Source organism: Bubalus bubalis, chromosome 18, assembly GCF_019923935.1.
Source record: "Bubalus bubalis isolate 160015118507 breed Murrah chromosome 18, NDDB_SH_1, whole genome shotgun sequence".
In the NCBI taxonomy this organism is placed as follows: Eukaryota; Metazoa; Chordata; class Mammalia; order Artiodactyla; family Bovidae; genus Bubalus; species Bubalus bubalis.
In genome coordinates, this window is record NC_059174.1 from 16,101,018 (window position 1) to 16,222,913 (window position 121,896).

The following is a 121,896-nucleotide window of genomic DNA, read 5'->3' on the forward strand; positions in this document are numbered from 1 at the left end:
AAGTCTTTTTACAATTTCTTTTAAAACATTTATTTATTTATTTAGCTGCCTAGGGTCTTGGCTGTGGCACACGGGCTCTAGAACGTACGGGCTCAGCAGTTGCATCACAAGCTTAGTTGCCCCGGCACGTGGGATCTTAGTTCCCCAACCAGGGATTGAACTTGTATTCCTTACATTGCAAAGCGGATTCTTTTGTTTGTCTGTTTTTTTAATTGGCAGAAGTCTTTATGCTTAAAAAGCAGGTATCTTAAGTTATAAATCACCAGGATTTATAGACATAGTCAAATAGTCCGGGTAAACATGAAAAATCACATATGTTATCCTACGAATCCACTTTAAATTATTTATCTCTACAGCGGATTTTCCAATTAACCCAGGGTTCTTTTCCTCAAGATGCTTTTTTTTGAGAGTAATTTTTATACAGGGCTTTTTGTTTTTAACAGTTTGTGTTCATTATAAATAATTTAGGCAATGCCAAATCTATACAGAATGAAGTAAAAGACTTATCCCAAATCTAACCCCTATAGATACCAGTAAAATAGTGTGAATATTTTTTAAATTATAAAAATATTATTCCAAATACATCTTTCTCTTTTACATATATATGAATTGGAAGCCACATAAATCATGTAAACTATATTTCTGTGAAGTGGATGATACTATACATGCTGTGTTTTAAATTTAATTTTACTTAAACTTAGTAGGAAAAATGACATTAACCTAAAAGAATTTATAAATTTGAAGTAAAAATTATAGTACCACTAGAGGTATTAATTCCTTTAAAAAGCCTTCTTAGATTAAGATAATAATAAAAATAATTAAAACGTGAAAATGTCATTTTTAACTTTATATATCAATTTTAAATAATATTTATTTACTCCATTCTGTGGAAGATATGAAAATCAGCATTACCCTCCCTTCTTTTGCTAGTTGTTAACAAAAATTTTTAAGGTTTATGACATTCATAGGCTAGTCTATAATTATGATTCCCAATTTATTTCGTCTTGATTTCTATTGAGGCGACTCTATTACTCGGAATCTGCCCTTTCCCTGGTGCTTCTTTACTATGCTGGTGGGTGTTCTTTTCAAGAGGACTCAGTATTGTTTTTCCATGGTTCTTTCCAATGAAAGTCTGGGTCTGCTACTGTTACAGCCAAATGACACCTCGTTGGAGTAGAATAGATTAGAAAACTGCTACATTCAGAGCCTCAGACAGAGATGCGGGCAACTTGGCACTCAGTCTGTTGGGTTTCAGTGGTCCCAACATCGTCATGCTTAGAAGAAGAACGAACTGGGGAAAGAGGAGGAGGCCGAGGAAAACGTGCAAGAGCAGCAGGGGCTGGAATGACTAGATTCTGCTTCAGCCCAGATGAGGGGAGGGCACCCTGGTCCTCTGTGGGTGCCAAGGAGGGCCCCCTCCATCACAGGGTGACTCCCACACTTGTTCCAGCTCTCCCACCAGCTGACATGGAATCCAATGGGAGGGCAGAAGCACCATAAAATCCCAGAGGACTGGATGCAAGCCTGCCAGGGAACGAAGGAGGAGTTCTGCCACCTGAGAGCTGAACCCTCTGAGGCAAAAGCAGAGTGAAACTAACTCAATCAGAGCAAAGGCAAATAAAAGGGGAGTGAGACTAGGAGGGAATGAAAAGCTGGTGATCAGGCACAGCTGGCCCATTCACAGCAAGCTGAATACCTCTCAATTACAGGATGAGCTCTGCTCCTCGAGAATGTTCACACTCATTTCCTCATTCATAGCCACCCTGCAAAGTTGACAGAACTCACCCCATTTTATTGCAAGGATGCCAAGCCTGGAGATGCAGGGCTGGGACTAGGGCCCCACATGCTAATACAGGTCAAGGTCCCCATGTGCTGCCTCCAGTATATTCAAAAGACAATAAAAAGCAAAGACTTTGCATTGTAATTTTTTTCATTGCCTTTTGCAAGATGGAGGTTGGGCCAGCTACCTAGTGGACATTCATCAGATTGACTACCCACCATAGTCCCTTCCCTGATGGCCCACCACTTTCCTACTGCAGAATCCTCTTCAGCCCCTCTCCACTGGTGATGGTCTTGGTGAAAAATAATTCTAGGTGATCACCTTTCGCTACAAAAACTGAGTCAATCCCACCCCAGGATAATGAGAGCACATGTTCTCTCCTCAGACCTTCAATCTTGAAAAATGCTGAAAAGAAAAGGGTTAATGGTCAGAGGTCAATCATTGTGGCCATGGCAGATGGAGCAGCTCCTGCCTGTTATATCTTTCCATAAATCTCCATTTGTACAAAGAAGCCAAAGTTGCTTGCTGTTGCAGGCAACCCAGAACCCTAACCAATACGAAGTGCTGGCAGGATGAAAAATCTTTCCTAAACTACAGCCCCCTCCTTGGTCACTGGGGCCCTCACGGAACAACCAAGAAAATGGGAAGGGAGCAGAGAGGACTAAGTCCTCGTTGGGCCATGCAGCTACACATAAGCAGGTCCGGAGTTTGGTGGATGGTCAGCAGCATCACTGGGCCATAGTGAGAAGCTCCTGGAGCCTCCACGATAGTGGATTCCTGGCCAACCAGAGGAGTTCCTGTCTCAAGGGGGACTCTGGGACCAAAGGCTGCGTTAAGCTGGGGTTGCCTGTACACAGGCTTTGCAAGGAACATCTCGGAAAGTGCCTCTCCATCACAAAGCCTTTTCAAAGTGTTATTTCCTCCTACAACTGATTCCCTGCACCAGTAGAATGGCAGGCATCCTATACAAAGGCTTTTCTGGATTCTGACTGCTGTTTGCAGTAGAGATGCTTGAGAGAGCTCGCCCAGGAAATGTCAGTGAGTCATCTGGAGTGCTCCTCTCTGGATCTGCACTGAGGCGGCATCCACCCCCTTGGCTGCCCCTGAATATACATTTTGCATTTTATAGCAGACCTGTGTTTCCAGAGCACTTACTTGGGGAGTGGATGGGCATAAGACCCTCTGTAAATCATACCCCGGAGCCCACTTTCTTCAGGCTCTTTCTTGCTGCCCTTGGGGTGGAAAATGCTGCTTACTTGGTGCTATGGGACCTCTGCTTCTCCCGTTTCCTCCTCTTGCTGCCCAGGAAAAGCGATGTAGTTGCCCCTTGTGGGAGTCAGTGTTGAACAAAAGAGTGGGCTTAGACCCAAACAAAAAGCTTTTCTTTTGCTTTATTCATTCTCTCATTCTTAAGAGGGCTGCTGACAAAACAGAGATAAGGAATGACTGATGGGCCTTCAGCTATAGCAGCAAATCCTGCTCTCTGGCCTCCCCCATCTGAGTTGCAGAGTGTGGGCTGGAGAGCCACTAGACCGGTGCCGCTCTCCTGGCTCCTCCGTTCTGTCGTTCCTTCTTAGAAAGGAAGCTCCATGAAGGCTGAGGCGCTGTGCTCTGCATCTCCAGGGCCTGGGAACATGCCTGGAGGGTGGGCTGAAAAGAAGTAGGGTGCCCCAGTGTGCCATGTGCTGGCGGGGAGTCTTTTTCCTTCCAGTCAGAGCCCAGAATAATAATATAGAACACGCAGGGAACTGGTGATGTGTCCCAACGGCCTCATTTTATTTAAAAAAAAAATACTTTTAATTAACAGCTTTACTGAGATATAATTCAAATACCACACAGTTCACCCATTTAAACACGTACAATTCAATGGTTTTAATGTATTTACAGAGTTGTGCAACCATCACCACCATCAATTTTAGAATATTTTCATCAAGGCCAAAGAGAAACCCCATATGCATTGAGTCACTCCACATTCCCCCGAATTCGTTTAACTCTAAAACACTTTATTTTTAAAGACTTTTTTAAAGCGATGTGTTAAAGCAACTAATGCCTAAATACAATTCAGTGCCTTTCTTATTAGCACTACTCTTATCTAAACGCATCTATGCCAATGGCCTGATTTTAGATGAAGATGCCCAAAGAAGTGAAAGGATTTACCCCCTCCCCCACAGGACTCCCTGACACTTCTATCCAGACCACAAAAGTGCAAGTCCCTCTAAATTACTATTTCTTCAGGCTACATTGGAAATACATGATTTTTAAAATATAATTGTATTGTGGTAAGGACACTGAACATGAGATCTACCCTCTTAAATTTTTAAGTTTTGTTAATGATAGGTACAATGTTGCACACCGATTTCTATAACTTCTTCACCTTGCCTAACTGAAATTTTATGCCTTTCAATTTGTAACTTCCCAGTTCTCTCTTTCACCAGCCCCTGAAAACTGCCATTTCACTCTTTGATTCTATGAATTTGACTATTTAAATACTTCATGTAAGTTATATCATGCAGTATTTGACCGAGACTAGTTTATTTCATTCATGTAATGCGCTCAAGGTTCATCCATGTCTTTGCATGTTGTAGAACTTCCCTTCTTTCTAAGATTGAGTAATATTCTGTTATGTGTATCTGTTGTGTTATGTATATGTTATGTGTGTATACTACATTTTCCTTATCCATTCACTCACTATGCTATGCTATGCTAAGTCACTTCAGTCGTGTCCGACTCTGTGCGACCCCATAGACGGCAGCCCACCAGGCTCCCCCGTCCCTGGGATTCTCCAGGCAAGAACACTGGAGTGGGTTGCCATTTCCTTCTCCAATGCATGAAAGTGAAGAGTGACAGTGAAGTCACTCAGTCGTGTCCGACTCTTCGCGACCCCATGGACTGCAGCCCACCAGGCTCCTCCGTCCATGGGATTTTCCAGGCAAGAGTCCTGGAGTGGGGTGCCATTGCCTTCTCCAATTCACCCACTAGTGGAAATTTAAGTTGCTTCCACATCCTGGCTGCTGTGAACAGTGCTGAAATGAACATTAAAGTGATAGTACCTCTTCAAGATCCTGATTTCAGTTCTTTTGGGTAAATAAGCTTTTTTTGGAAATATTTACATTTTGTATCTGCTTCGACTTGTGGTAATATACTTCTCTAAGCCTAAATATGGGCCTCCCAGTTGGCACTAGAGGTAAAGAACCTGCCTGCCAATGCAGGAGACATGAGACTTGGATTGGATCCCTGGGTTGGGAAGATCCCCTAGAGGAGGAAACGGCAACCTACTGCAGTCTTTTTGCCTGGAGAATCCCAGGGACAGAGGAGCCTGGCGGGCTACAGTTCATAGGGTCACAAAGAGGCAAACACATCAGAAGCGACTTAGCATGCATGCATGAGCCCAAATACAGAATATTCTATTGACTTAGTAAGATAGAAACTACCAGGTGTCATCTTCATTTCATCTTAACAAGTGGTTAGTCCATGAATACCCCAAATTGAGATTACTGGATCATATGATTTAAAAGGAAAAAAAAAATATGGTTTAGTTGGTGGTTTAGTTGCTAAGTCGTGTCCAACTCTTACAACCCTGTAGACTGTAGCCTTCAGGGCTCCTCTGTCCATGGGATTTTCCAGGCAAGAATACTGGAGTGGATTGCCATTTCCTTCTCCAGGGGATCTTCCCAACCCAGGAATAGAACCCAGGTCTCCTGCATTGCAGGCAAATTCTTTACCAACTGAGCTATGAGGGTCTTGATTAAGTGCCAATTTTTAAGAGGGATAATTCTTTGGAAAGAATTACTTTGACAACTTGGATGAACTGAAGAAGAATGGGAAAGGGGTCTGAGAGCCATATTGTTTGAATACATTGGGAGTCTGGAGAAGAGAAAGCCATGGGATGAAGACCTGTTATCCACACGTACACATCTTTCCTACTGTGCAAACACTTAGCACAGAGTGGCTCACCATAAATATTTGTTGGGTGAGTGATTTAATTGCTTTACTTGGAAAAGAAGGGGATGACGTACTGCATGGTGCTTCAGAAAGTCTGATGATAGCTAATAAGTAAAAAGTTTCGAAGAGTTGTCTGACTTTGGGGGAAGTGGGTGGCATCTGTCAGAGCTGAAGAACAGTGCTTCTCAAATTTCAGCATGCTCCAGAATCACCTGGATCCCTTTCTAAAATGCAGATCCTGACTCATTAGGTCTGGAGTGGAGCTGCGATTCTGCATTGTCAACAAGCTTCCAGGTGATGCTGCTAATTGTGGACCATCCTTTGTGCAGGAAGGATATAGGTGAACTTCCTCAGCGACGTTAGCGTTAATCATCACTTTAGATCACTTCCTTCTCTAAGAGTCCCTGAGTGCTGAACCTTCTACAAAAAAAGACAAAGTTGAGAAATCTGGTATGGTGTGATTTCCAGACATACAAATGCATCTTTATATTTATGTAAATCCAGAGATCTCTATGCTGGGAACTGTGATCAAAGGATGGAGGAGGTATTTATTTGTCTTTGTGTTTTCACACCAGGAGAAAAGCATTCCTGGTGGCTATGATTCTAAAATACTCAGCATATGTGTACCACACTTCACAACGAATTTGCTTGGTTTGATGCATTTAAAACCTGTCAAATGCTTTACAAGCAGAAAATACATAACTCATGCAGAACCCATGAGACAGTTAAGGCCCTTTGCTGTTACTCTCAGCAAAATGGGGTCTCTCATACTCCCACAGCGTCTCCATTGAGTCTGTTTCTCTGGGTTACCAGCTTTGCATCCAGATTTTCACCCTGATGCTGTTCCTCCACTTGACCCTGGAGGCCCTTGAGCTGAGGACACCGGCCATTCCTAAACTGCTGGCCATTCCTTCCTCAGCAGAGATCACTGAATTGACAGCTTCCCTTTGGAGTGGGGGTAGCAAATTGAGAGGAAAGGAAGAAGAGGAGGAGGAATCACATCGCTGTGCACAAGTTGCATGCCAGACAATGGACCAGGCTTATTCACACATTTTTCCCTAATGCACATTGCACAATGTTTAGAGGGCAGTGAAGGATACAGATAGAACAAGAAGCTTCCTGACTATGTGTTAGTGTCAGGAGTGAGCTGACTGCTCTCCTGTCCCGCCACACAGGTTCCAACTTTGACTATATCCAGAAACCTCCCACTGTCTCTGGGGGGCCACAACAGACACCAGAGTGTGCCCAGATCAAGGCTGCCTGACCGCACAATGAGAATCGAGCGAGGCTGGCTCCAAATTATTTCCTCCTTGGGCTGTCTGCTCCCAGGGGTGGCTGCAGATAGCAAATGCAGAAGTTCTGCCCAGATTCTATGCTCACCAAAATTACAGATCCTCTGCTGGAGCCTGAAATGCCAATCCATAGAGTGCCAGAGCCCAGACCAAAATGTTGTTGCCCAAACACCTTGCTATCAATGCTGCTGGTTTCCGATCTATTGTCAAAAGGGGAGAACGGGTTTGTCTTTTTTTTTTTCAAATTGAAAAGGGCTAAATTAATAAGCAACAATAGGTATTCTCTATGGACAATTGCTCACACTGGCAAAAAATGTTCCAGGTAAGAAGGACGATAATAATAACAACAGCAATGACAATGGCACCATGCTTTTTTAGCATGTGGAGGAAATCTCTCTTCAGCAGGGAACCATTTTCAAAACCACAGGAAATAAAGAAAGCAGTGCTTGTTACTCTGATTCACTGTTTCTCTCGTCCAGTGTCTATTTCCTGGTAAATAAATAGGTGCAGTTTACAGGCTTTTCTTACTTTCCTTGCTCCTGTGAGCTCTGTTTTCAAAAGCCTCTTAACTCTCCCCCATACCTCCCTCCAAATTTCTAACATGGCTCTTCTGAATAGAGTTTACGTAAATATTGTTAAACTAGAGTAAGGTATCTTGCATGTAGTAGGTGCTTAATAAAGGCTACCCTGGATAACACTGAAGCACCAATAGTTCCTTATCTTGGCCTCAGCCTGATAGGGAACTACAGAATCTGGGGGAAAGATACCTTGCCTCCCTAATCTAGTTTGCCCTCTTCCATGTTTATTACTCGAGGTTTGTCATTGACAGTCCAGCTCTGCTCAGCCCCCTCGGAGAAGCTCTTCCTCCCTAAGCCGTGTGATACAGATGAAGCCTGAAGCCCAGCCCAGCCCATGTCAGCCACAGCAGCCTGCACCTGTCAACACAAGTCCCTGATCAGCCAGAGGAGACCTTCAGATGGGACTGCCCTGGCAGGGCCATGCTGTAAGAAAGGACCCACGTACTTGCTAAATGGTGGCAGAGGGCAAGCACCCAGATCCTCGGAAATCACAAGGATATTCACAAGCTGAAATAACCCTGGCTTTGTCTTTCTTCTTTCTCTGAGTAAACAGCACTCCGTTCTGTCTACTCCCTGCCCACAGCAGCCCCTAGTGGCGGCCAGCTGGGCCATGCACTCCTGCACAGGATCCCAAGCATCCAGACAGTTCCAAGCACGCCCTCCCTGCTCACCTTCATCCATCTACTTTTTATTTCTTGCGGGCAGAGGTTAACCTTTTGGTTTTTCAATGCATGCAAATCCACACAAATAAATATTCACTCACACTGACTCTGTGTAGGGTGGGGGCACCCAGATCAAGAAGCCTTGCGGGTAGAGGGGGTGCAGAGCTGGAGATCAGTGAGGAGGGAGGGTGTCTTAGCAAAACCCAGTGTTCACTGGTACAGCGTGGCCTGGGAAACTGGGGCCTGGCTCTGACTTGATCTTTTTCCAGCAGAATCTGCTGTTGAAGAGTAAGGGCTGGGCGGGGCAGGCCTCACCCAGAGGCTCATAATGTCTGCTTTTATCCTCACACCCCGACAGGCAGCTGCCAGCAGCCGAGGTGAGAAAGGCACAACGGCACCCCTGAGAGAGAGAGAGCCCCTCATTAAGCAACAGAATGCCTTCTCTTTTCCCAGGAAATGACTTCATAAAACCTCAAACTTCTACCTTGGATGACAGTTTAAACAACTTTTCTTAAAGAAAACCTAAACGCAGATGCTTATTCAAACAGCATCCCAGGGGAGTCTTTGGATCCCTAACCCGGGTGATGAATTGATGCAAAGACTACTTTTTCTTACGGGAATTTAAGTAGTTAATCCCTTCACAATCCCCCTTCCTGGAATCAGAGGCTGTGGAAATACTAGGCTGCTCCCAGGCCCATTTTGGAGGGGCTGGGAAGGGAGGAGAAATGGATCTGTGGACGCCTACTGGGGGCTGAGGCTCTACTGAATGCTTCCTTCACTAAATTTAGCTCACTTCAGACTCTGCACAGAGAGCCCAGCATGAGGAGAGTTCTTCTGGGAGGGAACTGATGCTTGGGGGAATGGAACTCTTGATCCTGCCTTTAATGGACCCTGAAGTTTAAATGGATTCAAATGCAACTGAAACTGAGTTGGTTGATTTTGACATCAATTAGTATACTCCAATGAAGTTAGCAGAAGGGGTCTTTGAATTAAGCTCAAAAAAAAAAAAAAAAAAGATAAGAATAAACAGCCCTTATACTTTCTGCTTGAAATTAAAACAGTGCACAGAGGGCAATTCCTCTAGGGCTTATTTCAAAGTCTCAGAAGATGTTTAACCCATGAGGAAAAGTCTGGAGCTCTGGATCTTGGAGAGAAATATGAGTTAGACAGTAAGTGGATGGCAGATCCTTCCAGCCATGTGTGGTCTTGGACTTGGTATGGCTTGCTTCTCAGTTGTTTGGAGGATGGATGTCAGAGCAGGAAGGCTGGGAATTCAGGGATTAACTTCTAAGCCAAGACCAGGAGAGAAGGAAACCTTCCCAAGGGATCCAGGCAGTTTAAGAACATGAGCCTCCTTCTCGCAAGGCCTGCTCTCAGCTTTCTGTGGGTGACTTGGGGTTATTGAATATTTCTAAGCTCCTCCCAAATCTCAAAATATGACACACATGAACTGTTTCCACCTGTCCATCCACCTTCAGCTGGCTGCCTTGCTAAAGCAGCTTTGGGGAAGGGCACCATGTGGAGTGGGCTTCCCTGGTGGCTCAGCGGTAAAGAATCTGCCTGCAAGGCAGGAGATGTGGGTTCAGTTCCTGGGTTGGCAAGATCCCCTGGAGAAGGAAAAGGCAACCCACTCCAGTATTCTTGCCTGGGAAATCCCATGGACAGAGGAACCTGGCAGGTTACAGTCCATGGAGTCCCAAAGAGTCAGGTGCGATCTAGCCACGAAACAACAGCAAGAGTACCATGTTGCACACCCTCTCCCCATGCAGACCCAAGAATCTCCTCCAGCCCTTCCTGCAGCTCACCTGCCTCTCTGAGCTGTGCTGCTCGTGGAGCTCCTGAGACATCAGCTGTTCTTCCTCATACTCAGGTCACCCTTGGTAATGCTGTCTTGGCACGCATCATTTTGCTGATGCTATCTGTGGTTTGGTGGTGGGCATCCACTCTTTGTACAAAGCCAGTCACCTCTTCCCTTTCATCCATTTATTCTGTCATGTTCATTAAATGCCTACACTGTCTGTCAGATACTCTTCCAACCTTAAAGATGCAACAGTGAATACAACAGACAAAAGTCCCTGGGCCTTAGATTCTCATGCAAGGATTGACCAACTTTTCAGCTCTGTTTTTATAGCTCAAAAGCAGCCATAGGCAATGCATAAGCACATATGGCTGTGTTCTAATAAAACTTTATTTACAAAATGGGTTGCAGGAAGGAGGGATTTGACCTGTGGACTTCAGTTTTAGTGGATTAACAGCACCTCCAATTTTTCTTTGGAAATACACGCTGCTCTTCTTTCATTTCATGTTTGGATAGGTCTGAGTCCACTCCTCAGGGCTAGGGGTGGTCACGTGACCCAGGCTCAGACAAAGTCATAGTGATTGTCTCAGGAATGGGTCCAAAGCCAGCGAACAGATGAGAAGTAATCTTGGTCCTTTTTCTGTGAGTGAGGAAAAAGATATAGTCCTCTTCTGTTGTATTTCTAAGCAAATAGAGTAAGTCCTCAGGGTCATCTTTGTCACGACACAGGGAAAGCATGCATGAGAATGAAGAGATCTGGAAGGAAGGCAGAAGGAAGAATCCTCATGTGATCTCTGAGCACCCAGGATCAACCACGCAGCCATGAATGAGGCCATTTGGGCCTTCCCTTGTACCTTTGGTTACAGGAGTCAGTAAACATTCCTCCCTTCTCCATTTTTTTCTTAATCCAATTGAACTGGGGTTCTGTCTTTTGGAACCAGAGTCTTGACTGATACAAAACCTAAACCCATTCTTGAACATCCTTTCTCTTTATTCTATGTACTTTCTCTGGGCAATCTTATCTACGTCCATGAGGTTCAATTGTGACTTTATGCAGATGACCTTCCTATCTTTATTTCAGACCCTAACTTTACCACTGGATTCATATTATCTACTGCTTACTGAATGTTCCTACTGAGAAATCTTGCAAATATAACATTTAAGACTCAACTCATTATATAGCCTCACCCCTCCAAACATTTTCTCCTGTTTCATAATACTACTAAAAACAATGGCACCAAATGAGCTATATCACTCTGTGCAAGGCCCTCTAGTAGCCAGTATATAATCATTGGTAGTCTTCCCAACTAACATGAAAGGCAGATAGTATAAGCCCTACTATCAGATGAGGTAACTAAATCTCACAGAGTCTAAGCTCATTTGATTAGTAAGTGACTGAGTTACAATTTAACTTCAGGCCCAATCCTTGCTGCCTCCCTTCAGCTCTTACTATGTCAGGCTTGGTGTCGTCTTGTTTGGTTAAGAGCACCCACCATTCGATCAGTCACACAAGTCAGTAACTCATATCCTTTGGTCATTAGGGCCCGCTGACTCTTCTAGGCATCTCTCTGTCTTCCTCTCTCTACATAGCCTTTATCTTGGTCCAGGTTTTTATTCCTGAGGAAACACAGTCTTCTAAATACTCCATCTCTCCATTCCACTCCAGTGTACATTTCATTACATCATAAAGTCAAACCTAAAAGAACAAAAATAACAAGTCTCTACCTCTCGAGACTCCTCTGCTCAGAATAAAAACCAAACACCTTAGCTTGAAGCCAAGTGCATTTTCCTTTCTTTATGTTTTCTTTTAATAGCTTTGTTGATATAAATTGTATACAAAAAGTTACACACAATCATTGTGTATAATTTTACACATAATCATATACATTTACATACACATATACACATGCATATACATACACAACTTGGTAAGTTTGGACATAAGCATACACACATGAAACCATCACCACAATCAAGGTAGCAGACATACCTGTCACCTCCAAAAATTTTCTTGCGTCCTTTTGTATGTCTGAGGTAAAAATATTTAATGTGAGGTCCACCCTCTTACCCCGTGGCTCAGTGGTAAAGAATCTGACTGCAAGGCAGGAGATGTGGGCTTGATCCCTGGGTCTTGAAGATCCCCTGGAGGAGGAAATGGCAACTCACTCCAGTATTCTTGCCTGGGAGATCCCATGGACAGAGCAGCCTGGTGGGCTACAGTCTGTGGGGTCCCAAAGAGTCAGACATGACTGAATACAGCAACAGCAACAAACAACTACCCTCTTAACACATTTAAAAAATTTTAGCATAATACAGTAGTGTTAACTATGTTCAACTGGTAGAAAGTTTCAGTTAAACACAATGAATAAGTTCTAGAAATCTGTTGTGTAACATAATCAAGGCTGTGGTATTTCCAGCAGTCATGTACGGACATGAGAGTTGGACCATAAAAGAAGGCAGCGTGCTGAAGAAATGATGCTTTTGAACTGTGGTGCTGGAGAAGACTCTTGAGAGTCCCTTGGACTGCAAGGAGATAAAACCAGTCCATCCTAAAGGGAATGGATCTTGAATACACATTGGGAGGACTGATGCTGAAGCTGAAGTGCCGATACTTTGGCCACCTGATGGGAAGAGTCAACTCACTGGCAAAGACTTTGATGCTGGGAAAGATTGAAGGCAGAAGGAGAAGAGAGCAACAGAGGAGGAGATGGTTGGGCGGCATCACCAATTCAGTGGATGTGACCTTGGGCAGACTCCAGAAGATGGTGGGAGCCAGGGAGGCCCGGCATGCCGCAGTCCATGGGGTCACGAAGAGTCAGACACGACTTGGTGACTGAACAACAACAACATAAGGACATTTCAACCCAGCCCGTGCCCTACTTTTTTAGTCTTCTTTCTGATCCACCATTGAATATATTCTTGAGCTAAAGACTACTTTCAGGAAATAACAAGTTTAATCTGCTTTTCTAGAACTATTGAGACCACTTCAACTTGGAATGATACTTCTGTTGTCTAATTCTCCTAAACCCCTTCTCAAGCTCCAATTCTCCTGCAAAGTCCTCCTGAACACTTAAACTTATCTCATCTCCACACCTCCTGAACTTTATTTTTTCTTTCCTCTCATATGGAAAATGCTCTCTCTCTCTCTACTGTGAAACATCTTATGAGTCTTGTCTTAGGTTATTTGCTAATACGTACGTCATTTTTTATTTCCCTAACTAGGCAGTAGGTAGCAAATATTTAGAGTCCAGGATTGTTTTTTTCTTTTAATCTGGCCATGATTCCAAACACATTTCTTATTATAATTCTTCTCAATGTTAGCTTTACTTTAGAGTCTCCAACAGAGCTTTGCAAAAAAAATATAAACACCAGGTCCCATGACCAGAGTTTTGAATTTAACTGATCTCAGGTTTTATTGTAAAGCTTTCCAGGTGATTCTACTGTGCAGACAGGATTGAAAACTAATGGTTCAGCACATCACAGATACTTAGAAAATAGTCAATGGTTATTTGATTGATTGACTTGAGACCAGACCAGGACCCAAATTTCATAATTCATTACTCCACATTTATTTGGTTATCATGACAAGGTGCCTAATCCTGCAGACTTAAACACTGCACATGATCTGAAGGATGAGGATGATAATGTCATTGATGATGGTAATGACAGTGATGGTGATAAAACCTGAACCATATTCACTCTTGTGTTTCTAGTCTCAGCAGCAGCACAGTTCCCCCACAAGAAATCAGTCAGCCCCAGTTTGATCTCTGCAAATTCTTTTCTTCTCTAATAGGTACCTTGTGCCTTCCTGGTCACTCCACACAGGACTCTTTGCAGGACAACATCAGTGGAGCAGACTCACTGGGAATAACCCAGTTCCTTCTCATCTCCAAGGCCACATTTTATAAAAAGCTTAGTTAATTTGTCGTTTTGAGGAACTTTTGGGTACAACTAGGTCTTTTCTTAATAAGGTCTGGTTCCTAGGGAAGGGACAGGGACACAGACTTTTAGTCCAAGACCTAAAATGTGTTTGGAAGAAAAGGCATTTGCATCAATGGTTGTCACCAGTTGTTCAGAGATGTTTGCTAATGAGGCTAGTGTCAGGGCTCCACCCCCATACAGAGTAACAAACTTTGCTTGTCCTGTTAGCGAAGTCCTCTCCTAACCTCACCCAGCATCTGACGACTGTCCTTGGAGCATTCATACAGATAGTAAGAGGGTGTGGAGGATGGCTCTTTACTGCTGGATTGGAGGGAGCATCTTTTTTTTAATTGAAGGATAATTGCTTTACAATGTTGTGTTGGTTTCTGCCATACAACAACATGAATCAGCTGTAAGTATATATATGTCCCCTCCTTCTTGAGCCTCTCTCCCACCCCACCCCCACCCCACCCCTCTAGGTCATCACTGAGCGCAGGGCTGGGCTCCCTGTTTTATACAGCAGTTTCCCACTAGCTATCTACTTTACACACGGTAGTGTATGTACATCAGGGCTACTCTCCCAACCCACCCAACCCTCTTCCCCTGCTGTGTCCACAGTTACATTCTCTACATCTGCATCTCTATTCCTGCCCTGCAAATAGCTTTATCAGTACCATTTTTCTAGCTTCCATATATATGCAATGCTATGCTAAATCACTTTAGTCGTGTCCGACTCTGTGTGACCCCACAGACGGCAGCCACCAGGCTCCCCCATCCCTGGTATTCTCCAGGCATAAACACTGGAGTGGGTTGCCATGTCCTTCTCCAATGCATGAAAGCGAAAAGTGAAAGCGAAGTCGCTCAGTCGTGTCCGACTCTTAGCAACCCCATGGACTGCAGCCTACCAGGCTCCTCCATCCATGGGATTTTCCAGGCAAAAGTACTGGAGTGGGGTGCCATTGCCTTCTCCGATATATGCAATAATATGCAATATTTGCTTTTCTCTTTCTGACTTACTTCACTCTGTATTACAGGCTCTAGGTTCATAAACCTCAGTTCAACTAACTCACATTCATTCCCTTTTATGGCTGGGTAATATTTCATTGCATATGTGTACCACAACTTCTTTATCCCTTCATCTGTCAGCAGACATCTAGGTTTCTTCCATGTCCTGGCTATTGTAAATAGTGCTGCAATGAACATTGGGGTACATGTGTCATTTTGAATTATCGTTTTTTCAGGGTATTTGCACAGCAGTGAGGTTGTTGGATCATATGGTAGTTTTACTCTGAGTTTTTTAAGGAACCTCCATACTGTTCTCTATCTGTGAGGCAGCCCCACAGTTATAGCTAAGCATTCAGGACCTGGGGGCTGCTTTGACTGTTTTATAGCATAATTGATTAAGGACTTTTATCTTTGTGAGAAGTCAAATTAAGATTTAAGAGGCAAAAATCAGGCATAGGCTTTCTTTTTGTTTAGTCCAATTTCCACTTAAAGTCAAAAGAAACCAAAGCAGGTCTGAGCAGATCAGAAACAGGGGGCCTTGGGTAACACTTATTTGGGAGACCATGAGGACAAGAGGTCAGGGGATCAGTGTAGTATGGTGGCCAGGAACATGAACTCTGGAGTCAGCCTTCCCGTGTTCAAACCCCACACTGACCTTTGGCATTTAACTTCACTTCTCTAGGCTTCAATTTCCATATTTGTAAAATAGGACAGTAATAGTAATGGTAACAATCTTGGAATGTTCTAGGTCAGGTAGAGATGAACTGTGAGAACTAGAGCACTGAGGGAGCCTCTGTGACTGTTGTGTGCTAATGATGTTGACCCAGATCCTTGCTCCTTGTAGCCTGGCCTCTGTTCAGCATAGTCCTCAATTAAGGGAATCAGCTTCCCACCTCATTGGCCAGTGGAGGTCTTACCGGTCCCCAACCCATAAGATAGACCATGTTAACCAGGATCCAGTCAAAAGTGTGGAAATCACACCAGGTCTTCCAAACAGAAGCAGGTTTAGTATGGGGAACTGGTGACACCGGTAATGCAAGAGCCAAGAAGCCAAGCAAAGGACAGCGAGGTGAGCCAGAAATTAGCATCGGCAAGAAGTCACTATTGTCTGAGGACTGGAAGGACACGAGAAAATATGGCTCTGCAGATCCCAGAGGCCAGGCTTCCAGGTAGGTGCTGAAACCATAAGGTGCGGCTAGGATGTGCCTGGGACACTGGAGGGAGGGACAGTTTGGTGGAAGCTAAAGCCATGGATGCCTGCCAATGCAGGAGACGCGGGTTCAATCTCTAGGTCAGGAAGATCTCCTGGAGAAGGAAATGGCAACCCACTCTGATATTCTTGCCTGGGAAATCCCATGGACAGAGGAGTCTGGAGGACTATAGTCCATGGGATCACGAAAGAGCCGGACATGATTTCAAGACTGAAAAACAACAAAGCCTTGGAAGAGACAGAGCCACTGCTGCGTATGCTATAAAACAGCCTAGTAAACAGAGGGAGATGGGGAAAAACTCTGGATTTTCTCCCCATCTCTTTCCATCTGGTGAGCAAGGAAGTCTGGGAAATGTAGTTTCTTATGACACCAATTTGGGATACAAAATTCAGGCAATGGTTGAGAGAGATGGGTAGTCGACAGGCATAGCCTCCTCTCCGAGTTGCTAAGGCACTCATCTCCCCTGAAGCCAGCACTGAATTTTGTCTCTTGAGTGAATTAAAATGCAAAGGGGCATTTCTCACCTGAGAAGCATCAGAGGGTCCTGGAACCACACTCCACCCCCAGAGTAGTTCTGTTGGGATGGAATATGCTGTAGAGAGTAGGAAGGAAAATGAGGCTGGGATTGAGGGAATTAAGTTTCCTTGTTTTCTTTAAATTTTTTCTGACAAGTGCTTTCGTTCTTTTTATTATTAATTTGAAATTTTTCTTTCATGTTCTTCATACATCTTTGGAAGATTAATTTAAACCCAATCTGTCAGTTCCCAAGGGGCTAATCCATTTCTCTGACTGAACAAAGGACAATTATTATTTCTTATCAAGAGAAAAGCACAGCTGTTTGAGTGAAAACCCCAAGAAGTTCCCTGCCTCCTTGGCAATCTGAAGGCTTGAGACTCGGTTAAGGATCTCAGCACAGAATGTCTTGTGGGATTTTTAACATAGTTGGAAAGGAAGGAAGGAAGAGGATGGCTTTTGCCACACCAGGCAAACACTTTAGGACCTTGGACACTGCTTTCCCTTCACTGCCTCCCACTCCAGTTGTGTGAAAAGGGTAGTTTCCCCTAAACAGAAGGGTAAATGCCTATTGAGGGAGAGGATTCGACTGCAAGCAGAAGTGAGCCTTCCATCTTTGGTACAAAGTTCACAAGCTGGGGTTTCTGGCAGAAATGAAGCCGTGGCAGAGACTGCCTGGGGGCACTAAGAGACCCAGCTAGTGCTAGGCTATACCAGGATTTGTGCTCAGTCGTGCCTGAGTCTTTGCGACCTCATGGACTGCAGTCTGCCAAGCTCCTCTGTCCACGGAATTTTCCAGGCAGGAATACTGGAGTGGGTAGCCATTTCCTACTCCAGGGGATCTTCCAGACTTAAGGATCAAACCCACGTCTCTTGCATCTCCTGCATTGGCATCTAGCTAGTGCTAGAGATGCCAAATAAGCAGAGAGATTGGGAAATAGTGCCCTGGCTTTCCCCTCTTCCTGCCCTCCAACCCTGGCTGGGTTTGTCCATGTTCAGTCGTGCCTCACTCTTCGCAACCCCATAGACTGTGACCCACCAGTTTCCTCTGTCCATGGGATTTCCCAGGCAGGAATACTGGAGTGGGTTGTCATTTCCTCCTCCAGGGGATCTTCCCAACCCAGGGATCCAGTCCATGTTCCCTGTGTCTCCTGAATTGGCAGGCAGATTCTTTACCACTGAGCTACCTGGGAAGCCTCCTCCAATTTTGGAGCTAGCATCAAAATGAAGATGTGAAAATGACACAGTGTCAGAGCTAGAATGTCAGCCTTCTGACAAATGTCTCCTCCCTTACACATCCCGCCCCCTCCCCTCCCCTCTCACAGACCCTAGATGCTGTTAGGATCTGCCCGGTGCCAGGAAGCTCGCAGTCCTTCAGTCCCCACCGTGTCTGGCCCGAGTGCACCACTTCTTCCTGCCTCTGAGCCAGATCTGTGCACTGACTCCCAGGGGAAGAAGGACTCAGTCTGCCTCCCTGACAACCCCTCAGGCCTCCCCCATCTCTCAAGTGTTGCCTCTTCTGGATAGAGAGCCTGTTATTCTCATACCAAAGCACTACTTTCAGCTTTTGGTTTCATGTTTGCCTGCTAACTATCTGAGCCAGGTTTATCCAATATGTGTCACAGTGTAGGAACTGGTATTCGCTGAAGGAAAATAGAAGTCTGTGGTCAAATAAGCTTGAAAATGCTGGATTAATCAACTGTGGCGGTCATTGTTGGTGCCATGTCCCTGACTCTTCAGTGAACGTGGTCCAAGTTCCATGGTCAGAACCTGCATTTCTGTTCCTAAAGGCTTTGTTTGACCCTTGGAGTCCACCCAGCTCACCCAAGACAAGCAAGAAGTGCCAAGGCCTGGGCATGCCTGAGGAGCAGCCCTCCAGCCAAAGAGCCATGGAGGTGGTGTGTGCCCACACAGATCTCCCACCCTGCCCTTTCACGGAGGCAGCAGACCCGTGCTCTCACTGCTGCAAAGCTCCCCAGTAGTACCAAGCTTCAGTCACAGGGTCGCTGGCCTTGCAACTCATCCTTAGCTGCCTCATTTCCCTGCCTTCATTCCCTACCTATTAGGAATCAGGAAACTTTTTTTTTTTTTTTTGAGCACTTTAAAAAACAACAACAACAACAACAAAAACCTTGTTCTTTCCTCCCCCCCACTCTTTTTTTTTTTTTTGGTTGTGTTGGGTCTTAGTTGTGACGTGGAGGATCTTTGTTGCATCGTGTGGCATCTTCATTGCGGTGAATGGGTTTCAGTAGTTGCAGCACGCCGGCTCTCTAGTTGTGGCACATGGGCTCCAGAGTGCACAGTCTCAGCAGCTGTGGCTCACAGGCTTAGCTGCCCGCGCCTCCCCCCAGCATGTGGGATCTTAGTTCCCTGGCCAGGGATGGAACGCATGTACCCTGCCTTGGAAGGCAGATTCTGAACACTGGAGCACCAGGGAAGTCTCTGGAATCAGAAAACTTTATCTCAGTCAGTGCTCTTGGGAAACAGAGATGAAGACACAACCAAGACGCATGTTAAGTCTCCAACCAAGGCCCAGAGTCCGAGGCCTTCTTAAATACATTTGACCGAGGAACCCTTCTCTCACAGTTTATCTTGGAGAGCAAGGGTTCTAGAGAACAGTCTTTGGGAAGCCCTGTGGTAGCTCCTGGGCAGGACGCGCACTTGTCAGAGTTGTGTCAAGGGAAGAAGTCAGGGATGGGTTGGATGATCAGTATGTGAAGCAGGAGAGATGTTGGTGAGGGAATATTCACCCTCCCAGGAGTACCTGGGCTTAGGACTCCTCAGGGACAGAGCCCTCCCAAAGGCCCGGGCTGCCCGGAAGTTCTGATGTGGGCGTTAAACAGGTTCATCTGCTGTTCCAGGGCCTGCTTTGAATTCCTGCTCTCCTATATCAAGGACAGGGTGTGGATTAGGCTAATTCCTAGAGGATTCACACTTCACAAACAAAGAATATTTTGCTGCCTGGGAGGGAACAAACCGTCCTGCCATGTTCCTACCTGCAAGGAAACAGTACCAATCTCCTTCCAGCTGTGAGATGGAGAGGCAGAGACACCCCCGGACTGGGCAATTATGTCAGGAAACTCAACATTTGAGATGAATGGAAAATAGCTGGGGAGGAATTTTTCCAACTTGGCTTGAGCAGGATTGAGTCCGAGTCTGAGAGGCATTCAAGCGATGTAGAACCTGCAGTGTTATAAAATAGGATCATTTTATAGTTTGAAAATCTAAGGTGTGCCCTACCAACAAAGCACAGGCATTTAACAATGTTAGTGGAAGATGTGGAAGGTGGGAGGAGGGAAATCAACCGTGAAATGCTGGGTCGAACCTATGTTTGGAGTCCAGAGCATCACAGAGGCACAGGGAGACCCTCCAAGTTTCAGCAAGGACTGGGAAATTTTACTTTGCCCTAGAAGGACATGGGATGTCCTCTCTGGGACACCCCACAGTACTGTCCCAGGAAATCTCTGTGATGATCCACAGCAGACAGGAAACTCTGTCTGAACCTGCAAACAGATCCTTAGGCTTCTGCTTGGCCAGTTGCTTCATGTTTGGCATTTGGTGGTCTGTTATATATGTGATGGGATATAATTTTAGAAGAGAATGTTCCGAATCTTTCCTGATCCCCTACCCACTCCTGAACATTCTGGCTGGGCCTGCTTCCCACCCTCTGACAAGGGCACTGCTTAGCAGACCAGCTCTTTAGAATTGGAAGTACAGAATCTAGAGAAAGGAAAAGAGAGAGAAGCATAAGGAGCCTGGGAGGCAGAGTTTAGAGGGGGAGTTTTCCGGGGTGGCTTGGGAAAAATAAGACCAGAGCTGCTGCAGCGCATGAGCGAAATGGATGAGAGAGAAAACAGGAACGGGTTAAGAATGGCTGAAGATTTTTGTGCCCTCTCTGGTGTCTGAAAAACATAAACTAAGCATAGGAGTGCTTGCTTTGAAATTACTCTTGATTGTGGAGCCTCTTGAACTCTGAATCCACCTTGGGACAGGGTTTTGTGGCTCACAGCATAAAGCACTGCATAGATGCACACAGACCCCGAAACTTTAAACAAATCCACTCACCCACAAAATGTATGGCTAACGATCAATAAAAAGAGGCATTGGGACTTCCAGCCCAGTTCTCATCAGAGTGTCAGGAAGTCTTTCCTTCCAATCCTGTTCCTCACCGTTTACCAGTTTTTTTTCTCGACTTCTGACTTTCCAGTAGTTCTCCCCTTTTTGGTCCTTGACCTTGAGCACAGAAGTTGACATCCCTGGTGTTGATCCTTGCTGTCCTTAGGAAACAGTTTTTTCTCTTTCTGGTTCTCTCCTGTCCTAAGCCTCCAGCTTGAGCACAGCCCAGCCTTCCTCCAGCCCCTAGACCACCCTGATGCCTGATGTTAACTGGGCTGGCTCTGCACCCCACCACCGCTTTTGATGGTGTAGAACATGTCCATTTCCCCTAAAACGGTACCTTCCCATTTATGTCCTGTCTACATGCTGTGCTCCCCACTGCCAGGCCTCCAGCTCTTCCAGAGCAAGGGCTCAACAAGTGTTTGCCGACTCCCAGTCCCAGAACCAGCTTCAGTTCTCAGCCTGGGAGAAACATCAATAGGAACAAAGGTATTTGGAATTTACCATGGTGACACATGAGTTAACAGAAATTCCAGAACACCAGAGAGGCTCCTGGATAAATTTGAAATCATAGGAAACAGGGATGCTATTTTCTGGCCAAGAGCCAAGCATTGATGATTTATCAAGAGCAGTTCATAGCACCTCCATGACTTTCCCACACTGAATCATGGTCCTTCTTTGCTCATAAAGATCAGACCTCTCCTGGCTCAGCTGATTTCTCCCAGGTGGACTGCATTTTTCCCAGGGCCCTAGAATCCTGCCTTGTGTAGCCCTCTCTGCCCCCTTCCTCCTCCTCATTAAACCTAGAATCTAGAATCTGATAGAACCCAAACTTCTGTAGGTCTGTGATGGAATCTTGAGTTGTTTTTTAATTAGACTGTATTTTTTCCTGTTTTTATTTACTTTTTCTTTTTTTTTGTATCTACTATAGGACCAGCCCTCTGCTGGGCTCTGGGAATACAGGGACAGTCCTGACATTAAGCAGTCCCAACACAATCAGGAAGACAGTCAGGAAATGAAAAAATGCTGTTGTGATGGAGCTGGTATATTACACACGTAGAGGAGGGCCGCCCAACCTCACCTCTACAGGTAGAAGCTAAAATTCCCATTGCTTTTTCTTCATCAGAGGAGGGAGAGGGGCACCACTGTGGGAAAGTCACCAACCTGCACGGCACAGCCTGAGATCCCGTTGCCCAGCTCCCAGTAACACACAGGAAATTGTGAAACCTGAAGCCTTAGAAACACTCCTGTTATGTCCATCTTTCCTTGGAAAAGCTGCCCAGATCTGACTGGTCCCTGGCCTTCTTCCCCAGTGTGGTTACCAACACCTCCAAGAGAGCTCCATCTTAAGGCAGGTTCCAGGAGCCCATGGAGCAATGATTCTCTGCTGTGCCCTTCAACACCCCTGCCTTCCTCTGGTGGAAGCCTGCCCCCAGGGACTCCACTCTGCCCACAGTTGCAAAATGTAATTTTATAGCATCATGCTTTTCACGTTCTTGACTTGCAACTTTTCCTCTGCTCTCACCCTCATCCTCCTTTCTGGTGCCAGTCTCTTGAATCCTGCCATGACTTCATGCTTCCGTTTAATCAGATAGCTCATCTCTGGGGCTGCTGTCACCAAGGGCTTCCAACAAGGCGCTTTTGGTAATCATTTTCTGTGTCTTCCCACATCCCTGCCCCCCAGCACCTCTGACTGTGCTCTGCATCTTTTTGTTGTTGTTCCTCACTTGGACTCACTCATGAAAGCCATTTTAATTTGTTTTCTGCTTGAGTCTATTAATACAAAGCATTTCCATTCTATTGCCCTCATTAATTTTGTTTGTGCTGCTGACTTCGACCCAGTAGATATACATCAGTCCAGACGTGGTAGCTTTGCAGAAGGGAGAGTGGAAAGGCTCCGCTTAGCGGTTGGAGTTTGCATTGTCTCTGGTGATCTGCTTTCTTCACGACCTCTCTAGTGCAGGTGATGGGTTTCTCTTCCCAACTATGAGCTCCTCTCAGCTGCAACCTCCTTCTGTGTCTTCTCTGCATTAGTGACAACCCACAGGCCTGCCTGCCTGGCTGGTCAAGCCCTCCACTCCCACCTTCTCCCTGTTCGCTTTCCCAGACATTCACAGTCTGGGCAGAGAAAGACCAGAGTCCTCAAAGCAACCCTGTTGCACACAGGAGCTCTGACCACTGCCCCCCACCCCCAGGCTGGTGGTCCCTCCATCATGTACTCGCCTCCCCCTTCAGCTCAGAAAAAAATCAGGGAAACCTTAAACTCCCTTGGACAATGAGGATATTTCCAGGGGCGGGGGGAATAAAGTCATTGGGTTTGAGCTGAAATGCTACCTAGCTCATCAGAGGGGTGGTGGCTAGCACAGACCTTCTGCTCCTCCTAACGTCAGAGGGAGAGAGAAGGGGTTGGAGGGTGAGGGTGAAGATGAGCAGTTCTGAGAGGGTGAGCAGGTGCCATAGGCATTCATGTGTGCCTGTGTGTGTGTGAGACAGAGTTGCAGAGAGACAGAAACACACCCCTCCAGGGAGCATGGTAGAGTAAAAGAGCTGAGAAGATTAAGCCACCAGACCTCAAGTTGCTTTCAGGCAAATTTCTCTTTCTTCTGAGTCTCCATCTCCCCTGCAGTTAGATGAACAGCTGGAACTGTGTGGTTTCCAAAGACAGCAAAAGAGACACAGATGTATAGAACAGTCTTTTGGACTCTGTGGGAGAGGGAGAGGGTGGGATGATTTGGGAGAATAGCATTGAAACATGTATAATATCATATAAGAAACAAATTGCCAGTGCAGGTTCAATGGTACTTTAAAATGTAGGATCCTTGAGCAAGTAACTTCATTTCCCTAAGCCCTAGTGAAGCATGGATCCCAAGGTTGGGATCACAACATCTCTTATGAGAAGTGTGTAGGGTCATCCCGAAAAAGTTGCAAAACAGGGTTTGGCACATGGCAGGCTCTAAACAAATCTGTTCTTAGTTCTGTGCTTCCAGATGCTTGTGGAACAGTGTAATAGTGCAGGGGACCCCCTGGGATTGGCTTGTAGGAGGAGGCTTTGTGCAGGGCAGGCCTGGGCCTGAAAGAACATCTGGCTCCCAACCTAGCCTTCTTGTGAGGGCCCTTCTACCCATTCAAGGCATGACACAGTGTGGCTCTTCCAGAGTGGGGAAATTTGGGTACTTTGGAGTCAACACCCCATCAACAGCAAAGCCCCAACAGGAACTGTGCTGTCTAAAAGAGATTAGAAACACCCAGGGCACATGGTAACATCTTCCCCATCTCTCAGTTCTTCTTTCTTCTGTATTGGCTTCATTCTCAGGCAGACGCTCTCCCTGGGATATCAAAATTGACATCTGGAAGCAGGAAGTTAAAGAGGTCTGTGGCTCCCTCACCTCCATTCAAGTAGAGTTCCTGGGTTCCCCCTTGAAAAAGTGAAAGTGTTAGTCATTCATTTGTGTCCAACTCTCTACAACCCCACGGACTGTAGCCTGCCAGGCTCCTCTGTCCATGGAATTCTCCAGGCAAGGATACTGGAATGGATTTGCCTTTCCTTTCTTCAGGGGATCTTCCCAACTCAGAGATCAAACCCGGGTCTCCTGCATTGCAGGCAGATTCTTTACTGTTTGACCCACCTTAGTTCTAGCTAAAGCCCTGGTTTGACTCTCACTGACCTGGCCTTGGGTCACATGCCCACCCTAGACCTCTCATAACACCGCAGAGGTGTGACTCACTGGTTAGCCCACCCTGAGACACAGTTGTCGAGTCAGCATCATCTGAACTGCCTAGGACCTGGGTTAAGAATAAAGTGGGTAGTGGTCCCCCAAGAAGTGCTGAGATCTTGGAAATGATGGGTTTGGGTTTGAGTTGAGCTTTCCTTGATCTTCTGTCTCAGGTAGGCTTTCCCAGAAATAGACCCAGAGATAAGGATTTGTATGAGAGTCATTTATCAAGGAAGACTATACTGGCCTTCCCTGGTGGCTCAGTGATAAAGAACTCAGCTACCAAAGCAGGAGATGTGCGTTCAGTCCCTGGGTTGGGAAGATGCCCTGGAGAAGGAAATGGGTACCCACTCCAGTATTCTTGCCTGGAAAATCCCATGGACTGAGGAGCCTGGCGGGCTACAGTACATGGGGTGGTGAAGAGTCAGACACAACTTGGCGACTGAGCACACACACACACAGTTTATCAAGGAAGTGCCCCCAGGGAACATCTGTAAGGGCAGAGGGAAAGCAGGACAACGAAGAGGAGAGGTCAGATTCTGGCCATGTCCTGGGCAGGCTCCCTGATCCCACATGGGACCCTGCCAGCGTGAGTTTCACTTCCAAAGAGCCCCAGCCTGAAACTAGGGGGCTGCCCTCCTTTAACCTGGAAAACTGTAAATTTCCAGGCTCTTCTGTGTTTCCTTGTGTGAACTCAGTGACTCCAGCAGCCCAGGGTGGTCCTGGGGAGAAGAGGAAACGGTAGAGCCCTGGGGAAGCAAGAGCTGGCTGGACCATCCCCTGACCAGAGGGATCCAGGCAAGTCACCAACAGCGCTTCCTAGAAGGCCAGGGTCCAGGCTCATTTTTCTCCCTTCACACCATGTCCTCCACTTTGTCAGTCCAGATAGTAACACGTTGCCTTCGCTGAGAATGAGGACACTTGGCTCTAAAATCCCTACATCAGAGAACACTGAGGAATTTGATTAGTGTTGAAGCACCATGATGACCACTTCAGTTGCCAAGCCAAGCGTGCTCTCTGCACAGAGCAGTCTCATCATTTCCTAAATGATCCTGCTGTGCAGATTACCTCAGACTGACCCGTTGCAGAAGCAAAGAGACGTGCAGTGCAAACGGGTGTGCCAGAGGTGGAAACGGGTGTGCCAGAGGAACTTGGCTTCCCTTCTACCACGTGCCAGGGAGAGAGCTTCCGGTGGGCCGGCAGCCTGCTCGTTGCTGGCTGGTGAATGTGAGCCTTGCATGTCACTGGCAGTTTGTCCTCAGGACACGCCTCCTGCCCTGGGGAGGGGGTGATATGGTGGAACCAAACCACTCTGTCCCCGGTGGCTTGTTGGCTCCACAGCAGTGGGATTGTCCAAGGCCTGCTCTCCTTGGCCAGACTCCCTGGATTGCTAATGAGCTATTTCCAGCAACTGCCCTAATTGTTCCCACAACAAACTGTTCTCCACCACCAATTATATCCCGGCCATTGGTGGTCTCCAACTGTGTTTGGAGATGCAGACAGTGAAGTACCTGACAATTTTTCAGCCAGTCCTCAGCCCTAGTTAGGCAGTCACCTGCCGTCATCCGACAAGGTGAATGCTCACCTCGTGTGTTTGAATGACTTTCCCAACCAGGAACACCCTTCCCAATCCCCCTTCTTCATGGACCCTACTTGTCCTGCCGGGCCTGTTAATCGTTCTCGCCTCTTCTGACATTCATTTAACTCCTCCTTTTTATATAGAAAGTGAAAGGGTTAGTCTCTCAGTCTTTTGCGACTCCTTGAAACCCCATGCACTGTAGCCCACTGTGCTTCTGTCCATGGGATATTTTTTCAGGCAAGAATACTGGAGTGGGTTGCCATTTCTTCCTCCAGGGGATCTTCTTGACCCAGGGATCGAACTCACTCCTACATCTCCTGCATTGCAGGTGGATTCTTTACCACTGAGCCCCTGGTACAAATTTCTCATTAAAAGAAATGCAAGGCCAGTGTGTGTTACTTGCTCAGTCGTGTCTGACTCTTTGCAACCCCATGGGGTGTAGCCCACCAGGCTCCTCCGTCCATGGGATTTTGAGTTGCCATTTCCTTCTCCAGGGGATGTTCCTGAGCCACAGATTGAACTCGAGTCTCCTGCATTGCAGGCAGATTCTTTACCATCTGAGCCACCAGGGAAGCCTTCACACTTACTAGGTTGGCCTTTAAAAGGAATGAAATTCTGACACATGCCTTGGAGACATTATGCTAAAAGAAATGATCCAGTCACAAAAAGACAAACACTATATAAATCTGCTTACATGAGGTGTCCAGAGTAGTGAAATTCATGGAGACAGAAAGTAGAATAGTGATTACCAGGGGCTAGGGTGGAATTGGGGGTATTATTAATGGATATGGAGTTTCAGTTTGGAAGGATGAAAAAGATCTGAGGCTATGTGGGTGGTGATGGTTGCAGAACAATGTAAGTGTATTTAATGCTACTGAATTGTTCACTTGAAAATGGTTAAAGTGGTAGACTTTACATTATATATACTCTAACATAATAAAAATATTTAATGAAATATAAAACAATTGCCATAAACCAAATTTGCCAGAGGCTCCTGGAGCTGAGGGTAAAGATCAGCTTGGCTGCCTCTGTGCTTTGTGCAGAAACCGTGGCAACAACCTGGGTCTGGCCCTTTAATGCCAGTCCCACAGAGGGAAAGCCTTTCAGCGGAAGCTGTGAACATGCACACTGGGAAGTCAGGCAGACCCTCTCTGTGGAAATCAGCATATATTTGAAGGTTTTAGTGCCCGATTTAGCCTCACCCAGAGGTGACCTTCTACACAGGGCCAAAAGAAAAGTGATTTCTTTGATCGTCCATCTGACCACAAACTGACCTCCTGCGCTTTTCAATTCATTTTAAATCACACGGTTCTGGCCAAAGTGATTCCACCTCTTTAGCAAAGAATATTTCACATTTTGACCAGTAATTCTGGGCCAATTTCAGACTTGTTCACTTGAATAGCAAGAATAAAATCTGTGAGTTCTTTCTGGGTCTTTCTGATCTCAGGCAGCAAGGAAGGAAATAGTCGTAAATGGCATGAGTCTAGGGCAGAAGATGAGAACTGGAAAGTCCTCCTTGCTTAGATGTGAACTAGGGTTCATTTGGGCCACATCCAAGGTTAGAGGAAGACTGGTGTGCCTCCAGGGCAGGGACCTGAATTCGCTTTCCTTGGGTCAGACTCAGCGTCTTCCCAGAAAGAAAGACCTCATTTTCTTCTGCATCATTTATGATGTTTTTGGCTGCAAGTAACAGCAACTCATCTCTAGCTGGGGAGAATTCAGCCTCTCACATGACAAAGAGGAGGGAATGACTTCAGAGTCAGCAAACCAGCTGCTCAGTGTCATAAGCAAAGACTTATTCTCTGTCCACCTCTCCACTTCCTCCACGGGCACAAGATGGCTGCTGCAGCTCCAGACGCCATGCACACACCAGGCCATGGGAAAGAATCACTTCCAGAACCCAGCCCCGCCCCAGCTGACTTTTCATGGGCCGGAATTGCATCACACACCAATGCGTAAACCAGGAGTCAGCAAAGTTTTTCTGTAAAGGGCCAAGAGAATAAAGATTTCTGGCTTTGAAGACATGTGTTTGGGTGTACTCAGGTCTACCAAAAAGGAGCCATCAGTAACGCATTAACAAAGGACAATGGCTCTGTTACGAAAAAAGTTTATTGATAAAAACAGACAGACTGGACTTTCCTGGTGGTCCAGTGGTTAAGCCTTCATGCTTCCACTGCGGGGTGCCTGAGTTTGATCCCTAGTCAGGGAAACTAAGATCCTGTATGCCACATGGCAAGGCCGAAAAAAAAAACAAAACCTTAAAACAAAAAACAGGCAAGTTGGATTTGGCCTATGGGCTGTAGTTTACCCATCCATGCTCTAGATCGACCATTCTGAAATATATCATAGGCAATTTGTTGTTATTTTATAATAATACTTGTAAGTGGCTTATTCTATTTTTTGCTGGCATCTAACAAAGATATTGGAGACGTTCTAATTCATAATATTGAATGTATGATCATCTAATAGGCATTTTAACAGAACACAACAAAACTGGGACACCAAACGAAATAAAAATTTCAAAGAATTTCTTACGTTCTAATGAGCATCAAAGTAGACACTAAGGGAAGACTCAGAATTCAGTTAAACCTTGTTCCGTACTTACTTTGTAGCTTACTTTACAAATTAACATTTGCAAAACATCTAGGGCTCACTATAATCCCCTTGGAAGTCCAAATTCTATTCTCTAGAAGCTATTTTCATATCTCCTTTTTATTCTTCCTGTATTGAAAGTCAAGACTGAAAAGAACTCATTCCAAACCTCCAAATTTTATAGATGAAGGAATGGAGGCTCAAAAAGGACAAGCTACTTTCCCCAGATCACACAGCCACACAGAGCCAAAATTAAGACCCAAAGCCAGGCTGTGGTAGGTTGTAATATCGTTCAAAATATCTGCTGGCCCTCCCAAGAGGTGGAATCTACAAATTCCTGCAAGGAAAAATTTGACATTTGCCTTGGCACACCCCTCCCTGAAGCTAGAGTATATAACCCACCTCCTTGCTGAACTCCGGAGTGGCCAAGAGACTTGTTGTCCATGAAGTGTGGTGAAGTGGGCACATGGCCCTTCTGATTACTCCTCCAGCCTGGGCTACCGGGTGAAGAAGATAAGCAGCACCGATACAGCTGACCTGTGATAGACATGTCATGTGAATGCGAAATAAACCCCTGAAATGTGAGGCTGTTTGTTACAACAGCTTAACTGAGCCTAATCCTGACCAATACACAGGCTTTACAACTCTGAACACTGGGCTCTTTCTCACCTGGAGAGTCTCAGGTTTCCAGTGGTGCTACTCAGAACTGTTGTTGTTCAGTCACTCAGTCATGTCCGACTCTGTGACCCCCATGGACTGCAGCAACTCAGGCTTCCTTGTCCTTCACTATCTCCCAGAGTTTGCTCAAACTCATGTCCATTGTTGCCATCCTACCATCTAATCCTCTGTCACCTGCTTCTCCTCCTGTCTTCAATCTTTCCCGGCATCAGGGTCTTTTCAAATGAGTCAGTTCTTCATATCAGGTGGCCAATGTATTGGAGCTTCAGCTTCAGCATCAGTCCTTCCAATGAATATTCAGGGTTGATTTTGTCAAGGATTGACCGGTTTAATATCCTTGCAGTCCAAGGGACTCTCAAAGAGTCTTCTCCAACACCACAATTCATAAGCATCAATTCTTTGGCACTCAGCCTTCTTTATGGTTCAACTCTCACATCCATACATGACTACTGGAAAAACCATAGTTTTGACTATACTGAACTTTGTTGGCAAAGTGATGCCTCTGCTTTTTGATATGCTAAGTTTGTCATAGCTTTCCTCCCAAGCAGCAAGCGTCTTTTAATTTCACGGCTGTAGTCACTATCTGCAGTGATTTTGGAGCCCAAGAAAAGAAAGTCTGTCACTGTTTCCATTGTTTCCACATCTATTTGCCATGAAGATATAGGACCAGGTGCCATAATCTTGGTTTTTTGAAAGCTGAGTTTTAAGTCAACTTTTTCACTCTCCTTTTTCATCTTCATTAAGAAGATCTCTAGTTCCTCTTTGCTTTCTGCCATTACTGTGATACCATCTGCATATCAGAGGTTACTGATATTTCTCCTGGCAATCTTGATTCCAGCTTGAACTTCATCAAGCCAGGCATTTCGCAGATGTACTCTGCATAGAATTTAAACAAACAGGGTGACAATGTACAGCCCTGATGTATTCCTTTCCAAATTTTGAACCAGTCCATTTTTCTATGTCTGATTCTAACTGTTGCTTCTTGATCTGCACACAGGTTTCTCAAGAGGCAGGTAAGGTGGTCTGGTATTCTGATTTCTTTAATATTTTTCACAATTTGTTGTGATCCATACAGTCATAGGCTTTAGCATAGTCAATGAGGCATAAGTAGAGGTTTTTCTGGAATTCCCTTGTTTTTTCTATGATCCAATGGATGTTGGTAATTTGATCTCTGATTCCTCTACCTACAAGCTCTAAAATCCAGCTTGTATATCTGTAAGTTCTTGGTTCATGTACTGTTGAAGCCTGTTTTGAAGGATTTTGGGCATTACCTTGCTAGCATTTGAAATGAGTACAACTGCGTGGTAGTTTGAACATTCTTTGGCATTTCCCTTCTTTGGAATTGGAAAGAAAACTAACCTTTTCCAGTCCTGTGGCCACTGCTGAGTTTTTCAAATTTGCTGGCATATTGAATACAAAAACTTTTACAGCATCATCTTTTAGGATTTGAAGTAGCTCAGCTGGAATTCCATCATCTCCACTAGCTTTGTTTGTAGTAATGCTTCTTAAGGCCCACTTAACTTCACATTCCAGGACGTCTAGCTCTAAGTGAGTGATCACACCATCGTGGTTATCAAGGCATTAAGACCTTTTTTGTACAGTTCTTCTGTGTATTCTTTCCACCTCTTCTTGATATTTTCTGCTTCTGTTAGGTCCATACCATTTCTGTCCTTTATTGTGCCCATCTTTGCATGAAATGTTCCCTTGATACCTCTAATTTTCTTGAAGGGATCTCTATTCTTTTCTATTCTATTGTTGTACTCTATTTCTTTGCATTTTTCATTTAAGAAGGCTTTCCTATCTCTTCTTGCTTTTCTTTGGAATTCTACATTTAGATAGGTATATCTTTCCTTTTCTTCTCTGACTTTCACTTCTTTTCTTTTCTCAGCTTTTTGTAAGCCTTCCACAGACAACTATTTTGCCTTGTTGCATTTCTTTTTCTTGGGGATGGTTTTGATCACCACTTCCTGTATAATGTTATGAACCTCTGTCCATAGTTCTTCAGACACTCTCGTCTATTAGATCTAACCCCTTGAATCTAATTGTCACTTCCACTGTATAATCATAAGGGATTTGATTTAAGTCTTACCTGAATGGCCTAGTGGTTTTCCCAACTTTCTTCAATTTAAGTCTGAATTTTGCAATAAGGAGTTCATGATCATGATCTGCGCCATAGTGAGCTTCCAGTCCTGTTTTTACTGACTGTATAGAGCTTCTTCTCCATCTTTGGCTGCAAAGAAAATAATCAGTCTGATTTCAGTATTGATCATTTCGTGATGTCCATGTGTAGAGTCATCTCTTGTGTTGTTGGAAGAAGGTGTTTGCTATGACCAGTTTCTTCTCTTGGCAAAACTCTGTTAGCCTTTGCCTTGCTTCATTTTGTACTCCAAGGCCAAACTTGCCTGTTACTCCAGGTGTCTCTTAACTTCCTACTCTTGCATTCCTGTCCCCTACGATGAAAAGGACATCTTTTGGGGGTGTTAGTTCTAGTAGTCTCGTAGGTCTTCACTGAACTCAACCTCATCTTCTTTGACATTAGTGGTTGGGGCATAGACCTGGATTACTGTGATACTGAATGGTTTGACTTGGAAATGAACAGAGATCATTCAGTCGTTTTTGAGATTGCACCCAAGTACTGCATTTCGGACTCTTTTGTTGACTATGAGGGCTACTCCATTTCTTCTAAGGGATTCTTGCCCACAGTAGTAGACATAATGGTCATCTGAATTAAATACACCCATTCCAGTCCATTTTAGTTCATTGATTCCTAAAATGTTGATGTTCACTCTTGCCATCTCCTGTTTGACCACTTTGAATTACCTTGATTCTTGAATCTAACATTCCAGGTTCCTATGCAATATTGTTCTTTAAGCATCGGGCTTTGCTATCACCACCAGACACATCCATAACTGGGCATTGTTTCTGCTTTGGCTCAGCCTCTTCATTCCTTATGGAGCTATTTCTCCACTCTTTTCCAGAAGCATATTGAACACCTATTGACCTGGGGGGCTCATCTTTCAGTGTCATATCTTTTTGATTTTTCATTCTGTTCGTGGTGTTCTCAAAGCAAGAATACTGAAGTGGTTTGCCATTCCCTTCTCCAGTGGACCACGTTTTGTCAGGACTGTCCACCATGACCCATCCGTCTTGGGTGGCCCTACACCGTGTGGCTCATAGTTTCATTGAGTTACACAGAACTGTGATCCATGTGATCATTTTGCTTAGTTTTCTGTGACTGTGGTTTTCATTCTCTCTGTCCTCTGATGGATGAGGATAAGAAGCTTGTGCAAGCTTCCTGATGGGAGGGACTGGCTGTGGGGGAAACTGGGTCTTGCTCTGGTAGGAAAGACCATGTTCAGTAAATCTTTAATCCAATTTTCTGCTGATGGGTGGGGCTGTGCTCCCTCTCTATAGTTTGGCGTCAGGTCAGACTATCATAGGGGTAATAGAAACTCCTCCAAGAGGACTTATGCTGAGCCTCCCAGGACCGCTGCTCCCAGTGCCCCTGACCCCACAGCAATCCATCATGGACCCACACATCTGCCAGAGACTCCCAAACATTCACAGGCAAGTCTGGCTCAGTCTCTTGTGGGGTCACTGCTCTTTTCTCATGGATCCTGTGCACTGTTTTGTTTGTGCCCTTCAGGAGTCTCTGTTTCCCCAGTCCTGTGGAATTTCTATGATCCCACTGACCTTCAATGTCAGGTTCCCTGGGGATTCTCAGTCCCTCTGCTGGATCCCCAGGTTGGAAAGTCTGTTGTGGTGCCTAGAACTTTCGCAACAGTGAAAGACCTTCTTTGGTATAATTGTTCTCCAGTTTGTGGGTCACCCGCCTGGCAGCTCTGTGGTGGGGCTAGTGGCAATCTCTTCCAAGAGGATTTATGCCACATGCTGAGTGTGAGGAGCACACATTCCAGTGTTGGTCTGCCAGGCTTCAGATTTCAGCTGTGTGATGGGCCAGGGGCTCTTCGTGCCTCAGCATCCTCATCAGTAACATAAAGATCAGTACCTTCTCTACAGTGATATGGTGAGGATTCAACAAACTATAACCCACCTCTCTTGATGGCTCTTTGCTTTGTTGCACTTTGTACATACTGAATGTTTTACAAACCAAAGGTTTATGCCAACCCTGCACTGAGCAAGTCTATCAGTACCATTTATCCAAGAGCATCTGCTCTCTTCTTGTATCTTTGTCACATTTTGGTAATTCTCACAATGTTTCAAACTTTTCATTATTGTTGCATTTCTTATGGTCATCTGTGATCAGTGATCTTTAATGCTAATAAAAGAATAATAATGATGCCAATAAAAAAAATTCACTGAAGGCTCAGATAATAGCATTTTTTAGCAATAAAGCATTTTTTAATTAAGATATGTACGTTGCTTTTTAGACATAATACTCTTGCACACTTAGTGGACTACAGTATAGTATAGCAAATATAAATTGAATACACACTGAGAAACCCTCCCTAAAATTGTCTGACTCACCTGTTTGCAATATTTGCTTTATTGCTGTGATCTGGAACCAAACCTGCAGTATCTCTGGGAGGTCTGTGTATACTGGCTAAACATTGGTTATTATTATTCCACATACTTTCCTCCTGGCTGACATTTCGACAACAGTAGGGGTTGAGAGGTGAGGGCTCTCTGAGACTGTTCCTTGCTGTTGCATATGCAAACAACAGTCTTCCCACCAGAAGTCAGTCTCTGCTGTGTGCCGTGCCGACAACCATCATGGTCCCTGCTCAGGACAAGGGGAAGGGACAGGAAGGGCTCTTGTGGAGAGATTACATGCAGGGTCCTAGAGTCAGACTGGCTAGGGTTCAAGCCCTGCCTCTGTTTTTCCCTTCTTATACATCTATAGCTCAGTTAGTAACCTGAATGACCCTCAGTTTTCACCTCTGTAAAATGAGAATAATAAAAGTGTCCATCTCATGGAGTGGGGTGAAGATTCAATGAAATTATTCATGTAAAAATGCTTCCCACAGTGCCTGGCACATGGCGGGGCTCACTAGGTGTCAGGCTGGTATTCTATTCTAGATGGTACCAGCCAAGGGAAGCGTGGGCAGAAGCAAGTGGTAGGAGGTGATTCATCTTTCAATGCACCTGAACAAGCCACAGGGATCTTTGTAGCCTCTGCTCCCCTCTGCCTTCCTGAGTTCATAGCCTGATTGTCTGGCTAGTGCTGAGTACAAAGCATCCTCCCCCCATCGCACAGCTGGCATGGATTCCCATGACCAGCACAAACTGCCTGGTCTGCTTGCCACATGGGGGAGTCACTGGGCATCCATCAAGGTGGAGGCTACACTGAGTGTGAGGCAGCTGGCCAGTGCATGTGGGTTTAATGACCCCAGATCAAGGTCACATACCATGATGGAGGAAGAATCAGATCGGGGCAGTGGAGCATTCTAAGATGCACTGTGCCCTTTCACAGGGAAATCTGAATGGCATGGAGCTGCCCACAAAAGGAACCCCCTCACTCGTGGACTTTTCAACCACATCCTTTTTGCCATGTACCCTCTGCTGATGGCAGAGTTGCTGCCCAGCTACCTTAGCCAGGGCCTTGATGCTCACCAGATGGGGAGCTCTACCTGCGGCTGGTTGTACTTACTTCACCTTCTGTCCTGCAGATACCTGCCCAGGCCTGGTCAGAGAGCTGGAGAGTGACTTGTTGAAGACACATCCCGCAAGCCTAGCCTTTGAAATGCTTGCCCATAGCTTGTCTGCCCTAAATCTCAGTCTCTCCAGGTTAAACCTGCAACATGCAAATATACCCCAAGGAGTAGGGAGATGAGGGGTACCTGCCAGGATGAGTTTCCTCATGGTGTCAAGCACTCATGTCACTCATTTTTGACTACCATGTGCCAGGCTTGTCTTCCTCATTGTTTGGAAGGGTAGGGTGAAGTACGGGACCAAGATTAAGAAGGATTTGGGGTGGGGAGTTCATGGGCCATGGCTGCCCCATGCCACGTCTAGAGCTCAGCCTGGGGGCCGGGAGGAGAGTCCAGGAAACCTCACCGAAACACCGCCAGGGACTTCAGACCTAAGGAAGAAGAAGCAGACAGACTATGGAAATTACTGCAGAAGAACCCTTTGGATTTCCTTTTTTTTTTTTCCTTATCAAATGTTATTGTGAATTAGCAGCACTCACTCCTGAGCCACAGGGACTATGTCTTTACAGCCTCCATCGTAGCAAACCTTAAAGCTGGAAAGAAAAGCCTTTTATTTGAGAAACGCTGTGGGGGTTTATTACTGAGTCAATGGAGAAAGCAAAAGGAGTTTGTGAGAGGAAAGAGCACAAAGACTAGAATATCTTCAGCAAAATAATTGCAAGGCAACATTTCAGGGTAGTTTAATTTCCTACTGCATTTTAATGACCAATATAGAAGATATAAAAATGTCGTTTACAGACAAACTCCAACATTTTGTTTCCCTGGTTGTTCTAATAGATCAAATGGGACGTACAATATGATTTTTTTAAATTTTTTCACCAAACACTGTAATCAATCTTTCAAGCTACAGATCTGTGTAGTTACCTCTTGTCACACACTCAAAATAGATGTGCCTAGGAAGTGGGAAGAAAAGTCTTTTTCCTTCTGATAACCAGGCAGGAAACCTTTACAAAGTACATCCTTAGGCATTCTCCCATTCTGTTCGTAACCTTTTTTGGAAGTTACAATGTTTTCATTCCCAGGCTCTGAGGTGTACTGATGAGAACACAGGAGGGATGATGAGGGATTTAGGAACTGAGGGTCAGTTTTCTAATCCATGAGCTGCTTCTGCCTCTGCTCATCACTGAGAGCCAGACCCAAGCCCTCCAGGAGGCATGTGCTGGGCAAAGCAGGGAAGCAACCTCCACCCTGGCTCTTCCTGTGTTCCAGGCTCTGGGAGAGGGCAGGGCAGGGCGGGGTTGGGGGTGGGATGGTAGACCAGATCTAACCCCTGAGATGACGGTCCCTGACCCCATAGGCACATCTGACTCGTCTCACACAGCCTCCTCTTCCTCTAAAATCAGCTGATGGCGTCCTTTGGAACTCTTATATTTGGACTTTGTTTTCTGCGGCTAGTAACATCGCAAAGGCAGAACCTGGCTTCTCAGCAAGGACTTCAGGCTTATCAAACTCGACTACCTGAAAGTCAGAGAAGAAGAGCTGAAATTGTCAGAAAAAAGCTACCCACCATAAAGCCCAAACCACTGAAACCTGGAGAGGTGACACCAACTTTCTGTACCTTCCCGTTTTCCATGACCAGGACACGGTCACAGTTGAGGACTGTGTTGAGCCGGTGGGCAATGGTCAACACAGTGCAATCTTTGAAGGCATCTTTGATGGTGTTCTGAACAAGAGTGTCAGTCTTTGAGTCCATGGAGGCAGTGGCTTCATCCAGGAGAATGATCTGTTGGGGAAGGAACGTTGTGAAAGTCACACCAAGCCAAAGCTGCACCTAGAGGGAAACTTACAGTCTTAGCTCATTTCATTAAAAAACAAAAGAAGAAGGGCTGAAAAGTAAGGAGCTACGTATCCATCTCAGAAAGTTAGAAAAAGAGCAAGAGAAAAAAGGCATGTCACACAATCTTTATCTTTCTCAGAGGGAATTGACTTGCTGGAGGAACAAGACTGTCCATTCTTTACTTACCTTTTTATAAATGGTTTATTCTAATCCCACAAACTAGTAGGAAGAAATGCCCCATGATCTTTATCTACTGCGCTTATGAGTCAGCATGAGGCATAATAACGGCACTTGTATTAGTTTCCCGTTTCTGCTGTAACAGAGTCACGCAAATCAGAGGCTCAAAACAGCACACGCTATCTTATACTTACTTCTGGAGGTCAGAAGTCCTAAGGCCAAGGTAGTGTCAGCTCTGCATTCCTTCTGCAAGCTCAGAAGGAGAAACGTTTTTCTTGCCTTCTCCAGCTTCTAGAGGTTGTCTGCATTCCTTAGCTCGTGACCCCTTCCTGGTATCACTCTAACCTCTACTTCCATCGTCACTTTCTTTCTGACTCTCTTGCCTCTCTCTTACAAAGACCTGTGTAATTACACTGGGCCCACCAAGGTAATCCAGTGTAATCTTCCCATCTCAGGATCCTTAACTTTAATCACATTTGCAAAGCCCTTTTCCCCAGATAAGGTAACATGTTTGCAGATTCTGAGTATCGGGACATGAGCATCTTTGCTGGGGGGTGGGGCATTATTATGCCTGCCACAGTTGCTGCTGCTGCTGCTAAGTCGCTTCAGTCATGTCCAACTCTTTGCGACCCCACAGACGGCAGCCCACCAGGTTCCCCTGTCCCTGGGATTCTCCAGGCAAGAACACTGGAGTGGATTGCCATTTCCTTCTCCAATGCATGAAAGTGGAAAGTGAAAGTGAAGTCGCTCAGTCGTGTCTGACTCTTAGCGACCCCATGGACTACAGCCCACCAGGCTCCTCCGTCCATGGGATTTTCCAGGCAAGAGTACTGGAGTGGGGTGCCACTGCCTTCTCCGGCCTGCCCCAGTGCTGGTTTGCAAATCAGAGGACTTGATCAGCTCAGCTCTAACTCTGCTTGACTTTGGCTAAATTATATAACTTCCCCAAGCCTCTATTTCATTGTCTGTGAAAGGGGGTTACACCTTATTATGTATGTAAAATGCAAGGACAACCCATCCACCACTCAGCACCGTGTAGGGCCACAGTCAGCAGTGAACGTATATTGGCCCCCTTCCCTGCCGTTAGCATGCTAAAGAGCCCATGTGATGGGTTACGCTTTGATCAGGGTTCAGAAGACACGATTTCTTTTTTTTTCCCACTTCAAATTATTGATTTTATTATAAAGTTAAAATTCTACCAAAATATTCTTTAATATAGTAAATAAAAGCCATGTCAATTACCATGTCTAAGGCTGTTCACCTATACCTATCACAGTTTTGTAGTATATCATAATATACAACTTGGTGGTGATGCTTTAGTCACTTAAGTCGTGTCTGACTTTTGCGACCCCATGGACTGCAGCCCACCAGGCTCCTCTGTCCACAGGATTTCCTGGGCAAGAATACTGGAGTGGGTTGCCATTTCCTTCTTCAGAGGATCTTCCAGACCCAGAGATCGAACCCAGGTGTTCTGCATTGCAGGCGGATTCTTTACCACTGAGCCACCAGGGAAGCCCAAATACAACTTAACATTATGGAATAGCCTGAATTTCTTATGGCAGAATTTTCTCTGGGTCACTGAATTTAATTGGAAGATTGTAACAAACTTACACTTAAACACACAGAATACACTTACAATTATCTACCTAATGTTTAAATACCTTCTTAAGAGTGGACAAAATAGGCAACCACTTATTTGTTTTCATGGTATTTTTTAAAGTCTGGTTGATTGGAGAATGGGGTTTCTAAAGCAGCAGCAATCCTTTCCTTGAAATCAGTAAGCAAAGATGAGTAAGTCACTAAGAAAAATGAGTATAATTTTATAGTCCTCATAGACTGGCATACTGAAGCCCTTTTTCAGTATCCTGGGTACTGTTTATCAGGCCTCAGACTTGTTCAGGGACAAAGGGGAAATGTTGAGAGGCTGATTTCTCAAACCCAAACCACTTAGGAGGACAGAAAGAATAGCTAAGCAAGCCCTCCCGGGGAGAGGCCCAGGGGAGGCAGGTGCTATTGCTGTAAATAGCTGTTATTTTTCAATTTTTACCCTTCACAACTTTGTCTTAAGAAAAGTGATCGGTTTTTAAATGGACCAATTCCTCTCTCTTTGCTGAAAGACAAACACGTGGCTCTGTCCCCTGGATTGAGTGGCGCTGCAGGGAATATAAAAAACGTGACCAATCCATTTCCTGTGCTGCTTCCTTACTTTTGAATCACGGAGAAGCGCTCGGGCCATACAAAGCAGCTGACGTTCCCCTACTGAGAAGTTTTCTCCATTTTCTGTGACTTCTGCCTGTAATTTTTCCGGGAGTTTCATTATCTATAAAACACAGAGAATGCCATATCTGTACTGATGATCTATAAAATTGTCCTGCATCCGCTATATTGATGGCCCCCTTCTCTTGCATTTATCAGCTGGCTTTATTTTACTGCAGAAAAGAAAGCGCAAGACAACAATCATTTCAATATTGCGAACAGGCACCAGGGAGAGACCAAGGAGTAGGCAGACATTAATAATTTAAAATCACAGCGTGATTCATAGAACCCCGTAGACACCTTGCCAAAAGAGTACAAATGATGCACAGAGGGCTCCAGAGAAACACAAACAACTGTAAATGGCTTTCAGTGTCCCTGTTTCCACGGATAAAATAGAGATGGGGTGGGTGTTTTCTGGTCATCAAGGAAAGGTAAGACAGAGTCTGATTTATTTAGCATTTTAAGTCAAAGCGGCTTTGGGAGATGCTCACCTTGGTCCCAAGTCCCGGGGAAAAATTCCCTCTGGGCTGCAGAAGTGCCCATGCTCACCTGCTGACCCAGCCACAGCTCATACAGGACAGGGCCACGTCTCACAGATGGTTCATTCCACACCATACCCTGCACCTTCCCAGAGCTTATCTGTTTCAGTAAGCAAATGAGGCTACTGGCACTTCCTCTGCTCTAGAGTCAGATGGCCTTAAGTTCAAGTCTCCATTCTGCCACTCAGAGCTTACTACCCTGAGTCTTAAGTGCTGCATCTCTAAAAGTGAGGGTAGGAGTACTAACCTCAGAGGGTTGTGATCAGGACTAACTGAGATACTGCAGGTAGTGCTCTTGACTCTATTTAGGCCATTGAACTGGCCTAATAAATAGTCTATTGCAGCTCTTAACAAGGAGTGATAAGGATCAACATATGTGGTGCCAGCAAACAACTAGCCAAATTTAAACCTGGACCAGGTATTTGGGGCACTGGGGCTAGGAAATGGACACGTCCCGGACAGCCCCAGTGACCTACTGTGTCTCTCATGAATGTTCTCTCCAGAACCTGCCAGAGCATCTCATCACTGTGACTCTCAAACGGGTCCAAGTTGTACCTGCAGTGAAGGAAAGGAGAGGAAGCTGAATTTCTGAGGATGAGCGGATGGAAGAGCATATTTTCCACAGCACGAGGGGAAGAGCAGAGGTGGTAAGTGGTGACGCTGCGGCAACAAGGGCAGTGCTTAGCCTGGGACAGTGGTTCATGAAATACAAACCTCAGGCCGAGAGACTACAGACCCATGACTCTGGGATGGAGCAGAGACCACACCAAGGTGGGCAGACTGCCGCCAAGCGAGGCACCAAGGAGACACATTCGGTCCTCTCGGTGGCTGTGTGCAGAACAGCAGGTCTGACCTCATGCAGAGTCTTGGCAGAGAGAGGGAGCAAGCAATTCCACTCACTGGTGCATTCACTCTGCCTTGAGAAGCAAAGCTTTGTCAGCAGCTTCAGGGCCTCACAGAGGGTGAGCGTCTCACGTGCAGGGTGTGAGTCTGGTGTTTCAAGACACGGAATGTCCTTCTTTTTACACAACTCTCAATATGGCCCCCTACTTCAGCTGGAACTCAGTCAGCAAAAGGTCCCTCTTGTTAGAAGGGCAACCGCTGCACTGGGCTAAATGAGAAACTGTGGTTTTCCCCTGTGCCTTGCCAACAGATCCTGAACCCTGTAGAGGTTGCGATGGCCCTACTTTTCTTGTACTTGAGCAGCTTCTGTTCACTTCTCTCTCTCTTTTAATATTTATTTGTTCATTTGGCTGTGTCAGGTCTTCTCTCTAGTTGTGGCTCACAGGCCCCAGAGCAAGTGGGCTTAGTGGCTCTGCAGCCTGTGGGATCTTAGTTCCCCAACCGGGGATGTAACCTGAGTCCCCTGCATTGCAAGGCACAGTCTTAACCGCTGGACCACCAGGTGAGTGCCTCTGTTCACTTCTTAGTGGGAATGAATTGACGTGCTTCCAAAGGACGGCTACATATGTAGAATAACCGTTTATTGTATTGTGCAAACTGGGGTAATTTAGGCCATGGCTAAACCTGATAGAATCCTGGACAGGCATCCCAGAGTCAACCGGGATGTCTGCTCACCCTGCACATAGCATCTTGCTTATTTGTAATGCAGTTTATGAAACACAGGTTTCAGGGCCTTGGTCCTCAGCTCCCCCAAAGCTTGTGAACATCTCAGGACATGACTTCCCTCAGATAGAACAACCCCAGGCCAGCCACTGTGTGACAACTTCTCAAAGCTCTTGTTACTCTGATTTCACTATCCAAAAATAGGGATGCACAGCGATCAAAAACAGCTACCTTACTGTACCTACAAACAGGACAGGATCCTGAGGGATCACAGTCAGCTTGGTTCTGAGGTCTTCCAAATCAACAGTGCAGATATCCACGCCATCAATGAGGATCGTGCCACCAGCGGGCTCCACCAGACGAAACAAAGCCATTCCTAAGGATGACTTGCCTGGGAACAATAAATGTAGAAGCAGCAAATCTCACATAAGTTTGCATTGCATCATATCTGAGTATCTGTCTAATCAAGTGAATTTTTAATGCAGTGAAAATGGCTCTGTGCGGATGAGTGTACAGACAGAAGTCCCACTCTGCAGGGGTGATTGACTACCCTAACACTATTACCCTGCCCATCCCTGCAGGGCTGTTAGCGCGTGACTCATCTTCTGGGCCTCATCTCAACAGAATGATTCTCACTTAATTAATTCAAAAACTGATGTGTGTTTACTTCCAACTGCATACACACCCATTCAACCTGAAATCCCAATTTACAATAAAGACATTTCAGGAAAAAAACAGCCAATCCGCTACACACACACATCACCCTCTGGCGTGATATAACTAGCACACCCAGTGGAAATGCAAAGAAAACGACCTGCAAAAGACGCGATCAGAGCTGGTCCTCACCAGAACCTGTTCTTCCAACGATCCCAACTGTCTGCCCACTTTGGATGTTCAAGTTCAGCCCATTGAGAACAAGGGGAGAATCGTCTCTGTATCTCATCTGATAGTCTCTGAATGTTATCTCCCCGTGGCTGGGCCAATCGTGGGGACAGGTCCCCACCTTGAGGCGGTGAGTGCGTTCGGGAACACAGGTCTGAAAAGCAGAATAACAAATGGCAGGTTAATAGTCATTTGCTTTCCCATTCATTTCACTCATTCATTCATGCATTCATTCACACAGTTCTAGGTACTGGTATTCATGATGGTGAACTAGACCAAAAAGGATACTGCACTGCAGAAACTCACACTGCAATGGGGAACTCAGATAATAAAACAAGAAAAGAAGTGAGAAATGAAGACAGTTAAAGAGACTATTGCTGTAGAATACAGAGTATGTGTGGTGAAAGGGGTAGAAGTGAAAGTAACGGTGTTGAGGAAGGCATCTATGAGGATGTGACATTCAAGGTGAGACCTGGAATGCTGAGACAGTGCCAACTGTGAGAAGATTCGTTCCAGACAGAGAGCTGCTAGTACAAAGGCCCTGAGGCCAGAAAAAGCTCAAGGACTTTGAGAAATAGAAAGAAAAGTTGTAGGGCCAGGGCTTAGTGAATAGAGGGATGAATAAATATAAGGAGCAGTGCATACTGGTCCTTGTGAGCCTCAGCACGTGTCAGCATTATGAGCAATCCAGACCAAGCCTTGAGAGATTTGCAGAATTCAGTCAGACACAATTTCATTATCTGCTAGAGTCACTGCGGTGTTAGAAGTAGGAAGCACAGCATGTCAAGTTCAGAGTTACATGGAAAAGGAATTAAAGTTTCTTAAGAGCCCAAGAAATGCAAAGTCTAATTAAGCAGTGAAGCAACGTGACTGCATTATAAGACTAACCCCTCCTCTGAATTATAAAGTCCCTGTTAACCAGGGAGAAATAAGGCTCCCATGATCCCCATTAGGGTGGCTGACCAGCTCAAATTGCTGGTCGATAGGCAACCACAATTAGCTGAGAAAATAATAGTATTCCTAGACAGTGAGTATTTTTAACCCCTAGAAGATTTAGAATTAGTAATAATAGTATTTAAGAGAAGCAAAATTATAATGGTAATATTTTTAGTTTATAAACTCTGCATACTTGGTGTTTTAACTATTCATAATGTTAACAACATTCAGACTGTGATTCTAAATTAAAATGTATAATTGAATAACTTATTTTAACATGGTTTTAGGTTTAAAAACTTACTGTTTATATACTGCATTGGGATTGTTATGAGAACTTAAAGCTCTCCATATTTATAAGTTTAATTTATTAGATTTATATAACCTCAGGAAGGTTTGTTTGTTGAATCAGATTATCGAGGTACTTAAAAAGGAAACGGAATACATTAAATTTTAAAATGCAGTTTAAAATGTTTTAAAGTGTTTAATTAAGTTTGCAAATGGGGCCAAATGCTGTTCAAAGGCCCTTAAAAGTGATTGCTTGAATTGGCGAGACTGCTTTTCAAAGAACAGCAGGATTTGTAAGGGGAACAGAAAAAGCTTTTAAAGAAGAGTTAGACTAGATTTTTAAATTTAGTCAGCCAAATATTAATTTTTAGAAACTAAAGTAAGCCACTGAATTCTCTTTTCTGGGTACAGAAACCCCTTGAGGAAATATTTTTAAAAAGAACCTCTCCCTCAGCATTAAGGACTTTAGAGTATATAAATACGGATTTTAAGAATATGCACACGTGAAAAAGGAGCAAATGCCTAAGTTCTGCCAGAGTTAACTGGCTCCTCCTCTGGGCCCAATTTCTTACCGAAATGTACTCCCTGAGCAGCTCCACGGAGGTGAACTTGGCCTGGGTCTCGGTCCCCGTTCGCACACACACTTGGAGCAGCCCGCTTAGCTATGGAGGGGGAACAAGCGACAGCAGTCAGAGCCCTTTCTGCCTTCAGGGGCAGCTGTGAGTCACCCTCCGGTCTCACTCAGGACCACACAAAAATAGGCCTCCGCTCCCAGCCAAGGGTCCAGATGTAAAGACACTCCTGTTGGGGTGTTTTGCCTTAAACACTTCCTTTGTATGTAGAAACAAATGGTAATTACATCCTCCCTGGCACTCCAGATGGTCAGAGTCAACCCACCACAGCATCGCTCCAGCACAGATCTCTTGGTTGGAGCGGTGGGGAATTCCTGTAAGCAGAAGTTCTCCAGGGGGCCTCTGCACTGCTGGGTGCCCACCCCTTGAAGCCACTTTGTGGGGTCCTGCACCTCTGTGCCCTCCCCGATTACCCCGCCTGCAGCCGGAAAGCCCCAATCACCACAGATGACAGAAGAGGAAGAAAACCATCAAGCCCTCAGCCTGCTTCAGACATGAGAGAATCTAGCCTTAGACCATGGCCTGCTAAGGACACCCGCCTTAGGCCAGGATCCCCCAGAAGCCAACCCTGAGATTTGAGGGCAGGCATGTACTGGGCAGGTTGGATGGTGGTTCCCCCACAGATATGCCCTAGCCAAATCCCTGGTCCTTCAGCCTGAAGCTCTCTTCCCTCTGTCTTCCCTTGGCTCCTTCTTTATCAAGTTCAGATATCAGCCCACAAGTCACCTCCTGGCAGAGACCTTCCTTGACTCTATGGGGTCTCATGTGGCTTCCCCACTGACAGCCAGTTACCCTGCTTCATTATCTTCATAACAGTTCAACAGTTTCTGAAGTCTTATTTATTTACTTGCACGCTTATTTATCCCATCCCACTAGAATGTAAGCTCATGAGTGCATGGACTTGCCCAGCTTGTTCACAGCTGAACCCACAGCAGCCAGCATGGTTCCAGCTCCTGGCAGGTGCTCAGTGGACATCTGGTGAGTGAGTGAACGATTCCTGCTCTTGAGAAAGGCACATACATTTTTGTTGTTGTTGTTGTTAAATTTAAGGGTATCAGCAAATGAACTTAGGTACAACAGAAAGAGATGAGCTCATGGTTGCCGAGGGAGAAGGAAGTGGGGAAGGGATAGTTAGAGAGTTGGAATGGACATGTACATACTGCTATATTCAAAATGGACAGTCAACAAGGATCCACTGTATAGCACATGGAACTCTGCTCAATGTTATGTGGCAACCTGGATGGGAGGCGAGTTTGGGGAAGAATGGATGCATGCATATATATGGCTAAGTCCCTTCGCTGTTCACCTGTAAGGATCTCAACATTGTAAATTGTCTATACTCCAATACAAAATAAAAAGTTAAAAAAAAAATTCAAGGGTATCAGCTCTTCAAGGCCCCAGGCAGCCCTCCACAGGGTTAGAATCCCCTTGTCAGCACAGTGCTGGCCCCAGGAAGTGTTTGTTCTCTCCATGATGTTATGTGATATTACTTTGCATTTGCTTTCTGCTCTGTGGGACTTCACAACAAATTCTCATCCATCTAGGAGTCGCCTCTGTTCTCAAGGGAAGCTCTGTCAGCTGGATTTTCTGTATTCTCCAAAGGGGGCTAATGCTCAAGAAAGCCAGTTGCAAGAAACATATCCCCTAGATCTTGATGTGGGCAAGTTCTCCAGCCTTACAGGCATGTTTGAAAACAGTCTCACAGAAAGCTGGTGATATCTCCCAAGAGCATGACCTCAGTTGAGGAAAGCTGAGACAAGTACAGGAATCTAGTCGACATCATCCGTTTAATACTTTACTAGGCAACAACAAATAAGATCAGCCATCAATGAGGGAAACTACCTACCCAAGGAAAATCTATTTTCCTCGCTTAACATAGTGTCCTGAGCATATGTTTTTGTTCCTCCTCTTTTCCAAAGTATTATTAAAATGATGGTAGAGAGACTTCAAAAAGGAATGGACCATGAACAGCAAGCAGGGGCTTGGGAAGAGGTATTGAATGAGAGTTACAAGTTTCTGGAAGATGGAAAGAGGATGAAAGCCTTTTGATAGGATAGAGGCAGAGTGTGCTGCAGGGGCTTCCAGAGTGTTCTATGTAGCAGAATTCAGAGAGGCTCCAGGTGTGAGGGGCCCTCAAAGACTGACTGAGAGATGGTGCCTTGACAAAACTCCTGTTGGACCCATTTCTTCCCCTTCCTCATCTTCCTCCCAGCTGGACACTACCCCTAGGCCAACACACACACACACACACACACACACACACACACACACAGGCTTCTTTAAAGAAACTGAATAAATTATTTGGGGATAAATGGGGCTCCTAGATAAAGCCCCTTTAAAACTAGCTTTTGTGTGCCTGGAGGCCTGCTCCCTGGCTGCTTTCCTGAAGTGAAGCAGCCTGTGGACAAGTCCAACCCACCCATCCACAGTCATAAAACCTCCTATCAGGAGAGACCTAGTGAAGCATACACAAAGACAGAGGAAACCCTGAAAACCCAACATAGATTCTCATACTTAAACACAAAAGGATGAAGGGACATATGAACAAAACCAATGCAGGGAAGAGCAAGAACCAGATAACAAATAGAACCAGATAAACAAACAAACAAAAAGCCTGACCCTGGAAAACAGCAGATATCAGTCAAAGAAGAGAAGAGAGTTTAAGAAAGGCAGAGTTTAGAGTTTAATCTGATCAATATCCTCAGAGAGCTATAAAATACATGTTTAAAGATGATTCTTTTAAAAACTCAGAGGCTAAGAAAGAGTATGTGAAAATTAAGTATGCAAAGAATGGCTGAATGACAAAGCAAAGGAAAATTCCCAGAATAAAAATAAAAAGACAAGAACAGGGAGACTTTGAGATGAAAGAAAGGAAACACAGAGTGCTGATGCAAGAAATCCAGTATTCAAGCAATGTGAGTCACAGGACGAGAAAACAAAGGGAAAGGAGACAAAGACAGTATCAACAGGAGGAAAAGAGTCAGGGAGGGAAAGCAGGAATTTTTCCGCTTGAAGAGAGACTTGACTTTATTCTCTTCCCAGCCTGAACAGAATCAATGGAAACAGACCACCACTCAGATTTGTCGTCCTAGAATGTCAGAGCACTGGGGTAAAGACTGCATAGGAATGGCTTCCAAAGAGAGAAACGTGAAGCACGTAGCCTGTGTCTACTCTATGTAAACTCAGATGGGTATCAAACCCAGATGGGGGTTCAAATCCTGACTCTCACACATGCAGGTGTGTGATCCTGGCAAGTCTTCCTGTGCCTAGGTCTCCTCACCTGTAAAATGGGGATTACAGCATGCCTACCTCATGGATTATTGTGAAGATAAATGAGTTAATTTATGTAAAGGATTTAAAACAGTGCCAAAAATAGCATGTGTTTCCCTATTATCATTATCATTCCTTATTACTATTATTTCCATATTGTTGTTATTTTTCAAAAGAAAAACACCAAAGCAACTCAAAAGAGAAGTCAGTAATAATTTGTCATGGACATCATGGTTGCTTCTCCAGTATTCCCTTCCCTCTTCCCATTGTGGGGCAGCTGTGTGACTTGGGGCAGGATGGAGCGTGACTCCCTCCCTTGGCCTAAGCCAATCATCTCAATCCCATCAGTTCACGAATTATCAATAGTTCTGGGATGCCTAAATTAATCCAGTAAGAGTAAAGCAAGGGCTTTTGTTCAGTGGCTGGAGCAGGAAAGACTTTGCTCCTGCTTTCTTCCTGCTAGAGCCTCTAGAGGCTGCCAGCCACCATTGTACAACCATGAAGGAAGTCATTATAGGAGGATAAAGCCAGGGGCGATGATCCAACTGCACCTGAAGCCCATACAGCTGCCAGACCTTTTAACCATGTGAGCTGCTGCGAGCCTTCTTTATTATTTAAGCCCATTCGAGTTAGGTTTTCTGTTATGTCCACCCTCCCTGATACACTCTATGCCAGAGCCTCCAGGCCAAGCCCAGCCTTACACTAGCTGTTACCTGGATGATGTAAGACAATGACAAGCCTTTGGAAGAAGCACTGATAGAGGAGAAACTCAGGGTCACCAACAAGGCCACAATGAAGGTGACGATGTTCATGAGGACATCCATTCTTAGAGCAAACCACCTGAGAGCGCAGTTAAAGTACAGGAGATGGCTGCAGTTTTCATCATTCAGCATCTTGAACCTAACATTAAGAGATGAGACAAAGCAGGAGGTCGGGTTGTGCTTCCATAGACTTAGGGTTAGGGCTACCAGGGAAGTAGGGCAAGAGGAATTTTTAATCAAAGGCCAACACATTAGTACATAGGAATCTCTTACAAAGATTAGCATAGATCCAGACTCTAAAATCTGCCACCATAAGCATCTTTGATTTGCACGTATTTTGAGAAATCCCAGGTGGCAACACAGTACGGTGCTGAGTGGGCTCTTTCTGTCTTTCCCAGAACTGGCAGCTGGAACCCATAGCTGAGAACAAAAGGGGCTGGGAACCTCATGTTCAACCTTCAAAGGACCCTTGTCTTCAGGTTAGCCGTCCCCCAAAGGCCCAGTGGAAACGACTGTTGACCCCTTTGATCTATAAAGGGGGTGGGGGGATGCAGAGGGAATCTCAGTGTTTGTGATGGTAGGGAAAGGAAGAGAGAGCGCTGGACTGGTTCTCCTCCCCATTTCAGGGAAAGAAGATTCGAGGCAATTGCTTATAAAGCTGGAGGGAAAAAGAGTAAGCTGACATCTTGCACTCCTGCTGCATGTCTCCTGGGCCAAAGAGGAGAGGGGGCACCGGGCAGAGCGACAGAGCAATAACACAGCTAGGGGATGGGGAAGACCCATCCCTGGAGTTGCTCATTCCCCAGATGTGTGGGAGATGGTCCTGCCCATTCCTACAGTACCTACAGTGGGGGTTCAGAGGGAAGGTGGCATGTGGGGCTGCAATCTTGATGCCACACTGATTGACATGAAGCAAGAGGCCCCACATCAAAGGAAAGCAGTGAGGCTGCCAGGCGGAGCTCACAGAAGAACAAAGTAGAGCCCATGGGCAGTGTCCAGCAGAGTGGCTGGGGACCTGGGTCCTGGCGGGGGCTCTCCCGTGCCACGCCACATCTGCATGAGGAGCTGGATCAGCAGAAATGAGCAGCAGAAATAGACAGTGGTCACCTGAGAGTGTTCCTTCCCCTATTCCCCGACTCCATCTCCTTGCACCAGCCTCAGATAACCAGGCTCAGAGAAAAGGGAGGGGGTGTTTAATACAACAGACCAGGTGCTTCCTAACAGCTACCCTGCCCCCTTGCCCGAGACATATGGCAACACAGCATGACTGCTCCAATTCTCTGAGCAGATGCCCAGGGGGCGGGGGTGTGTGCGCTATGATTTGTGTACATTTAAGAGAGTAATTTTAACGGAACTGAGCTAAACAGACCAGAAGGGACATCAATCACAATTGCCACTAAAGGTTCCCCTGACCTCCTGGGAAAGGGGCTTCTTCAGAACAACTGATAAAAGAAATTATTGGTAAAATTGAAAACCATTCGATGTTTAAACCCCTAGGAGTTGAGATTCCTGCACTGGCAGAGTCCTGACGTCCTCAGGCGCTGCTGCTCATCCTGTTCTAAACCTCCTCCAAGGGTTCTGGCCTGAAACACCTCTGAGCACCCAGGCTGGCCCTCTCTGTTTCCACTCTGACTTACTTTCCTCAGTTAAAATATTCTTCCAAACACCATGATGTTTTTACCATGTCGCTGAAAAGCCTACAAATTCAACTGACAGCTTGAGTGACTTAGGAGCCATCTGTGGCCTTCTCTGTGTGCTTGGTTAGGTTGTGCAGAAACAGAACCACTGGCTGGGGTCAAATTGGAATATGACCTCAAACCCTTTTTTAGTGCTGCAGCGTTTTTGTCTGGTTGCAAAAGCAACTCAGGTCAGAAGCCCAAGCCCTCTGGAAAGTCCATGACTGAAAAGAATGGATTAAGACGGCAGAGCCCATCAATACTGTGGGGGCTCAGCTCGCCTATAGGATTGTTCTGGAAACCTTGGAGGACAATCTGCTGGAAGACAAGGCTTGAATCTGTTGCTTGTTGAGAGCTGACGAATGGCCCATGACTAAGACACTGGAAGGGGGTGCATTGCAGGGCCCTTGACAAATGATGTTCAGGTCAAACCAGTAACAAGGCTAGCTGCTGACTGAAGTAAAGACAGGCTGGAGTGCCAGGTCTACACTGAGGTTGTGGGTGGCAGGGAGAAAGAGATGCAACCTATGAAGTGTACATTAAGCTTTTAAGAAAGGATGGGGGTGGAATAAGAACATCTGTCGGGCAGAAACACTATAGATTCATCAAATTCCATTTTTACAGCTGGACTACATTTCCCAGCCTCCTTTGCAGTTAGCCGCACCCATGTGACTGAAATCCGGCCAGTGAATGTACATAAATTATAAGCACCTTCATTGGGGTCCTCCACTCACATCTCTGCTCTTACCTTCCAATTAGACCAGAGGAGCTGTGAGATGGAGAGAGACTGTGTGCTTGAGTATGGAGCAGAATCGCCGACCCCTGCCCCATGGACCCTTGTTCACTTACGACTTGAGGAAGAATAAACATGTGTTGGGTTAGCCCCTAAAATTTAGAGCTGTTTGTTACCACAGTGAGCCTACTGTGACTGATAACACAGTGATAACATATGATTATATGATGTTTTAGAAGTTTGGAGCTGGACGACTCCAGAAAAATTTATTAACCTAGTCCTGGCATCTTAAAAAAAAGAAAACTGGTCCATCTATTAAATGAGATGTAATGTGGCCTTTTGGGCTTCCCTGGTGGCTCAGCTGGTAAAGAATCTGCCGGCAATGTGGGAGACCTGGGTTTGATCCCTGGGTTGGGAAGATCCCCTGGAGAAGGGAAAGGCTACCCACTCCAGTATTCTGGCCTGGAGAAATCCATGGACTGTATAGTCCACGGGGTTGCAAAGAGTCGGACACGACTGAGCGACTTTCACTTTCAGAATGACCTTTACAAGGAATATGTAATAACATGAAAAAACTGCTATTTAAAAATAAAACAAGACAAAAATGACTCTAAATGCTTCAGAAATAGAAAAACAGAAAAGATTGGAAGGAAATACACAAAAATATTACTAGGATTTGGGTTGCAGGCCTATGGGTGATTTTTGTTGCCGTCGTTGTTTTCTCCTATTTTCCTGACCTGAAAACATTCTACTTTTAGAGAGGAAAAATAAAACACATAAAGCGCCATGGTAAGCTTGTCATTGGATGAATTTGAGTGTTTGGGGGCCTCGGACATTGGGGAAAAAGGCTTAGTGCATGAGGGGCTCCCCCTCCATTCTACCAGCTCTCCATCCGGCCTGTCCCCATCCCTCAGACGTCCCTCCTCAGAGCCGGGCCAGCAGGGAGCAGAAGCCCGGGGGCAGCCCAGCGCAGGACTCACTTGCTAACGCAGTCTTCCCTCCTGTTGTAGGCGTGGATGGTTCCCAGGCCCTGCATGGATGAGGTGATGTGGGAGAACCAGGGGGACCGGCTGATGTTCTCCACCTTCTTGAGCTCCTGGATTCCTCTGTGGAAGACGCTGCAGGGAGACCACGAGAGCCCCAGATAGGGTTTCCCAGGGCTCCCCTTGGCTCACTCAAACCCAACTGGGCGCTCAAGACAGATGTTCGGTGCCAGTGCCACTGAACGAGGGAGGAGGGGCTGGCCCGCCGTTCTCCTCTGGGAGCAGCCATCCCTGTGTGTCAGGGAGGGAGGGAGGGTCTCGGAAAATCGAGCCACTCCTTCCTGCGTTCTCAGTTCTGAAGGCTTCCTGTAGCAAGAGGGTCTCACTGCACACGCTGTGACTCTAGTCTTTTCAAAGACTAGAGATTTTCACACACTGCAACTCCTAAACACAATCCAACCAAACAAAAAGGGCTTCCCCGATGGCTCAGTGGGTAAAGAATTCTCCTGCAACGCAGGAGACACAAGAGACGAGACTCCTGGGTTGGGAAGATCCCCGGGAGAAGGGCATGGAAACCCACTCCAGTACTCTTGTCTGGGAAATCCCATGGACTGAGGAGCCTGGTCGGCTACAGTCCAAAGGGTCACAAAGAGTCGGACACACCTGAGTGCCTATACACACAACCAAATAAAAAGGGATCTCTTCCAGTTCTGGAGGAAAATCTGAATCTGGCATATCAACTGCCAGCGTGAGGTCTTCTAAAGGCAGTTTCAAAGGTAATTTTGAGCAATATACAAACATCATCTCCTTAGGAACTGACTTTAAAACCAGACTCTTCACAGTATGTAACTCCCCCTGGGCCCCAGTGAGTGCGAGACCACTGCCCTCAGCATGCACAGTGGCAGCTGATCCATGACAGTGAATCTGACCCAGGGCAGAGGAAGGGAAACCTCATTTGTTCAGAGTTCAAGTGAGTTAGTTAGAAACATCGAATAATTCAGTCTGGATCAGCCTGATCTGGCCTGTCTTACAGCAAATAAGAATGCAGTGCAGAGAAAAACCTTTTGCAAAGTAAATAAAAAACACAGAGAGGAGAACAGACAGGAACGACCGTCAGACAAATACGTGGATTGTAAAAACTAACACTAGCCCAAGGAATCACTTTTCTTAATAAGACGTGGCACCCATGACGTGGGAGATTCTCCAGTGGCTCAGTGGTAAAGAAGCTGCCTGCCAATGTAGATGTGGGAGACATGGGTTTGATCCCTGGATTGGGAAGATCCCCTGGAGGAGGAAATGGCAATCCACTCCAGTATTCTTGCCTGGAAAATCCCACGGACTGAGGAGCCTGGCAGGCTACAGTCCATGGGGTCACAGAGTCAGACACTGAGCAACTGAGCAGGCACGCACCTTTTATATTTGTAAAAAAGACCTACAGACATCATTTTTATTAGATCATCACAAGAGACCCTTGAGGCCAGACACGGAGGCCCACGTGTCCTCTCCCAGAGTCACCAAGGGGGCAGTGGGAGACGGAAGTGAGAGCCCAGCTTCCCCAACTCCCAGGGCGCACGTGCTAGTTCCCATGGTGATGCCAGCTTCAGCCGAGGATGCAGAGTCTGCGTCTCCCCCCATGCATCCCTGCACTCACAGTTCCCACTGTCGGCTGGCTCATCCGTAGACTTGATCCACAGCCTTGAACTATCCAAAAACAAACCCGTAATCTTGATCACCCTCAACTGCGTCTCCTCCTGTGTCACTCACATCTGTCTTCACATTGCTCCCCATCTTGGATGCGTCCTTGGCCTCTCCCATCCCCTAACCTCAGTGGACTATCCTGGAAATGGCTTTAGGATCTACCTGTTTTCTGCCCAGACTGCTGCTGCCTATGTCTCATCTCTCAGTCAGACTCTGCCCTGCAAGAGTCTCCAATCCAATAGCCCTTCTCCCATCTTTCTGAAGCTTCATCCACCCTCCACATGGTGGTCAAAGCAATATTTTGCAAGCTCAGCTCTGAGTGTGGTGTCCCTGTTTACGGGTGGATGTGGGTCCAGGATTTGTGGGCTGAATCCTTTGCAATCTGGGGGACCCTCTTCGAGATGCTGTGTGTCCAGTCCAAGGCAATTTTGTTGAGTTTTATTGAAACTCAAAGTTTGTATAACATTTAGGCAGCCTAGTCTCATCTGATCCTTGCGAGAACCCCTTTGGAAGAGGGCAGGCGCATGTTTTGATGATTACCATTTTAGAGATGAGGAAACTGAGGCTTGCAGCATTCCTTTGACTTCTCCAAGATCCTCCAGCTAGTTGTGCAGCAGAGCTGGGACTCTAGTGCAAATTTCATCTCATCTCCAATCCTTAGCCCTCACACAATACCACCAGCTGCCGGCTGAGAACTCCAGCTCATCCAGGACAGGGCGGAGCTGGGTTTCCTGGAAAGCTGGGACAGATGCTACCCTCCTGCTTTTCCCCAGGGTGGGTGAGAAGGTGGGTACAGGGACTCCCCTCCCAGTATCAAACAGCTGACCACATGAGTGGTCAGGTGGGGCTATTTCTCAAAGCTCAGAGAGATTGAGTACTGGTCTCCTCTCTCCTGCAGCAGCAGAAACCGCAGAGCCCCATGGTTAAGAACATAACATCAGTCAGAGAGCAACCATGGTTGCTACTTTCCTGACCTGGGACCAGTGACTTAATCTCCCAACCCTACCCACCTCTCAGCATGGCTTTGCGGATCAAATGCCTGCTGTACGCTGAGCACTTAGCACAGCACCCAAGTCAACATGCTCTGGCATTCAGAGAAGACAGCAAGGACTCAGCACCACCGGACATCACCCGGTCCCTGCTCATGTTTTGTATGCTCCGCTTTAAACAGCGCATGGACCTACCGTAACAGAATGAAGAAGCCTACAGCCAGGATGGCCAGGACTAAAAGGACAGCAGGGAACACAGCGGCCAGTATCACGAGAATAAACAGCACCATAAAAAACTGCTGCAGGAAGTTCTCGGCGTGAAACGGCAGCCTCACGTCCAGCTCGTCCATATCCTTGGAGAAGCGGTTCATTAGCCTGCCAGTGGGCGTCCTGTCAAAGAAGCTCATGGGGCTCTCCAGGATCTGTGGGTGACCATGGAGAGTCAGGGTCTAGGTGTGCGTTTGGTGGCCCCCCACCCCTCTGCCGCCGACACCCAGGGAGGCCTGCCCGGTGCCTGGGATCGCGAACCAGGCCTGAGTTTCCCTCCGGGGCCTGGCATCCTGGAAAAGTGAGGCTGTGGCCACCGTGGAGGAGCGTGACGGGGGAGGGATTCAGCCTCCATGAAGGATGGGGGGATTTTGTGCCCCAGGGCAATAAAAAGTCAAGTTCCACTGTCTCTATGTAGGCCTCCCCTGTGAGCTCCAGCCAGGGACCTCCCCAGCCACTGGGGAATGAGGAGGGGATCCCAGGGACTCAAGAGATGCTCTCTGGGCCTGCGCTCACCGGCGCCATGGCAGTGTCCTCAGGAAGAAAACTTCCTGACGACCCTCACCTTCACCCCCAGCCCCGTCGGGCCCATGACACACCTGCAGCTCCCCAGAGTTTACCTTTGTGGTTGATAATTAGATATGGGAGACTCAACGGTAAGCTCAGTGAGCAACTGTGTCCACCCCAGAGCCCAGCACAGCGTCTGGCGCATCGCAGGTGATCTGTATAAACCCCACTGACTCATGGGCTAGGGGCAGGGGGACTGTACCTTGTCAAACACTCGGTCATGCAGGGAGGAGGAGGCCATCAGCGTGGTCTTGGTGAACATGAAGCCTTTGGTGATGCCAAACACCAGTATGGACACCATGCTCCCTGGGTACACCCACTGGTACACCCTCGGCCCGGAGTCTGCCAGCACCATGCCCACCTCGCACGTGCTCATGTTGCTGTGAGGCCCACACATCATCTTAGGAGGAAAACAAGAAGCACCAAGAACTGATCAACTGTCAAAAGAATGGGAATTTTCCAGAGAATGTTCCCAGGGAAAAGAAACTAAACAGACGAGCATAAAAGTTAAGAATGAATCAGGTGGTAAAGTCAAGTCAGTTCCCTGCAGGGGCTCTTGAACTTTGCATGGGTCCTCCTGCTGGGCTCTCTGGGATGCCAAGGGCCCCTGGCCGACGAGGCTCAGCACAGTCAGTGGAAAAGCACAACAGACAGACAAGACCTGTACAGGGCAGTCGTCTTGGAAACCAACAGTGCCTCAGGGGACTAGAGGTGATGCCGGGCCAGGAAAGTTACAGAAGCAACAACATATGGATTCCACAGGCTGGCTGTGCAACCCTCAGGCGGCCCAGACAGGGACCTGAAGGCAGAAGCCACCGGGCCTTTGGGGAGACTCAGGAGCATCTCTGTAGGACGGGTCAGCCCCAGGGTCCTCTTTCTTGCCTTTTCTGGGGGTGCACCTAGGAGGGCACTGGTTCACTGCCCTGGAGTCCCCAGGGGGTATGAGGGAGTCTGATGAACCAAAGACTCTGGGAGGATCCAAAGTGACCCCACTTGGCTCCATCCTGCCCCAGGAGAACACTTTTGCCTCCATTTCTGGGGAGAGGCCATCTCCTCCTCCTGAGAAATTGGCAGTTTCATTCTTTTCTGGGCTGTGTGCTAAAAGTCAAGGCTGCCTTTGGGGAGCAAACAAGCATCTTCCTTCTAAATGCCATTTTGCTGATTACAGCCCTAGAGGAAATGTAAACCAGAGGTGGTGGCTGATGGATGCACATCCATAAAAGCAAGAGCAACCCTGGGGAGCTAATCGACCAAAAGACCAGCTTGAAGAGGAGGCTTCGCTATGCTGTGGGCTGTGCCCACGGTGTCTGGGGGTGGAGCCAACACATGGGTAGGCCGTCATGGCTGCTGCCCAGCTAGCATAACACTGGCCTACTGGGGAGGCTTCACTCTGGCTAACGCCCTGGGTTCTCCAAGGAAAGGGCTCTTCAGAAGCAAGCAAGGATCTGGGGGAATGTTCCAGAGGTGCCTCTCTTTCTGCAAAGTGCAGGCCATCCCCCTGAGACTGGTCTCAGGGAGCTGTGCTGAACTCCAGGAAAGCAATCCCATCCTCTCCTCTGCCTGTGTCTTCCCAAGGCCTCCCCACTTTGGTTGTCATAGCAACAGAACTATACCAAAATGTAATCTTGGAGGATGGGGAGGCAACCTCACAGCATTTCCTGGGGGCTCCAGGAAAGCTTTGAAACCATGGGCCAAAAGCTGGGAGAGTTTCCAGCAGGCCTGAGGGAGAGTAGACTTAACAGTCCTCAAGAGGGGCCTGGCCTGGATGCAAGTCTGGGAGGCAGGGAGAGGCCTTCAGGGGCCCTGCAGCAGATCCAGGTTGACTTTCGCATGTCCTCTTCCTTTAGAGGGACTTTGGGGAGCCAAGCCAAGTGGAACCCACTGACATCAGACAGTGTCTGTGATGAGATGTCAGTTTCTCTTCAGAGGCAAGAAGATGGAAATCTGCGTTAGGCTTTGCCAGTCCCTCCCAGACTCTCCTCCGAGGTCCCTTACAACAGAGGCTGCAAAAAACTGACCCTGTCCTGCCTGTGTGTGACTCCAGACAGGCTGCATTTGCCTGGCACAAGCTTTTTAGCCAATCCTTTAAAATTCGAAAGTGGCACATACAAATTCAGATGCCCTGCTTGTCTTGAAAGATCAAAGGGGATTGCGGGAGTCAAGTTGCATAGTTGTAAGCCGCTGACCTTGGTCTTGTGGCAGGGGCTGTGGGAGGCTCATTGTGTTCAGACTCTTAGCAACTGACTCAACATTTGCCAGAGCCAAAGGGGAACTCACCTGTGAGCCCTTGTCTAACCAGACACCCAGCCACCAGCTGCTGAAGGCAGAGCTGCCGATCATCAAGAGGAAGAGGGACACCACGAAGAGAGAGAGCAAGTACCCTGCAGGGGAAGAGAGAGGGCCAGGGGTTACAGAGGCCGTGCGGCAGCGTGGGCTCCCCTTCCTCGGGGTCCAACCCTGGCAGGGAAAATCGAAGCCTACAGGGAAAGGGCTTCCACCCTGGGAACCACTTTCTAGGCTGACATGACAACTCTGAGCATTAGGTCCCAGAAACCCCAATGGGGACATCTATTCCACCTGGTTGGAAAATGGACCCAAATGTCAACATATTTAAAAACAAAAAAACACCACTATTCACTGCAATAGAAGTGACTCAATGTTTTTAAAACAAACAAATTTTAAAAAACCCAGTCTTGCCAGAGAGTGACAAGAAGTGGAACTATAGGTATCTTTTGCACATGGCAGTGATTCTTGCCCCGAAGGCAGGCAACGAGCGGATGGCACGGCACTCAGAGATTGGAGTGCAAGGTTACACACGCACCACAGCCAGGTCACGCTGCTACTCATTCAGTTTCAATAAATAGCGTCTGGCAGCTTTAATGGGGATAAAGGATGATTCCATTTAAAAGGCTGCTTTATCAGACTTTGGATTATAAGGGGAAAAAAATAAAAGCACTGATAAACGACCCTAGCATAAACAGAGCAATTGTTAGAGAAATCATAAAACATGAACCCAACAGTTTAAGAAAGAATTTTTAATGCAAATTAAATCAAGAAACCCGTTGTTTTCTACCAAACCTCCAGAAGCCTTAATGTACGTGTGATACGTTTTCCAGGTCACAGTTCCTTCCCGGGGGGACTCAGTCTGGATGAGCTGGTGCGGAGGAACTGTGGAGACAAACACAAGTCCTGTGACACCCCCAGTGCGGCGGCCCCCTCCCGCCCACCTCCCCAGCCCCACCACTGAGGCGGGTTGTCATCCTTCCTTCCACTAGCCCTGTGCTTTGAAATTCCCAACACACTTTTGCTTGTTTTATTCTGTTTGGTCCTCATGACAGCCTAGTGAGGCAGGGGGCTTTCGGTCTCCTGAGACATATTTATTAAGCAGCTACTATGTGCTCAGAGTGCTGCAGTCCATGAGGTCGCAAAGAGTCTGACACGATTGAGCGACTGAACTTGAACTGATGTGCTCAGCTCTGGGGAGACAAGGGTTGTCTTTGTCTAGCTCTACAGAAGCAGATACTAAGATGTGAACACATGCAGTTTACTCTGGAGCTAAAGGTTACAGGGAAAGGAAGCCAACAGTAAAAGGTGTCTCATCAAGGCAGCGCTCCCTGCTCCCCCTCTCTACCCACTTCCATGGGCAATGGTAGCTTACCCCAGCACAGAGAACTCTCAGACTGGGGCACAACTACATCTCAGAGGTTTTTTGCATGATCAGTGAGACCTGGGATGTTTCTACACCAACTCCCATTGGCATCAGGTGAGGGCTCCCCCCGGGGGGTTAATTCCCCCACACTTCAGGCTTGACCTGTGGCTGGCAGCTCCCAGAGAGCTCCAGGCAAAGGGCTGCAGGTGTGAAATGCCAGCTGGGAGTTGGGCTGGGTGGTGCAGAAGTGCTGAGGGTACCCACGCCATCTACGACAGGGCCAACAAGAAGGTCTTCACCACAGAGACCACACCATGAGAAGAAACCAGGGCATCCTCCCAGGTGCGTTCCTGGATCCCGCCACGTGGCTCCCCCATGTCCTTTCCATTTTCCAAGGTGTAAGGGCAAAGGACCACAAGCTCCCACTGGAGCAACGTCCAGAGGTGCAGGCATGAGCTTCCAGCAGCCAGGAGTGAATGCACATCCCTCCCTCTCCAGCATGAGAGGTACGAGAATGTCGGCTCCGAAGCAGCATTCTATGCTTATACCTGGCTCTTGTAAACAGAGATGACTGGAGCCTGACAAGGGGGTCCCCCTGCGCAGGGCTCTTGGTACCCTGCCCTGGCAAGGAGAGCTCGCATCTCAAAGGTGCCTCTGTGAACAGAGCTGCCATTATCCCCTCTGCCTGGGAACGCTCGCTCGAGCGTCTTTAAAATGTTCAGCCTGACTTTCGCTCATCATCGTGTCTCCCTCTGGGGCTGCAGCATGCAGGGGTCGCCTTGATGGGTCAGCAGAGCCTAATGAACAGCATCCTGGAACGTTAAAGGACCTGTCAGACCCCCTTGCAGTCCCAGCCCATTCAGCTCTGCTGCTGACACTGCGGGCTGTACCATCTTCAACCCTTCCATTCCTACAGCTCTCGGAGCACTTAGCTTCTTCACACCTTCCCTTTCCTGTCCAGAGAAGGCGGTGGGGTGAGGAGGAGAAGAGGAGCAGGGTTTACTCTCCCCACGAGACCCCAAATCCTTAGTAGCCTGGAGCTTTCCTAGGAAAGCACGGAAGAGACTACAAGGGCCCCACTTCAGCCTTGGCCGCCTCCAGAGCGATAAAAATATATTGTCCAAATGGGCATGCGTTTGTCACAAGCACCATTAATGGTGCCAACTTCCATCAATGTGAAGACTCACATTTTTTCCCACATTCTAACATCTCTGAAATAAGGATGTGCCCCGTTCGGTAGCATGCCATATCATTTAATTGGCAGAGACTTTTCTTAGTGGTACATCAAATGACGCTGCTCTTAAAATAGATGGCATCTTAAATGTGATGAAATACACTAAGGTTTTTTTTTTTTTTCTCAGCCACATATTATTGAGGGGCCTCGCTGTGGGCATTTTTAGGAAGGTGCATTTTGATTCCTGTCTTCTCAGTGCACATCGAGGGGCAGGGCATACAGCAGGTGCTCAACAAATGCTGAATGGATGAAGGGATGAAAGCCAGCAGAGCCTAAGAAGAAGGAGTTTGACCAGCCTGGTCCTTGCCAGGTTTCTCTCCCATATCTCTTCTCTCTGCATTCCTGGAATTACCTGTTACCCTCGACTCCCAAATCCCCCCGCTTTCCCCACCTTTTCACCAGAGTGTCCTGGGCAAACTCCTACATACGCTTAAAGGACCAATTCAAAGGTCACCTCTTCTGTGACGCCCTTCCTGATTTCTTACTCCCATTTCAGCTCCTTATTACTCTTATCACAGCTGCCCATGATTATCCTTTTACCTATGGCCGCCACCAGACCAAAAGATCCTGAAGACAGGGGCAGTCTAGCTTAGTGACTGGCATATAGTAGAATGCTGAGTCCTTATTTGTGGGAAGAATGAATACCCTTATTCCACCTCGACCTCTTCTCTGCTGTACAATTCTTTCACAACACTCAGCATAAAGAGTGGGAAACATCTAATCTCCTGTGTGTGCATGTTTTGATTATGCACATAATCTCTCTGCATTGTTTTGATCTTTCCAAATAACAATAACAACAACAATTAACAACAATAACAACTATATGTCAGGCACTGTGCTAGTCATTCTATGCGGAGTTTCTCTTGCAATCTTTGCAAGAACCTATGAAGTTGATACTCTTATTTCCCCCGTTTTATGGATTAAGAAACTAAGGTTCAGCATGGCCAAGTATCTTGCTTCAAAGTCCTAAAACTAATAAGTGGTTGAGCCAGAATTCAAACTCAGGGAGTTGAACCCCAAGGCTCACACTGCAGTAAACCACACAATTCCAGCTGCCCACAAAGGACAGCATGCCTGTACTTCTCTATCCCAAATGGTAGATGCCCAACAAATACTTAAGAGTATGAAACCGAGGGAACGAACAGTAAATACCTTTTATGTCTACAAATTCTGATTCTGTTTCAGATTCTTTTCCTTCACGTTTCTCATCTCCTGGAGCCAAAACTAGGGTGAGAAATAAAGAAAGATCTGTGTCCACTCATGAGCCATGAGTGATAAGAGAGGTGTGATGGGAACTCTGATTGTACCAGCGTCTTCATTTCTCTCAGAAGGGCTCTCCTTAAGGGCTTCCACCGCTGCTGCATCGTACATGTGCTCAGGATCCTAGAGACAAAATGAAATTCCTCTGAAAATGAAATGACAGAACTTCTCCAGGCCAGAAACTATGAGGGAAGGCACCCAATCTCTTGCACCCAAGTAGGAAGAGACTTACCTTGAATTGCAACCCACGGAGATTGTGAATCAGTTTTGCATAGCGTCCCCTCTCCTCCATTAACTCCTTGTGGGTTCCCTTTTCACAAATCTCCCCGTCTTCCAACAAGATGACTTCATCACAAGACTCTAAGAACTGCAGGGATATTAAAGCAATCTACAGTGAGCTTCTGTCTTGGAAGAGAGAGAAGAGCATGGTTCTGGACTCCTATCCAGTCCTAGGCTCATGTGATCCAGGGGTTCCCAATATTGGCAACACTGATATTGAGGACCAGATAATTCTTAGTTGGGGGTGAGGTGGGGACTGAGCTGTGCATTGCAGGATATTTTGCAGCCTCTCTGGCTTCTATCCACTAGATGTTAGGAGCACTCCCACTCCCAGGTTGTGACAAGTAACAGTGTTTCCAGACATTACGCAATGTCCCCTAGGAGATAAAGCAGCCCCCAGTTGAGAAACACTGACTCAGTGCCTATGTGTCTCATGAGAGCACATGAGGGGCCTTTGGTTGTTACTGTGAAGCATGTTGAAACTTCCTCTGCTATTGGTCCCTATATGAGTCTCCTTGCTAAGAAATCTGATCACGGGAACTTGGAGTATGAAATTAGCAAGGTCACTGAAGCCATGATTTGGTGGAGAAGGGAAGTATGACCTCAGCGATGGCTCCCCTCTGTTGTAACATTACAATCCCTCCTCACCATCCTTATCCAGCCCAGGAGATGCAGCCCATGGCACAGGCCCTGGCCTCCAGACCACATTACCTGGCTTGAGGCGTTTACACCAGCCTTATCTGTACCTTTAATGATAGCATCCTACATTTTGTCCAAAGTACTTCTGTTTTTCTAATTTGAGTTCCTTTCATTTCTATATCATGTCTGAGATCAAAGAGCTGCTAAGAGGACTTTCCTTCATTTTGGAATGAGACTAAGCTCTCTCCATAGGATGAGCCCATCTAGAGGCAGGAAGACCCTCCTAGAGGTGGACAAGATGCTATGAGATCTAAGATAGTGCAGGCTGAACAGGGCTTTGCAATTCAGGTGAGAGGTCTTCCCTTGTACTTTGGGGTTCACACAAGGGCTCACTTGATGCTCTTGATTGAAACCCTGAAAGAAGTAGCTACATTTGGTCACTCTGCATCTGTTGGGGTTTGTGGGGAAGAAGCCAAATGACAACAGTTTCTCTTGGCCTTGGACAGCTCCAGCCTTTCTGGCTTCTTTGGACTAACTGCCTGGTTCCATGTCCATTTTCCCAGACAGCCCAAGGAGGAACAACTGGGTTCCAGTTGAGACACTTTCTGACAGAAAGTCTCTTCTCATCTTTGCACAGCATCTTCTAATTTTCAAAGCCTGATCTCATCTACTCTCTGTCTCCCACAATCCAGTCAAGAAAGCAGGCAGCATGATTATCAGCCCATTTCCCAGATGGGGAGACTAAGGCACAGGTGTGAGAGCACACATCCCAGCCCCTGACGCTCCTGGTGAAGCCCCTCTGGCCAGTGGGCTCCCAGTTTTCTCCAGTGAGACGGAGCATGATCTGTGCAGCTTTGTTCCCCAAACACAAAATCTGGTCCTGGGTTGGATGTCAGCAGTCGGCCGCTGGCCTCATTTCATTTGTTTCCTCAAGTTTCAGAAGAGCAATTGTCCAGTCTGAGCACCCAAAAGCATCCAGATTGCCTGTGGACCCCCGAGTGAAAGTAGCCGGAGAAACGTTCTGGAAAAGCCCAGGGGCTTCAGGTCCGCCTCTGAGCCCCTCCTTCCCATAATGGATGACCGGATTGAGACTCCAGCGCCATCTAGTGGCTGCCTGTATTTTCAACACGCAAAAAGTAAGATGAAATGACCTTGGTGAAAAATAGTCTCTGAGGAGACTGGGCCTCCTGCGATCTAGTTTGAGGTCATTCTGCTGGTAAGCAAGGTTCAGAGACTGGGCCAGGGCCAAGGTCACTTTGTGCCCCTTGAGGACTCCTGCAAAGACAGCTCTGACCCACATCCATCGGACCCTGCAGGAGGATAGCCCTTCCCACTGCCCGTGGTCTCCAGGGAGAGCTGGTCACCACATTTAGCTCCTGGGCTGGGCGAGAGCCTGTTCTGAGTCTCCTCACGGGGGCCCAGAAGAAATCCAGCCTTGTCCACACCCTGCCCCTGCCTAGCAGAGGAACAAGAAGCTCTTATCTCACCCGCCCAGCTAAGATGCTTCCTGGAGGTGATGGACACCACTTGGGTAAACCCCATACGCTAAATTCAGATGCTTGGTGCTTCTTCTGAGACCTCTAACCCTCAGCACAGAGAGGCAGAGGTTGGGGCAATACCACAGGTATAGGAAGGCCTAGTTTTCCTGATCCTTGAAAACCCGGCCTTCTTTTGGCCACTGACAGAGGAGCCTAAAGATGCGGGCTACTGCATCCTGTAACCATGGCAACTTCACATGCTGTCATCTTGGAGCCCTCCCCCAGCTTGCCTTACCCTTGCAAAGGCCGGGAGTCCCATCTCTCACTCCTAGTTTAACTTTTCCCACTGGGTGGCCAAAGAGTCAGAAAATAGGACTTCTGCTGCTGCTGCTCCAACTGACTTCTCATTACAGTCCAACGCTGGGGGCTCTCTCCTCCGGCAACACACACACACACACATACACACACAGATGCACAGAACACACCTCTGGGGACTCACTCACTTACTCACTGTGGATGTCAGGACCAGCCTAACTTATCTCGGGGCGGAGGGGGGGTCCTGAACCCTTTCTGTGGGGCTGATACAGGAAGTACAGTCGCCACTTTGCCAAATTCCCAAGCTTATTCAGGGAGTTCAGTCAGTCCCTTTCCTGGGCAATATTCATGTTCCTAAGCCTGAGAGTGGCTCTGAATGGGGAAAAGCTTCTTGCCTCAGCCCTGAAGTCCTAGTCTCCAGCCCCTTTCCCCTAGGGAGTAATACAGGGGCATCTGAACCCCGATCAAGCGTTCATCGTCTCCTGTCACCCCCTGCCCCTGGCCTTGGGCCTGCCCAGCCCCTGATGGAGAAGAAGGCTGTTCCTACCTGGCTTCCCACCTCCCCACCATCAGTGATCCAGAGCTGGAGGAGGTGCCCCGTGTCGACCCCATAGGTAGGAGTCAGGTGTTCCTGGAGAATTTCCCTCTGATGGATGGTCTTGGCTCCACTGAACCCAAAGGTAGGATAATGGAGGTCGAGCCCAGAGAGGACTGGGCAGGGCTCCATGCAAGCCTGGATGGCTGGGGACCATCACAGTGTCCCCTGCCCCTTCCCTGACCTGGCCCAGGTGAAGACTGCAGGTTTAGGCAGAAGAGGAGTCTTTGCGAGCATTAGATGCCACACCCATTTCATGACCTCATGGGTCCTGCTGGTCCCAGTCACCTGCAGCTGGTGGGTCACCAGGACAACGGTCTTCCCCCTGAGTGCCTTCTTAATGCACTCCTCAAAGACGTGCTTCCCCACATGGGCATCCACGGCTGACAGAGGGTCGTCCAGCAGGTAGATCTCATGATTCGAGTAGATGGCGCGGGCCAGGCTGATCCTCTGCCTCTGCCCCCCAGAGAGGTTGAGGCCCCGCTCCCCGATCTGTGGACAAGGACAATGCTACGGTCCATCATCAGGCCCCATCTCCCACCCCGAAGTGCTTGGGGACCAGGAGCTTCCTGGAGACTCTTCAGCAGACCGCTCACCACCATGATCCATTCCTCCACCCCCTTCCAGGAACGCCCTGGCCACACCAGGTACCCTGGGCAGTGGGAGGCTCCACTTCTGCAGGAAGCCTGGTGGGCAGTGGCAACTAGGGAAATGCTCCTTCCAGTGTTGAGTGAGGGGTACCTGGCTCACAATACCACCACCCCAGTGCAACCCCATAGGGAGGGCTTCATCTTGACCAGTAGCTCCAGAGGGCATTGTGGCGCAGGAATCTCTCATTGTGGAGCAGGAAAGCCAGTGGACAAGTGAACAGGGGGGAGAAGTGGCTGGGAGCAGAGGGTCAAGGAGGGGGTGTCTCTATTTGTCCACATGTGGATCAACTTTTCACTCCCACTAAGCAACTCTAAGCTCTATGAAGAAAAGAGACATGTTTGCTTTGCTCACCATCACATTCCTAAGGCCTGGCACCATGCCTGGACCAGAACAGGTGCTCAGCAAACATTTGTTGAAAAGGTGAAAAGCCTAGGTTGCCTGCTTGAGGTGATTCTATCCAACTGACCCTAACGCGAGCCTCCAGGACTTCAGCCAGGCGTTGACTGAGCACTAGGGCAGGACACATGAAGTCAGACAAGGAAAGTCCCCTCTCTACCGGGAGCTCACATCTTAGCAGGGGTGGGTAGTCTTAGTTTCACGCATAGTGCTGGCACAAAGGAGATTTTAACAAGTGCCAACTGAGAAGCATAAACTAAGTACTTTGGGGCATATTACTTTAGATTCTGGGACTCAGGAAAGTCTTCCTCAAGGGGATGGATTTGGAGTGGGATCTAGAATGGTGGTAATTGGCAGAAGCAGAGGTCTAGACCCTGGCAGGTGAGGGCACAGCTAGGTAAGCCCATAGGGGTGGGTGAACGCAGACACTGGCAGGTGGCTGGGGCTTCAGCAGTTGTGGTGGCCATTCCCTTAATGCAGGCACATTGCGACACCAGCAGAGAATGACAGTGTGCTCTGAACTGGGCTTTCGTCAGGATGCCTTCCTTCTCTGGGCTCCTGGCAGATTGGGAAGACTGCAGAGGGCCCACTGGGATGGGGAGACAGAAGGTGGCCTGGGGGCTCCCCTCAGCCACCTGAGTTGGCAGGCTCAGCCCCCGCCCTTTAAATGAACACCCTTCAGGGGAGATATTTGGAGATGACCCTTACACTCCTGGGCGGGTGGGGCCAGCAAAGCAAGAAGGGGCCCGTGAGCATCCAGCCACCGTGCTGTACCCCCAACCTCTGTCTTTGGAGGACAAGCCAGCCTGGGAGGTGGGGAAGCAGCTTTTGCCAGAAACCCTCCCTGAGATGGCAGACAAACTGGAAGTGACCCCAGGAGTGACCAGGTGGAGCTGGTGTCATATCCATTGTGATATCTCCCAGGAAAGGACCCAGGTGGAGAATACAGGATGGTAGAGCCTGACTTTCCCCACATCTCCTGGGACCCTTCGGTCCTCTGGGGCACCTGGATATGATGGAGCCAGAGCCTGCAGAGCTTCAGCCCAGTGGACCTGGCGTTTGGGCAGCTGTGTACTGCTATGGGGCTGAGCTCTGGGTTCTACTCACCTCGGTCAGGTCTCCATAAGGAAGGCTGCTCAGGTCCTCCTGGAGGGCACAGACGCGAACTGCATGCTGATACCTGTGGGAGCAAAGCTTGAGGTCAGCACGGTGAGAAAGACCCCACATCCATGCAGCCCAGGGTGGCTCAAAAGGCACACTGGTGTCATGGGCAGGCGAGGAGGTGGCTGGTTGTTTGATCTTTGATGTCCAAGGGCAACTCCCTCTTGACTTCTTCCCGCCTATCTGATGCAGAGTTGACTCGGGAGGGTCCCTCCCCTTACAGGCTTCCCACCATTTGAGAAAGATGAAATCAGTGCACGCAAGACCTCTGAAGCGAAAACTACTCATGGGGGCCAGAGCAGCGAGTCACCAGTGAAGGCTGAGGTCGCTGGAGGAGATCTCCCAGAGGATGCAAGACCGCTGATGGACAAGAAGATGCATGTGGGTGGCACCAGCAGAGAGTGAGCAGGAAGATCACAGGTCTGCACCAGGTTCTGGAAGCACTTGATGCCCTGAGCATTGCGCCCATGTGTCAGCTTCAGGGCTGCTATGCCTGGTGGCTGAGACCATTAGCTTTGGAATCAGAACAACCTGGGTTTGAATCCAGCTGGGTAACCTTGAACAAATGACTATACCTCCCTGATCCTCACTCTCCACCCTGTACATTAGGTTAATAACTCATTGGGTTGGGAGAAGTGGGAACGCTGTCTGATGCTCAAATTCTCCATCAGCAGTAATTACAACTAATGTTATCACCTTGGCCAGTCTTTGACTATGAGACTCAGGACTGCTCGGGACATCTTCATCTTTCCACTCCACTCCAATCTTAAACTTCCTCCCACCCTCCTGCTTCCCTTGGTCCTGAGAGTCTCAATACCCATCCCAAGAGCAAAACCTCTGCTAGAGATGCCACACACAAAGGGTGCTCAGTCCATCCTTCAAGGCCCAGTTCAAGTGCCACTCTCTTTTCCCTCTTGTGGTCTCTGCTGCCTCTGAACAGTCCAGCACAGTCTCCTGCCCTTGGCATATTCCTCCTTGGCTCATTGTCCTCTCTGTGCATCTCTGACCACGCATTCCAGACTTGAGCAGTTGAAGGCCAAAGATACATCTGAGCCACCCCGGTGGCCCCCATGGTCATACACAGTCCTGTGTCTTGCAGGTATTTGGTAAATACTTGCATTCTGATTGCCTAAGAGATACAGACAAGAATCCCTTCCTTTAGTCTGCCTCTGTGGAGAGAAGCCGTTCCAGACAGGGCTGGGAGGAGGCACAGGAAAAGGCAGGCCAGGAGATGCTGGGAAGAACAGTTTGGCCAGCACTAAGGACTCCGTGACTGAGCCTCTTGACAGCAGGATGTCATGACCAGGGACGAGGAGGGGAGGTAACATATCTCTTGCTGAGAACCCACATGCTGGCCAATGCTAGCCCATGAGAATGGAGTTTGGCAGAGTCAACTCTCTTTGGCAGGTCAGCTCTCCTCTCTGGGCCTTAGTCTCTTCTTCTGTAAAATGGGGATATGATGCCAGAGTCCCCCTAAATGGTTGGTTATGGGACTCTAATAAGAGAATGTACATGGCAACAGATCAAACTTGGCAAAGAACCTTAAGAACGTGTTTCCAGAGCTTAAATATAATGGCCCTATATGTGGATTCAAAAATTATGAATTTTGTTTTCATTCCTTTCATGTTGAGGACATCAACAGCAACATATCCTGACAACTCTGGTGTCAGTTAATAGTTTCAGGGTTGATTAATTGCATACCTGCTGCACACAGTTTCAAGGAAAGTTCCTGATACTTGGCCTAAAGCAAAATTGTCAGATTCCTCTTTCTGCAGTCAGACACCATATGCACTGTTACAGAAAACCTCAGAACATATGCTACTCTGCATTGGGATGGAGTGCTGATTCCATTCATTTCTGGGAGTGTGATCTCAGGTCTGCAGAAGGCACCTCTCCTGAACTCTGGGATCAGGAAGAGAAAAACCAACACCCTTCCACGTATGATGAATGTTTAATCAGAACTCATTAAAGAAACCCACTTAGCAATCATTACCAATGACATCAGCCTCTGTAGCAGAGTGTACCAAACACAGAAGTACTTCACACTTTCAAAGTTAATATTACCTTCGGTGATCATACTTTTCTCCAAATAATATGTTTTCTCTCACATTTCCATGAAAGATCCATGCTTGCTGGGAAACATAGGCCAGAGTCCCATTGACGGCCACGATCCCTTGTTGTAACTGCATCTGAAGCAACAACACCAGAGAACCCTCAGGAGCCAGGCCTCACTGTCTTCTCCTCGGGGCCCTATTGCACTTTTGCATGCGTGCATGAGTGTGTGCTAAGTCGTTTCAGTTGTGTCTGAGTCTTTGCAACCCTATGGACTGTAACCCACCAGGCTCCTCTGTCCATGGGATTCTCCAGGCCAGAATACTGGAGTGGGTCACCATGCCCATCTCAATCCCTGGGTAGGATCTTCCCTACCCAGGGATCGAACCCACATCTCCTGTGGCTCCTGCGTTGCAAGTGGATTCTTTACCACTGGACCACCAGGGAAGCCCCGTTGGACCTTTGCCACACGCTTATTCCGTGAGCACAAATTCTGAAGGCATGGAGGGTAGCAGGATGTCTCACCACACACAAAGCCCAGCTCTGCTGACCGAGGCACTCAAACACGTTTGAGAGGCCAGGTGGGAATGTTCCAGAAGGGGAAGAGGTGGCCCCTGCATGCTGGAGAACACAGGCTGTGGGACTGCTGTGGACACCATGCACCTGTCACGTGGCAGCTGGATTCTGTTTTCTCTGGGACGTTCCAAAGGAGCAGGCCAAGAGTAGAAGTTAGAAGGAGGTAAATTTCACTCCCAGTACACCTCAAAACTCCCCAAAGAGGGATCAGGGTGAGGTCATGAGTCCCCCATCACTGGAGGTATCTGAGTAGAGGCTGGCTCGTCTCTTACAGGATTTCATGGAAAGGATTCCAGGTGGAGAATTAGGTTGAGTCACCTGTCATGCACCTGCCGACTCCAGGGTTGTCACAGAGACACATGCCAAATCCCAGAGTACAGGGGGCTGAGCAGCTCACCTGCCTCAGTCCCCACCTCTGCCTTCAAGCAGGGAAGGAGCTGTCACTCTTACTACAAACAAGCCAGCTGAGGCCAGCAGAAGTCACCCCATTGGAGAGGCTCTTCTGAGCCTGGCATTCCCCTGTCTCTAATGCAGGCAAAGGCAGTCCCAGGTCCCAAGCTCTTTTGGAGCGCAGAGTGAGGGGGAAAGGGACTTAATATTTTTCCCTGAATGTGTCTCATTCACTTGGGAAGCCTTGGTAACCGTGAACGGTTCATTTACTGTGGATACAGTGGATGGCTTGGCCATCTCCCTGGGGTCACGCAGCTAGAAATGGCAAGCAAGGGACAAGAGCCCCCCATTCCTACCACGAGGTGTGCTTTGGTTCATGCATTCATTCAGCCCCTCCTCCAAGGACCAGCACCTGCTCTGGGCAGACGCGGGGGAAATGGAGGTGGATCTAAAGTTCCCGTGATTTGCAGGTTCTCAGGTGCTTCCCTGACAAGCCACCTGGCTGGTCTTTCTAATCGGCGCAGGCCAAGCATGTCATGAGAAAACTGTGGGTTTAATGACCCGTCTCTCCCTTTGACCAAGATGGAGCTCCAGGCAAGAAAGCTCTCACTGCTTAACTCAGCGGGCAAAGCAGAGAGAGTGTGGAAGGTCCGGCCCCGCAGGCCTGGAGCTGCCAAACGCATCAACTGCCTGGGACTCACTGTTAACTCTGAGGACAGCATCCAGTGCGGCCGAGGCCAGGACCCTGGACAAGGCAGGCAGGGAACCACTCCACCGTCATCGCGCTGCGCACGCAGCTTACCTGTCCTAGCAGAGCTGCGATAAGGGAGCTCTTCCCACTCCCGACATTCCCACAGATGCCCAAGATCTTCCCCTATCAGAAAAACAGAAAAAAGACCGTCAGTCTCCCAGCTCTTAGAGGGTCATCTGCAAATTATGCTGGCCAGGCCAGGCAGGGGCCAATGGGTCACTGCTGGCTCTGTGAGGTGGCAGCCGCAGCTTCACACCCCAACCCTGATATACAGCCTGGGAGGATGCTGGAACCTCAGTCCTAATTGGGTGCCTCCCCTGCACAGCCCAGCAGAGTGCCCGGAGGACTTCTAGAAATCACGTATAAGCACTGATGCGAAACAGCCTGTGGTGGTCTGGGACACACAGGCCCTGAATATGAGAGTTGTCCTGCGCCCAGACTCCAGGGAAGCAAATTCAATGGACGCTAAAGGCTGCACAGCCCAGAGGGACGGGGCAGCCTTGAAGTGCAGAGGCCTGGGAGCTTTCTAAAAGTCCTCTTAAAGCACCCTCCCACCATAACATCTCAGCCCGAAATTACTAAGCAGTTATGTTGTTCCAGCATGTTGGGTTCATGGATTTTTCTATGGCTGCAGATTTATTAATTCAACTAGTAAATCATTGTTAAAGCCTGCTTTGTGCCAGGTGCTGTTCTGAATCCCAGCAACAGCACAGTACAGCAAAGAACACAACAGTCCAGTCTGGGTCTACCCTAATGGAGCTTATGCTTTAGCTGGGCAGACAGTAAACAAGATAATTAAATAAAATATGAATTGTGACAGATGCATGCTGTGGAAACGAATAAAGCAGGCAGGAAATGGGGGTGGAGGCCTTACCGGGAAGGTGGACATCTTAGCTTGAGTTCTCCCAGAAAGAGGACCCAAAGCAAGGAGTTGAGTGATGGAAGCTTGTTGGGGAGGTGCAGGAAATGCCAACTGGGAGGAGGGGGATGGTACAGGAGAAGGAGGGTGGCCCATCAAGGGTGTGCTGTTGGGTCAGCTCCCACAGGAGGCAAATGAAACTCAATGCTGCTGGGAAACTCAAGGAATCGCAGAAACTGAGTCTTTCTCCTCCCAGTGGTTGAAGGAATCGGGATAAATATCCCACAGCCAGTGTTTGTGAGCTGCTCCCTCGACTGTTGATGTCTTGGCTCATTGAGCGTGGTGGGGAGGGCACCCAGGCACACAAATGCTGATCTGGCCATTGGGAGGTGGCCAGGACACACGGATGGGTCAGTGATAGTACCTGCTACTGGTGATGTGTGAGTAAGAGCTGGGGGAGGCGAGGGGGTGAGCTGCGTAGCTATCAGCAGGAAGCCACTGCTGGCAGAGGAGGAGTCCATGCGGAGACTCTGAGGTTGGCACAGACCCACTCGAGTTCAAGCAGCTATTGCAATGCTGTGGTTGCAACATCTGGAACATTCTCATTAAGACCTGCTCCCAGGGCTTCCCTGGTGGCTCAGTGGTAAAGAATCTGCCTGCCAATGCAGGAGACACGGGTTCGATCCCTGATCTGGGAAGATCCCACATGCACAACGAAGCCCATGTGCCACAACTATTGAGCCTGCGCGCGAGAGCCCAGGAACTGCAAGTACTGAGACACCATGCTGCAGCGACCAAAGCCTGCACAGCCCAACACCCATGCTCTGCAACAAGACAAGCCACTGCAGTGAGAAGCCTTCGCACGGCAACGAAGAGTGGCCCCTGCTCTCCTGAACTAGAGAAAAGCCTGCACAGCATCAAAGACACAGCACAGCCATAAAAATGAATAAATAAAATTATTTTTTAAAAAAAGACCTGCAGCAATCCCTCGGAGCAAAGATGCCCAGCATGGGACCAAATATGACTCCTTTTCCACCTGAGCTAGATCAGAAGGGCCTCGTGCTGGCCTGCTAACCCAGCACATGAGGGTTGCTGCCTGTCCTCACACATCCCTTGGGTAAGTCTTCACGGAACACCAGGCACAGCAGTAGGCACTAGCGATAAAACAGTGATCAGGGCAGATGCTTTGTAGTCATCAGAGCTGCACATAAATAAAACTGATCATTTTAATTCCACTAAAAGAACTACAAGGAAAGGGGTCTTTATGGAGACTTTGAGACAAAGAAACACAAGGATGGATCCAACCAGCCTAGGCATTTGGCTTTTCATTGAGTCCTGTCTGCTACTCGCAGCCAGGTCTGAGCCTTGTTTCAGCCTAGATTTATCCTTGTTTTCAGCAAGAAATCCATGAGGCCTCAACCCTGAGTTTCTGATTATTCATTTGTTCATTCAGAAAACATGACTGGGAATCTATTCTGTGCCAGGCACTGGGCCTAGTGTGAGGTCACAGCTGTGTAGAAGATATGGGCCCTGACCTTGAAGAAGCTACAGTCTAATAGAATCGTGGAACTAAATTTGGGAAAACATGGATGTCTTGAATTTAGGACACTTAAGGGCAGCACTTAAGCTGGATATGATTATTGGAAGAAAAAGGCAACAACCATAGCTCACAGAATTCACAGAGCCTTAGCATTTGTGTGTGAGGTCTTTCTGTCCTCACACCCACCTTGGAAAGTCAGTACTATTGTTAAAATACCCATGGAGCAGGTAAAGAAGCTGACTTCAAGAGGTTAGAGAGTATATTCAGGTACACAGCTGACCAGCGGCAGGGACCGGAGCCCAGGTCCACTAGGCTGGAGAGGAAGAGCCCGAACCCCCAGGACAGCGTGCTGCTGCTTTGACTTCACCTTACTTCACAAAACATTGACCATGTTGTTGATGACAAGTCAGGAGCAACCAATGTGCTGAAAAGGAGGAAAGCAAGTGCAGAGATCAGAGGCAGCTTCTTTACAACCCAAGAGCAGTTCACTGAGGCCTCTTGGGAGCAACTCTGAAGGCATGGTTGAAGTAATCTGGGTGCTGCACGTCATAGGCGGGGGAAAGTGATGAGCAAGCAAGTGGGCTGCACACAACAGGACTTAACTGAGAGCCAAGCTCGACTGCACTCAGCCAACCAAATAGCATTTCCAGTGAATGTGTGCAGACAGCCTTGTTAACTACAAGAAGTACCACTGTACACCAGCTATTGAGCTTAGCGTCACATAATACATAAGAACTTCTCCCTCTATAGTGCTCACATGGGGAAAAGGTGAGTCAACAAGATGGGAGATTAAAATATTAGGCACAAGATTAATGCTGAGCCCTTTGCAACAAAATCAACACTGCCATCCGGGGAGCATGGATGCTGAGTTCCCAGGGCAAGAAAACCACACGCAGGAGAAGGTCAGACATTCCCCAAATGCAGAACTTCTCTAAACACTCTACCCCACCCTCAATCCCGAGGAGGGCAGGCAGCAGACTCTGGCTGGCTTCTGTTGCAGGGCCGCTTATTGCTCTCATTTCGCTTTTTTACAAGAGCAGTGTCTCATAATGGTTAAGTGCAGACTGTGGGGCCAGGCGCCCAGGGTGTGAGGCCCTCTTCTGCCACTTTCGAGCTGCGTGGGTTGAACAAGGTATTTAACCTGCTGTGCCTCTGGTTCCTCAGTCATCAAGTGGGGTGGCTATAGACCCATCTCATAGGGCCACTGGGGTGGTTAAATGAGTTCATTTTGTACCTGGTAAATAGAAATTGCTCGTAATTGTCAGCTATTATAATCTATCATAGGACTCCAATGTGAAATTAACAACAAATCCGAAAAGATTTATGAAGGCTAGTCAGTTTGAGTCTAGCCACCTGAAATGGAGTGTCCGTTCAACTCTGGAACTGGTTGTCAACTCCTCTGAAATTTGAAGATCAGCACAAAGAACCACTAAGACCATGGTATTCTCTCAGCTTGGAGCAAGAACTCCATGGCTGATTTACTAGCTTTAAAATTTAGGGAGAAATGGAGACACCCCACCACCACCTCCTGCTCAAACTGAACCATATTCAGGCCACACCTTTGGAACACATACCCACCTTTCTCACAACAAAGCTTATATTGTGTAGAACTGATTTGGGGCTATCATGTTGCTCCTCCTCATCAGGGGCTCCCTGAGCTGATGGACTCAAATTGTATGCCTCTGGCCTCTGTTTCTTGAGAAAATGCTTTTTCTGGTTCTGCACCTTCTTTAGGCCACTTTTCCTGCTGGTTTCTTGCTCCCATGTCAGGGTGGCATTTGCTAAAAGCAAGACAGTATCTGGGTCTTCTGGTTGGGTGATGTAAGATGGGGGGCTTTTAGCTATGAGAATTTTCTAAGATTAAAGAAACAAAATTAATTTGGCAGATGTCATCCATTTGCAAGAATCATCCCAATATATCTTCTAATGACCCCAAATCACAATCTTGGCAATTCTACCCGGGACATCCAGGAAAGGTATTCTGAAGGTATTCCCCCCAGGAAAAGCTGAAACAAAAATAGTCCACTAGCTCATACTATCCAGGACAGATGACTCTTTAACCACAAGGCCTATCTGGGTCACCCACATTGGAGAATGCTAATTCCAGCTACATTTTTACCCTCACGCCCACGAGGGCCAGTTTATGCCAGTCTGGGCAGTGGGCTTTATTGCCTGGCACTGATGCTTATGAAACTAAGGTCACATGTTCAGCCTCTGCTGTGTCGCCTTCCTAAGTCCCCACTCAGCTCAGTTCAACAAAACACCTGCCAAGTGCTTATTCTATGCTAGATTCTGGAGTAAGCAACAGAAATGCAAGTATTAATAAAGCACTCTTCCTGTCCTTGAAGAGACTGCAGTCTCATAGGAGACGGGAACACGCATGGGTCATTTCAGTGAAATGTAATAGGGACTGCACCCTATAACTGTCAGAGGTGGGATCCTTGATCCCCATCCTGGAGACCCATGTAACTGATGCCTGAGCTGAGTCCTTACAGTGTTGTATAGGCCATGATGAGGGAGGGGAGGGGAGGAGAGCTTTATCTTATAGTAGAGGGCACAGCGCGAGCAAATGCAAGGAAACATGCAATAGTGTGGTTTTTAGCGAGAAGGGTTATGAAGCAAGAAATTCAGGATCACCAGGCCCAGAGCCCAAGGTAGAAAGGAAATGAGGTGGAGATGTAACTGAGGACCCACTGATCAAGGGCTCAGCCCTGGAGGGTGAAGGACAAGGATTTCAAGCAGGTTAATATCAGTGATCAGACAAATCATTTAACAGCTCAATTAACAGTGCAGCATGGATTTGAAAAGGACAACTGTGGAAAAAGATGATTGGTTCTTAAGTCACTGTGATACTTCAGGTGAGAGACTATAAGGCCTTAAATGAAGGTGATCCCCGTGCCTAGTGGGTGATTCCCACTAGGGACAGAGTGGAGGTTGAGGAGTCAAGAAATAGAGTTTTTCCTCTAGTCTAAGACAAATAATGTGATGAGATCGACTTGGGTCTTATTCAAAAAGTAATAATAATGCAATCTTCCAATTGAGTCTTACAAATGGTACCTCTTAAACTTGAAGGAATTTAGTAATCAGGAGGTGAGTCAGCAAGATTCATGACTGGTTGGATATGGATGGAACGGGAGAAGAGGGATGCAGGCACCCACGTGCACACACTCAGTCGCGTCCGACTCTTTTCGACCCCATGGACTGTAGCCCACTAGGCTGCTCTGTCCATGGGATTTCCCAAGCAAGAATACTGGAGTGGGTTGCCAGGCCCTCCTCCAGGGGATCTTCCCGACCCAGGGATTGAACCCATGGGTCTTACATCTCCTGCATTGGCAGGCAGGTTCTTTACCCCTTGCGCCACCCTAAGACATTTAAAACAACATCTACATTTCAGTCTTGAGTGAATAAGATCTTTCCATCAATTCACAGACATCTGAACATGTTGCTCTCTTGACTGAAATCCTCTCCTTCTTTCCTTTTCTTGCCTCAACTTCAAAGCCACTTAATCTGTCTTTCCTGCACATCACATCCTTACTGCATATAGCAGTTACTGAGGTACCTGGTCCTATACTAGATTGGAGGCTTTTCAGAATAAAGACCCTCTTCTTTGTATTTGCATTTTCCACAATGCTGTGTATATGGAAGCACACAGGAAATCTTTTTTAAAATCAGAGTATAATTGATTTACAATATTAGTCTCACATGTACAATATAGAGATTGCAAATTTTTATAGATTATATGCCATTTAAATTTATTATAAAATATTGGCTATATTCCTTGTTCCCTGTGCTGTATAATATATCCTTGTACCTTATCTATTTTATACACAGTAGTTTGTACCTCTTAATTCCCTCACCCTTACCTTGCCCCTTCCTCCTTCCATCTTCCCACTGATAACCACTAATTTTTTCTCTGTATCTGTGAATCTGTTTCTTTTTTGTTATAGTCAGGGTTTTATGCAGTTTCCTTTAGATTCCACATATAAGTGATATTGTTCAGTATTTGTATTTCTTTGACTTATTTCACTTAGCATAATGCCCTCCAAATCCATCCATGTTGATGCAAATGTCAAAATTCCATTCTTTTTACGGCTGAGTGGCGGTATTCCACTGTATATATGTACCACAATCTTCTTTATCCATTCAGCTATAAATGGACACTTAGGTTCCTTCCATATCTTGGCTTTTATAAACAACACTGCTATGAACAGTGGGGTACACGTGCATGTATCTTTTCAAATTAATGTTTTTGTTTTCTTCACGTATTTACTCCAGACTTCCTGGTCATATGGCAGTTCTGTTTTTAACTTTTTGAGAAAAAAAAATTCCTCTCTTCTTTTGTTCTCTTCCTTTGTGATTTGACAACTATCTATAGTGTTATGTTTGGGTTCCTTTCTCTTGTGTGTATCTCTTATAGATGCTTGATTTGTGATTACTATGAGGTTTATATCTAGCAATCTATATATGAACACATGATTATTTTAAGTTACACATCTCTTAATTTCAAATGCATTTTAAGAACCCTGTGTTTTTATTCTCCTCCCCTCATGAGTGCTGTTTTGCGTATTTTACATCTTTTTGTTTTGTTATCCCTTAACTGTTTATTGTGGATTTAGATTAGTTTAATGCTTTTGTCTTTCAACCTTCCTCCTAACTTTGTACCTCGTTGACTTACTACCTTTACTGTATATTTGCCTTTATTGATGAGCTTGTTTCATTTTTAATTTTCATGTTTCTAGTTGTAGCCTTTTCTTTCCAGCTTAGAAAAATCCCTTTAACATTTCTTGTAAAACTGGTTTTATGGTTCTGAACTCTTTTAGTTTTGCTTATCTGTAAAGCTTTTGATCTCTTCAACAAATCTGAATGAGAACCTTGCTGTGTAGATTATTCTTGGTTGTAGACTTTTCCCTTTCATCGCTTTAAATATATTGTGCCACTCCCTTCTGGCCTGCAGAGTTTCTGTGGAAGTCAGCTGTTAGCTTTATGGGAGTTCCCTTGTATATAACTTGCTGCTTTCCCCTTGCTGCTTTTAATGTGCATGCTGAGTCAGTTGTGTCTGACTCTTTGCGACCCTGTGGACTGTAGTCCACCAGGCTCCTCTCTCCATGTAAATTCTCCAAGCAAGAATACTAAAGTTGGTTGCCATTTCCTACTTCAGAGGATCTTCCCAACCCAGGGACTGAACCTGCATCTCTTGCATATCCTGCATTGGCAAGTGAATTCTCTACCACTGCTCCACTTGGGAAGTCCCTGCTGCCTTTTACCACTTTAATTGCAAAGTGTCTTGGTGCGGTCCTCTTTTGGTTTATCCTGTTTGGCACTCATACAATAAATCTTTGGTGAATGGGTAAGTTAAAAAAAATAGAGTGGCTAAATGAGTGTATAAATATGGTGCCCCAGGCTATCATCACTCTGTCGCCATCATAGGACAAACTAGATAGGCAAGGGGGGATGGCTCAGTGCAGACGGAACTCCACTCCTGGAACAACTCAAGATTTATAGCTTGGAAAAAGAGTAGAGGGTCAGGAACATCATCTCCCTGAGTGGAGACTCCATCTTACTTTTACTAAAAGAACAGGCCACCTATAATATTCTGCCTCTATCCTGTTTGATGCATATTTATGTATCCAGCACTGAATGGAGGGTCTTCTCCCAATATCCACCAAACCAGTGACCCAGCCTTCCAAAGGGTTGACACGTGCATGCATGCTAAGTAGCTCCAGTCATGTCCGACTCCTTGAGACCCCTTGGACTGTAGCCCACCAGAGTCCTCTGTCCATGGGATTCTGCAGGCAAGCATACTGGAGTAGGTTGCCATGTCCTCCTCCAGGGAATCTTCCTGACCCAGGGATCGAACCAGCCTCTCCTGTCTCTCCTGCATTGGCAGGCAGGTTCTTCACCACTAGCGCCACCTGGGAAGCCCCAGCCTCCGCTTCCCTGAGAATTTTCCCACCCAAAAATGAGATCTCTCTTCCCTACTCACCCAGTGTTAGTTATACCTTCATTCTCCTTAGAGAGACATTGGCTTCAGCCGCTGCTTTGACCGAGAAAGGTAAGATTGCAATTGAAAACTTCATTACGTTAAACATGGCAATCACACTAAATGCCTGAAGAACAAAAGAGAGGTATAGAGTTTAAGATGGGATGTTGCCTTGCCTTTGAACCATTAAGTCCATGGGGATTAAACTTGCTGGAATGAGAAACAGTAGCACAGTTGGGATTCTCAGAGGAACAATTTTCTCATTTCATGGCTCAGAAATCATGGGTTGGCAAATTAAAGATATCAACATCTTAATCTATTTTGGTTTTGGATTTTTCATCAACATGGTGGGAAACTTATCCCCTTATCTCTGTCAGTCCAGAGGATAAAGTCCAAGAAGGGCCTCTAATTGAGTGCATTTGGAAAGCCCCATCCATCCCACATGCTTATTTGGCCTAGACAATTCACTGAAACCTTATGCAGATTTTCCTAAATCGTCCCCTTCTCTCAGAGACATCTGACCCTTCAGAGATAGAGCATCCTTTTACACACCACACAGGCCAGTGCTGAAGGTGGAAGCTCCCTGCAATGATGTGCTTGGCCCAGGCTGGCTGCTCGTTCTCCTGCCCTCAGGGGCTGGCCTCCATGTTCTACCTCCACACACTCATAAGGGACTGATTTGAGGGCCTTTGTTCCACCGCCATTTCCAAAAAAAATCCTCCTCTTCACTAGGGCCTTCCCCACTGAGCCCTGCCTAGTGGGTGGCTAATATCATACGGCTTCAGTGAAGACAAGTTTCCTTGCTCTGTGAGTGCCCCAGGGGGGACATGATCTCATCTCTCAGATTTCATCTTCTCATCTGCCCGACTTGTAATTAGCAGCCTCTCCCTAACCACCCATCTAAGAAATTAAAAACACAGCTTCCTTCAACAAATCTGGAGTGATCCTTCCTGCTGCTGAATGGGCCCTGTGGACAGGGCTCCCAGGTGTCAACTAATCCCACTTAGTTCATTAAGAGCATGATGAAGGATGCTCCCTTCATCACGAGCGAGTTCAGTCTCTTCAGTCATGTCAGACGTTTTGCGACCCCATGGACTGTAGCCCACCAGGCTAGCCTCTGTCCATGGGATTCTGCAGGCAAGAATACTGGAGTGGGTTGCCATGCCCTCCTCTGGGGGATCTTCCCGACTCAGGGATCAAACCTGCATCTCCTGTGGCTCCTGCCTTTCAGGCAGATTCTTTACCACTGAGCCCCTGGGGAAGCCTGCCTCCCGCCACCTTCATCACATCTGATCCTAAATACTTCCCCAAAGAGAACTCAGCTCCTCCAGGTTCCAAAGCACCTCTTGGCTCAGGAAACCCAGAGCCCCCAGGCTGCCTGATGTGACAGCACCTCGGGGCTGACCTCCTACTGATGTGACTCTGGCAGAGAAGCAGACTGCAAGGATTATTAGTCTAAAGAAATACAAGCCTAGCATTCAGGCAAATTGTTCTGGATCTAGATTTCTTCTAAATCATTGTTTTAGAAAATACTAACTACATGCACTCAATTTGGCTTCAAATTAATTTGCTTGGTGTGTTCTGGGAAAAAAAAAAAAAAGATTTTGGCTTGGGATCATAGACAGCAGTTACAAGAATCAGGTAGCATTCATTCAGGCTCCAGTACAATCATCATTGACATTCATACCGGCTTTGGGTGTGAGGCTAGGTTCAAGCTCCCAGAGTGTGTGTGTGTGTGTGTGTGACAGAAAACTGTGCAAAAAAGTACCTTCTAAAGAAACATGGGCAGTAATGGGACTGACAGCCTTACAATGGATGCACCAGAAGAGATCCTGCTTTCTCAAATGTGCCCCCCACCTTCCCTCCAGATCCCTGATTTTGGTGCAATTCTTCCCCTGTGAGCATACTTCTCCTAGTTTATTTACTTTTCTCTCTCTCTTTTTCTTGCCTCTGTGTTTTTTCCTCCAACCACTTGCCCTTCAGACACTTGTTCAATATCTGTTTGTTTATTTCAGTTCAGAGCCATTCCCCCTCTAGCTCAGGTTTATCTTTGAATGCACAACCCCCTTGTAATTCAAGACACCCCCCAACTTCAATCCAATTCTCCCTCTGAGGCTTTCAACTCAGTTATGCCTGGCCTGGGTGAGCATCAGGCTAATAAGAAGAGCAAACACTTCTGCAGAATTTGCTGCATCCCAGGCGCTGGCCCATGTGCTTTGTGTAAAAGAACTTCTGTCTTCACAGCCATAGAGAGTGTCATCACCCCATTTACAGATGATAAAGCTAAAGCAAGAGAGGCTCCATGAACTGCTGTAAGTCACAGCAAAGAGTGGAGCGGGGATTTAAACAAGGGGGACTCTGATCTAGACACCATACTGCTTCTTCCAACACCAATACCTCCTCCCACCCAGAGAACTTGCACAAACTCTGCTCCTGTCGTATATATGTATACATATGAACAAAGGGCTCCTTTGGCTTCAGCTTTGTTTTCCAAATGTAAAACTGTGTTCCAACATTAACTACTATCCCTATCCTGTAGACTAAACAAGAATTGCTACTAAGCACTCCTCTTCTCCCTGTCAGCCCAAGTACTGGTTTTAGAAGTTGGGATGGAATTCTGGTGTCACCTGGCTCACCGTGATAAGGTGTCCTGGTGCCAGGGCTGGGCAAAGGTGGGGAGGAGCTACCCATCTGGCACTTGGCAGAGTTTGGTTCAGAAGAGGCCAGTTCTAGAGAGGCACTTACCACAGGGGCGGTGAGCTTGCGTCTCAGGAGGATGTGGCAGGTGAATGTCAGCACAGTGGCAAAGGTGGATGCAATGGGGGCCAATGCTGAGTTTCCACTCTGGACAAATCCAGCTTTTTCCAGTAACTTCCTTTCCTTCTTCCTTATACCTAGTAAATAGAAACAGTCCATAGTGGTCTTAATTTGTATGTCAAGCACCAGCATTAAGAAACATATTACTCAATGGAATATTGACAGTGTTAATCACTCAGTAGTGTCCAACTTTTTGCAGTTCCATAGACTGTTACCTGCCAGGCTCCTCTGTCCATTGAATTCTCCAGGCAAGCATACTGGAGAGGGTAACCACTCCCTTCTCCAAGGGATCTTCCTAACCCAGGGATCAAACCCAGTCTACTGCATTGCAGGCAGATTCTTTACCATCTGAGCCACCAGGGAAATCCAATGGAATATTACTCAGTCATAAAAAAGAACAAAACATTGCCATTTGCAACAGCATGGATGATTATCATAATATAAAATTTTAAGTAAAGTCAGAAAAGACAAATATATGACATCACTTATATGTGGAATCTTAAAAATAATGCAAATGAATTTATTTATAAAATAGAAACAGACTTACAGACATATAAAACAAAGTTACGGTTACCAAAGAGGAAGAGGTAGGGAGATGGGTAAATTGTGAGTTTGGTCTTAACAGATACTTGGGCTTCCCAGGTGGCTCACTGGCAAAGGATCCACCCAGTTCCTTTAGGTGATGGTTGGATCCCTGAGTTGGGAAGATCCTCTGGAGAAAGGCACAGGAACCCACTTCAGTATTCTTATCTGGGAAATCAGACACGACTTGGTCAGACATGACTTGGTCGGACACGACTTAGCAACTAAACACAAGAGTCGGACGTGACTTAGCCACTAAACTACCACAAACCATACTGGAAAAGAATCTGAAAAATATCAGATTCTTTTCCATGTCATCCACACGTGAATATATACATATACATGTGTGCTGTGTCACTTCAGTCATGTCCAACTCTTTGTGACCCTATGGACCGTAGTAGCCCACTTAGGCTCCTCTTTCCATGGAATTCTCCAAGCGTGAATACTGGAGTGGATTGCCATGCCCTCCTCCAGGGGATCTTCCCAACTCAGGGATCGAACCCACATCTCTTGTCTCCTGCGTTGGCAGGTAGGTTCTTTACCACTGAGCCACCTGGGAAGCCTATATGTATATATATATATAACTGAATCACTTTGCTGTATACCCCCAAATTAACACAACACTGTAAATCAAATCAACTATGTGTGAGCATGCTGAGTCACTTCAGTCATGCCCGACTCTTCGCAACCCTAGGAACTGTAGCCCACCGGGCTTCTCTGTCCATGAGATTCCCCAGGCAAGAATACTGGAGTGGGTTGCCGTGCCCTTCTCCCAACCCAGTGATTCAACTTGCATCTCTTACAGCTCTTGCCTTGGCAGGCATGTTCTTTACCACTAGCGCCACCTGCTTCAATTAAAAAAAAAAAAAAAAAAAAAAAAAAGCATAACTTCTGCTGGATCCTCCTGCAAATTAGTGTAAAGGGCTCCTGCTGAGAACTTTAAATGAGAGGAAGCACAGACAGCCCTGAGCACAATGCCGGCATGTACTGGGGCTCAGTACTTGTCAGCTGCCATTGCTGGATGGCTTCCAAGGTCCTTTCCGATCTGATTCCCTGTGTGTCAGGAATCATACGCTCAGATGCCTACAGGTAAGTAATGTAAATGAAGGGAGTGGGCAGAGAGCAAGACCAGAGCGAGGGTGTCCCAGGCTCGCTAGACTGTTCTGAAGTCTGAGATCTGGAATTTTGTGAGACATGGCCCTACGATTAAATCTTGGGAACTAATAGAAAAAGTTAAAGTACTGTAGGAGCCAAACAAAACACATATGCCAGCCTGAAGACTGCCAGATTGAGGCCCCTGCCCTGTGTCTCAGGAACAGCTACAAAACCCCAAGAACGTGTCTGCCTTCCATAGTCCAGATGACACCAAGACTCTGTACCACTTTCGGATAGAATTCAAGCGCCCCTCCCCTGGTGTTTAAAGTCCTCAACAGCAACACTGGCCTCCTCCACAAAAACCCTTCCACGTTAGCAGCGTGGTACCACAGCCCTGCTCGGGGAGTGCGGCCTATGGACCAGGTGCTGGGCTGAGCCCTGCACAGGCAGGCCTTCATTAACCTGCTCTCCCCACCATGTGACACAGGAGAAGCCATCACTATGCCCCCCTGACAGTAGAGGAAAGTCTTCCTGGGCTAAGTGACTTGCTCCTTAAGAGGTCAGGGCAGAATTAGAATCCAGTTCTCCTGGGATTCAACACTTGCTGTCCACACACCCTTCCCCTCGAGAACAGCAGCCACCTCCTCTCCAAGCACAGCCTCTAGGCCTTTGCTCCTGCCCAGTGGGGCTTCCCCAGCTCCTGCGGTGTCCACATCCCTCCTGTCCTTCAGAGCCTCTGCCAGAAGGCTTTCCCTCATCTCTCATGCCCATGGATCTCCTCTCAGTTTCTTTTGTGGCCTTTTACCCATTTCATTCTATAATTAATTCACGTGTTTGCCTATTATTTTTAATAAATTTTAATCTGATGTCTACTATATGCCAGGGGCTGTGCGTGGTTCCAGGGAATATAGGGGTAAAGAGGGTCTCAGCTTTTTCAGGAGGAGCAATAGACAAGAAAGAAACAAACAAATAAATAAGATCATTACAAACTGTGTTGCTGCTGCTGCTGCTGCTAAGTCACTTCAGTCATGTCCGACTCTGTGTGACCCCATAGACGGCAGCCCACCAGGCTCCGCCGTCCCTGGGATTCTCCAGGCAAGAACACTGGAGTGGGTTGCCATTGCCTTCTCCAATGCATGAAAGTGAAAAGTGAAAGTGAAGTTGCGACCCTCAGCAACCCCATGGTTTGCAGCCTACCAGGCTCCTCCATCCATGGGATTTTCCAGGCAGGAGTACTGGAGTGGGGTGCCATTGCCTTCTTCAACAAACTGTGTTGGGTGATATGAAAGAAATGAACAGGGTGACAAGACCAAGAGTTAAAGAGGGAGTGGACCTGCTTGGGACTGTGGTCAAGAAGGCCTCGTGCATCACTGTCATTACTTTAGGAGACCCACAGTTAAGATAAAGTCAGCACGAACATCTAGCAGAAGACATTCGAGGCAGAGGGAACAGCAACTGCAGAGCTCCCGAGCCGTGAATGGATGTGGATGCTGTTTTAAAAACAGAAGATTCGGGTGGCTCGTGCAGAGTTATCAAGGCCTGGGATAAGATGTGATGAGGTCAGGAGGTCAGCAGGGGTCAGATGGTGCTGGATCCAATAGGCTGTTGGAAGGAATCTGGACTTCATTCAGAAGTCCTAAATTTGAAAACATTTAAGTGTGAAAAGAAGTCACTAAAGATTTTTCAGCAGGGGAGAGACAGGATCTGACTGACATTTTTAAAAGGTCATTCTGGCTGTTGAGTGCATCATGGATTTTACGGGGCAGGCGGAAAGCAGAGGTTGCATCTAGAAGTTCTTTCCATAAATGGGAAGGGAGAGGATATTGGCTTGGACTGTGGTGGCTGTGGAATGAAGAGAAGTAGACAGATTCTGGATATATTCTAGAAGTAGAGCCAACAAACTGATAGCTATTTTTGAACTTAGCTCATCCTTCCTCCATTTTAAAAATAGAGATCCTTTCTAATTATTTTGTGTGACTCCCGTGGCCTTGTACATAGTAGAAACTTGGTAGATATTTATTGAATTAAATTGAGTTACACTGAATTCCATAAAATGGAATCAAATATAATCACATCAAATAAATATTGTATTAAAGTGAGTTCAATGTGCACGGAAGTATTTCTGGCTCTTGAAAGATGGTACATAAGGCTGCCAGTGTCCCAATCTGGGACACTTCTTTCGGCAAGCTCAAAAGCAGATTTTCTAAAGCCACTTTCAAAACTGTGGATACACAACTTTGGGTTCAATTACAGGCTGGTCGACAAGTGTAATTGTAGATCCAGAGAGTCGGTTGTAACAGTAGTTTGGATCATTAACCGGTCAACCACCTGAGTCTATGTCAGCAATTATGTAAATGTTCCTGCAATTAGATTTGCATTTTTATTTGATTGAGAGTTTTAAATATCATCTTTAAAACAAAACAGCTATATACGCATTCTCCTATCTGCCTAAAGCATGTCAAGTCAGTGGGACATCCAATCCTGATGAGGCTGCTGCCAGCAAGGAGGGGACACGTGTATAAGTGTGAGCGTGAACATGTGCCCATATGGATAGCTTCCAAGTCAACGAAGTAGCCTGAGCCAGCTCTTCTACTCATAATGCTTTAGTGGATTATTTTTGTGAAGGGTAGCTGGCCAGTACAAGCACTCACCAGCCTCAGTATGGCTAAACCATATGCCACTCACCTACTAAGCTTTGGGTTCCCTAGAAGAGATGCCTGGGTCTATTCCAAAATCTCTATACTCTTTTGAAAAGCCTGCAGACCAGCTTGGAGGTCCCCTCAGTCCATTTCCAGAATTCCCAAACCCAGAATCTTAAGAACCCATTGGAAAAGCACACTCTACGGGTTAAGCGGTTCTTTCAGCAATTGCTCATCCTACCTCGGATGGTGTTGGTAAAAGATTTCTCCCACGCATACATTTTAATCAGCTTGATGCAGGTCAGAAACTCATTCATTGTCTGAACTCGCTCGTCTGTCACTGAAATTGCTGATCGTCGGAAAGCTGAATTGAGCTTAGCCAGAAACATCTGAAATCAAGGTAGTGTTCAGAGAGAATTGTTGAGTTGCTGTTGGCCTAAAAATCCAGGGATCGGAGTGTAAGTGCCAGGAAAAGTTCTAAGGGAGAGATTCTCAGCTGAATCCTTCCACTGAGTTGTGGTCAATGTTCTCTGGGGACACAACCTGAGTCTGGCCAAGTGATACAAATGCAGGAATCACCAGGATACAAGGGAAGCACTGGGGACTTTGACAAATTGAAGAAGCATGACCCCTTCCCCAGGGCATTCAAATTCAAGTTCTTTAAATTCAAGTTCTTTAAAAACTATGCTGTCCATGAGCCCAAAGTAAGGGCTCAGGTTTCAGGGCCAGGCTCTGGAAGCAAAGCCTTTTACCCACTTAAGTGAGAGTGTGCATGAAATACGACTGCAAAGACTTGCTATTACCTGAATGGGGATGAATAGCAAATACACGGATATCCCGATGAGAGCTGTGGGCCCCAGAATGAAAAAGGCGTACACTGCACAGACAGCCATTAGGATAGGGATGGTGGCTGGCAAGGGACAAAACAAGGCAGCTTCAAACAAGGAATAACTATCACTCGATAGTATATTGAGCACCTGGAAAGAAAGCACACAGGTTCAGGCTTTGGAAGGGCCACCCGAGCATTTCCCCAACTGACAGCTTTTGGAAGGGCTGGGGCATCTGCGGAATGAAAGGGAAAACTGCCTTAAAGGGGCTGGAGGTCATCAGAGAACCAACACAGTGAGTCTTGTGAGTTCCATTCTAGTATGACTCTGGAGAAGCCAGTCTTTTAGGACTGAGAATCCCAGTGAAGAAAGGCGTAAATACCACCTGGGAGTACATCGGCAAAGCCCACTGTCTACCTGACAGCTCTCTCTCCTTCTTCCTTGTTAGCACAACCCTGCTGAATCAGGGCATCTGTGGGCCCAGGAAAAAGACCACATTTCCAAGCCTGTTTTGTGGAAGTGTTGTGACCATACGGCTATGCTCAGGGCAATGAGACACAAGCCAAGGTATCCAGTGGAGCTTTGGGGTGCATTCTGACAGGGAGCCAACTCGACCTGGAAGACATATCCCTTTCTCTTCTCTGCTTCCTCCTACCAGTTCTCTGAAACATGACCGGGATGTCTGGACCTGCAGTTTCCATCCTGAACAATTATGGAAACCATGTACTAAGGTAGTGATAAAGAAAGATAGAAGAGCCTGGAAGCCCCCATTCCAGCCCTCCATCACCCTCTTTCAGACTCACGTAGAGTGAAATAAATTCATCCCATTTAGTCCACTGTTATTTGGGGGTTTTGGTTTTACACAAGTGAATCTAATCATAATTGATACCGGATACTTTAAACAAACTGAAAGAGCAACTGAAAGAAACAGTCTCTTCCCTTACCTCCCTTACCTAGGGTTCCCTTGGCCAGGGAAATATTCTCAAGTAAAAGGTGAAGATTTTATTGCTAAGGATTAAGGGCTTAAGGAAATGTCAACTCTAAAGTCCAACAGGCTTGGTCTTTGTTGTGACTTGACATCCAAAATATTACACAGTTGGAATCATCAGATCCATTAGTCAGTCGATTTTTTTAATGCCATAGCATGCTCTGTACTGCTTCGATGTCCTCACGGACAATCAGAGGGATTGAATGAGGTCACCCCTAAGCCCTGTTCCAAGTGGAACAGGGAAGCCTTTCCAAATTCTCCAGCTCGAATGGAGTCCTCCTTTCTCTGAATTCTTCTGGTGTTTTGAGTGTCCACCACTTCACTTAGCAGGAAGAAGGGAAATGATGGACAGGACACAGACAACCAAAAGAGGGGGCAGATATTCCATCCAGGAAGCACAGCTCACACATATTCAGAAAACTCAGAACGCAGTTTCCTAAAGTTAGACTCCTTCTGGACCAGCTTACCTCACCAACAGAGATGTGTGTCAGCGTCTTGAAGGACACCAGGTTTTCGAAAACCAAGGTGGAGATGGCCACCTTCAACCGGATTGCCGTGCGGTAATTTATGGCCCAGGCGAGGGCCCAAAAGAGGACTTTGGTAAACTCAGTGGTGAAAAGGGCTGCGCACAGGCCAATGCCAATCCAGACCTTCCTGGAGACGCTTTCGGTCTGCTGCAGGATTTGGTGAATGAGAACTGTCTGTAAAACAGTGCGGTGGGGAGAGGAGAGTGCCGCTGGGGTTCGAGGTAGGTACAGAAGGCTTCAGATAATGTCAGCAAGCAGACTTTATGAGGCAAACCTTTTAATTAATTTCAGTGGTAGCTGCCGTGCTTGACAAGGATTAGCTTTATGAAAATTCTCCCCCAAGGAGTGCAACAATGTACTAAACCCACCAGCTCGTAGAGAAAGTAACTAATAACATTCTTTGCCAGTCTGGGACCTGGGAGACGAGGCCAGAGAAGGGCCACTGCACTCACCGGCCCTATGGCTGCCATGATAATGCACAGGATGTTGACCACAATATCCATCAAAACACGCGTCCTCTGGAATTTCCAGACCACTCGGCCCAGAGAGGCTTTCTCGGGACCCATCCTTTCTACCTCTTCATCCCAAAGGATTCGAAATCTGTGACAAAAGAACAGGAAGAAGGAAAGGGACTTATACTCCCACTTGCTGTTGAAAGCTATGCTGATGGATAAAACGTTGCAAGAATCCACAACCCACATCCCTGGCAGTGGCAGCTTCAGAACAGCATTCGTTCTCTCTTCTTTTACAGCAGGGGTCCCCAACCCCTGGGCCATGAACTGATACCAGTCTGTGGCCCGCTAGGAACTGGGCTGCACAGCAGGAGGTGAGCAGCAGGTTTCATCTGTATTTACAACTGTTCCCCATCACTCACGTTACTGCCTGAACTTTGCCTCCTGTCACATCAGTGATGGCAGTGGATTCTCATAGGAGCACGAACCCTACTGCGAACTGGGCATGCAAGGGATCTAGGTTACACGCTCCTTATGAGAACCTAATGCCTGATGATCTGAGGTGGAGCTGAGGTGGTGATGCTAGCGCTGGGGAGTGCCTGCAAACACAGATTATCATTAGCAGAGAGATTTGACTGCAGAGACCACAATAAATCAATAGCTTCCAGACTCATATCAAAACCCTATCAGTGAGTGGCAAGGGACAATTAAGCTGCATCTGGTGGGCTCCTGGGGTCACAAAGAGTTAGACACAACTGAGAGACTGAACTGAACTGAACTGGGTGCTCCTACTGATTCTGCATTAAGGTGAGTTCTATAATTATCTAATTATATACCACAATGTAATAATAATACAAATAAAGTTCACAATAAATGTGACATGCTTATTATATGTAATATGAAACCAATAATATGTAATATGAAACCAATAATATGTAATATGAAACCAATCCCTCACCCCTGATCTGTGGAAAAACTGTCTTCCACAAAACTGGTCCTTGATGCCAAAATAACTGGGGACCACTGTTTTACAGGGTGGATGGGACATGGGAGTGGCAGTGGCCAGAGCCCTGACACAGAACAAGCTGGGATCTGGCATTTGGGCTCTTTCCAGGCCCTAATATCTTCCTCCTGCCTGTCCCTGGCACAATACCAGTTGTGACAGAAACACGGAGGTGACAGAGAAATCAAGAAGAAAATATCCAGGGCAAGAAGGAGTTTGTCCATGTCAAAAATCAGAACAGAGGCCAGTGTGCCAGGCATGTAGGGGCACAGGGAGGCAAAGCAGGGCCAGATCTCATGGGACCTCATAGTCCTCAGGAAGGAGATTAGATTTCATTCCAAGTGCAAAGGAAGGCATTGCAGGTTTTTAAGCTGATGTGACAAGATCACTTTACATATCTAAAAGAACATCTGGCTGCTGTGAGAATAGTGGGTTATAAGGGTGGGGAGCAGGGAGACCACCGTGGAAGACCATGGGCATCCAGGTGGGAGGTGGCTGAGAATTTACAGAAAGGTAGACAGTGGAGACATTAGGACTTACAGATGAATTAGATATGGGAGAAAAGGAGAACTGTGGGAATGGAGTTAACAGAGATGGATATCATCAGGTAGGGCTGAGGATCAAGAACATAGCTTTTGATGTAGGATACTTGTGAATCACCCAAGTCCTGTTGGATGGTGGGTGTATGAACTCAGAGTCCAAAAGAGAGGCATGGACTGAAGATCACATGTTATGAAGGTTGTCAAGCATGTGTTTGGAAAAGGATCTGAGCTGATGTTGGGTAGATGGAAGGCAACATTAAAAACAGAGAGAGAGGTAGAAGGAAAACCTGGAACTCCACAGACACTGGTCCAGCCCATTTCTCTCTGTGCTCCCTGGACTGTAGGAAACCACCACTGACTGAGATTCCTTCAGGACACGGATAAGGGGACGCGAAGGCACAATTGCAGGAGCACGATTGGAACTCACAGCCCTTCAAGCATATAGACCAAAAAGAAGGAGAATTCCAGAAGAAACAAATGCAGAGAGACGACTTTGAGAGCTTCCCCACTGCTTAAAACAATGCAGTCATTAGAAAGAATGAAGGAACTGGGCTGCACAGCAGGAGGTTTTTGTGCTGTGGAAAAATATAAACTCTTAACTGAAAATAGCAAAATGGTTAACCATGAAATATTATGCTTCATTTTTTCTTCAAAGGAAAAAAGATGACCTGTGAGTACGAAAGAAGAAGAGGTATTGATCTGCAGAAGATGGTAGCACCGGGTTTGTTTAATCAGAGTAGAAAAAATTCCAGACGGATGCAAACCAGCATTTAACAGTGTTGACCTCTGGGGAGTGGGGTGGACGTATGGTGGGGGTACTTCCACTGCTTAAACTTCTGTTGCTTTAACATTTCTGTAATGAATCGTAATTAGGTTGAACCACTGAAATGTATGTTTTGGCAAGTCAAAATTATCAGATATTTCATTTGGTTCAACCAAAACGTATTTTGTAATATGAAAGTCCACAGTGTTCTGTAATAACCTAAATAGGAAAAGAATTTGAAAAACAATGATACATGTGTGTGTGTATCTGAATCACTTTGCTGTAACACCTGGAACTAATACAACATTGTTAACCAAGTGTGCTGCTGCTGCTAAGTCACTTCAGTCGTGTCTGACTCTGTGCAACCCCATAAACGGCAGCCCACCAGGCTCCCCCGTCCCTGGGATTCTCCAGGCAAGAACACTGGAATGGGTTGCCATTTCCTTCTCCAATGCAGGAAAGTGAAAAGTGAAAGTGAAGTCGCTCAGTCGTGTCGGACCCTCAGCGACCCCATGGACTGCAGCCTTGGGATCCGTCCTTGGGATTTTCCAGGGATGAGTACTGCAGTGGGGTGCCATTACCTTCTCTGTAACCAAGTATACTCCAATATAAAATAAAAAACTTTCTAACACCATACACAAAAATAAACTCAAAATGGATTAAAGATCTAAACATAAGACCAGAAACTATAAAACTTTTAGAGGAGAATATAGGCAAAACACTCTCCAACATAAATCACAGCAGGATCCTCTATGACCCACCTCCTAGAATATTGGAAACAAAAGCAAAAATAAACAAATGGGATCTAATTAAAATTAAAAGCTTCTGCACAACAAAAGAAACTATAAGCACGGTGAAAAGACAACCTTCAGAATGGTAGAAAATAATAGCAAATGAAGCAACTGACAAACAACTAATCTCAAAAATATACAAGCAACTCCTGCAGCTCAATTCCAGAAAAATAAACGACCCAATCAATAAATGGGCCAAAGAACTAAATAGACATTTCTCCAAAGAAGACATACAGATGGCTAACAAACACATGAAAAGATGCTCGACATCACTCATTATCAGAGAAATGCAAATCAAAACCACAATGAGGTACCATCTCACGCCAGTCAGAATGGCTGTGATCCAAAAGTCTACAAGCAATAAATGCTGGAGAGGGTGTGGAGAAAAGGGAATCCTCTTACACTGTTGGTGGGAATGCAAACTAGTACAGCCACTATGGAGAACAGTGTGAAGATTCCTTAAAAAACTGGAAATAGAACTGCCATACGACCCAGCAATCCCACTGCTGGGCATACACACCGAGGAAACCAGAATTGAAAGAAACACGTGTACCCCAATGTTCATCGCAGCACTGTTTATAATAGCCAGGACATGGAAGCAAACTAGATATCCATCAACAGACGAATGGATAAGAAAGCTGTGGTACATACACACAATGGAGTATTACTCAGCCATTAAAAAGAATACATTTGAATCAGTTCTAATGAGGTGGACGAAACTGGAGCCAATTATACATAGTGAAGTAAGCCAGAAAGAAAAACACCAATACAGTATACTAACTGCATATATATGGAATTTAAAAAGATGGTAATGATAACCCTGTATGCGAGACAGCAAAAGAGACACAGATGTATAGAACAGTCTTTTGGATTCTGTGGGAGAGGCGGGGAGGATGATTTGGGAGAATGGCATTGAAACATGTATAATATCATATAAGAAACGAATCGCCAGTCCAGATTCGATGCAGGATGCAGGATGCTTGGGGCTGGTGCACTGGGATGACCCAGAGGGATGGTATGGGGAGGGAGGTGGGAGGGAGGTTCAGGATTGGGAACACGTGTATACCCGTGGCAGATTCATGTTGATGTATGGCAAAACCAATACAATATTATAAAGTAATTAGCCTCTAATTAAAATAAATAAATTTTTAAAAAATAAATAAAATAAAAAAAACTTTTAAGTCCAGTGACAACTTTTAAAGTGAAATAAAACACCATGCCTGGCACAGCAGACAGCAGCCCAGGTGGAGTCCAGCCAGCACAGAGCAAAGTGAGATTCCAGCCACTCCTGTCCCGATGCGGTGATCCTACAAACCAGCTGACAGCTGCGCCCGAGTGGTCCTGAATCCTCGAGCTCTCAAGAAGCTCTTTCTCCCCACCAACTCTCCCCAGTATTCACCTCCCCAGAGACTAGGCCAGGAACCAATGAAAAGTATGATTTTGCCAGTCAAAACTGTGAAAAATTAGCCCAGTCAGCCCAGCCCACATCTCAGAGAGGAGCCGGAGGGAGTGGCCACCGAGACTGGTGGGTGTAGATTTCCCGGTGGGGAAACGGGAGCACGTAAAAGGGCTCGCAGGTCCCTTCCCAAAGTGGGCTCCTCTCTAGATGAAACAGACCAAACAGACCCTCGTACCTTTTGGCATTGGTGTCGGATGAGTCGTACAGCGACAGCGGGGGCAGGGTGTCCACGGTCAGCGTGTGCTGGTAGCCTCGCACCATCACGGGTGTGAGCCAGGAGAATGTAGCAAACGAGAGGAGCCCTGCGTCATCCACAGGGTTGGGCGCCAACCTGAAACAGGCAAAACGCTCGGTGTCCCAGGGTGTTGGGGTCCTTGCCTTGAGTCCCTGGCTAGAATTCTTAACTACAGGGATAACCATAGCCTGTCTCAGGTGGTGACTTACATCACAGCCCTGTGAGCGGTGGTCCAGCTGGGCTGGGCCAGCTCCTTCTAGCTTGTAAGAGCTGATTGTTCAATTTTTAGGAATTCTGCAAGTCAGTTCTCAAACATAGCCAGTATTAAAAATTAAATTACGTAAATGTAAGTAAATTATCTTAGAGACAAATGCAATCAATATGCAAAACTCATAGCTTCCTAGATTATTTTACTGGATTTTACTCATATCTGTTCTTTAGATTATGTAAGTCTATGACCTCTGTGGTGGAAATAGCGCAGATAATAGGACTCTGTTACCATGTACCCCTTCTCAACTTCGCTATCAGTGACAACATGTTGAAATCAGCCATGGTGGGAGAATTTACACCATAAAAAATGAGAAGTGCTACAACAAGGGAATTCTTTTAGTGAGCCAGTTGTTAAACATTTAGCAATGACCACCCCAGGGGAAAGAAGGTACCTGCTTCATTTGGCATGAGGAAATGGAGACCAAGTAGCTGATCATCAGAGGAGTTGGGCGCCTGGCTTTTGCTCTTGGGAGGACAGGGAGGGTCAGAGCAGGGTGTGGGGGTAAGCCTGCCCAAGGAGGCAAGAGCTAAAGTCAAACTCATGGTTTATCATGTGGATGGAATGGATTAATGTATGTAAGCTGCTACACAATACTGGGCTCCCTTGGGGGCGCTAGTGGCAAAGAATCTGTCTGCCAGTGCAGGAGACGTCGAGAAGATCCCTGGAGGAGGAAATGGCAATCCACTCCAGCATTCTTGCCTGGGAAATCCCGTGGGCAGAGGAGCCTACAGAGCCTACAGAGGTGGGCTACAGTCCATGAGTCGCAAGAGCTGGACACAACTTAGCTACTAAACAACAACTATGATATAAATATTAGCTAGCAGATAAAGGAGGACAGGGGAGGTAGAGGAAGGGGAAAAGAAAAGCAATAAGGGAGGAGGAAGAGATGTGTTTCTGCCCTTGAGGAATTAACCATATAAGATGGAATGAGAGTCTACTTGCTAAGTGTTTGCTATATTCCAGGCCCTGGAAGAGCTTTGTACTTGTAGCAGATGCTGTCAAGATGCTCTGAGTCACAGACTTTGTGTAGACTTTGTCACATTTACCTCCAATCTCAGCCGTGGAGGACAACGCTGTGCAGCTTGGGCTCTGCTGACAGTGTCCCATGTCACAGGTGTGTTGTGCCTCTTTTCACTACCTTTGGGGTCTTCTCAGAGCATAAGTGTAGCCCAGAATTGCAGGGGGCTAATGATGGCTCAGACAGTAAAGCGTCTGCCTACAATGCGGGAGACCCAGGTTCAATCCCCGGGTCAGGAAGATCCTCTGGAGAAGGAAATGGCAACCCACTCCAGTACCCTTGCCTGGAAAACCCCATGGATGGAGGAACGTGATAGGCTACAGTCCATGGGGTTGCAGAGTCAGACACGACTTCACTTTCACTTTCAATGCCACCCAAAAGAAAACCTAACTAATGGAGTATAAGAGCCCACAGACAAATGCCCCCACCTCCCATCCTATGGGTAGAAAATTGTATACTTCTGGAGAGGCCTAGTAGAATCCAGTCCCCATGTCTACAAGCAGTGGCACTGACAACACGCACGTTCTCCTTCCCCGCCTCACTCTCCCTAAATCTCTCCTCCTGCTTCTTGATATCACCTCCCGAATGAGCTACCTGCATCCAAGTTTTTGACTCATGCTCTGCTTTTGGGAGAACCCAAGCTAAGATAATATTAATAAGGTATTAATACTATGCACCTGGTACAGAGTAAACATTTCCTAAAGGGTAACTTAAATGCATTATATCATATAATCCTAACAACAGCCCAAGTATTTGGGGGATATTATGATCCCATTTCATAGACAAGAACATCAAGGCAAAAAGAGGTTATAGTACTTACCCAAAGTCTTATAGCTAGTGAGTGGTGAAGCAGGAAATCAAGACCAACACTTGCTGACTCCCATCTTTCTCTTAAGCACTATATCACACTGCCTCTCCACAAAATTGTGAACAGAGCCAAAACAGTGGGTACTTAGAGCTCTCCTGCCTGGAACTAAAGATGGTAGCCCATGCCATGGCCCTTCAACCTCCACCTCTCACCTTAGAGGGCTCACAGGTTTATCTTTGGTCTACGTATTCTGGAAGGAGAGCAGTGCTATATCATCTCACCATGGAGATGTCACTTGGCCTTCTGCTGCTCAGAGGACAGGTTATAGGGCACTTCTCATGTAGAAAAGGTGTGTGTGTTTGCGTGCACGTGCGTTCAGCTGCCCAGTCATGTCCGACTCTTTGTGACCCCATAGACTTTAGCCCCTCGGGCTCCTCTGTCCATGGGATTCAAACCCTCATCTCCTGTGCTCCTGCATTGGCAGGCAGATTCTTTACCACTGAGAAAAAGCAGCTTTTTAAAATATTATAGTTAATGTAATGTTAAGAATACACATATAGTAATATAACATCACATTATAGGTAAGCATGTGACTTGGAAATCAGACTTCCCGAGTTCCTATTCTGCAGTTCAACCCAATTCTCTCTCTCCATCTGTGTTCCAGACCCTTGCTTGCAGCTTCTTCCTTCAAGACGTCAGATCTGTTTCTCCACACCTTGAATCTGGGCTTACATGTGACTTGATTTGGCCAAGAGAATGCAGTGAAAGAAATGGTGAACCTAGTGCAGGCTCACCTGCTGGAAGTGCATAGTCCATGGGGCCCGCCTTCCCCCAGCCCATCACCCCCAGAAGCACAGCCAACTTGCTGACCAGCAATGCATAAGAAAATCTGGTCATGCCTAAAACAATCACCGTTTATTTAGCTCAAGTTGCTGAACCACTTATAAAATTTCAAGCTAAAGAAATGGTGATTGTTTTAGGCTACTAAGCACAGAGGCAGTTTGTTACAAAGTAATATCTACGTGATTAATTTTGTGCACGTTATTTATTTATTTGTGCCTCACTTATTCACACATCAGATAAATATAATCACAACACCTCCAGGGTGGTTGTGAGGAGTGAATGAGAAGATATTTGTAAAGCACCCAAACAGGTCCTGGCACATGGCAAGCTCTCCTTAAACATTTGCTGTTGCCTCCTTTCCACCAAAGGAAAGGAGGATTCTTAAAGTGAATGGTCAATAAATTTTAAAAATGGATGGATGGATGGAAGGCCAAAAGTACAAGCATACAGAGCAGCAATGTGGGAAGCAGGGGCAGTGTTCACTGTCCTGATGGGCTGGAAATGATTCCTGGAAGTTCTGCCCAGACCTCCCTTCAATCCTCCTCCTGACTTACCTTGCATAGGGTCTCACTGGGATCATGGTCTTCAGGCTGGGGTCATATCTCTCTGTGAATGATCTCCGCCGGCCTCGCCGGTCCAGATCAGAGATAAGGTAGGGGCCATCACCCACCATCTTGATGGCAGTCTAGAGCCCTGGGCTCTTGGTCTAGCGACCTTTACTCTGCAGCAGAAAGATGAGGAGATGAGGACACTCTGAAATGGGGTTAGGCAGCCCTTACTCCACCCAGATCAGTGCCAATATGGTTTCACCAATTAACCTTTCACACCATGGGTGAGAGTGGTCAGACGCCCCATAATTCCCTCAACTCCACTAAGAGCCTTCCTTATTAGCAAAGACATTCTGTCCCTCTTTTTTCCCATTTTGGGCTGACCAGGAGAAAAGCCTACTGCAGGTTTTCTACCAGGAGCCAGCCCATAACAAAGCCTAAGTACCAGCCCAGCAAAAGAACCCAAGAAGATGTGTCTGCTGCCTTAATGTGACTCAGATTGAAGTTTGTTACACATACAAACCCCCTTTTCTCCCTAATCCTTTCAGATACACACATTCCTATGCCTCCATACTTAAGGATCAGAGAACTTCGAAGAGACCACCTCTCAGGACCAGGCACATCTGATCAAGTCTGCATCCTTCCCCCCACTTCTGTGACAACTGTCCCAAAGAGAAATCAAAAATTTAGGTTGAGAGGACACTTTTGGGAGTGCCTGTCCAGTCCACAAACCAACCACACCATTCACCAATCACCTAATCCTAAGTAATAGAGAACAATTCCTGAAGGTTTTCTATGCCTAGTTCAAACTCTTTCCTGGTACATAGCTCTATTCTGGCCCTAAAGTTCCATGACATTCTGCTCCTCATATTTTATCAATAAACTCTCTTTTTTAACCTAAACTATCCCAAGTTAGTTTCTGTCACTAGCAACCAGAAGCCTCACCATTATAAATACACAAATCCTATGAGTTCACTATGGAATTTTTCACGACTAGAAACATAAAATTAATCAATCCTTACTGAGGTTTTAATGGCTGATTAACCTATGGCATTTCAGAGTTGGAAGTAACTTCAAATACAATCTTTACAAGCTCCTCATTGTTCAGAAAAGAAAACAGAGAAAAAAAAGAAAAGAAAACAGAGGTCCAGAGAAGAGAAAGGATTTACTCAAGAGTATATGTAGTAGTGACATCAGATTCATGGCTAATATATACCTCATTTATGCTTCTCTGCCTCCTGTCCAACAAAAGCAATTTGTAGGTGAATCCACAGAACATCTGAGAAAACCTCAGAGTCCCTAGAAGGACTAACAGAAGGTGTTTCTCTCTCAAAGGCAGTTAGTAAAGACTAGAAAACATGACTAGTACTTTAAATGCAAATGAGAAATTTATCAAAGAGATGGAATCATTAAAAAGAACCAAAAAAAGCATGCTGGATCTGAAAAATGCAACAAATAAAATGAAAATTGTAATAAAGAGTATCAACAGCAAGAAAAACATAAAAGTTGGAAGATAAGAACTTCGAAATTATCCAGACAGAGAACAACAAAGGAAAAAAAGTGACAAAAGCCTACATTATCTATGGAACACAACCAAAGGAAACAATATGCAAATTATTAGAGTTTCAGAAAAAGAGAGGAAGAAGGGGATAGAAATCTAATTTAAAGGAATAATGACTGAGAACTTCTCAAATTTGGGTCAAGATTTTCATATCCCATTTCATGAAGTTAATAGGTCACCAAACAAACTGAACTTAATGAGATCCTCTCCAAGACACATTTTAATAAAACTGTCAAAAATCAAACTACAACAGAATCTAAAAAGCAGCAAGAGAGAAGAAGCTCATTACTTACAAAGGAATCCCCATAAAGGTATTGGTAGATTTCTCAGCAGAAATCTCACAGGTCAGGAGAGAGTGGGCTGGTACATTCAAAAGAAAAAACTGCCAACCAAGAATGCTGTATCTGACAAAGATACTATTCAGAAATAAAGGAGAGATAAATATATTTTCCAGATAAAAGCAGAAGGCTTCATTACCTCTAAACCTACATTAAAGAAATGCTAAAATGAGTTATTCAGGCTGAAATTTAGATCTCTGATCTGAAAACATATGAAAATATACAGCATATTGGTAAAGTAAGTATATAATCAAATTCAGAATGCCCTACTACTATAATATGTAGTGTGTTAGCCATGATGGGTGAAGCTGTGTTCCCTCCCTGCTGTTTACCTGAGGCCAAACTATGGTGGAGGTAATGAAGATAATGGCGACTTCCTTCAAAAGGTCCCGTGCGTGTATTGCTACACTCAGCGCCCCCAACCCTGCAGCAGGCCACCATGGACCCACGCCTCCACTGGAGACTCCTGGACACTCACAGGCAAGTCTGGGTCAGTCTCTTGTGGGTTCACTGCTCCTTTCTCCTGGGTCCTGGTGCACAAGGTTCTGCTTCTGCCCTCCGAAAGTCTGTTTCCCAGTCCTGTGTAAGTTCTGGCAGCTTTATGGTAGGGTTAATGGTGACCTCCTCAAAGAGGGCTTATGCCATACCCAAGTCTGCTTCATCCAGAGACACTGTCCCTGGGGCAGTCCACTGCTGACCTGTACCTCCACAGGAGACACTCAAACACAGTTCTGCCTCAGTCTCTGAGAGGTACTTGGGTCCTGGTACACACAAAGTTTATTTGAGCCCTCTGAGCATCTCTGGTGGGAATGGGGTTTGATTCTAAATGTGAATTAGCCCCTCCTACCATCTTGCTGGGGCTTCTTCTTTGCCCTTGGATGTGGGGTATCTCCTCACCACCACTCCAGCCCCTAACCCTCTTACTGGGGTTTCTCTGACCTTGGACATGGGGTATCTCTTCAAGGCTGCTCCAGCAAAGCACAGAATCCCTTAGAAGAAATGGAGTAACCATCATAGTCAACAAAAGAATCTGAAATGCAGTACTTGGATGCAATCTCAAAAATGACAGAATAATCTGTTTGTTTCCAAGGCAAATCATTCAATATCATGGTAATCCAAGTCTATGCCCCGACCAGTAATGCTGAAGAAGCTGAAACTGAATGGTTCTATGAAGACCTACAAGACCTTCTAGAACTAACACCCAAAAGAGATGTCCTTTTCGTTATAGGGGACGGGAATGCAAATGTAGGAAGTCAAGAAACACCTGGAGTAACAGGAAAATTTGACCTTGGAGTATAGAATGAAGCAGGGCAAAGGCTAATAGAGTTTTGCTAAGAGAACACACTGGTCATAGCAAACACCCTCTTCCAACAACACAAGAGAAGACTCTACACATGGACATCACCAGATGGTCAACACCAAAATCAGATTGATTATATTCTTTGCAGCCAAAGATGGAGAAGCTCTATACAGTCAGCAAAAACAAGACCAGGAGCTGACTGTGGCTCAGATCATGAACTCCTTATTGCCAAATTCAGACTTAAATTGAAGAAAGTAGGGAAAACCACTAGACCATTCAGGTTTGACCTAAATCAAATCCCTTACGATTATACAGTAGAAGTGAGAAATAGATTTAAGGGACTAGATCTGATAGATAGAGTGCCTGATGAACTATGGACAGAGGTTTGTGACATTGTACAGGAGAGAGAGATCAAGATCATCTCCAAGAAAAAGAAATGCAAAAAGGCAAAATGACTATCTGAGGAGGCCTTACAAATAGTTGTGAAAATGAAGAGAAGTGAAAAGCATAGGAGAAAAGGAAAGATATACCCATTTGAATGCAGAGTTCCAAAGAATAGCAAGGAGAGATAAGAAAGCTTACCTCAGTGACCAGTGCAAAGGAATAGAGGAAAGTTCTATTCCTGTATCTATTACATTTAACCTTTCTGTGCCTCACTTATTCACACATCAGATAAATATAATCACACCCAGGGTGGTTGTGAGGAGTGAATGAGAAGATGTTTGTAAAGCACCCAAACAGGTCCTGGCACATGGCAAGCTCTCCTTAAACATTTGCTGTTGCCTCACCATTTGGCCCCAGGTAAACAGCAGGGAGAGAACACAGCTTCACCCATCATGGCTAACACACTACATGTTATAGTAGTAGGGCATTCTGAATTTGATTATATACTTACTTTACCAATATGCTGTATATTTTCATATGTTTTCAGATCAGAGATCTAAATTTCAGCCTGAATAACTCATTTTAGCATTTCTTTAATGTAGGTTTAGAGGTAATGAAGCCTTCTGCTTTTATCTGGAAAATATTTATCTCTCCTTTTTTTCTGAATAGTATCTTTGTCAGATACAGGAAAGAATGGGAAAGACTAGAGATCGCTTCAAGAAAATTAGAGATACCAAGGGAACATTTCATGCAAAGATGGGCTCAGTAAAGGACAGAAATTTTATGGACCTAACAGAAGCAGAAGATATTAAGAGGTGGCAAGAATACACAGAAGAACTGTACAAAAAAGATCTTCACGACCCAGGTAATCATGATGGTGTGATCACTCAGCTAGAGCCAGACATCCTGGAATGTGAAGTCAAGTGGGCCTTAGAGAGCATCACTATGAACAAAGCTAGTGGAGGTGATGGAATTCCAATTGAACTATTTCAAATCCTGAAAGATGATGCTGTGAAAGTGCTGCACTCAATATGCCAGCAAATGCGGAAAACTCAGCAGTGGCCACAGGACTGGAAAAGGTCAGTTTTCATTCCAATCCCAAAGAAAGGCAATGCCAAAGAATGCCCAAACTACTGCACAATTTCACTCATCTTACACGCTAGTAAAGTGATGTTCAAAATTCTCCAAGCCAGGCTTCAGCAATACATGAACCGTGAACTTCCAGATGTTCAAGCTGGTTTTAGAAAAAGCAGAGGAACCAGAGATCAAATTGCCAACATCCACTGGATCATGGAAAAAGCAAGAGAGTTCCAGAAAAACATCTATTTCTGCTTTATTGACTATACCAAAGCCTTTGACTGTATGGATCACAATAACCTGTGGAAAATTCTGAAAGAGATGGGAATACCAGATCACCTGACCTGCCTCTTGAGAAATTATGCAGAAACTATGCAGGTCAGAAAACAACAGTTAGAACTGGACGTGGAACAACAGACTGGTTCCAGATAGGAAAAGGAATACATCAAGGCTATATATTGTCACCATGCTTATTTAATTTATATGCAGAGTACATCCTGAGAAATTCTGGGCTGGATGAAGCACAAGCTGGAATCAAGACTGATGGGAGAAATATCAATAACCTCAGATGTGAAGATGACACCAGCCTTATGGCAGAAGGTGAAGAAGAACTAAAGAGCCTCTCAATGAAAGTGAAAGAGGAGAGTGAAAAAGTTGGCTTAAAGATCAACATTCAGAAAACTAAGATCATGGCACCCAGTCCCATCACTTCATGTCAAATAGATGGGGAAACAGTGGAAACAGTGGCAGATTTTACTTTTTTTGGCTCCAAAATCACTGCAGATGGTGATTGCTGCCATGAAATAAAAAGATGCTTACTCCTTGGAAGGAAAGTTATAACCAACCTAGACAGCATATAAAAAGCAGAGACATTACTTTGCCAACAAAGGTCCATCTAGTCAAGGCTATGGTTTTCTAGTGGTCATGTATGGATGTGAGAGTTGGACTGTGAAGAAAGCTGAGCGCAGAAGAATTGGTACTTTTGAACTGTGGTGTTGGAGAAGACTCTTGAGAGTCCCTTGGACTGCAAGGAGATCCAACCAGTCCATCCTAAAGGAAATCAGTCCTGAGTGTTCATTCAGAGGACTGATATTGAAGCTGAACCTCCAATACTTTGGCCACCTGATGCAAAGAGCTGACTCATTGGAAAAGACCCTGATACTGGGAAAGATTGAAGACAGGAGGAGAAGGGGACGACAGAGGATAAGACGGTTGGATGGCATCACTGACTCAATGGACGTGAGTTTGAGTAAACTCCGGGAGTTGGTGATGGACAGGGAGGCCTGGCATGTTGCAATCCATGGGCTCACAAAGAGTCAGACATGACTCAGCAACTGAACTGAACTGAACTGATATCAATAAAATGTTTTGTGTAAGCTCATGGTAACCACAAAGCAAAATACTACAAAAGATTTGCAAAAGATAAAGAGAAGGGAATCAAATCATAACACTACAGAGAATCATCAATTCACAAAGGAAGGCAGAAAGAGAGGAAAAAAGAAACAAGGGAACTACAAAACAGTCAGAAGACAATAAGATGGCACTAGAAAGTCCATATGTATTAGCAACTACTCTAAGTGTAAATGCATTAAGTTCTCCAATCAAAAAGCATAGAGTGTCTGAATGGATCTGAAAAAATAAGACACAACTCTATGTGCCTAAAAGAGATTCATTTCAGCTCTAAGAATATACAAAGGTTCAAAGTGAAGGGATGTAAAAGGATATTCCATGACAGTGGAGACCAAAAGAGCAGGGTAGTTACACTTATATCAGAGAAAACATCAGTTCAGTTCAGTTCAGTCGCTCAGTCGTGTCTGACTCTTTGCGACCCTATCGCAGCATGCCAGGCCTCCTTGTCCATCACCAGCTCCCAGAGTTCACTGAGACTCACATCCATCGAGTCAGTGATGCCATCCATCCATCTCATCCTCTGTCGTCCCCTTCTCCTCCTGCCCCCAATCCCTCCCAGCATCAGAGTCTTTTCCAATGAGTCAACTCTTCACATGAGGTGGCCAAAGTACTGGAGTTTCAGCTTTAGCATCATTCCTTCCAAAGAACACCCAGGACTGATATCCTTTAGGATGGACTGGTTGGATCTCCTTGCAGTCCAAGAGACTCTCAAGAGTCTTCTCCAACACCACAGTTCAAAAGCATCAATTCTTCTGCGCTCAGCTTTCTTCACAGTCCAACTCTCACATCCATACATGACCACTGGAAAAACCATAGCCTTGACTAGACGGACCTTTGTTGGCAAAGTAATGTCTCTGCTTTTCAATATGCTATCTAGGTTGGTCATAATTTTCCTTCTAAGGAGTAAGCGTCTTTTAATTTCATGGCTACAGTCACCAACTGCAGTGATTTTGGAGCCCAAAAAAATAAAGTCTGCCACTGTTTCCACTGTTTCCCCATCTATTTCCCATGAAATGATGGGACCAGATGCCATGATCTTCGTTTTCTGAATGTTAAGCTTTAAGCCAACTTTTTCACTCTCCACTTTCACTTGCATCAAGAGGCTTTTTAGTTCCTCTTCACTTTCTGCCATAAGGGTGGTGTCATCAGCATATCTGAGGTTATTGATATTTCTCCTGGCAATCTTGATTCCAGCTTGTGCTTCTTCCAGCCCAGAGAAAGCATACATTTAGCCAAAAACTGTATGAAGAGACAAAGGTTATTACATGATAGTAAAGGTGTCATTTTATTAAGAAGATATGATAATTATATTGGTGATATATATATATATTCTTAATATTAGAGCATCTAAATATATTAAGTTAATACTAACAGATTAGGAAGAGAGAAATAGATAATAATATAATATTATAAGGGACTTCAGTACCTCACTTTCAACTTTAAATAGATCATCCAGATCATCAATAAGGAAACATTGGGCTTGAAATATCCTTTAGATCAAATGGACCTAACAAACATGTATAGAACATTCCATCCAACTGAATAGAATACACATTCTTCTCAAGTGCACATGGAATACTCTCCAGGATAGAGGATGATATGTCACAAAACAAGACTTAGCAATCTGAGAAGGTTAACATCATATCAAGTATCTTTTCTTACCACGATGGTATGAAACTGGAAATCAATAGCAGAAGGAAAGCTGAAAAAAATCACAAGTATGTGGAAATAAACAACACACTTCTGAGCAACCAAGGGGTCAAAGAAAAAATCAAAAGGGAAATAAAAATAATCTTGAAACAAATGAAAACAAAACATACCCACACCTATGGGATGCAGCAAAAATAGTTCCAGGATAAAAGTTTATAGTGATAAATGCCTTCATTAAGAAAAAAGAGAGATCTCAAGCAATAACTTTATACTTCAAGGAACAAACTAAGTCTACCAAAGCAGAATGAAGGAAATAAGTATCAGAGAAGAAATACGTGAAATACAATATTTAAAAACAATTGAAAGGACCAATGAAACAAAAAGCTGGGGAGGGGGATGTTAAAGATAAAATTGACAAGCATTTAACTAGTCTAAGGGTAAAAAAAGAAATGAAAGAAAGAGTAGGCAGAAATTCAAAAAATCTTAAGAGACTATGAAAAATTATATACCACCAAATTCTGTAACAGAGAACATGAAGAAATTCATTGAAATATACAGTTTATTAAGATTGAATTATGAAGGAACAGAAAATCTTAACAAACCAGTTATGAGTAAGGAGATTTAATCATTAATTGGAAATCTCTTAACAAAGAAAAGCCCAGAACCAGATGGTTTCAGTAGTGAATTCTAGCAAATAAGTAAAGAAGAGTTAAATGACAGTCTTTCTCAAACTCTTCCAAAAAGTTAAAGAGGAGGAAATATTTCCAAATTCATTTTATGAGGCCAGCATTACCTGATACCAATGCCAGATAAGGAAGATATAAGGAAAAAAAAGAGAAAACTACAGGCCAATTTCCCTAATAAATATCAATGTAATAATACTAACAAAATTTTAGCCAGTTTAATTCAATGACACATTAAAAGGATTATATGCCATGATCAAATGGGACTTATCCCTGGGATGCAAGGATGGTTCAACAACACTAAATAAATACTCCATACTTACAGAATAAAAGACAAAATCATGCAATCATCTCAACAGATGTAGAAAAACATTTTTTAAAAAAATACCACATCCATTCATGATAATAAAAAGAAAAATCTTAGGTATAGAAGAAAAGTACCTGAAAATAATAAAGGCCATATTTGACAAACCCATACACAATATCACACTCAGTGGTGAAAGGTTGAAAGCTTTTCATCTAAGATCAGAAAGACAATGATGCCTACTCTCACTGCTTCTATTCAACACAGTATTGGAAGTCAAAACCATAACAATTGACAAGAAAAGGAAATAAAAGGCATCCAGATTGGAAAGAAATAAGTAAAATTGTCTGTATAGATGATATGACCTTATATATAGAAAACTTTTAAGGCTCCACCAAAAGAACCATTATCACTAATCAACAAATTTAATAATGTTGTAGGATAAAATATCAGCACATATAAACCAGTTGTGTTTCCATACACTAAAATAAAATATCTGAAAAAGAAATAATCCCACTCACAGTAGCATCAAAAACAAATACTTGTGAATAAATTTAACCAAGGAAGTAAAAGATCTGTACACTGAAAACTACAAGGCTTGGAGGAAAGAAATTGAAGAGATGCAAACAAATGGAAAGATATCTTGTGTTCCTGGATCAGAAAAATAAATACTGTTAAAATGCCCATGCTACCCAAAACTACCTATAGATTCAATGCAATGCTTATCAAAATTCCAATGGCATTTTTCACAGAAATAGAAAAAACAATCCTAAAATTTGTATGAAACTGCAGAAGACCCTGAATAGCCAAAGCGATCCTGAGAAAGAATAAGAAAATTAGAGGCATAATACTTCCTAATTTCAAAGTATGCTGCAAAGCTTTATTAATCAAAACAGTATGATATTGGCATAAGAAAAGATTCATAGACCAATAAAACATAGTTAAGAGCCAGAACTAAATCCTCACATACACAGTCACCCAATATTTGACAATAGAGTCAAGAACACTCAATGAAGAAAGGATTAACTCTTCAATAAAAGGTATTGGGAAAAACCATATAATCACATACAGAATAAAATTGCACTCCTATCACACACAACCCACACTTTTAAATCAAAGACTTAAAACATAGGACATGAAACCATAAAAATCCTGGAAGAAAACATAGGGAAATAGTCTCAGCAGGTATTTTTTTTAATATGATGTCAAAAGCACAAGCAAAATAAAAAGTAAAAACAATTAAGTAGGGCTACATCAAACTAAAATACATCTACACAGCAAATAAACAATCAGTAAAATGAAAAGGTAACCTATGGAAGAGGAGAAAAAATTGAAAATTGTGTGTATGATAGGTGGTTAATATCCAAAATATATAAGGAACTCAGTAACAAAACAAAAAACAATTCAATTTAAAAATGGGTAGAGGAACTGAATACAAGACATAAAGTACATGAAAAGGTGCTAACATTACTAATTACCATAAAAATTAAAATCAAAATCATAAGGACATAACACCTCTCACCTATGAGAACGGCTATCATCAAAAAGATAAGACATAACCAAGTGTTGAAAGTGAAGTGAAAGTGTTAGTCACTCAGCCAAGTCCAGTTCTTTGTGACCTCATGAACTGTAGCCCACCAGGCTCCCCTGTCCATGGGATTCTCCAGGGAAGAATACTGGAGTGGATAGCCATTCCAGTCTCCAGGGGATCTTCCTGACCCAAGGGTCAAACCCAGGTCTCCTGCATTGCAGGCAGATTCTTTACCATCTGATTCACTGGGAACCAAGTGTTAACAAAGTTACATAAAACATGGTTAGTAGAAATATAAAGTGGTACAGCCACTATAGAAACAGTATGAAAGTTCCTCAATAAATTAAAAATAGAACTACCATATGATCCAACAATCCCATTTGTGGGTATATATCCTAGGGAAATGAAATCAGTATCTCAAAGAAATATCTGCACCCCCATGTACATGGCAGCTTTATTTACAATAACCAAGAATGGAAGAGCTTTCCTTGTGGCTGAAAGTGGTGAAAGAAAAGGATCAAGAATTCTTTGTTCAGTAAAATTATCCTTTGAGAATGAAAGTAAAATAAAGCATGATAAAGCAATCTTGGGTTTCCCAGGTGGCGCTAGTGGTAATGAAACTGCCTGCCAATGCAGGAGACCTAAGAGATGCAGATTCGATCCCTGGGTCAGGAAGATCCCCTGGAGAAGGAAAAGGCTATCCACTCCAGTATTCTTGTCTGGAGAATCCCATGGACAGAGGAGCCTAGCGGGCCACAGTCCATGGGGTCACAAAGACTCAGACGAGATTGAGTGACTAACACTTTCAAGATATGGAAACAATCTAAGTAATGGATAAAGAAGATGAAGTGTATATATAATTTACCATTGAATAAAACCAGTTTTAACTGTGTGGGTCTATTTATATACAGTTCTTTTCAGTAACTGCAGTGCTATATGATCCAGGGTTGTTGAATCCACTGATGCAGAACCACAAATGCAGAAGGTTGACTATGGGACTTGGGCATCTTCAGATTTGAATATCTGTGCCAGGTCCTGGAATCAGCTCTCCTTGGATCCCATTGGTATCCAAGTTTACAGTTGTCCATTTATATCTGTACATGAGTTTACACTGCACTGGGGGGTCAGCAGAAATAACCTCTGCTTTGTTCAAGGGTCAGTTGTATAGACAGTAGAATATTATCCATCCATGAGAAAGAAGGAAACCCTGCCATTGGTGATAACATGGGCAGACCTTGGGGACATTATGCCAAGTGAAACAAGTCAGACAGTGAAAGACATGTACTGTATGATATCACTTATGTGTGAAAGCTAGAAATACCTAACTCGGGACTTCCCTAGTGGGCCAATGGTTAAGAATCCACCTTGCAATGCAGGGGATAGAGGTTCTATCCCTGGTCAGGGAACTAAGACCTACACGCTGTGAAGCAACAGAGCCTGTGCACTGCGACAACTGAATGCGTGTGTTCCAGAGCCCACGTGCCACAACTGCTGAAGCCCGTGCCCTTGGTGCTGTCGCACCACAACTATAAAGTCCAATGCACCGCAACAGAAGACCTCACATGATGTGATACAGATCCCGCGGGCTGCAGCTAAGACCTGATGCAGCCAAGTAAATATATATGCTTAATGCCCAACTCACAGAAACTCATAGGAACAGAGAGTGCGATAGCGATCGTCAGGGGTTAGGGTTTGGATGTCAGGAGAAATAGGGAGCTATTGGTCAAAATATGAAAAACCTCCAGTGATAAGATGAATAAGTTTTGGGGATCTAAGATACATTATGGCGATTATAGTTTACAATACTGTATTATACACTTGAAAGTTGCTAAGAGTGGACTTGTTAAGTGTTTTCACCATAAAAAAGAACTGGTAATTATGTAAATAGATAGAGGACGTAACTAATGCTACTGTGGTAATCACTTTGTAATATATACACGTGTCAAACTGACACGTTGCTTGAGGCTCTCTGACAACCTAGAGGGGTGGGATGGAGGGGAGGTGGAAGGGGGGTTGAAGAGGGAAGGGACATATGTATACCTTGGCTGATTTATGTTGATGTATGGCAGAAACTAACACAATATTGTAAAGCAATTATCGTCCAATTAAAAATAAATTTAAAAAACAGAAAAATAACACATCGTACACCTAAAAATTACACAATGTTATAGAGCGATTATATCCCAATAAAGCTGGGCAGGGGAAGAATATATGTAAAATGAGGAGCGCTTTCTCATCTGAGGCAATCTAGGTGTAGGCAAACGGATGCACGCTCTCTTCTGCAATAACCTTGGAAAATCCCTTGCTTATGTTATGTTACAGAAAGCACTCCTCTGGAATAATATATTCTTCTTTTATAATAGGATTTGAAAATCAAAATGTCTTCACCTCCAAAAGACAAATCTCCCAAAGTGAAAACAGGCATTATAGACAACTGGACGAGGTACATGGTTTATAGGCAACAATTCTGTGCAAAATCTCTTCAGTCATTCAACTAGTGAACATTAATAACATGAATATCATGGATATAGCTCTAGATTCCTGAAAAAATTAAAAGTTATCATAGGGACTCCTTAAACTTCTTGCCAACCTATTCCATACTCCACATTTCACCCCATTTGCTCCATCTGACACTTTGCTCCAGTCATGCTGCATGTCTTACCACTCCCTGAGCAAATTACCAGTAGCTCCTGTTTCTGGGTCTTTGAAATCACTATTGCCACAACCTGAAACAATCTGATATTATTCCCTTCACTTGAAGAAAATTGAACTTCACTGTTGAGCCTTCAAGGCTTAGTTCAGATGTTTCCTCCTTTGGGAAAACTTTCCTACTTACTTATCTATTTCCAAGCAGACTGTTGGCTTCATATCTGTGTGGATCACAGTTGTATTTCTAACACTTAGAAGTCCTTGGTACACAGTAGATGTTTGATAACAATATGTTGAATGAATAAATGAATTGAATGAATGAATAATGATGATATGAGAGAAGTCTAAGACAAAATTCCTTTCTTCAAAAAGGGAGAAGTGATCACACAATAACACACATGAAAATATAAAACCATAGCGTAGTCTTGTGTGTGCTTAGTCACTCAGTTGTGTCCCACTCTATACAACTCCATGGACTGTAGCCCACCAGGCTCCTCTATCCATGGGGATTCTCGAGGGAAGATTACTGGAATGGATTGCCATTTCCTTCTCCAGGGGATCTTCCTGACCCAGGAATCAAACCCAGGTCTCCCACATTGCAGGCGGATTCTTTACTTTCTGAGCTGCCAGGGAAACATAGTGTTAGCCCTAGAAAACACACACACACACGCACACACAAATAAGGGCTTAGAGCTAAGAAGTCAATCAAAGAAATAAAATGGAGCACTAAGTTGCAGATTAACCCCCAAAAAATATAGGCAAGGAGGAACAGAGGAAAAGCAAATAGAAGATAATATCAAGCTGACAGAAACACAGCTAAATCAATAATTACATTAAATATAAATGGAGTTAATACTTCAATTAAAAAGCAGAGATTGTCAGATTGCATATAAAAGTAATACCCAGTGATATGCTGCTTATGAGAGATCCATTCAATATAAAGACACAAATGGGTTGAAAAATAAAAGGATGCAAAAAACCATGCTAACAGTATCAGAATTGTCAACCCAAAAGCACTTTGATAAACAGCTTAATCAAGTGGAATAAAGTGCTTTCAAGAGTACAGTAAATATGAAAAGGGAAAATATGTCATTAACCAAAAGATACTTTTTAAAAAATGTGAATTAAAATAAATTAAGATTCCAGCTAGGCCCACCCAAGCCCCACTCCTGTCACCCTAGGATCTTTCTAACCAACCAGCAGGCCAGCACCAGCCTTAGGACCTTCTGGGACCCACAGCCAGCTGCTTTGAGACCTGAATGTGCCCACAATGAGATCACATATGAGGCAGAGCCTAGGAACCAACAGGGCTGGAGGCATGCCCAACCACCAACACACCCACAGTAGTTGGCCCTACCACAATGGGAGCATGCAGTCTGCATAGGGTGTACCCTTAGAACACACAGATGTGGTGGCCAGAAGACAGTGTCCTGCTGGCCCCACAGGACATCTCCTACACAAGCCTACTTCTTCAAGATCAAAAAACTAACCCGTCTACCTAATATATAAAAATAAAAACAAAATCAGACAAAAAGAAGCGACAGAGGAATATGTTCCAAATGAAGGAACAAGATAAATCCCCCCAAAAAAACAAAATGAAGTGGAGGTAATTTACCCCAATAAAGAGTTCAAAGTAATAATTATAGATATGCTCAATGAACTCAGGAGAAGAATGGATGAACACAGTGGTAAGTTTAACAAATAGTTAGAATATAGAAAGAAGAACCAAATAGAGCTGAAGAACACAATAACTGAAATTAAAGAGTCTAGAAAAATCAATAGTAGATTAGAAGATAGGAATAGATCAGTGAAGTGGCAGAGTAGTGAAAACACCCAAACTGAACCAAAAAAAAAAAGAGAATTTTTAAAAAACAAGGACAGTTTTCAAGACTTCTGAAATGACATTAAAAATATTAACATTCACATTATAGAGTCCCAGAAGGAGAGCAAGAGAAATTGCGAAGAACATATCTAAAGACATACTAGCTGAAACTTTCCTAACCTGGGAAAGGAAACAGACATCCAGGTCTAGGAACCACAGAGTCCTAAACAAGATCAAACCAAAGAGATCCACCATGTAATTAAAATGGCAAAAAATAAGATAAAGAGACAATCTTAATAGCAGCATGGGAAAAGTAACCACTTACATTCAAGAGAACTTCCATAAGACTGTCAGATTACTTTTTAGCAAAAACTTTGCAGGCTAAAAGAGTGTCACAATATATTTAGAGCAATGGAAGGAAAAAGCCCAAAGCCAAGAATATTCTACTAAACAGAGCTATTATTCAGGTTATATGTAGAGGTAGAGTTTTACAGACAAGCAAAAGCTAAAAGAGTTCAGCACCACTAAACTAGCATTACAAGAAATGTTAAAGGGACTTTTCTAAATGGAGAAAAAGACTATAACTAGAAATGTAAGAATTACCAAAAAAAAAAAATTATTGGTAAAGCAAAAATACAGTAAAGGTAATATATCAATCACTTACAAGGATAAAAGGAAGGTTAAAAGACAAAAGTGGTAAAATCATCTATATTGACAATAAGCAGTTAAGAGATAAGCAAAAAAAGATGTAAAATGCGACATCAAAAGCATTAAACAGGAGAGATGGGGGCAGTAAAAAATGCAGGGTCAAAATGTGATCAAACTTAAGAGATCATCAACTTAGAACAATTCCCTATATACACAGGCTATCCCTGGAGGCTCATTCAGTAAAGATTCCACCTGTAATGTAGGAGACCTGGGTCCAATCCCTAGGTCAGGAAGATCCTCTAGAGAAGGAAACAGCAACCCACTCCAGTATTCTTGCCTTGGAAATCCCATAGACAGAGGAACCTGGCAGGCTACAGTCCATGGGGTTCCCAGAATTGGGCACAACTTAGTGACTAAACCACCAGCCAACCATATACAGCCTGTTAATATGTAAACCTTATGGGAACACAGAACAAAAACTTGTGATAGATACACACACACAAAAGAGAAAGGAATCCAAAGATAATGCTAAAATAGACATCAAGTCACAAGGGGAAAGAGCAAAGGAAAAGAGGTACAAAAATGAACTACAAAACACCTCCAAACAGTTAACAAAATGGCAGTAAGTACATCAGCTCAGTTCAGTTCAGTCGCTCAGTCGTGTCCGACTCTTTGAGACCCCATGAATCGCAGCACGCCAGGCCTCCCTGTCCATCACCAACTCCCGGAGTTCACTCAAACTCACGTCCATCGAGTCGGTGATGACATCCAGCCATCTCATCCTCTGTCATCCCCTTCTCCTCCTGCCTTCAATCTTTCCCAGCATCAAGGTCTTTTCCAATGAGTCAACTCTTTGCATGAGGTGACCAAAGTACTGGAGTTTCAGCTTCAGCATCAGTCTTTCCAATGAACACCCAGGACTGATCTCCTTTAGGATGGACTGGTTGGATCTCCTTGCTGTCCAACAGACTCTCAAGAGTCTTCTCCAACACCACAGTTCAAAAGCATCAATTCTTCTGCGCTCAGCTTTCTTCACAGTCCAACTCTCACATCCATACATGACCACTGGCAAAACCATAGCCTTGACTAGACAGACCTTTGTTGGCTAAGTAATGTCTCTGCTTTTTAATATGCTATCTAGGTTGGTCACAACTTTTCTTCCAAGGAGTAAGCGTCTTTTAATTTCATGGCTGCAATCACCACCTGCAGTGATTTTGGAGCCCAGATAAATGAAGTCAGCCACTGTTTCCACTGTTTTGCCATCTATTTGCCATGAAGTGATGGGACCAGATGCCATGATCTTCATTTTCTGAATGTTGAGCTTTAAGCCAACTTTTTCACTCTCCTCTTTCACTTTGATCAAGAGGCTCTTTAGTTCTTCTTTGCTTACTGCCATAAGGGTGGTGTCATCTGCATATCTGAGGTTATTAATATCTCTCTCGACAATCTTGATTCCAACTTGTGCTTCTTCCAGCCCAGCGTTTCTCATGATGTACTCTACATATAAGTTAAATAAGCAGGGTGACAGTATACAGCCTTGACATACTCCTTTTCCTGTTTGGAACCAGTCTGTTGTTCCATGTCCAGTTCTAACTGTTGCTTCCTGACCTGCATACAAATTTCTCAAGAGGCAGATCAGGTGGTCTGGTATTCCCATCTCTTTCAGAATTTTCCACAGTTTATTGTGATCCACACAGTCAAAGGCTTTGGCATAGTCAATAAAGCAGAAATAGATGTTTTTCTGGAACTCTCTTGCTTTTTCCATGATCCAGCGGATGTTGGCAATTTGATCTCTGGTTCCTCTGCCTTTTCTAAAACCAGCTTGAACATCAGGAAGTTCACGGTTCACATATTGCCGAAGCCTGGCTTGGAGAATTTTGAGCATTACTTTACTAGCATATGAGATGAGTGCAATTGTGTGGTAGTTTGAGCATTCTTTGGAATTGCCTTTCTTTGGGATTGGAATGAAAACTGACCTCTTCCAGTCCTGTGGCCACTGCTGAGTTTTCCAAATTTGCTGGCATATTGAGTGCAGCATTTTCACAGCATTATCTTTCAGGATTTGAAATAGCTCAACTGAAATAGCAATACATACATCAGAAAAATAGACTTTAAAACAAAGACTGTAACAAGATATAAAGACATTGCATGAGATCAAAGGATCAATCCAACAAGAAAATATAAAAATTGAAGATATATATGCACACAACATGAGAGCAGCTAAATACATAAATCAAATATTAACAAACATAAAGGGGAAAATTGACAGTAACACAATAATATTAGAGGACTTTAACATTCCACCTACAACAATGGACAGATCATACATAAAATCAACAAGGAAACACAAGCCTTAAATAATACATTACAGCAAAGGGACTTAATAGGTATACATACAGAACATTTCATTCAAAAGCAGCAGCATACACATTCTTTGGACTTCTCTGGTAGTTCAGCTAGTAAAGAATCTGCCTGCAAAGCAGGAGACCCCAGTTCGATTCCTGGGTCAGGAAGATCTGCTGGAGAAGGGATAGGCTACTCATTCCTGTATTCCTGGGCTTCCCTGGTGGCTCAGCTGGTAAAGAATCCACCTGCAGTGAAGAAGACCTGGGTTCAATCCCTCAGTTGGGAAGATCCCCTGGGGAAGGGAATGGCTACCCACTCCAGTTTTCTGGCCTGAAAATTTTTTAAATGCATGTAGAACATTCTCTGATTGAATACTAAGTCACTTCAGTCATGTCCAACTCTTTGCACGCCTAGGGACTGTAGTCCACCAGGCTCCTGTGTCCATGAGATTCTCCAAGCAAGAATACTGTAGTGGGTTGCCATGCCCTCCTCCAGGGGATTTTCCCAACCCAGGGATTGAACCCTCATCTCCTGGGGCTCTTGCATTGCAGGAGGATTCTTTACCATTGAGCCACCAGGGAAGCCCAGAACATTCTCTAGGATAGACCAAATGCTAGGCCTCAAAACAAATCCAAATAAATTTAGTAGATTGGAGTCATATCAAGCATCTCTTCTGACCACAAATGTATGAGGCTAGATACCAGATACAAGAAAAAAATTGCAAAAAACACAAACCCTTGGAGGCTAAACAATATGCTACTAAACAACCAAGAGATCACTGAATAAATAAAAGAGGAAATTAAAAAATATCTGGAAACAAATGAAACCAAAATGATCCAAAATGTATGGTACACAGCAAAAGAGTTCTAAAAAGGAATTTTATAACAATAAAATCCCACATCAGGAAATAAGAAAAATCACAAATAAACAACCTAACTTTACACTAAAGGGACTAGAAAACAAAGAACAAATGAACCCAAAGTTAGTAAAGGGAAAGAAATAATGAGAATCAGAACAGATCCTCAGAAATAAATGAAATAGAGATTAAAAACAATAGAAAAGATCAATGAAAGTAAGAGTTGTTTCTTTGAAAAGATAAAATTGATAAACCTTGAGCCAAATTCATCAAGAAAAAAAGAAAAGGGGGCCAAATAAATAAATTCAGAATTAAAAGGAGAAGTTGCAGTGGACACCACAGAAATAAAAAAGATCATGAGACTACTACAAGACCATGAAATTTTTGCACCTTGTTTTATGTCCCTGTATATGTTCCAGTATCTCCTAGTTTATAGTCTATGGGAACTTGAATAGAATTTATATCCTACTGTTGTGTGAAAATTGCATAAATATGTTGAATTGGTTCATAGTGCTTTTTAGGTCTACTATATCCTACTTTTCTGTATATTCATTCTATTGATTTTTGAGAGTTTGATATTGAAACTCCAACTAAAAATCTTAATTTTGTTGTGGTTATTCAGTAACTAAATCATGTCCAACTCTGAAACGCCAGACTCCCCTTCACTATCTCCCAGAGTTTCTCAAACTCATGTCCATTGAGCCGGTGATGCATTCCAACCACTTCATCCTCTGTCTCCCTCCTTCTTCTTTGGCCTTCAAACTTTCCCAGCATCAGGGTCTTTTCCAGTGTGTTGCCTGTTCGCATCAGGTGGCCAAGTATTGGAGCTTCAGCTTTAGCATCAGTCCTTCCAATGGATATTTGGGGTTGATTTCCTTTAGGACTGACTGGTTTGATCTCCTTGCAGTCCAAGGGACTCTCAAGAGTCACAGTTCGAAAGCAAAAAATCTTAATTTACCTACTTAAAAAATAATTGGAATATATAGCAGAATTATATGTAATTTTGTTCTGTATTTTCTGTCTCCTATAAATGTGTTATCATACTTTCATAATTAAAAAAAAGAAATTAGAAAGGAAGTAAAACTGTCAGTTTGCAGATAATATAATACTATGTACACAGTCCTCAAGATGCCACTAAAAATCTATTAGAACTCTTCAATGAATTTAGTAAAGTTGCAGAATACAAAATTAATATATAGAAATCTGTTGCTTAACAATGAACTATCAGAAAGTGAAATTAAGAAAGCAATCCCATTCACAATTGCATCAAAAAGAGTAAAATACGTAGGAATAAATCAAACCAGGGGTTAAAAGACCTGTACTCAGAAAATTACAAGGTTAATGAAAGATGACACAGTGGAAAGATATACTATGCTCATGGATTGGAAGGATTCAGATCAGATCAGATCAGATCAGCCACTCAGTCGTGTCCGACTCCTCGAGACCCCATGAATCACAGCACGCCAGGCCTCCCTGTCCATCACCAGCTCCCGGAGTTCACCCAGACTCACGTCCATCGACTCAGTGATGCCATCCAGCCATCTCATCCTCTGTCGTCCCCTTCTCCTCCTGCCCCCAATCCCTCCCAGCATCAGAGTCTTTTCCAATGAGTCAACTCTTCGCATGAGGTGGCCAAAGTACTGGAGTTTCAGCTTTAGCATCATTCCTTCCAAAGAACACCCAGGGCTGATCTCCTTCAGAATGGACTGGTTGGATCTCCTTGCAGTCCAAGGGACTCTCAAGAGTCTTCTCCAACACCACAGTTCAAAAGCATCAATTCTTCGGCGCTCAGCCTTCTTCACAGTCCAACTCTCATATCCACACATGACCACAGGAAAAACCATAGCCTTGACTAGATGGACCTTTGTTGGCAAAGTAATGTCTCTGCTTTTGAATATGCTATCTAGGTTGGTCATAACTTTCCTTCCAAGGAGTAAGCGTCTTTTAATTCCATGGCTGAAATCACCATCTGCAGTGATTTTGGAGCCCAAAAAAATGAAGTCTGACACTGTTTCCCCATCTATTTGCCATGAAGTGATGGGACCAGATGCCATGATCTTCGTTTTCTGAATGTTGAGCTTTAAGCCAACTTTTTCACTCTCCACTTTCACTTTCATCAAGAGGCTTTTTAGTTCCTCTTCACTTTCTGCCATAAGGGTGGTGTCATCTGCATATCTGAGGTTATTGATATTTCTCCCAGCAATCTTGATTCCCAGCTAGTGCTTCTTCCAGCCCAGTGTTTCTCATGATGTACTCTACATATAAGTTAAATTAGCAGGGTGACAATATACAGCCTTGACAGACTCCTTTTCCTGTTTGGAACCAGTCTGTTGTTCCATGTCCAGTTCTAACTGTTGCTTCCTGACCTGCATACAAATTTCTCAAGAGGCAGATCAGGTGGTCTGGTATTCCCATCTCTTTCAGAATTTTCCACAGTTTATTGTGATCCACACAGTCAAAGGCTTTGGCATAGTCAATAAAGCAGAAATAGATGCTTTTCTGGAACTCTCTTGCTTTTTCCATGATCCAGCGGATGTTGGCAATTTGATCTCTGGTTCCTCTGCCTTTTCTAAAACCAGCTTGAACATCTGTAAGTTCATGGTTCATGTACTGCTAAAGCCCGGCTTGGAGAATTTTGAGCATTACTTTACTAGCGTGTGAGATGAGTGCAATTGTGTGGTAGTTTGAGCATTCTTTGGCATTGCCTTTCTTTGGGATTGGAATGAAAACTGACCTTTTCCAGTCCTGTAGCCACTGCTGAGTTTTCCGCATTTGCTGGCATATTGAGTGCAGCACTTTCATAGCATCATCTTTCAGGATTTGAAATAGCTCCACTGGAATTCCATCACCTCCACTAGCTTTGTTCGTAGTGATGCTTTCTAAGGCCCACTTGACTTCACATTCCAGGATGGCTGGCTCTAGGTGAGTGATCACACCATCGTGATTATCTCGGTCATGAAGATCTTCTTTGTACAGTTCTTCTGTGTATTCTTGCCACCTCTTCTGAATATCTTCTGCTTCTGTTAGGTCCATACCATTTCTGTCCTTTATCGAGCCCATCTTTGCATGAAATGTTCCCTTGGTATCTCTAATTTTCTTAGTCACAAAATAAATGAGTTATGGAGTAACATTCTATATCCATATTACACAATCCATCCATTTTCCTATTGATGAATGTTTAAAATTGTTAGAGTTGCTACAAGTGTTCCTGTAGAGAGCTGCAAGGATATTTTGTGCATGAATCTATTTTCTGTGCATTGTTTGGCTTGCTTTTTTGTTTTGTTTTGTTTTTATTTAAATTTATTTATTTTAATTGGAGACTAATTACTTTACAATATTGTATTGGTTTTGCCATACATCTGAACTTGTGTTGCCATCAGTGAGTATGAGAGGGGAGAGGCTTGCAGAGGTAACTGCCCTTGCTCTTCCCCAGTAGCATATTGGACACCTTCCAAATTAGGTGGCTTATCTTTGGTATCATATTTTTTTGCCTTTAGCCCTGGGATTTCTTTGGAAGGAATGATGCTAAAGCTGAAACTCCAGTACTTTGGCCACCTCATGCAAAGAGTTGACTCATTGGAAAAGACTCTGATGCTGGGAGGGGTTGGGGGCAGGAGGAGAAGGGGTCAACAGAGGATGAGATGGCTGGATGGCATCACTGACTCGATGGATGTGAGTCTGGGTGAACTCCGGGAGTTGGTGATGGACAAGGAGGCCTGGCGTGCTGCGATTCATGGGGTCGCAGAGTCGGACACGACTGAGCGACTGAACTGTACTGATACTGTTCGTGGGGTTCTTGGGGCAAGATTACTGGAGTGGTTTGCCATTCTGTCCTTCAATGGACCATGTTTTGTTAGAACTCTTCAGTATGACTGATGCTGAAGCTCCAATACTTTGGCCACCTGATGTGAACAGCCAACTCATTGGAAAAGACCCTGATTCTGGGAAACATTGAAGGCAAGAGGAGAAGAGAGCAGCAGAGGATGAGCTGGTTGGATGGCATCACCGATTCAATGGACATGAACTTGGGCAAACTCCGGGAGATAATGAGAGACAGGGAGGCCTGGCGTGCTGCAGTTCATGGGGTCGAAAAGAGTCAGACATGACTGAGCGACTGAACCACAACAACAAGGCTGGCAGAGGCGGGGGGAATTTGTGAGGACAGTGGGAAGAAGCATACAAAGTTGATGGCCACTGTGCAGGTGACTCCTTCAGCAAGCAGAATCTGTTCGGAGCACATAAATGCCTAAGGGCGAGGATTGCGCGCAATGTAGTAAGATACTCTTCAACTTGACCAGATAGCACCAAATTGCTTTGGACAAATTTTACTCCCATGAGCCGGGCTTCAGAGCTGCTCTGCTCCATGTATATACCAAGACTTACAATTTCCAGACTTTTTAATACTGAAAATCTGAAGAATGATAAATAGCTCTTTTGTGATTGTGGCTTTAATTCACACTTCCCTGATAATCAAAGGTTAAGCATTTTTATATGTGTTAATTTGGTTCACCTGTGAATTAATTATCAATACAATTGATAAATAATTGTATTTGTTATTATTTATTGCACATTCTTTATAAGTTCTACATATTAATTCTTTATAGTTAAATGAATCATGTTTATACCAGCATGTCACTTCTCTTAATCTTAATTTTTTTGAGTTTCTGCGATTTATTCAGAAGTGAGAAAAGCAAGATGTATATATCCCAGCAACAAATAGCACACCCAGTGCCAAATCTTGGTTTCTAACACCATTCCCCAATAAAAGGAATCCAAGCTACTTGGAGAAATGGAATTTTACTGCAAACATATTTATCAGTAAATGAATATATTAGTGTTTTAGTTATGTGAACTTTCACATATGGTTATCACAGTGAATAAATTTTCCTACAACCTGATTTTTTTCCTCTCTTGATTTACAGTATTCACACAGGTTGATGTGTGGCTTTAGTTCATTAATTTTTACTGTTGAATAGTAATATATATGGAATCATAGCACATATACCATACTAATCTGTTAATAAGAGGGGAAATCCTCTGTACTATTCCTCAATTTTTCTGTAAACATAATACTGTTTTTTTAAGTGTATTTTTTAAAAATGAATTTGAAAAGATATACACCAATTTCAAGGTGATGCTTATTACCTTCAAGGTGGAGAAATGGAGGTCATACAGGGTTTGACCCATGACACTGAAATATTTAACCACGTATTTAAGAATGCAAACCTGGGAGTGGGCTGGCTGTGTTGAGTATCACAGAGGAATGCAGGCCCCCTGTGCTACTCAAGTTCTGTGGAAGGACAGGTCAGGATGGTCTGGGAAGAGGATGGCTTTCAGGAGGATTTCTAATAGGAAGTGAGGCTAGAGGTGAGTGGCTAGAAGCAGATGAGAGGAGAGAAGGAGAGTTTGAGGGGAAGCCCAGGTGGGACGTTTGCTGAGATTGGGTGTGTAGTGTCTGTGTAGTGAGGCTCTTAAAGGAACCACATGCATGAGGCTTACGCAAGACTCAAGAGCGACAAGACTGGAAACACCAGTGAGGGCTTTAGATCCGCTCCTGCTTCTGTGGATAGCAGACTGCAGGCCCTGCATAGGTCCGACCCTGAGCCTCTCCCACAAGACTTCCATTGTCTGTTTACCAGAAAGCTCTTCACAGCTTCCTCTACCCAAAACACCACGCCCTCCTGGCTTCTCAGGCTTTGCTGCAGAAATATGCAGGGGAGAAGTGTGTGTGAGGGGGCTGATAGCTACTGTAGGGATGCTCCGACTGAGAAAAGTAAAGAACTGGACTGTCACCCTTGGATGGGTCATTGGCTCCCCGAATATATGCAATCCAGCTCTGGGCAGAGAGGCAGGAGGAAGGAAATCTGGTCAGAGGCACAGCCTTGTACACGGAGTTTCTTGACAGCCTCCCCATCCTCCCTGTTACTGCCGTGTGTTATGAACAGCCACGCTGCGGTCCCTGACCAGATGCCCAAGCCTCCCGTGGCCTCTGGGCCATGTCCCTGCCTGGGGTGCCCTAAGGGCTGCCTGGAAGTTCCAAGTGAGCACAGCAGAGGTAGGAAAGCAGATTAGCTGATGAAAGAGCTCAGTACAAGTTCTGAAACTCAACTGAAACTATTTTGAGGAGTGAGAATCACAGAATCCAAGAATTAAAAGAATCCAAGAAGACATCAGACATGGCAAACTCAGTGTCTTGAGTAAGATTTTCCTTCTGGTCAACCACACTGTGGTGCAACAAGCTTGGCAACAGACCCCAGTCATTCCTTTGAAGATAGCCC

The 121,896-nt window shown here is 45.3% G+C and overlaps 1 protein-coding gene across 1 annotated transcript; it reads right to left on the reverse strand.

Annotated features, from left to right (window-relative positions):
* Positions 1-35,720: 35,720 nt before the first annotated feature.
* Positions 35,721-97,222, reverse strand: ABCC12 (ATP binding cassette subfamily C member 12). The gene is made up of 29 exons (XM_025268606.3): positions 97,066-97,222; positions 93,512-93,667; positions 88,779-88,926; positions 88,267-88,500; positions 86,788-86,961; positions 86,226-86,373; positions 81,597-81,745; positions 78,871-78,978; positions 74,450-74,725; positions 70,524-70,595; positions 68,768-68,892; positions 66,650-66,722; positions 64,784-64,987; positions 61,422-61,556; positions 61,237-61,312; positions 61,082-61,153; positions 58,125-58,214; positions 57,324-57,427; positions 55,249-55,446; positions 54,408-54,634; positions 51,523-51,660; positions 48,086-48,272; positions 44,043-44,132; positions 42,214-42,403; positions 41,599-41,758; positions 40,278-40,356; positions 39,213-39,326; positions 36,611-36,775; positions 35,721-36,510 (listed from the first exon to the last, which is right to left on the reverse strand). The coding sequence occupies exons 1-29, from the start codon at positions 97,182-97,184 to the stop codon at positions 36,418-36,420; spliced, it is 4,104 nt and encodes a 1,367-aa protein (XP_025124391.3). The 5' UTR covers positions 97,185-97,222; the 3' UTR covers positions 35,721-36,417.
* Between the last annotated feature and the right edge of the window lie 24,674 nt (positions 97,223-121,896).

What these genes read in the sequence shown, in the direction of transcription:
- ABCC12 (XM_025268606.3), bottom strand. Translation starts at nt 97,184, where the DNA reads ATGGTGGGTGATGGCCCCTACCTTATCTCTGATCTGGACCGGCGAGGC. An exon ending in TCATGGCAGCCATAGGGCCG is followed by an intron (nt 88,501 to 88,778) that starts GTGAGTGCAGTG and finishes ACTGTTTTACAG; the next exon opens with ACAGTTCTCATTCACCAAAT. An exon ending in GTACATTAAGGCTTCTGGAG is followed by an intron (nt 57,428 to 58,124) that starts GTTTGGTAGAAA and finishes CTTCCCCTGCAG; the next exon opens with GGTACTTGCTCTCTCTCTTC.